Genomic DNA, 110,204 nt, shown 5'->3' on the forward strand with positions numbered 1-110,204 from the left:
CGTGACACGAAATAAGCAACAATTAATACAAGAAATATGTTCGTAATAAGCATTTTATGTGCACTTCAACATACAATGTACCTAATGCTACAAACCACAGTGCCCTCCGTCAGATCACCCAGTCAGATTCACACTCAGTGTCACAGACCCACAACAGATCGTCCATCAACCCATTTAAAAACTGAAGCATTATAGTAGATAAAAGGAAAATTATTAATGTGTCGCTGCCAAGGTCTTTCTACATGATGAGCAAGTAGTTGGTAGCGATAAATAGAATCTGAGTTATTACATAAGATTTTCCTCTTGACGAGAAAGCTACAACGCCTGCGACGTCACCTGATTCAACCCACCGCCCACACAGTCACCACACTCGTTGTGCATCAGGACAAGAGTCAATCAAACTACAACAACGTGCTTAATAAATGACAACCAACAATTTAATTTTGGAGAAAAAATAAATTAAACAGAATAAAAAGAGACGCACACAGAAGAGGACTCCGCCCCAGATGACAGCCATCAAGTCTGTGACGCCCCACTTCGTGATGTCACGCGCCACACTTTCCATATCCTACATACGTCACTGTCTCATAGTCTTCAATTCCGCTTCTCTGAGCTTTGAAGTCCTCTGGTTTCTATCCAGTCTATGAAGTCTTTAAAGTCCCTCACGGGTTTTCGAGCGAGAGTGGGAGGGGGGGAGAAACAGGGAATGGAGAGAGAGAAACTGGATAGAGACAGGGAGAGAAGACATAGGATGAAAAGATAGAAAACAGGGACAGACAGAACAAAAAAAAAGAGAGAGAGAAACACACATAAGGAAGTGTGAAACAGAGAGAAGAGAGCGAAAGATCGTGATCATTTAATAGACTTCTTTTTTATATGTTTGTTACTGCCACCCAGTCACAGCCGGTGCGCATGAACTGGAACTGCATCAGGCCCTGACATGTGCCAACCGAATGCATGTTTGGAATCTGTGCATGCCTGAACAGACATCAGACACATACTCTGCATGCCGTCATGTACATTAGCACGTCCTGGACAGAAGCAACTTAGCACTAGCATGATGTTATTTTGTTTGTAGTGGGTAGCTGGGCTTCCCCGGGGCTGTGATTGGCACCGAGTATCATCGGGAGAAGAAAGGGACTTTCATTTAGATGCAGTCGTCTATACCGCTGTGAAAATTGCGGCGAATAATGGTCTGCAGTTACTACAATTACTGAGGAAAAGCCACAGGGGCGTCAGCCTCCGTCGGTGTGAACGTCGCCGTTGGCAAAGACGACGAGGGGTCACCGGGCTTGCCGATAAAACTGTTTACGTGACATATTAGTTGTCAAATGAAAGCCACATTCAGTTTTATTCACGAGAAGTTCATATCCAACTAAATGGGGTATGTGTATGATGGGGATATGATAACTGTGGATGAGTGGGTAGGTAGGTGTCCGGGTGTGTTGTTTATGTGCTGACGTGAGAGATTCTTCGTTTCGGTTGATCTGGTCGACAGAGATATATGCTATTTGTGTGTGTGTGTGCGTGTGCGCGCGAGCGAGTTTTTTCTAAATGCCCTTCATCAAGGGAAGGTATTTATCATGATAGTTTTTGAATATTACAGAGCTCGTGGGGAATGTTTTAGTATAATATCAGCCTTCCCGACACTCAATGCAGATAGCTTTTTCGACAACCTTCTTTGTAGCAATTAATTTTTTTAAAGGGAACCAACAACAACAACATCCATATCACAAATAACAGTAATCAGGGATGAAATATGTACGAACTTCGCGTTTCTAGTTACTGTGTAATGTTTTCAAGGAGAAAGCTGCTATAAAAGTAATATTTTATCATTTTCGTGGGGTTTTGTTGTTTTGTTTTTTTTGTGTTTTTTGTTGTTGTTTTTTTTTTTTTTGTTTTTTTTTATTTCTTGCAGGCAAGGTATATGTACTGGAGCTGGCTATTTGCAGAAGACTTAAACGCAATTAACCTTAACACTTCTCTCTTTCGTTCAAGTTTCCAGACAATTTTAGTCATCCATGCTTTTTATCTTTTTGATTCTATATATATCTTCTATTTTTAATTTTATTCATGCAGAAAATGTAAATCAATGCCTCTCTCTCTCTTGTAATACTTTAACACCAGTTAAACTTCGTTCTTGAAGATTATCCTCAGTAAAATTTGAAAAATGACTGGGTTAGACGCATTGAAAGATTATAACTCACAATATCTGATGGACTGAAATGCTTTTTTCACGTTTAAATCGAACATTAACATTTCAGATACAGTAGAGTAAAGTTAAATCTTAGATTTAAAATCCATTTGTTCGAAGAAATTGCTTTTGGATCTGTCTGCTTGTTCGTTTTTCTTTATTTTTCTCCTCTTCTTCTGTTTATTTCTCTTTTGTCTTATGTATCCTTTGATAATATGATTTTAGCAACACACATTTGACTAATAATCTTTGACCTTTGACTTACGTGAGACGCTGCTGACACGCTGAGTGTCTGCAGTACGTGCTCGGAAGAACACGTTCACACGAAGTATGATGGGCGCATAACATAATTAATGAAGTTGTTTTTGTGCCTCGTTTACTCTGTCGTCGTCAGCTACGATGAAGGACAGCATCAGACATATACAATATTGCAATTCGTCTCCAGCCAGCGCCATATTCTTTGAGGTGACAGTTATGACTGGGCCTCTGAAATGACGTAGCTTAGTTGACGTCTTAATGGCACAATTACGTCACTTGCAGATAATTTATGTTTGAAAAACTTTCGCGGCAAAGAGACAGGAAACCACGTGATGATTGACATGAGTCGACATTGGAGACACGCAGCATTCTTGTATACTTGCATGCATATATCAAACGATGACAGGTCTGAAAGAAGGAATGAAGCGTCCAGCAGTTTCGGTTTTTATTTTTTTAGCTCTTGTTTTGAGTCGTGTGCTTACATTAGTGAAGTTAGTCTTTCCCAGAATAGTGTTTTATTTAACTTCGGCATTCCTGGTTTTTGATTTGTTTTTGATTAGTTAGTAGGTTCGTCAGCGTCTATTCTTACGTCAGGTGATGAGGGAATCCTACATTCTATGAAGTTATCAAAATTTTGATCTTTTCCATATCTCAACTTATTTCTTCGTTCATTTATTTTTTGGAATAACATTATATTTTATTTTAGAGATCGCTTTTTGAAAGTCCAATAAAAACTAAACGCAGACTCTGAAAACGTAAACACTTCCAAATTCTTAGCATACTGTGAATTATTAAAAACAATTTAACATCCTGTTAGGTGTGTGTGTTAGGAAGATCCTCAGCACTGGGCGAGGGGAGGGTGCAAACTATGCTGACAGTGAATGACTTTCGCATTCTTGCCTCCTCAGTATCTCTTTTGAAGGTTCAGCTATCCCACCCCCCTTGCTCCCCTGGTTCCTACGCCACTCTGTGTGTGTTTCGCAAATGCATCCCACTGTTTTGTAATGTCGCATAAAAGCTAGGATGCAGGTAATAGAAGCACAGTTTGCAGACAGGTAAGCAGGCTGGGAGGGATTGGTGTCCAATCAGCGTTAACTATAAAACGAAGTTGAAGAAGTCACGGAAAAGCAATAAACCGGATGCAATGTGGAGGAGCATGGGAACGTCCCCTGCCCATCCCTTGGCTAACCGAACGTTATCCGAACTGCAGAAATCGGTCAGAGCGGATCGGGTTACTGCGCTTGTCGCGGCTTATAATGAGCAGTTTTCTAGCGATGATGTTCTCTCACTAATGGTTGTTCCCCGCAGCTTTCTCTTTTACTGAGGTGACAATTGTTTTTTATTCCCCGGCAGGGTGCGCACCAATGCACATTCCGTGACCCCGGGGAGCCTCGGCCAACTGTCGTCGTCCGTGAAGCAGGACTTCGCATCGCCTTCCCTTGCGTCATGTCGGTATGCAGCACAGGCACCCAGAGATGAATTCTTGAGCTGCCAGTTTGTAGGCTAAATTTTTTTTAAATTTTAGAATATATTTAATCAGGACAATCAACCTTAAACAAATGAGTCTTGCTGTAAATTTCTCATAAGTAAATTTCTCACTGTTCAACATCTTCATGAAGAACATCATGCGTAACCCCCATTCCCCAACCCCCATGACTACCAAACTTCCATTTCGATCCGTAGAAGAAGAAGAGAATTTACATCGACGGCATTTTCACACATCACAGACTTCTGCTTCAGACGCATAAAATAAACAAAGAAAAACATGAGTCATGTCTTGAAAGCTTCCGAAGCAGCCACAGACAGATCTCACCGCTTCAAAATGAGCCAGTCCCACATTCGATTTCAAAAATGCTTTGTAATTCGTCCATCACTACAACCTTGGTAAAACCCTGCATTACGCTTGCTGCAGCGAGGAAGAATAAAAAATGTAGAGGGTGGGGGATGCTTCAGGTGTTCAAGCGCCGTGACTTCGCACTTTTCACTTTCCTCTTTTCTTGGGTGGAGCTCATTTCAGCAGGAGTTTGGATTTTTTTTTTTTTAACCAAGGTTTTCAGTTTTTCCGGATATTGATGCAGGTGGGAAATTGTAGAATTTATATTCTCATTTGATTTTCGTCTTGATACTCAAATATTTCTTTGTTCCTATATATGGAAAAGGTCAGAAGTGAGCCAATAAAATAGTTCAAGCGCAGAAACACACAGGCAAAGGCAATGAATGTTCTTTTACGCCTTCCTTTTCTCTCTCTTTATGTGTGTATGAGAAAGAGAATAGTTATCTCATTTCTAATTTATCCTGCCTCCTTGAAATGGGCCGAAGTCCTTGTCCATAAATCCAATGTTTAAAATCTCACTTCGTCTGGCATTCACTGTATACAACGAATCGCTCTGGGAATTTTTTTCAGTGTGTGTTGGTTTTAATAAGACGACCCATTTAAATCATTTGTAAATTATTTTATTATATACAGCAAAGCATAGTATGCCTAATTTGCTATGTGCTGCTTACACAATTAAAATAATCACACTCAGAAGTAGCACCTCAGTTATCATTGTAGCCAGAAGTGCGGTCGTCGATGACGTGTTCTGTGTATTTTCATTTAACTACCTTTATCGTCGGAGCCTTTCTCTGTCTAGAGATGACTCTCAGTCTGGGCCTAACCGAGATGAATCGTGGTGTCGACCTTCGTCTCATATATCTAAACATAGCAACCTGTCCCACTTCTTAATATTTTGTAGACGAGGTAAATGTGTTTATTAACAGCTTTACTTTGCATGACAGACTTGTTACCTCTGTGTCACTAGGGTACGAGCGAAACTGTGCCACGTGAGAGTTTTCTTTTCTAGGAGGATTTTTTTTTCTTCTTAACATATGCACGTTGAAAGCAAGGCTGTTCAGTGCAGATCCTCCCCATCGACATCATAACTTTATTTTTAGGCATACTTCAAAATGCTAATAACAAATGCCTCAACTTGTTTGTATTTCTATGTTAATTTAATTCTTATCTATTCTCGCTCTCTCGCAATCTCTTTGTGTATATATGTGTATGTGTGTGCGTGTAGTTTGTGTAGAGCAGGGTGGAGTCAGCTGAAGATGCGCAGACGCAGGTGGTGCTGGGAGGGAGAAGGAGGGAGTATAACGAAACTAAACTATAAATGACAATTTTTGCCGAGAGCGAGCGTCGTACGGTAGATGACAAACTCCTTCCTGCAGCGTTCACCTGTCCAGGTAAAGGAGGGAAGCGAGGCTGAAGCCAAGCGGTCACGCATCCCAGCGCAGTTCGTCATCCTCCCACAGGAAATCGGCTTCCATCAGGAAACACAGTTCGCGAACAGCTGTTGGAAACTCGTTTATCATATTCTTGAGCACGGAAGTCATCTAAGTTTTCATGACACGAACAACCATGTGAGAAAACTCAAGATGTCGGAAGTTATCTCCCTCTGAGGGTGAAATGTCCTCTCTTTACTCACCTGATGACAACATGGCTTGCAAGTGAGTTGAGCTATTGATCACAAGTTGTTTATGGTGCACAACTGTACATCAGCCTTCCTTTTTCCAATCAGTTTGTTTTAATTACTAATAGCAAGAAAAAAAAAAGAAAAAGTAAAAAGTAAACAGGGGTTTCGTTTATAATGTCAACAAACTGAAAACATATTTACCTAGCATTGACAGGCTTCAAATTCTCAAACTTGTTTACATCGACTGCTTTGACAATAAACCTGCATTGTGCGATTAAAATGCACTCTCGGCAGTAGCGACGCTCGACTGCATTAAAACTTTAACGTTGCCATAAACACCAGGCCGTTGCACTAGCATTCGAATCTCACCGTTCGTCCCGCGCCTGTATACACTTTTATGTGTTTATCAATATGCGACAGACTACACATGACATCGCTCAGTTATTAAAGGTCTGCTAAAGAGAGAACTTGACTGAACTAGACTGAGCTCAGTATGACATAGGTAAGTTCACGTTGTCAGGGATACAGTCAATGATAGAGATGGGATCGTTTGTTGAGGTGACATACCCGTGGACGTTCGTGGCGCCAAGGATCTGGATGGGACGTGTGTGGTCTTGTATTTTGAGAACGACCGTGTTGTCCTCTCCGGCAACCAGTGAAAAAAAAGAGAGAAGAGTGTCCAACGGAAACAGTTACTTACTCTATGATGTTTGGGACCAAGAAAGCCGAGTGGCCAGAGCACTGGTGTCCGAAAGTAGAGGCGCGTAGGTTCGATTCCCGTGTTGCGCAGCGAACTTTTCCCGCAGTCGACCCAGCTGTCGGGAATCCCCAAACGGCAAGAAAAAGTTAGGTGACGACCCTTACTTTATCCATTCAACAGATGGATCGAGTGGGGAAAGTATACTGGGTAAGTATGGTGGTGTCTTATCAACTAGTCTGCCTGTTTCCGACCTTGGAAATTGGTGCTCTGACCTCCCGCCTATCCGTCACCCTCCTCCTCGCCTCCTCCCGAGTCACTATGTAAAAGTTTGTTATATTTTTGTCTCAGTCGTAAAACCCTTTGACTATTATCTGTAAACTTACAGAAGGTTACTCAGAGGATACAAGAACTGGCCTCTGGGAGGAGAGTACTTTGTGCGAGAGTTCATTTAACGTTTCATTGTTTTCAGCGTTTAAAGACTCCAGTGTCCAGTTAGTTTCCACCTCTGTCTGTCATACAGATGGTCAGATCCATTCTCCCGCCATCACACAACTGTTCGGCTCTCTTTACCCTCCGTCAAACAGTTGGTCAGCCTCAATCCCCCGCAATCCAACGCACAGTTGGTTTGAAGAACATAGTGCACGAGGACAACCAGGTGTGTATGAATAACGTCCGCTTGCACACAACGTTATTGCCCGTTATTTACTGCCAAGGGGCAACAGCGGAAAGTGTTTGCGTCACAACCTCTCTTCAAAAAGCATTTCAACAAAAGAGAATACGCATTTTCATCGTTTCGACACCGAATAATGTCATTTTACAACAACCGCTCCATATGTCACTTAGTTCACCTTGCGTTCGACAGCCTGGTAGCGAGTCGCCGGGGAATGTCTGGGCAATTAACTGGTAATTACATCTGCTTGTCCTGGATGGATGGATGACTGGTTGGCTGGTGAACGGATGCGAAATGGGGTTACAAGCACTGATCATAAAGTCTGGATGTGCAAGTATCGAGCATCGGTGTCTGTCTTCATACAGGAGCTCACCGCCATGCCTTGGTCCATTGAGAGGGTCCAATAATACATTCCACTTCCGATGAAGGCCTTCAAGCTATTTGAATAAGAAAGTGGATACGTGGTACATTAAAGAAGCCGTATGTTCAGTTGGACCAATTTTATGTATTATAGGCTCTTGCTAGGTAACTGATTTTCACTTCAGCGAAAGCCGAGAGAAAACAAGATTCCTCTCTCCCTGATTTACTGACTCTAGGTAGTGGGTAGCTGAGAGTTTAGAGCTGGAAACGTAACCTTGTGTTAAATCTTAAATTGTTCTCGAGTAGAACAAACCCAAGCTACATCTTTTTAAAAACCTAACGAAATAAAGAAATTTAAGGCCAACAGTAGCAACACTGCAGACAAAGCGCTAAGGAAGCATCAAGCTCCGGAACCACGAACCCTCTTGACTGATGCATTGCAGATTCAAGTCACGTGGTCCAACAAATCCCAGTCCTCACTCAAGAGACGAACCACGTCTTCTTGTGCGTGTGCTTTGGGTGCCCTGTGCACCGCTGGTCGAATTCCAGTTCTAAAATCGCATACTTTCTTTCAACTTAAATTGCTTTCTATAACATTATGTTGAAAATAAAATGTGTATTTCACTCTCAAATTAGATGTGTATTTGGATAGTCGGCACTGCGCTTCCACAGGGGTGTATATGGCAAGCACCAAATTTTCCACCAGTGATGAGGGAGTCATTCACTATGGACATCCATAGAACTAAGGCCTGATTTTATTCGTCTCAGTGCAGCTGAGTGAACGAGAAGTAGAACTATTTACAGAGGGTTTTTTTTTCTATTTGTATAACTTCCACTGACAATCTTTTGAAGCATAAAACTTTAGAAGTATCATTAAGTCCAACTGCATTGTCAAACAAGATTAGACTTACCTCAACATGTTGACCAAAGTTTCCGATGTCTTAAAACTATGGCTTGTTGGTTTCCTGTGGCCACGCAGAACTTTGTCGAGCTGGATGAAACGTTAGACAACATTTGAGAGCTGCAGGTTTCAAGGTGTTTTGAAAAAGAAATTCTTTTCATATAAACTATTCCCATGACAATCAGCTTGTCCTGAATATTTCCCAATCATCAGGATGTTGGTAGTACTCCGTGTTAATGTTTGAAGAAAACGTCTACTCTTGCTGAGTTATCTCTAGCCAGGCTAGTGGCTCCGACACAGTAGCTTCCAGAAACGAATGGCAACAGCTGTCAAAGAAACAATATGGACAAACTTTTGATTAACTTTTGTAATGATAGTTATTTAACAACTTTGCCAAGCTTGTCCATTTATCACCACCAGAGTGCTTTTTTTGGACGGGAGTTCTTTATACCATAAAATTATCGACAGCATGAACTTTTTATTGATAGTAATCAATGGAATACTCTTTATTCAGCTATTTGCTATTTTGCGTGCGTGTGAGTGTGAGAGAGAGAAGGGGGAAACATTTTCGAAATATATGGTTGATTTTAAGAAAATATTATGGTATAACATATGGTATTACGTATCATCAAAGGATTTATGTTCTCAGGCAGAGAATGGTACAGGGTGAGCACGCTGGGCAATTTGATTGGAGCAGACTCGAGAGGGTGTGGTGAGAGTAGACAAGTGTCAACAGACCTCACAGCGAAGTCGTGTGACCTACCAGCGAGCGAGTTGGCGTCAGGCAGGAGATGAAGGCTCAGAAGAGTAGGGGTGGGAAGAGGCTGGAGATCGAAGCAGTCATTGGACAAAATATTTCGCATCTTCCCCTTTCCCCACCCCAACCCACAGGAGGAGACAACTACTTAAAGCCTGCGTGTGCCGCTGTTTGTCAGACTTCTTGTCGGCACGCACCACTCTCTTCTGCACGTGACTCAAGGCTTGATTTTCACGCGGACGCAGCCCTTGGAACTGACCGCAGCACAACGTCCCGCGGACAACTCTGTCAGGGAGTGACATCAAGGATTAACTCCCCTTGTCTGACGTTCTAGTTTTTATTGTGTGCGCTGATCGCCGTTCTGGATTCGCAATATCGTCGTCATTTGCCTCAGACTAACATCACACAAGAGGTTTCTTCCGTTTTGGGAATTTCGGCTCCGTCACAACGATGAAGGTAATTAAACATTTTAAAATGAAAGCTTTCTGTAAGATTTCTCTCATTAGCTGTCTTCCTGTTTTCACACGCTCTTGTTAAATGAAAGTTTTTGAGGTTTCTATTTCCCATCCATCCATCAACCACATCTACCTTTGACTTCTCTAAGGACATACTGATCTCTTTTAATCTGGTTATAAGTGAAATTTCTTATCACAATATCTTTTGCTCATCTTTATACACTAGTCGCCTGGAAACACCATCCTCAGGTAAACGACTCTTCCTGAAAACCGTCCATTTTATATAGAATTCGTTCTACCTATAACAAGTTTAATACATAATAGCGATTTTCATCAGTCCGCTTATCGTAGATTCCTCCAACACAACGATCCCACCCCCCGCCAACCCACAAGCAGATCCTGTTTTTGAATACGTCACGCAATCAACCTTAGCGGGTTGAACGGGAACCACACCTTCCACAAAGCTAAATTTTAAGAAACGACAATCTACTGAATCGTTAGCCTCACTTTCGAAACGGGTCTCACTTGAATAGGCAATAAATGTGATACCTGTATACCTGCTGATATTCACCACAGGGGGGTAACATCAAGCCCAGTACACAAACAAAAATAGATAATCAGTGTAACAATCTAATAACGATCGTCTGATGTGTCTTCACGGGTGTTTGTGGCAGCAGCTGTGCACAGGATAAGAAAGAACACGTAACAGTGTCTTTTGGGGAGGGGGAATTAGGGGGAGAGAAGCAGCAAAACAGTGAAAGACCGTTTAACTTTAAATAATTTAAATCTTCCTTCCTTGTCTTGACTAATAATTAATTGTTTCCACATTGTCCTATCATTAACTTTCTCTTCAGTCTCATCAGCAAGTTTCAGATGAATCGGTTCTGCAAGATGACTACGTTCTATAAGTCACGTAGTTACGGCGGCAGCGCCGTCACGGCTGACTGAACTCAACAACGGTTCTTTTCCCGTTCATGATCCGGACATGTTAATAAAGTTAGTTCAACTATCAAAACAGCAAGTTCTTAGCTAGTAAACGCAGAAATAAAACAGCATACAGCTTGTAGAGATAGGTTTGGGTGGTGTACGTAGTCTCACCATATTTGTTTCTTTGACAGCTGTTGCCATTCGGAAATCGAAAAGACGCTGCAAAACACAGAATTTTCGCTGTTTTTGCTTTTTTTAAAATAACACAGTAAACAAGAAGAAAAGTATACTTTATACAGGGCTGCATCTAAAAGGGTAAAAGATTGTCAGATGTTAGTCGCAGGTTGTCGCATGTTAGCTACACCATGAAGAAAACGTACACAACCCTGAAAACCAACTCTCGTGAGAACGAACTGTTGCTGTTGGCAGTTAGAAGTATTCGTGTGTCGAGCACAAAAACACGTTTTCCTTGTTCATTCACAAAGAGCTGTCGTGTGTTGAAGACGGGATAGTCGTAGCCTTCCAGTCCCAGTCATCTGTACTATCATGTGACGGCCACACGTGTTGAGAACAGCTAAAGTACAGTAACCCACAATGTCTTCCCGGGTTTGTTACCACCACACGCGCAGAAATGTCTTCACGCAGTTTTTGAAAGGTCTCTTTGTGCATATGTTACAGCAAATGTTAATTAGTCGACATTAGTCCCAACAGTTAATTAGAAATCGTGGTCTAAACAGAAGCTCTTCTGGAGTGATGTCGAGAAACCAAAATTCGTCTGCTCCAAGTTTCAGTCTCCCCGCCCCCGCATATCGCTCTACTTTCTCAACTCACATCCGCTAACTTCTTTACCTACATCAAAGTATCAAAGAGGTAATCACTTTGAAAAAGCTAGATCGAAGCAGACCAAGTACAACCCCTGGCACCCTATATAGCCACCCATGTATGTGCTAAATCTTTACTTTTTAAACTTATAAATTTTTTTAAGTTCTTATTTTTTTTTAATCTTTGTTCCAACTCTTCTAATGGCGTCTGTGTTATAAGCGAACTAGCTCACTTCTTCCATACTTTCACGACTGCCTGCACACTCAAATTACTTTACATCTCAGGATCGTCGTTTTTATGATGACTGTGGGTTATTCCTCCCCTGTAACTGAAGTGTCGAAACTATAATGGGGTGTTGATGAGTTGAGTAAATGAATCGCCATGTAGACCTGTGATTAGAAAATGCAGTTCTCTATCCAGATGTTGATGACAATGTTGTTTGTTTGTGAATGTGTACAGGGGACAGCACTGTGTGGACTGATCAGCGCTCTTCTGGTGGCCGTGCTGTGCATCACGGAGGAGGACCGGAGGTACTGCACCAAGCACCTGCGTCAGAGCGAGACGCTGGAGAAGGACTGCGAGACGGGGGCCTCCATCGCCCTCGACCCGTCAGGCACTCGCTCCTTCGCCGGTGTATCCGTTCTTGTGCTGCCTCGGGTACTTCGATCCTTTCATCAGGCTGACCAGAACTGACCGCAACTATACCCTTATTGTGGGCATGACCTTGCTGAACTACACCTACTACATCCCCTACACTTCGTCCATCGACGGGCCAACAGAAGTGGTCAACCTGGCCAAGTACTTAGGCACGTGCTACGATAAGGCCATTGCGAGCCAGCCGTGGCTGAAGTTTACGTACAATGACTACATCAGATGGAAGTCAACCACTCAGTGTCAAGCATCTAGACGTCGACGCTGACAACCAGTATTTTGAAGATAATCAGTGCTGTTGAGATTGTTTTGTGGGTACAGTCGCAGAGGAACTTGCATAAGATGGGACACGTTGTGCCCAGTAGATGTAGCACACGACCCTCTCTGTCACACATACACAAATATCCACATATTGGGTCCTTGACACGTGATCCACTAACTTTCACTGCCACTCTAAGCTAACGAACTCTTTGCCTTTATTTGTACCTATTAAAACTCGCCTTATTGTTGCTGTAGTAGTAGATGGTGGTGTCGATCAACACTGGAAGTGACCTTAGGAGAGTGATGTAGGCACGTTTCTTGGTCCTTCACACACGCGCACCATCAACAGGCAAGTACACTCCTGACGTCACGACCCCGGACAGGTGTCCTGACAAACACGACGAATAACGGGCCCACATACAAACTTACCTGAGTCCATCTCAGCCTTGCGACCTCAGCAGCTGCTTCCCTATGTATGAACAGTTGATGGCGACAGGTTTCACATCCCAGCTGCCCGAGGTGGTGTCGTGAGCCTCTGGCGACAGGCGCTTCTGATGATGCATGGCGACTGGCATGCACCCACTGACTACAGCAACGTGCATGCCGCCAACAAACAGCGATGTAACCCACGGCTATCTGTACTCAAGTAAATGTTTGTCAAGTACATTACCAACAGCCCTTGATGATGATTAAAGGTTGTGGTATACTTCCATCCAAAGATGTCTTCGCTAAAAAAATTAATGCAGTGAATAAGAATGGTTTAGCTAATCTCTTCACCGACAAAATTTATTGTTCGATTAAAACAACTACATCATCGGGAACAACATTTATCCTCGTGGATAAAAAAAAAAGATGATAGCGCAGGGTTTTCACTGCTACGAATGAAATTTCGACCAAAGAATTGTAGACTTGCATATTGAATACGTATAAAGAAATGTGAAACTAAGGACAGAGGTGAGAGCCATGTGGCTGTTGTTGGTGTCGTTAAGTAGTTATCCACTAAGCTAAATAAAACTAGGCTTACTTGACAGACAACCAAAATTCTGACAAGGGAAAAATGATGGTAAATTTCTGCTTCCAATCTGAGAACGAAGGTGTGGAGAAACTTCCCATCTGAGAAGTTGTCTTGCGCCAAAGCGCACGATAATCAAATAGAAGCGAACTGCTGTTATTTGTAAAAATATGACTAACTTTTTATACTCTTTTTCCTTAGAATTTCACTGCAGCTATAACTCATTTGATATTTGAAATAATCGCTTTCACATATAATGACTTTTGTATGTATTCGTGTCTTGGCATGTACAACGGCGAGACTCCTATTTTGCATCTTACCAACAATTTTGTTCTCTACCTGGCCTTAACCCACAAGCCTATAAGGCTTATTTTTATTATTTCTAAAGGGTAAATAAGTAGTCAACTTTGTTGATTTTTAAGATGTATTCGTTTTATTTCGAATTTCAAAGCTTTACTGTTTTAATGTTTTATTTAATGTTTATATATACATAACTTTTTGATACGGTTTCTTGCTGTAATTACAAGCCACCAAAACCACCCACTTAAATCGCTGGTAAATTATTTTTCCTGTTTCTATTCTTATTATCGTCATCCTGTGTCCATCAATCAACCGGTACTGTAAGACGACAGAAGGTTTTATAATTGTGTCCTATGTTGACCTATGATAAGTTTTAACTCTCGCTGTTCTTGCCCTTACTGTTGATTGCTTGGTATTTCATGTTTCAAATGTTAATCCAGAGTGACATTTTATTAAACATTGTTTCAACGTATTTTTAGTTTGTTTTAGGTATAAATGAATGTGTGTGTGTGTGTGTGCTGCTGCTGCTGCTCCATTCTATAAGAATAACAAGAGAAAAATATCAGAACGACTAAATGTACATTTTTACACTTACATCGCGATAGATGCATGACTTATGACCTTTAGTAAATCTGAAATATCTCGTAAATGTAAGTGAAGGTGCACCAGCACGATGCCAAGGATGGAGATGAAGAAGTATCCAGACAGTGGTGCAGGCAGAGCCGTCAGAAAAGTTTAGTAGTTTCTGGCGAGAATGTCCAGACTCTTTAATGCCAGAACCATCAGTGTTAGTCAAGTTTCTTTGACACCAGGATCATCGGAACTACATGTTGCAGAACTGAACAGCACTGGAAATATAAAAGATTGTGTTCTTTAAAAGCCACAGTTTTTATTTTATTGATTCGTTGTTATTTGGGAAAACACACACACACAAACACACACAAAGAAATGTCTCTGTGGGTTGACGTAGTTGCCGCTGAATTGCGCGCAGTAGGTGCCTCCTATGGGGGATGGGCGACCTAGACATGCTTCACAGCCCCGAGTCCCTGGCCAGTGGTCCTTCCACGTATCCAACGAAGCTTGAACTCCTGTAGTCACGGATGTATGTCTCTGTCCGTGTCTGTAGTAGCCTTCGTCTTTTGCTGCCCGACATAAACAGCTGCACTTATTTATCGTTAAAATCGATTAACGGATCAATAGATATCTTTACTTACAAAAACACCTAAAAAAGTTAATAAAAAATTTTCAAAACCCAAATGCACAAAGACAAAATAATTTTTCTGGGAAAGTGAGCTTCACTCACCACTCGTAGCTCGTCTTGGCAGCTGCTCTGTCTCGGAGAGAAGTAAAGAGCTGTCCGGCAGGAACTCCCTGTACTGTAGTGGTTATAACACTCGCTTGTCACCACTGCAGTGAGCACCTCAGGGGTCAGATCTCGTCTAGGGACACTCTCTGTGTGTAACATCTGTTCGCAAGGCTGGGCGTAGGTTTTCTCCGGGTACTCTGGTTTCCTCTTCCCTCCCTCTCCCTCCATGGAACGAAATCGCTGCAAGGTGGAAGCACTTTCCTACTTTCAGGCCTGACGAGAGGGGGGGACAGGGGGGTCTGTTGTACCCGGGCCCGCGGCTGTCAAGGGGGCCCGGCCTTGGTCAGTGGATTTTTTTTTCTTCTTCTCCTTTTCTTTTTCTTTAAAGAAAGGTCTAAGGACAGAACACCCAAGCATTACAAGGGGCCCGGAGAGGTCGTCTGTCCCGGGGCCCGGGCTGGCTCTCGGCGGCTCTGCCTACTTTAAAAAAAACGGCTGTCCGGCGTCGGATATTTCTACAAACCCCATTGCCCCTTACAGAATCTGCTAAACATTTTTGAAAACGTTAAATACCCAAGTTTTCAGTCTTTCGTTCAGCACGTGCGGCTTGGCAGGACACTCTGACTCCCATCTTACCTGGTACTCACTTTGTAGCCGCCCGCCTACCAAAGTAACTTTTTTAGTCACCTCTACTACATCAATTGAAGGTTATCTATGATATCGAATTCTCGAAATTTCAGTCAGCCTGTAGTTCCGTCCCAAAATGCGTACCTGACCTCTTTTTTTAATGTCGCTGGGAGTGAGGTGTTAGAGACTACTCGAGGTAATTTTTTTATGAAGATGAGTGCCCATCTTCTCTCCCTTCCGCTGCTTTATCCCACACATCTACGGAGGGATGTGCTAATTTCCGACAGCTGGGTCGACAGGGAGAAAAAAAAAAAAAAAAGATCGCTGCGCCACATGGGGTATCGAACCGGTCCGAGAGTGGATTCAGGAAGTCAGTGCTCCAACCACTCGACTTTCCGCTTTCCACGTGTAAGTACGTGTGTCTGTGTGCGTGATACGTTTGCTCGAACGCTTGTCTGTACACGCCCTTCTGTGTACCCGTGAAAACAAGACTCGTCGGTCCAGGATGCTACTTGAGTCTCGCAATTGTGAGAGAAGTCAACAAAAGACTAGCTCACCTCACCTGATGTCACTCGGTGCACTTTCCACGGTCTGGGATTGCTTACAGGGGTTGACAGGTGTGGCTAAACTGCGTCATTCTCTCAAATGGTGTTGATACTTAGCCTTCGGAGAAAAACCACGAGCCTACTTTTTACTTTGTGCGCCGTAAGCTCGACTTTAGTACCGACGTGGATTTCCGGTTCCGAAAGGGAGGACAACACTGGAATGTCCTGGCCCCGTAAGCAGGGAGCACCGATAGCGCCGCTAAAGGTACGATATCCCTTTCGTCACGATAGCGCGGGAAAATTCGCAAGCAGGGACCGCCGATAGCCAGCTATCGTAGCTCTATGGCTAATGGAGCCTCACCCCTCCGTTAGCTCGCTATCGTACCGAAAGCACAAGATGGCGGACTGGAGGTTCGGGGACCGTATTCGACGCTGTTTGCGCCGCGAACGTGTTTTTTCGGGACAGGAATCCTCGCCCGTGGACCGGTACAACGACCAAGAACTTTACCAGAAATGTAAATTTAAAAGACACGATGGTTTAGAACTGACAAATGACATTGCAGCAGCAATCGAATCCTCGAATCGACGTGCGTCGCTTTCTCCACTGTTACAGGTACAGAATAAATCAGTTACTATATGCTGCTGATAAAACTTGTTCAGCTTGTTGTCTATTTGATTTTAGTCATGATTAGTTGCTTTTTAAATGATATTTTAAATTTGAAAAAGGCAAAATTAACATCCTAGCTTAGGTATTGTGCAGACTAACATGACTGTAATGTGACAGTCAAACCTTCTAGTTTTTGACATAGGATTTGCATTGTGTGAGAGAGTTTGTGATGTGTTGAGGCTTTGTACTGTAACCCAAAAATTTTTAGTTTGCACTGCTAAATACCTGTTGCAGGGTGTGTGTGTGTGTTGAGACTTTTGTACTGTCACCCACATTTTTTCATTTTGCTTTGCATCTCACTTCAGAATTATGTGTTGCAGGTGTGTGAGTTTGTGTGTGTTGAGGCTTTGTACTGTACACAAATTTTTTATTTTGCATTGCATCTCACTGCTAAATACCTGTTGCAGGTGTGGTGTGTGTTGATGCTTTGTAATGTAACCCACTTTTTTTTTTTGCATTGCATCTCACTTCTGAATACTGTTACAGGTGGAGTGTGTGTGTGTGTGTTGAGACTATGTACTGTAAACCCACATTTTTTTTAATTTCGCATTGCATCTCACTTCAGAATATTGTGTTGCAGGTGTATGAGTTTGTGTGTGTTGATGCTTTGTACTGTAACCCCACATTTTTTAGTTTGCATTGCATCTCACTTTTTTTGAGTAGCTGTTGCAGGGGGGAGGGGGGTGTGACTTTGTACTGTCACCCACATTTTTTAACTGTATACAGATCCACTCTAATATACAAAAATGCATACACTGGCAGTATGCTAGTTTTAATTATCATTTTCTCTTTGTCTAGCTTGCTTATTTAGCGTTTAGCAGCCAGACTTCTAGTTTGAGATTTTAATTTCTAGTTTCCATTTGGCTTATAATAGACTGCTTTTTGGTCTTTGAAATGTTATATCATGAGCTGTTGCTCTGTATCTCCTTTGCTGGCTGTCTTTCTTTTTTTCATTCTAAGGGTTTTCCAGTTGTCCAGGTGGTGTTGACGGATAGAAGTTTGTCGATTTGAAGGGACTTGAATATTCTGTGGCAGAGCAAAGAAAAATATGTAGTAAATGATGGTTGCAAGAGTGGCAATTAGAGTTTTCTGCATATACATCAATAGCATTCTAAAGAAAAGTGATGTTATCCACAAAACTGATTTAGTGTAAAGTGTCAGAAAATTATCAAATCCTGCAAAAATGGACAGAAAATATCATTTAAATGTGGGATATATATATTTGTGTGTGGATGCAATTATTCACTTTTCATTTTGCTTTGTTTTAAAAATGTGTGATTGTAACTCGTTTGAGAGTAAAATAAATTTCACTATGTAAATTTAAGACATTGTGTATTGTTGAGATGGCAACATGTTGCACACAAACTTCAGAACACAGCATTCTGCGCGCAAAGTTCACAATAGAGCCACCGTAAAACATTGAAATTATTCAGCCTGCTTACCTCCTGTGAATCTGGACCATTTCACTGCAATAAAAAAAAACATGTTTTAAAAATTGTACTTCATTTAATGAACAAGCATATAGCTGATGTATAAACAATAAAAGAAAAGTAAATAATGGTTGCATTTGAGGCAAGATTTAAACCAACCCATTTCAACCTGTGGTGCTGTGGTCCCCAGTTACCAAGAATGTAAAGCGTGTAATATTAACAATTATAAGCGTGATTTAAACATCCAACGCATACAATATGTTTCACTGCTCCCCTCCCTACATCCAGCTGATTTGCAAAACATAATCACATTTTCTATTATAATTTCATAAAAAATATAAATAAAAATAAGTAATTATTCTGTCATTTACTGTTTTATATACTTTTTTAGCCAGTTAATGTGTCACTTACCTCCAATACCACTGATCAGGGTAGGTGTTATTGCCAAAGATCGCAGCAACAGCCTCTTCATATTAAGGTGGTGGCATTCCCTTGTCTCCAACTGTTTTATTTGCCTCGTTTTTTTTTTTTGTTTTTTTTTTGAAGCCTTGTCTATTTTTGTAGATCCATTTATCTTTTATTTCTGGTACAGAACAGCCACCCTGCTTGCCAACACCTTGGCCGCAATTTTTTTTTCCAAATTTTTTTTTTTGTTTTGTTTGTTTGTTTGGTGGGTTTTTTTTTTTTTTTTTTTGGGTATCGTTCTTTTGTTGGAGAAGCAGCTGTAAAGAATTTTGTTTTCCATGGATATCTCCTCTAACAAAATTTAATTTCCATGTCGCATATGTTTTGTTTCCCGTTTTTTCTGCAAAAGGACATCGTCAGGGAGAAAAAGTAAACGCTACTTTTAAAACAAATACATGCGCAGTAGCGCATGAAATTCGGGCCTACCCGGAAGCTATTTATAGAACTGCCTTCCCGCGCCGAAAGCTAGTGGAGCTCTATCGGCGTGTCCCTGCTTACCACGTTAGTGGGGAGACTATCGCTGCTATAGCTTTCGGACCGAAAGGCTCTATCGCGACGATTGGCTAACGGTGTTTCTTGCATACGGGGCCTGTACGTGTCGTAACGTGCGTCAGGGACCCTCTGTACGTCAGCGATGTGCATCAGCGGCAGCGGCCGACATTTCTCTCCACCCTCCATCTCTCAATGTGTGGGTGGGTGGTGGCGGAGGTAGAGGTTGTTGAAAGCTACCAACTGTAAAGGCGGATGCACGTCGGACGGTTCCTTCTCAGATTATCTCGTTATTCTTAACATCATCACGTTAAACACCAATCATGGGTTCATTAATGAAACCTACATATCAATGAATGTTCACCAGCGACAAAAAATGATTAAATAACAACAATAATGTCGTCTTTCCTTCTCTTTCTGTCATTCTCTTGGCGGAGGAGAACGTCTTTTTCTTCCCCAGCCTCATTTCCTTATACTCCCTCCACTAAAATATTGTATTAAGGTTGTCGCCAGTATCCCAACCCCTACCCCTTAAAAAAAAAAAACAGGTCAGATCGCTGCCTCGGGGTACGAAGATGTCTTCTCGAGGTGCTCGGAGAATATGTGATGGACGGGTTGACGGCAGCGCAAAGTGTAAGCGGTTTTTTTTCTGTCAATCACTCTGTGAATTATCTACACTCTGGTCACGTGATGACAGGTTTAAAGTCTGTACGTGACAGTCTGGATTGCAGTGGGTGGGAGGGTCCTAGACGATAGCGATGGACGTGGGTGGAGTGGAAGGTGCCCAGGAGTACCGAGTGCCATCATACACCCTAAGTGTTTGTGGTAAGTGCGGTGAGGTTCTAATCAATCCAAGAACAGACCTCGTCAGTCGTTGTGCTCGAGTATGTAACTAATCAAAAACTCGCGAAAAACAAATCCCTCAGAAAGTTTGTCTAATTAATAATGTTTATTTCAACTGAGCATAGAACAATAGGCAAGAACTGGAACTTAACAGACACTTAGACTTGCTGGGATTTTTTTTAAAACCACATCTGGTAACGGCAGCACGGTCGCCCTACTGAGGATTGCAGATAAAAGATGTCTAGGGTGGTGCTTGTCACCTGTCCCAACTTGCCACGTTTGTATGTCATCTCTTATCCTCCTTGTATCCGATATCAGACTAGACCACGTTTTTGTAGTCTTTAAAGAAAAAAATCCAACTCGTAAAGTCACATCTGTCCACATATACGCTTAATTTGCATGTGTTGCCATCTCTCTCACTGGCGGAACCCAGTGTAAACAGAGCCATGTACAATATACAATGTACAATATTGATGTTTGTAGGTGTTTAGTGTGTACCTCGAGAACGGAAGAGGGTTATACACTAAGATTTGGGGAAATGATATTGCACTGAAGTTCACCCAGCCATTAGAAATCAAATACACCTCACTAATCCTTTAAACGTTCCTTCTGCCAGGGGCCGGTCCTGAGACCTTTCGCCCCAGTTATATCGCCCCACAGCTTCAGTCCTAGATATGTCCATTTCGTCACAACACCGAAAAGTCAAATCGTCCCAGGCCTGATCAGCGACGATCTTTTGATGATAATAGCTACTTTAGTCTCATCGGTGATCGATTCGTCTTTTGGGCCTGGGACGATTTGACTAAGGCTGTAGGGTGATACATCCTTTGCCCGCAAGCCGCTCACCCCGACATCCGCGTGTCCGCACGCGCACCCAATGAACCCGATCCTCACCACGCCGTAAAGGACGCTGTCCGACATGGACAATTGTTGCGATTACGACTAACATCACTACGGACCCCTGTGGCGGAGTGTCGAATTTGTCTTTTTTCTTTGTTTGACCTTACTGATCATTGTAACAGTAACAAGAATGACAGCCAGTACTGCACATATTTAAGTCTGACATGCACGGTATACCAAGTGTCTGTAACTAGTCCAATTCAGTGGCGTAGGAAACGGGAGGGGTGTTGGTGGTGGCAAGCCGCCCCCTCAAAAAAGATAGAGGCAAGAATGTGAACGTCGTTCACTGTCAGCATGAAGTTTGCCCTACCCCACCCCCTCCCCAAAGCCGAGCATCTTCCTACGCCACGGCAATTAGGCTGGCAATGCAAGTGGCATACTTTTCTTCCAGGAACAGAAAATTACACAAATACAGACTTTATTTTGAAAAATAGAAAGTATAAAGTATGATCGTTACCATTTTTTGTTAAGGGCGTTTAAACAGATATTACAAAATGTAACTGACTAAACTGCCCTTCCCAGCATTCAAACAAGAAATTTAAAACAAATTTTTTATTTTAAAATGCCTGTCAGGTATACATTCTCCCTCTCTGCCTTCTTGCAATTATCCATTTCTCAACAACACTTTTCCTGTACCTTATAGTTCTTTATATCTTCATTACCACCAGCTCTACAATTTGGGCCAACAGGAAGTTTACTTGCATACAACAAACCAACATAGTTATCATAGTATCATTACTGTCAGAATTTGGAGTACAAGAATAAATGTGTAATACTGTAAATATAAATAAAGTTATCACAGCTGTTTGGCTTACTTTCATACATTCTGGAAGATTCTATGCCATGCCATGAATCAGGAATTTTCTTAGACTTAAGTGGGAGCTATATATGACTTCCACAATTGATAATTTATAAAGAACAATTGAGTGACTTCTACACCAAGAAATACAAATAAAAGCTAACTAACCTTGATATGTGTTTCTTTAAAAAAAAAACCCATAAAACTGCGTCCACCATATACATGTGCACTCATATTCACATGTAAGTACATGTCAATGATCAGTGTATGGATGACATGGTGTAAAAGCCATGTTAACAATGTTGAGACAAATATTAAATGAGAACTAAGGCATTTCATTAAGGTGAAAGTATACTCTAGAAAAAAATTTTATTTCAAAGATTTTGTTAACACTTTGTGACAGAATAATCAAATATAAAATAACTATCTAAAAATATGTTTTTAAGTGGTTACCATGAAAATTTTCATGTAATCCATGATTTTTTTGTAATGTACTATTTTTTTTCAAAATAACTTTCAGACTACCAAAAATTACAGATCATTGATTTTAGTGTCTTTGTAAAGTACAAACTATTATCTAAATTTCCAAGCCGCTCATTTTGATATCTTTGAAAGTCTTGGAGATATGCGTGGTCAAAGTGGACACCCCCCAAAATTGTGCTGGACAAACCAAGAATTCTTATTTAAAAACCAATTACAGCCAAAATAATGCTTATATCAACAAGCCAGCGATTGTAATTGTAGATTGCTTATGCATATGACTACAAAATTTCATTACTGTAGCTTTAACTTATCCTGAGATATTTTTCTTTATGGGTGAGCGCACCATGGCCTAAAACTGCTTTGGAGAAAGCAAAGATTTTCCAATTCATTTAAATGTAAATTTGGAGAGAGTATGTGTGCAAAATTAATTTCTTTAACATCAAAATACTCTTCTTCAACAAAAATACGTCTGAACCATATATATATATATGTGCGTTATATGTCAAAGTATCAAATCTGTTATCTCAACCTGACCACGGCATCACAAAACTGCTACTTTGGACTATACTTTCACCTTAAGAACTGATCAGTGCTTGTTGTATTCCTTCTGCTCAAGCAATGTGAGGACTGAAGGATGCAAAACAAATAAAGGTTTTTGGCAAAATGCAAAAATGCGTTCATAGTTAACATACAGCATAACAGAACTTACATTCTTAAAAATATATCATAAAGCACAACAGTGAAATTACATGTTATAGTCTTCCTTTCCTGATATACTGTAAACGGACATGAAAGTTTTATATTCTTCTGAATTCCCCTATAAATTATATGGTGAATTGTGTACAATGAATCTAAATTTCTTAATTTTTACAAATCTAGCTAAAAGTGTTTTAGCACTCTAACAAAAACCATTTCAATGAATTTCTTCAAGTATTTGGCTAGATATGTTATGCGTCATAACAGATAACTAAAGCATAATTACTAGTTCTAATAGTTCTGTTGTAATGATAGACCACTCAAAAATAACTTCAAATAACAATAGTAAACCTGACAAAAAATAGTTTGACAGTAAAAGGAATCAAAATACACTCATAAAAGGCTCATAGAGAACATTGCTAATACAGAGTAGTACTCCTTGCACAACTGAGTCCACCTCAAGGCACATAATAAAATAAAGACACATATGAGAAAACTTCAAATATGCGAAAGCATTACCCTTTTTTCAGGTGATGGGTTAGTAGAAATGGGCTTAGTCAATTTTATAAAACCATCCATGACTCAAATCATGGTACACATCAATATAATAACATTTATAACATGACTGGCATCACTTGACTAAAAAAAATTAATGCTGGGAATGTCAGTCCGGAATGTCTGCATTAAAGCAGCTTATTAAGAACATTTGTGATGATTTTCATAATTATATGTTTACAGAAGAAAATACGTAGATGTATTTTCCTATGAACCCTAAAACATTCCAGTTTCTGTGGTTCCTAAAATTCCGTTAATGAAATATTTCCATTCTGTGGAGTAGATGGAAGGAACCTCTTAATAAACTCCTCATCAGTTAAAGACATGGGCGGAGGGGTGGCACTAACATCACTGGGTATGCGTTCATTGCCATTAGCCCCTGTTGCAGACTCTTCATGAATGCGGACACGATTTCGCTTCTTTGGAGTGGTCGTTGGAGTTGACGTACGAAGTATTGACCCCTTTGTGCCATTACATGGGGATTTTCTGTCCTGAAATTAAAACTTCTTCATAAGATAAACTAAGAAAATAGTCCCAATATGTTTAAGTTGTAGTCAAACAGAGAAAGCTGTAGCAATATGAAATAAGTCATTGTGTAATAATTTCAAAAACAATTTCAGATTTGCTAGAAAATCAATACCTTACTACAAAATTTGTCTCAGACCATTGTTTCTGCAGCATCAAATACACATGAGGAAAAATAATCAGAGCTATTATCAATTTCATTTTCCATACCAGAGATATGTAAAACAATTTGCTCAGAAATGCTACCTTGTTGTGATCAGAAAGTCCTGATGTCTGTAGATCATTTTGAAGAGATTTCAGTGTTTCCTGCAATCTAGTGATACAATAATATTAGTAATTTAACTGATCACACAAACCTTCACCTCTACAATGACTGATATTCTCAGATGTTCTAAGCAAGAAATTTGTGTAATTTCTCTGTAAATGGATATCACCACTCCCAGTTGAAAATTCACAGAACAAATATTGTGCACAAGGAATTATAAATATATATGTATGCATGGATGTGTGTATTATTTTTAGGCAAAAATTCATATCTATTTTACGTCACCAACTATGTTATTTTACAAAAATTACTAGGATGAATGTGAGCAAGACTAAAAAAAGTACATGTGACACTAAACAATCAAAACCATTAGGATTCAGAATCACTCACTTTATGTATCTCTGATTAATGCGATCTTTTTCAGATTGTGCATCCTGGAGAAAAAAAATAAAGAATGAAGGAATGAGAATTGAGACCAAGAAGCAAATAATAACTGAAGATATTTAATATTGGATTAAGAAAATGATATTCTTTCACGTTATCTAGCAAAATCAAATCAACACCAGGTCAATTGAATTTTAAATCCATGCCTCCCAACTATGTGCACCTATGCTGTGAGACTTAACTGCTTTTAGCTGTAAGTTCTGATGCTCATGAAAATGCTAATTTTAACGTAAGAAAATTTTTTTAAGCTAACCAAGATGTCTTCCATTTCATCTATAATGTGTTGCTTCTCACACTCAAAGGTGCTGTGTTGCATTTTTTGTTTAATTTTGGCCATTTGCAGCTCATCAGACAAGTCCAGCACCTGATCCTGGAGTTAAAAAGCAAAAAAAAAAAAAAAAATAATTTCACCAGAAATAGAAAAGATTAAATAAAAAGCACAAGAAATCTTTTATTTGCAGTTCTTAAATACAAAAGCTTTCAGTGTATTAGCCATGTCTATGTTCAATGACTTTGACAGTCATATAAAATGAGCAGTTGGCCTCGTATGTCTTTCATGCAGTTAACAAAATATGACACATCGTTTACTTAATAAAGCTCTTCCATGGATGCAAAGGAGAGTTTTTATATCTGTTTTAGACTCCACTGTGCTCTGGATTTCACTGAACAGATACAATTTTTCATTGTCACTTTAACAAAGAAAAAAAGTACACCGCTAACAGCTTCTAAGGAATCTGAAAGCAGATGCTTGATGGATGTCATTCATCACTTCAAACCTTTCATTCTGACAGAAACATGGAAGTCAGTGTCAGGCAGTAGACTGAGGATGACATTGTCAAAATAATATTCCTATGTATGAAGTTACCTACACTTCTTAACTATCGGTGACAGAAGACAAGTATAGATACAAACCTTAAATTCAGCTACACAACATTCACCTCATCCATCCATGAATCGCACACATACACACAAAATGGACCTATTCCAAATTCCTCCCAGTCTAGATACTATGCTTTCAATTTTATTTAACTTGATCTTACACTCTGAAGCTTAATAATAATAAAAGTATGAAGCGTAGAAAACATGTAAATAATAAAATGTATAGACAAAGGAGACATATATATATATACACACAAAAATCCCAAAAACTTTCTTTCCTCTCCTACCCTGCCATTGCTCTATTAGAAAAATGATGAAATGATAAAAATAAATAATAAAATAAAAAATCTGGTCTGTAATATGATAATATAGCAAGACACTAACCTCTAGAGCCTCAACTGTATTCATTGTCTCTATCTCCTTCAATGCGATTTCTGAAACAAAAAACACTTTTTATGCTAAATGCATAGAAATATTAGGTTTGTAACAAGAAACCAAACGTTCTTTGTTCAAATAACTAAACTTTTTCAACTATGCATACAATTTCATTTATCTACTGGTATTTTTGTTTTTGTCATGCCAAGCACTTTGTTAAAACAGCTTCACAAGCAACAACTTGAAACAGCAATGAGAGCTAATTAACAACTCAGTACTAACAGTATCAGCTACAAAAAAAAGAAAAAAATGCACACTAAGCTCTCTAGCCATAATTTTAAGCAAACCTTGCTTTTGAAATGCTAGATCATCCAGTTCTTCATTTCTGCGAACAATTTCAGAAACAAGGAACTGACGGTCAGAATCTGTGGCACTTAGTGCTTGCTGAAACTCCATTCGTAATTTTCTCTCTCGATTGATCCGTCCCCTTAGTTCTGCTCTGAGCCAGATGAGTTTATTCTGTTGAAAGTAACTACTGTTGATTAGTAAAATTATACACAAAGTCCATCAATCCATCTATTAGTCAATAAATAAATCACTCAGTAGCTCACAGTACTTCATAACAAATACATATGAATCCAAAGTTGATTTGATATCACATAAAAAATAGTACAAAAAAAACAATAAATGAAATGTGCAATAATTTGTGCAAGTCACAGCACGGGAACACCACAGAAAATTAACATCTTGTTGCCACCAATTCTACAATCAACAATATTATAAAAATAAACAAAATTTACAAAACTAAGAATAAGAAACTACACATCAATTCTAAAGCAACTAAAAATTAACTTAAAAATTACCACACGTTAAGCATATTACATCATATGTTAATATTATGTTCTATGTCATGTTTTATAGTACCCTCTTTCTCATAAATGTTTCCTACTAACCTTGATTTCTGTAAGCAAAAGGTTTGATGCACTAACCATTCCATTCAGACCCTTGATACCATTTAGAGGCTGCAGAAAATGGTTTCAAACAGTGAATTTTTTTTAAACAAGTTTGTCACAACTTTAGAAACGATAAACTAGCAATGCAGTGCATTAATACTGTAAATATGTTCTTTTCATGTGCATTTTCAACATAATTTATTTGCAGTGTTTGTAAATGCAAAACCTATTAGTGCATTTGGATTAGAAAAAATGACACGAATTTACACAGGCTAAACTGTTATGAAGACTATCAGGTCTTCTGGCTTGTCTAAAAGACTTACTTGACATTTGCCTGTTGCTGCATCGTGGGAAGCAACTTCCAGTAGCGTATCAATCTCTACTGCAATGTCCTCAATGAGTGTCTTAAGAAATGTAAATGCCATCTTCATTTAATAATGATGCTAATAACTACACATTTAATTGAAATTAAAAATATCAACTTTCATGACAGCTATATCAGTATTCTTACTCCAAATTATGGGATCTCAACGTGTTGAAAATGTTCAAGGTTTCAAAATTAATCTATATTATCTGCAGTCTATCTAAATACAGTAGCTTGTTCTATAAATCAAAAGTGATCTCTTTAAATACTGTAAGTGAATTCTTACCAAATGCATTTTATCCAGTTTTTCTAGCTCTGAATGGGTCACAGCAAGCTGTTCTTCAAGTCTCTTGACTCTGGATATGACAAAAAGTAATCCCTTCCTTAAAACACAATCTATTACATAAAGACAGAATTGTTTGTCTAAAAAAACAAATTGTGCTTCCTTATTATTCATTTATTTCAAAACATTATTTTTGCTCTAAAACAAAAGGAAAAATAGCGACAAAAAAATGCTGTCAAAAAAGAAGCACAAACCTGCTAATATCGTCTTCAGCCATCTGACTCTGTGAACAGTAAATGAAAAATTATCAGATCAGAAATACAGCCTGCATTGAAATACTAAATACTGACACATTAAAGAAAAAAGTATTCATTTCTGATAACTTTATGATGATTATCATAAATGTGTATATCAGCATATACACACACACATACACCTCTTTCAAGATGTATCCCTACAAAATCTAGCCTCCTTTAACTTTGACAACACAGAATAACACATTAAATAGATTCACTCTTACTCAAGCACTCTTGTGGCTGTCATCTCCAATCTTTCTCCATCTCTCTTTCTCTCTCACACACACACACAAAATACAGCAAAAGTATAAAAATACAAACAGAATGAAAACATACCAGACAGTAGACAGTCATATCTATACAACTGTAGCAAAAGCATTCTATTATTTTTGTTTGTGCATGCATGTATGTATGCATAGATATGCATGAATCTATTTATGGAAAACCTTTATAAATTAACATTAGTATGTTTATTATTAGAACTAAATATCTGTTGATAGTTTTTTTTTTTAAATAATTGGATGCAATCAGAAAGAACATGACAATGTGACAAACATATGTGCCACTTTACAAGATGCTGGTTGTTGTATCCTGCATAGCTATTCTGTATTGGCTGTGCTTGGTCTACGACTTGATAAAACAGGAGCTAAAACTTCAAGAGTACAACTGATTTTGCGAATATATGGTTGTAAACTAACGTGTGTGTGTAATTTTTAAGTTCATTTTATCACAAGTCTTCACGAGCAAATAAATATCAAAGCTATAAATATCAAAGTATGTTCATAATCTGATCTGTATTTATAGAAGTGTTTACAATAAATACTTTAATACTACAATAATCCTTTAAATAAAAATATAATAAAAACTATTAGGCAGGTTCAACAAAACCACACAGAATGCAGAGGTCTGATCACAAGCAGTTTCACTGCAATTTCAAGCAACTACTGGAAATATAAAGAGGAAATTTTCTATTGCATTCACTAAATTACTACTAAAATAAAAAAAACTGCATCACTCCAAGAGCAAATAAAAATCATTACAAAATCATAGACGGTGTGTAATCGTGGAAGGCACAGTTTCTGAAAATAATTAGCAAATCTACTGGTCAAGTGTTAGTCTAAACACCAGAAGAAAAATAAACAATGCATGAATCCAGGAAAATAAAGAATGAACAGACATAAATAGCCATGAAACTATAGCTTTGCTATACTACCGCTATACACCTTCTGAAAGCACAATGCAAGTGATGCACCAAGTGGTGGCATAGTGAAAATAACAAGAATAATAATAGTTTGACACTAAAGTGATTTAAAAACTGCTGGATGAACAAAATGCATCTTTTCTGTTCTATGGGTAAAAGCTGTTTAAATGATCTACCTGAGTCTCAAACTCCTGTCTGACTAGGTCAAGTTTTACTCTCATGTTGCTATTATCTTCTTCCAACCTGCAAGACAGTAGTTAAGTAAACAATATATACTGGTGAAATTAATTCCAAGTTTCACATTAACCAGAATAAAAGTAAGATACATGAAAAACATGCTGGTACTCAGTTCAAAACAAAAAGAAGCTTTTAAACCGACAGATGGTTAAGAGCTAAAAACTAAACTGCAGAATGCCATAACAAGTTACAGGTAAAATGAAGACATTTTCCTTTAGCTAATTTGGTTAAAGAAGTGATATGGTAGCTGTTACTAATATAAACACCGAATATTTTATTTGCAATTTTATTGAAACACAAGTCAAAGCCAAAAGTTCTGGACCTAGTATTGGAGTGGCACAAGTTTAAATAGTTCATAAACTATTTCAATTGCATATATAAAATAATCAGAAGTGGTACCCAGTCAAAAACTGGTCTGATGCTTCAAAATGATTATTTTACCTTTTTAGTTTCTTTTCCAGCATGTCTACATCTTCTTTCAGCTTCTCCTCACTGCGGCGTGCAATCTTTGAAGCAGATTTTTCCTCTGACAACTCAATCTGAAACAAAATGTCTAGCTATAGTACTCTAACGTCAGCATAATTTCACAATTTCATCAACATAGTTAACAAAAGTTTACATTTCTAACAAGAAATACTGTAATTGTAAAAATATGCATAACTTGAACACATTTAAATAGATATAACTGACCTGCTTATTTGCTTGTCAGCCACAGATAATGATAAGCAATGAATAATTTGTAGATACTGAGAGGATGAAAGTATCATAGGTCAATGCTATAATCATGAGGATGATTACCTTCAATGCCTGAATAGCTGCTTCATATTCAGCATGCTCTCGTTTGAATTTACGGTTCATTTCCTGCAAGGTGTGTGCCTCTCTGACCTTCAAAAACAAGAATCTTCTAAGGCTACTGTTGTAAATTCTTTAAAAAGCAACAAGTACTGAAGTAACGTGCTGTTGCAAACTAAATTTAAATTACAGAAAAACAGCACTTATCACACAATTTCTCCAGAATATTGAATACTGAAGTATGCACTGTGAAAAACTTCAAAAGATATACCATGAAAACATTTACACAATGTGTTGTTTTTATCTACAGTACAGATCAAATAAAACAAAAGAACTTATGGTCAGAGGTGGCTCCAGAAAATAGTGGTTTTAGGGTGCAATTGCCAATTTTTAGATATTTTGATACTTTGACATATATATATGGTAAAGATATTTCACACTTAGCAATGTGTTTTGATATAAAATCCATTTTCCTCACCTGCCCCACCAAGTCTTATGTGTCAATACCAAAAAATTCATCATGCTTATACTTTGGTCATGTGCAGGTTGATCCCTCTAAACCAACATGTCTCACATCATTGGAATCTGCATTTTCTCCCCTAATCCCTTCTATCAATATTGTACCCAAGGTGTAAATTGATCTGAAGAGATTTCCAAGTTTTCATCTTTCTTTGAATAATCCACAACTATTGGTTTATTTGAAAGTTTCTGGTGAAAATGATATGAAGGATTTTTTCATGTTTAGTCTTTACATTGCAGCAAAATACTAATAAATTTAAAAGATTGATTTTTACCTTGGCTTCATTCAGTTCTTGTTTCAGACTGTCATATCCCTTACTGAGCCCATTCCGTTCCTGGAGAAAATTGTTTTAATTGTGTCTTGTCTGACTTCAAAAACAGGCTAATTATAAATATACAAATCTTTACAAATAGCAGAACATTCTATCTTACCTTTCTGATTCTACATCACCATGCACATGATGTCCATAAACCAATATATAGTCAAATAACAAATATAGTCAAGAATATTTCTTTTTTTTTAAAAAAAAGGCTTTAAAAATCCCTTTTTTTGTTTTTTTGTTTTTTTTACCTCATAAAGCTTCTGTTTGTAAAGCTCAGTTTCTTCTTTGGCAGCCTTTTCACGGTGCTGAAGTTCAACAACTCTTTGTCTGAAGTCCTGAAAACACATTTAACTATGTGACTTTTTCCACTTACCTTCTAAACATAGCGTCTCAAGGCAAGTGCTCTAACCCTCTCTCCTCCCACACACACCTATCATATGGTATCAAACTATGAGCTCACAAATAGTAGTAGGGAAAGAGGGTGTCAAAATGGTGTACAAAAAGATTTTGCCCAATCAGTAAAATGTTTCTTACCAACACTCAAGCAGGTAACTTTTACTGCAAAATATCAACTAATTTTTACAATAAGCAATGTATCTAAAGATAATTCAAGCAGCTTACATGTATTTTAGCTGATGATTCAGATAGTTGTGCTGCCAGTTCAGCTTTGACTGTACTAAGTTCCTTCAGTTCACTCTGAAAATCACACAAATAAGATCCAGTGCAGACATATATTCTGAGTAATTTTATACAACAATTTGCATACTTAAAATGATAAAACTATGTGCTGCTACCAAACAATAGAAGAGCTAAAATAAAATCATAGCCAATATATTAAAGTACTTCTATACCACAAGAAAATTATAATATTAGGCTTTATTTTTAAGTCTGAACTTTAAGTGCTCTTGAAAATGTTCAGGCCTTCTAGCCATGAGCAAATATAAATGAATGAGGATAGTACACTGAGAAAATATTTACATGCTTACAGTTATGAAGATTTCTTCTCTACAAAAATCCTTCTATAATGACTTCTCCATTAGCACTGCTTAACAGAATAAGATATTTTCTTCCTGTCTAGTAGCCTTGCTTAGTTTAATTTTCATTACAAATATTGTCAGTCACCATCAGTGTTCCAGTGCATGCTCAATGCAACTTTCTAAAGGTACAAACAGAAGTGAAAATGATAGCTAGATTTCCAGACCTGTAACTGTGCTGCCTGGCCTTGTGCTAGACGATGTGCAGCATCTGCTGCAGACAGCTCATCTTCCAGTTTATGCTTGCCTTCAGATAAGCCTGCTACTCGATTGCGCAAGGAATGTAGTTCATTTTCATACTGCCATGAATGTTGAAAACATTTTTGAGGAATAGCTTGATACTAATACCAAAGTAAAATAAAATGTTGAGAGCGAATTCTCTTTTGAAGACTTACTAGATGACATAACCATAGGAGATAAAGGATTAAATCTCCTCGTTGAAAAGTTATCTCCCTGACAGTGAGGTAGCACATGCCTGGCGAGCAGAGCACTCCACTAGTCAGGTGAGCAACTGCTCTCTAACAGCATAAAGGTGCAACATAAGGCAATACATCAGTTTTTCTCAACCCATTCTCTACCCAAAGAGCGAAGAGCTCGGACTGGATTCTGCAGGCAAACTGGCTAACTGGAAAGAATGAACCACAAAGCTGATGAGGCATCCAGGCAACAAACAGCTAGAAAAGCCTGGGTGTTATCCCTGACTTGTTGGAACTGCTGAAAAAGAATGAATTTCAGAGACCCTTGCTGCGGCGGCCAGGACCAACAGGAAAACTGACTTTTCCGTGATCCTGCTAAATGACACTACTGACCAAGGCTCATAGGTCTTGGAGTTTACAAACATCAAGACCCAGGCCAGGTTCCATGTGAGAAAAAGAATGGGTGGCAGGCCATTCTCAAGAGCTGGCAAATCCAAAAACTATGTTACGAACCAGCATGCTGTCAGAAAAAGGATGACAGCATTGCTCTATAGCCTAAAAATGCTCATGGGAGCCAGCTGTCTATCATGGAACAGTCACAAAAGCATGAAATTCACAGGTAGGCATCTGAGACCGTCATCAGGTGGATAACATACTCCTTGCCCTCAAACACTCTAGAATGTAGGCCCAGCACATGAGCTTGAATCTGTCACTGGAGGGAAGGTGCTAAGAGGTCTTTCTTCTAGATACCATGATCCCTCACCTTGAAGAAAGGGAGGAATAAGTGGACACCTCCTCCCATCCTGTTGGCACCAGTGTCAGTCTAAAAAAAAATTTTTTTGAAAGTAAATTGTCTTTCTTTGTGACTTAACAATATGACATGATGTCAAGGCCCTCCCGACCTCCCAATTGTTTGGGTAGAGTGTCAATAAAAAAACAAACTGATGTATTGGCCTTGCCTTGACACCTGTTTTTAAAAATTTTGGCCAGTTAATTAAACCATAGGTATTCTTGAAGAAAACTATTCAACACATCTTTACCTTCTCTGCTATGGTGCGTGTGTCTCTTAGGTCTCGTTCCAAATCCATGCGTACTGACTTTAATTCATTCACCTCAATATCTTTGAGTCGAATTTGCTCATCTTGTGCTGCACGTACAGCCTGTTTAAAATTTACGTCTGAATGGTGAAGACATTCAAAGCCTTTTGGAAATTTAAACTCTAACAAAAGAAAGAAAACATTTGATTTCTTACAGAATATTCTTAAAATTTATTTTTTTAAAAATGCATTCAAGTTGCAGAAGAACTGTTATTATTGTTGATAAAAAAAGTGTTTAATTTTATACATTATAACACTATAGGCAGTCTTTGTCAACTTTGACAATGTTTCGTACCATAATGATCCTTTACAAAGTAGATTTTTCTACTATAATTAATTTTGAAATACATAATGAATACCTATTAGCATGACAGATTTTTAGCTATAAAGCTGTAATTCTGCATCTGAACAGCATAATTAAGGCAAGAGAGAACTACTGAGAAAGACCTAAAAGGATACTAAGCGGGGCAGTGACTAATTCTCTTTTCAGTCCATCTAACTGCTGTGAGCATCATAATGAGGGCAAGCTAGAACTAAAACAAACTGATAAAGGAAACTAACCAGGGCATCGGCCAGTTCTCTTTTCAATCCATCTAGCTGCATCTGTGCATAACCACCATGATGCCTTTGGTTCTCCATTTCTTTTATCAGCTGCTCATTGCGTTGCATTATCTGGGTAGATCCATGTTTTGTTCTGTCTAGATCTCGTTCTAGCTGCTTCACTTTAGCTTTCCATCTGACAAAAAAGGAAGGTTGTGAAAACCAGAAAGTTGAAAATTTATCAAAACTTTTTCATATAAATTACCTCATCTGGTGCTACAATGTTGTTACTAATATGCCTGATTCAGCATCAATTTTTACATCTTTAAAAGTCTTAAAATGTCAATTCAAAGTTCCAAAAATATGTTATTTCTATATGAAGTACTCTGCTATGACTGGAAATACACTTATAAATAAAGAAAAACCCTTAAATATATGTATATATATATATTTAAACTCACTGCCTAACTGCCTCTTGAGCACGGCCTTTAAATTCATCCTTCTTTTTCTCTGACTCTTGAAGAGCTAGCTGTGTACTACGAAGCTCGTGCGATGTTTTTTCCAAATCTTTGGTCACTTCTGTTAGTCTTTTGGTGACATCTTCAAACTGCTGAGTGATAAATGCTTTCTGCCGCTCTGTGTCTTCTAAGTTGTCACTTGTAGTCTTCAACTGAGTAATAACCTTGGCTGCTTGCTTCTCTCGGTTTTCTAGGTCTTTTGATAAAGTCTATTGGATCATAAAAGCCAAAATGGGATGGTAATTTGCAAAATATAAAAGTCGGCTGAAAAAATTTGAAAATGGCCAGTAAAACTTCTTACATGAATTAGAAATATGAAAGAAAGAAAACTGTTTGCTTCAGTTTATACTGCAGTCTCGTGGCTCAGTTTCCATCGTGCATTCTGTACCTGGGAGTCAAACCTCACTATTTGTATGTATCTTATTCCAGAAAATGATTCAGATAAATAATAATCAGAATCCTGTTTCCATTATTCATGTGGAAATGGGAAAGTGTATGATTTCGATCTCATATAAGAAATAATTAACTCTTAAGTTTAACAAGTAGTTTTGCATGTGTTATAGCATACTCAACAAACAAACACACACACGCAACCTATTTTCCCTAAAAACATTTATGTGTTTTATAAGAGCTATATATCAAATGATCAAAATTTTTCAGCATAACAGAACCAACAATTAATTTCTAATAAACCATTAAATCAAATCAAGCCAGTGGAAGGGACTGGAATATGTGGGTAAAGGCAAAGGTAGCAATCTTTTTAAGGCACGTGATGCAACAAAAAAAAAAAAACACCATCAAATACATCAGAGGTTTAGATTCATTTCACAAACTGACAAAGTTGCATGATGGTTTTATGATGAACACACACTTGTCTCCCGAAATGTTCAAGAATCCACTCTTCATGTCACTATACAAATGCACACAATGCACACTTGATTTTTTTAAAACAAATCAGGCCAAGCAAGCCAGCAATAATCAACAAGATATACTTCACCTCAATGTGGTCAGACAGTTGTGCCCTTTGACGCTCACTCTTCTCTAATGCCCTTCTTAATGATTCCATTTCAGATATGGCACCAACAGAACGTGTCAGCTGCCCACGCAATTCCCGAATCTCATTTTCAAAATTGCGATCTCTGGTCTCTTCAACTAAAAGCAAGACACAGACCACACAGACATTGTTAAAAAAATACATAAAAATAAAGAAATGAATTACTGCATCAATAGACTTAATATTTAAGATAAGAAACTATATTATTCTTTAAATATATGTATTTACTTCCTACCTGCTCTTCGTTTCCTTTCCTCTTTCATATCTTCTTCAAAGCGAGCTTCATCAAAATATGACTTAAGTTTATGTCTGTCTCTTTCTGCACGTGACAGCTGAGCTCTCAGCTCTTCTACCTGTAAACAACAAAACACTCTTCTTTATATGCTACTGTTCAATTAAAGATTATCATCAAAATTCTAACCTTATTCTGACTGCATACATCTAAAACTTTGTAAACCATGTGATAAAAAGTCTCAAACATTTAAAAAGAAAAGTAAAACTGTTTTACCTGATTCTGAAGTGCTGTTCTACTTCCCTCACTCTGATCCAGTCGACGGCGAACACCATCTAATTCTGACTCCAGCTTGTAGCGATTAGATTCTGCTTGTAAGTAATGACTCCGAAGACGTTCTTCAGCAGGTTGAGAACAAACTTGGTGTATTGCCTGAAGACAGAACAAAATTCATTTGTAAGACTCTCCATTGTCCCAATAGCTGTTCTCATGGAAATGTGCAAAATGCACAGATCTAGCTGGAACATAACTTAAGGAAAATGTTGAAAATGTTTGTGGTATTTAAGTATAATTTTACTTTATTATTCAGTCATTTACAGGTTGGCCTTTAAATATTTTCTCACCTGCTTAAGTTCAGAGGACAGAGAAGTAAGGTCATCTTGACGATCTGCCAAACGTCTCTCTGCTTGAATTTCATTCTGTATAGCTGCTAGTCGCTGTTCTACTCTAGATGAAAGCTTCATAAGGGATAAAATATTTGTCATTTATTAATTACTCAGATAAGGTACAGCTTTACAATATCTGCAAAAGTGATTAAAGTTACTTCAACTTTTACATTTAAAAATCATGATGCTTTAAGTAGCTATAATTCCCTAGATACTGACAATTTGCTGCATAATCCTGACTGCCATGGCATTAAATGTTATGAAGACAGGTACCTATGCTCAACAGCTGGGTCAACAGGATGAAATTTGCTATGCCACACAGGAATCAAAATGACATGCTCCCAGTTCAGACACTAGTGCTCTAACCACTAACCATCTGCTTCCCCAATTAATAACAATTTAAAAACAAGTGCTTGCATAACCATTACATATACACTGGAAGGTGAGTACTTACTGGGTCTGAAGACTGTCTCTGAAGATTGCTGCCAATGTCTCGCACATTTCTTCGTACATCTAGATCTCCCCTGAGTGGAAAGATACAAATATAAAGCTTAGCATTAATAACAAGCAGGACTAGAATGAAATGTGTGTTCACAAACAACAAATAATAGTAACTAGGTATCCATGTGATTTATGGTTCTCGATGCCTGTGCACATCTAAGGATATGCATATGTAATTCAGTAGAATGGGAGATGGTAAACTGTAGTTCCAGTTTCAGAGGTAAACCCTAAACAAATATCCCTATATTCACCATCATTTGAAGAAGTTACATCCACCAGAGACAGATAGAAATTCTACTGAAAGATGGTGTCAGAGTGTACAAAATATCACCATATTCACTATCTATTGAAGAGGTCATGCTTCATCCCAGCTAAAATTCTACTGAAAAAATGAAGTGTCAGTGAACATTCAGCAAACCAACAGAAACATATATTCTGCAAACACTGAAAATAAAAAATAAACCATGATAGTAATAATTCTATATCTGAAGAAAGGAATCCTGAATTTTAAAAATTTATTTAGGTTTAAATACATACCTATCTCTTCGGTCAATTTCCCGATTCAAGTTCTCCTCAAGACGCAACTGGTCTGCAGAAAGATCACGAACATTTTGATGCAACCCATGCAGCTCTTTGTTCATGTCATCTGCAAAGCGCACTGAGGACTTCTTTCTTCTTCGACGAGGTCCACCTGATGGTGAACCGTTATATTCTGTATCACTCTGTGGAAAAGTTTGTTCATTCAGATCACAATTTTGTATTCAAAAATAAGCTTGTTGTGTCAAACATGACACATATATGTCTTTTAATGATATGTTAATATATAACAAAGAAATTTTGTCAGATTCACTGTATAAGCTATTCAAATCTGTTGCTGCTCTCAAATTTCCACATGTCTAGCTATGTACTGGTCATATTATTTTAAAAAACCTTAATGTGATGGCCATATTGTAATGAAATTATGCCCTTATGGTAAATTTTAGTGACCATCCTACAAACATTTTCTATATTCAACTGACTCCAAAATATCAGCTTGTCCAGTCATCTTTGACTTTACGTCTTTTTCATGCTTTTCTTTCTTTTCTTTTTTTTAAACCATGTACACAGAAAGATGTTGAAGCTAAGGAGTAAAGTTATCAAAAAGGTAACAATGGAACATCCTTCTCTCTGATTTGCAATAGTAAACATTTGAACATTTGGTCAAATGCATAGATGCTGCTTGTCAGCATTAATAAGATTAGTAAAATTCATATTTTGTGAGTTAATATTTCATGGGTTGATGTTATGTGCTTTCTTGATTTAGCTACATCCTGTCAAGAAATGTCACAGAAAAATTTTATAAAATAAAATTATTTCATTCATGCTTCATTATGTTTACCACTTGATAATTTACAACTTCTGATTCCTAACTAATGTATTAAAATATTATTCTCTTAAATGTATGAAAAGATGAGGAAAGATCCTTGTTATGAAAGCTATGAAACTGCAATGCATTGTTTCACAGAAGAGCAATAGTAAACATACCAAATTAATTTCAAAATACCTACTCCATAGGATCTGTCAAGTTGTGATCCTCTAACTTTCTCTTCTTGGAGATCCTCCAGAGTGCGATCCAGATCACCACGTATCTAACGCAAAGAAAGATTTATTCTCAAAGGCTGTGGATATGTCAATAATAATAGCAAACATATGTCACATTATCAGATTATTTTATTGTTAAAAGAAATTATTACTTCCATCACGGAGAAAATTTAGAAATTATTGTGTTTTGTCATCCAAAGACAAGTTAAATATCTAATATCTATCTAGAAGTTTTCAAAATAAAAGTGACATAAGTGTCCCTGATGTAATATCCCATGATTGATTTGTACTATCTGGGAGAGCTAATGATCTTTAAATGATCTTCTGAGTAAAACTTTATATAATTATTACTCTACACACACTATTTAAATCACCTAACTTACCCTGTCATTGGATGATCTTTGCACCCTTCCTACGTCTCTGTAGGAATCAAGCATGCGATCCAGAGTTTTCAAATTCCGCGTGGTATCCTGCATTAAAGCAACAAAACAATAGAAACTAGAATTCAACATTTTGTTATTAATATTAGATTAGTTCCTGCAATTCACTATGCTAAGCAAGAAACATTACTTTTTGTCACACTTGTTTTTAAATAAGCTAACGCTTTTCAGTTTAGCTTTTAAGCATGTGACTTTACTTTAAATTTGGGAAATGATTATTTAAAAAAAAAAAATAACATAAGTGCATATGCAGCCTCAAATTAATTTTATGTTGCTGTACTTTTTAGCAGTCCTTATGTCAAATAAAGTAAAAAAAAAAATGTATTTATGACATTAAAAAGTGACTGTAACTGGGAAATTTAACAAGAACTGGGGAAACTGCTTTTAAAAAATATAATATTTTGTGCCTTTGTGTAAAAACAACTAAAAGAAAATTTGTAGTGCTGACATGGAAAGCACATTTCCGTGAAAAGTCAATGTCGTTATGAAGTTCTCAAGAGGTAACTTTCTACCAAATGCCTTTAAAGATAATCTAAATCTTAAAAATGAAAGAAAATGAATCCCATTTTGCCACACTGGCATTGTACTAGTGACAAACATTGGTACTTTTTCTTCATAAAAGAGTTCTGAAATTATTTGTCAGCAAGTTTTAAGACATATACGCAAAAGAACTATATAACCAAGGGCCGCTTCCATTATGCACACAATACAGTCATTTGCCCAACCCCTTTCACACTATGGAAGCACTCCTTAACACAGCCTTTAGAATGTTGGCACTGCTATTGAAATTATGAATGATTCTGGCCCCATTAAATGCTTCTCTGCCCTAGTATTGACAGTTGAAGTGCAAAGGTCAAAGGTCTTGCTACATTTTAAGAAAATTTTTTTTTTCATAATACTGACATGGACAGCCTGATAAAAAAAAAACCAATGTTTATATGTAGATAAATATGTACATGCACACTTGAAAATACTGTGACTGCATGAACATACACACATAAATTTCACATTAGTAACTTATTATTAAACAACTTAGTTATCAAAACAATGATGCTCATACCTTCAGATTAGAAGTAAGTCGGTACATTCTGTCATCATCATCTCCAGAATGATGGCGACCTCGAGATCCATGATAATACTCATCACTTTCCGTACTTGATGATGTGTATCTTCCTCCATTCGCCATGATAATTTTTCCTCTTTATATTAGATAATCCAAGCCATTCTTTTGTACTACAAAAACTCTGAGTATTTGTGTTGAATTATTTTTCCTAAATATGGAGTGCTCTTAAGACATTACTGTCTTCTTCCAATACCACTGGAACCCAAGATTCTAACAGTTACATTTATATTACAGACAGATCACTTTTTAAACAGTGTTATTAGCTCAAACAACTAAATGGTGCTTCTGAGATAATAATATACACAAAAGCATAAATCAGCAGCATTTCGATTGAAAAAAACACATAATAGTACATAATTCACATAACAGCACCCCAAATCATAAAAAAGAAATTTACAAAGAGGATGCAGAAACATAATTTGGTATGGGAGGTCTGAAATTGTAAGAGTTTAGGTCTAGGTCTGAGGTCTTTATGCATTTGAAAATAAACCAAAAACAATATGAAACATTGACATCAGGAATCAAGATCATGGCAATATTCACATATGATTAACAACCCCCCACACACACCACCACCACCACCACCAGATTATGATATCTAGGAAAACTTTATCTCTCTCTCACACACACAAAATACTAAAAAAAAAAATTGTCGAATAGCTATATATGGCATAATATATATACCTTTCTCTATAACACATAAGCCATTATTTAAATATGGATACAAACATTTAGTACATAACGCACTGTGTAACCACAACTAAATTTCGATCAAGTTGAGTGTAAGAGTACTGCACTTTCTAATATAAATTAATCACCAATTCACTCTCGCCTGATTTCTTCTTCTTATTTTTATTAATCGATCATGGATATTGTTTGAAACTGTAAAGTCGGATCATTCCTACTTTCATGTATATTATAACATTTACCTTTAAGACAGTTACTTCAGAATATCAGTAAAGTTGTTGTGTATACATCCTGGAAACAAGTACTCCACAGACACGAAAGTCTTGTTTGGAACTGATCGAAATCCTTCCAGCTCAATGAACAGCTCGATTGGCTGTGATCTCAAGCTCGTCCAGACATGTCATTCTTCTGAAATATTGCGATGTACAGGGCCATTGAAAAATGGATCTAAATCACGTTCTTTAAGATATCTGATCAATGCACTTACTGTCAGAGAATAAACAACCACAATGAGTTGGATTTTTTTTGTTTCCGACGATTACGATCTTTCATAATTGTTTGTTTCTATTGTCGTCTGCTCTGATTCCAGCCGAGCATAAAATGGATGTCGTGTGCAAATAATAGCAGTCGAAATGGAACTGTTTTAGCCGTAAGGACTACATGAAGAAATTTTGAGGCTTATTTTGTATTTACATCTAATTTACCTAAATAAAAGTTTATTTATATTAGAAGTGATCAGACTTCTGAAACTTGGATCTTGTCTGAACTTGTCAATTGAAAACGGCGCCTTTTGGTTTTCGTGTGTATTCAGCAGAATTGAAACAAGAATTGGATTGTCATATAATATAAATCAATAAAATATCGATAAGGCTATACACAAGTAAAGATAAATAAAATAATTAATATGTAAGGTGATATGGGTTCCACAGCCGCACACGGAAAAACACTTTAAATAATATAGATTAAAAGTGACTGTCTTCCATCGGCTCCTCGGTAGTATAGTGGTTAGTATCCCCGCCTGTCACGCGGGAGACCGGGGTTCAATTCCCCGCCGGGGAGGATATTTTTTTTTTTCCCCCCCTGTCTTCTAATTCCGATTTGTTTAAAGCTGAACCACAAGAGGATGGTCAAAACACTGGAAAGAAGAGCTTGGAGAGCAGAAAGCGAATCTGAAATCTGAATCTGTAAAAACCTTGACTAGTTGATAGGATGTTTCTCATCATTACATAGTCTAAATATAAACTAGAACTAGAACAAGTGATGTAGCAGAGGGCCTGAAAGCAGGCCAATCTGTCTTAGTCAGGCTCCACCCACCATATCCACTACCTACCCACTATTTAATCCTTTAAATGTGCGGTGAAAACACACCTCTTCCGCAAACATCACTCCTAAGAACCTTTCCCATAATGCTAGTCCTTTTTACATCCTTCCTTTTGCAATATCATGTTAATCTCAGCTTTTGTTCTTGTTATTTGGTTTCTCTTTGTGTTTTTTGTACTGTATTTGATTTTATTCTTTATTTAGTACAGTTGTTTATTCTTTTATAACTCATGTTATTATTTTGTTTTCCTGTCCCTCATATGCTGTCCATATTTTGTTTTTGTTCTTAAGCGCTAAGAGCATGCTCCTTAGGAGTGTGAGTATGCGCTTTAAAAATTTTGCATTTATTATTATTATAAGAATTATTATCCTGCTCCAGAGTAGTTAAAAATTGTAAAATTATGGGAAGGTGATCACTGCCACACAGATCATCATGAATAAAAGCAACTATTAAACAAGAATACCATTTTATTGCACAAGCTCACCAGAATATTAACTTTCTGATCTGGTTCCATAAAACTTAAGTTCTACCTCTACATATGTATACAAAATGACTGAACAGGCATTCGCAAAAATCTGGGTGGTAACAAACTGATAGTACCTGTATACAGTGCAGCTCTAAAGTCTGCCTCAATGCACACTCTCAATCATATATTACTATCCACAGGCAACAAATCTAGTCAGCAAAACATATATAGGTACCTTAGGAAATTAACATTTTTGTTAAAATACAGCACATGTACTATTAAGTGAGCATTCATTAAAAAAAAAAAAAATGACATACTTAACGCAAATAAAACAAAACTTATTCTTCATCTTACTTTTCAAAAGTTTTTGCTTGGTCAGCCGTCATACAATCCCAAAGCATCAAGTTAAACTTCTTTCCACAAATGTAAGGATTTACATATTTACTATGCACTACTATGCGCTATGGCTAAATAAATTATGTTAAACCATGTTTTAATTTTCTTTCCTTGTTAACTCTTCATGGTTCCAAACAGGCATCTATTTCTTGGCAATAATTCTGCTGCAAAACGGTGTCGAAAATAGTTGTACACTTCAGTGGCACGAGCAAAGGACATTTTACCCTTTCTCTGAATATCAGCAACAGAACTGCAGACACAAACAATAATAATAATTAAAAAATGATACAAGTTTAAAATTATCTGTACTATTGTACTTCAGTATTTTTATTGACTGTTACTGAACTTTGTCTAACACATTTTTACAGCAGTATAGCAGAGAGTTTACTAGAGATTTGAAGAACTTTTCTCACTTGTTGCACTGCTATATGAGAAGGGGAAAAACACGTAAAAAAAAAAAAATCGATACATTCAGAAGAAAAGGGAAAGGATCATAAAAATGTTTTTGGTGGGCATGTTGATAAGCTTGTGAATACAAGCTGAAGAAATGTTTGATATCAAAGAATGAAAGTCTCATTTTATGGAATGATCTGAAAAACATACACATTTTGTGAAAAATAGCTGACTTAAATACATGAATTTAAGGATGTAGAAAGACTTTACCAAATGGCAACGTCATAAATTGAAGTAAGATGAATTTAAACCTGACCTTTGAAAAAACTTTTGAATGGTGTTGAAGTTATAGCAAATGTTGAGGGCATGTGTCACTGTCAGCAGTGGTACTGACATGTAGAAGTTGATCATCTGTGATCAAAACAACCAATCAACAATAAACTAGCAATTACAATAGCTGTAATACTATCTGATGCAAACAACAATCTTATATCAAATTCTGGGATAAAATAACTTCCTACCTGCAGCTTCTGAGTTAAAAGGCTGACTGGCACCATTATTGCCATTTCTCTCTGGGTCTCTGCATTAGCCAGTTTGCTAACAGAGTAGCTGTTTCCCCTGATAACACCACCAAAACTTTTTGGATTAGATAAGGTGCAAGCTTACATATCTGTATACATGTGTGTGCATGAGTGCATGTATATATTTTAAGTTCAAAGCTGAGAATGAGATATTTTATAAAAGTTATCTATCTTATCTTGGAACTAGGAGGAATAATTTGATTAAATTCACCCTCCACCCCTTACCCCATGCTAAAAACAAAACACACACACACACACACATAAACTTCTACCTTGGTTATCAGTGAAGAAAACCCGCACTGATGTTTGGTTAAGTTGTGACAAAACAGAATCCAAATACTTGCTGTGGTGTCTGCACAAAAGAGAATCTAAGAATAATGTTTTAAACCAATAAGGCCTCAGAAAAGTATGAGAATAATGCACAACTAAACCAGTTTTTTGAACACAAGAAAATGTTATATTTTTGGCTTCAACATATCAAACATTTGTGCAACCAAGCACATGAAAGCATCTACACATTCCCACCCCAACACAAACTCTACAATGTATCTCTCTCACAATTTTTCAGTCTTATGCAAGTGTGTGTATGCACACACATTGTAGCAATGTACTCTGTTGATTTTACAAACTTACATTACTTACTGATTTCTAGATGTGTTTTCTTCACCGGATTTGACACGGTCTTTCTCCACAATCAGAATGCAACGATCATACAGCAACTGCATTTGCCGCAGACGATCACAAAGTTTGCTGCGGTTAGCACTATTGATCAAACCTGTGACATGAAGTTACCGTAATATAAAGGACATGGATGGCATTAAACACCATAAGCACTAAAAAAGCTTTCTTTGTGATAAAATACCTGTAGCACTACCAATACCAAGCAGTTAAGATACTCAAGAGGGATTTTTATTACTGTTCAAACATGAAAAAGAAAAATGTTTGTAATTACAACTTCTTGTAACTATTTCTTACTCTTTCCATTATCACAAATTTTAAAGTAATTTATTACAAAGAATGCAAACCTGATGCCTATAACATAAACTACACAAATAATGTTTAACCTATCTTGGCAGAAACCTCACCTGACCAGCTAAATCGCTCAACACCCATTCGGTTGCTGAGAATATAGTCACAAGCTTTGAGTTGAAAGGTACAGACATAAAGATTGTGTTGCAGACGCAGAGCTGACACAACATCCTGTGCACCACATACTTCTCTTGAATCAATGAGAATCACCACCTTCCCACGCTCTTTGTTCATCTATGGACAATGCAACCATAGCCAAAGTTATTTAATAATTGTACTATAAAATTTAATAAACACTTATTCTTACTTGTATTATCTCTGATAAAAGAAGCTAGATTTCTGTATGACTGATGGCGCTTGATGATGATGATGGCGCTTACAACAATAACAGAATTTCTTATATAAATGAGCCTTTAATGAAAGAGTAATGAGGTGACATTTCATTTTTCTTGTGCAAATAAGTGAAAACTCACAAGGGAGGTAAACTGAGCAGTGTTCTCTTGAGGCTGATCATTGGTGTCCTCTCCTTTATGATGAAGTAGGTCATCATCTGAGATACAGCTATCAGCAGACGTCAGCCTGGACTCCGTCTTCTTCACAGAATCTGATATGTCATTGTTTGGTAGGTCACATTCAGAAGCACTTGCTCCTCTAAACTCCATGACTTTTCTTTTAACACTAGCTGAACCTTTGGCATCCGTATAATCCAGTTCGTTTCTATCATTTTTATCAGGTTTTAAAAAATGTCCTGTGCTTAGCCACTTTTTGGATAAATCTAGTTTTTGAGACAGACCATGAGCAGCAACTGATTCTGATCTTTTTTCTACTCGATGTGCTGAGTGCTGGTGTTGAAAAGTCATACTCTGCTCGCAAGTGTCATAGTTATGCTTGTGAATTGTCTTCTCTCCTATTCTAGAAGTGACCTCTGTACTCTTCCCCTTCTGCAGCAGTGTTTCTGTTGGAAAATCCTCTACCCACCAGTCTTTTTCAGTCAAACAAGAGTCTGGTTCTGAAGCTTGTTGCTGGCAGTTAAAACCCTGGCTGCACTTTGTGTCCAAATTTCTTCTAGTCTCACTCTTTGCACAAAGTTTCTGATGGGAAATCTGGTCATCTAGATCTTCTTCGTTACAGATATTTGAAGGGGACTGCTTAAGAACAGACAAATCAGTGTTGTCATCACTGCTAGACAGCAATGCTTTGATGCTCCGAGATGTCTTTAGTTCTGGTGTCACCTGACTGGGTGACAGTCTTTCAGTCTTTTCTTCTTCATCAGAAGAGTCGACTATTTGTCTGACTCTCTTTCTTCCCTTGACTGGTCTAGAATTTACAGCTTTCCTTCTCTTGACCCCAGTTTTCAGGGGTCTCCTGTTGATGACCGTTAGGTCATAGTCCTCGTCTTCAGTTTCATCCACATTATCTGTGATTAGATGAAAATTCTTTATAACCTTCTAAATACTCCATGTGCATGGATAAAAAAGTGGAACTGGAAAAGAGCGAAGTTGAGAGATAACTAAAGATAGATAAAATAATTGAAGATTATACCCTTACAACATCTTGACAATGCTGTAAAAATTGACATTTAAAGAAGACGAATCAAACGATAATGGGGAGAACACTTTTCCAATTACCTTTATCCTCTTCCTCCTCCTCACTACCTACACAAAAGCTGTCTTTTTCATATTGTGACTCGTCTGTGTCTACAGCATGGGGCTGTGAAAAGACATCAAGCACCGCATGATTGTACTGCAGGCGAAAGCGACCAGTATTTGACTTTACATCCTGAAATGATGGACTTCGCACAGATTTGAGGTACACTGCTTGCATGTCTGAAACCATGAAGTAGGAGAAAATGCACATTTTACCTCATGTAAAGACATTTCAAATGTGATTACAATGCCAACAAAGAAAAGAAATATTATCATTATTACAAAATAAAGAGAAGTACAGCTTTGTGCAAAATAAAATTTATTTGAAGAGATTTGTCTCTTGTACTGATTCTAATTGCTTTTAGCACTATTTATATATAAGATGCTTAAAACTGTACGTGCATGTGCATATACCTAGATATATGTGGGTGGGTGTAAGGTGCATGTGTAAGTGGGATATGTATATTAATGTGCATGTATATATGCGTAAGTGTAAGCAAGAGAATGTCAGCAAGTGAGAAGTACATAGATGAAAGGGACTGAATCTAATTAATCCACAGCTGGCAAGTGATTCAGGGTAAGTGCTATTATACTATGCTATTATGTTATTATATTATACTATAAAACTATTATATTATACTATAAACAAATAATTGGAGATTTGCTGTGTGCTTCTCTTATTTCACTCTAGAATGAAGCAGGAAATGCAGTTGTATACCTGTGTGTGAAGTTTGGGTTAACTGTGTATCGTTGTCTATGAAGCTGTTTTCCATGACGTCAAGATTGTCTTCCTCCTCATCTGTAGACACTTCTACATCGTCTGACAACTCTGCTTCATCATCAAGAAATAGACACCTTTTCTGGAAACAAAAATAAAATTTTGAGAGTAAATACTCTTTCTTCAAGACTTACCAGATAACATAACCATAAGAGATAAAGGGTTATATCAGCTCTTTAACCATCGAAAAGTTGTCTCCTGACAGTGAGCTAGCATGTGCCTGGTGTGCAAAGTACTCCAATGTCGGGTGAACAACTGCCCTCTAACAGTGTAAAAGGCCAAATGCAAGGCCAACAGACTATTTTTTTCGACTGAGACTCTACCCAAACAGTGGGGAGGTCGGAAGGGCCTTGACACCATGTTACCTGGTAAGTCTCGAAGAAAGAGCATTTACTCTCACAGTTTTATTTCTTATTTGATGTGACCATAGGAGAATAAAGATACGGTAGTGAGAGGAAACAAACAACCATCTAAGCATCTTGTTATGCCTTTGCGAATGGCCGCAACAGTGTTAGAGAAGCAGCGTGTGCAAGAAAATGTCTCTAACCAAAAAAAAAAAAACCCAAAATACATTAGCCAATTGTTGACTAAAGTCCGACAAGGCAACATTACAACCAAAGGCAAGGCTAAACTAAAATGACTCCTTAGGCTTACTTTATGCTTTTTCTTTTTCTGCTGTTCCTTCTTGTTCATCTGTGCAGAAAATCTTTTAGCTGGTAATTTAAAACTGACACCCTTTTCTGAAAGAGACATTATGATATTGTTTTAGAGACATTTCAAAAAGTGTTTTAATAGTGAAACATTCATCACATGTTATACTTGTGTTTCTTTATTCTCAAGTGTATGAGGAAAAAACATCTGGAATGCTGCTGATATTAGTCTTTTTCCTAAATAGGATCATTCTCAATAAAATTCTTGAAGCAAAAGCACATGCTCCACACTGAAGACTAGAGATGATGAAACTGTAACTTTTGCTTTAACTCAAAGTTTTCCCTGCATAGGTGGCCACGTATCTGTACCTATATGGTAGCTCTTTTGCTCACAGAGAGAGACTACTATTTACATTTTTTGTGCCAGTATTAGCAACATGAAATCTGAAAAAAAAAAAAAAAAAATAGTTACTCTAGCTGAATCATTTCCAAACAGGTTATGTACCTTAGACGTCAAAGGAAGTGACTTTTACAGGAAGTTTCCTAAATTTTCCAAACACAACCCACCTTTCACTGCAAACATGGTGGCAAGTTGACACACACCAAGTACTTTACACATTCACATTTTTTATCATTATGGAGCCTGTTAAATGTAATATAGGTATTTTTCATCACCGTGAGTAATGTTCATTCATTTCTACTTGGTGTGACCTTTAAATCTACTGCTTGCAGAACAAGACTAAAGGGAAATGACATAGTCTGTGTTCCCTTTCTGAAAATTTTTTTACCTCATTCTGTTTGGATTTACAAAAAAGTGTACTTTCAAGATGGTTTCAGGTAGGAGTAGTTGTGAATGAGTTAAAGGCAGAAGTAGCTAAGTAAGCTGTTCAAGATGGACATACAGATTACATACTTTTGCAAAATTCTTGCACCATATTGTTCAATTTGTTCTACTGCACATGCTTTTTGCATTTTACTCACTACAACTTTAACTTACCTGTCGCATGACTAGCATCTAGATCAGACGTTCCAGGTGACAAGAGCTGTAGAGCCCTTGATCTTTGTCTAACTATTACAAAGTCTTCAAAATCGCTCTCACTATCTGGAAAAAGGTAGAAATTTGTCACAGAAGATCAATGAACTGATCTGTAATAACAGGATTCTAATGATGATGGCAGAGCATTTTAAAAAATTCTAAGCAACATCCCTTCAACCCTGATAGTAGGATTAGTAACAGTTTATTTTTAACCTGTCAGCAGTGTTTAGTTAAAACAATTCATATACATGGATGAAAAACAGGTTCTTCAATTTTGGGAAGTAAATAAAATTTGTCTTCTACCTGCTATTCTATATTTAAAGGCTCATGAAAATGTGAGAAAGCATGTGGACTGACTTCTGAAATCACTTAAGGCTGGCAGCACTTTAAGAACATTAATGAATTGCTGCCAATAGCAAGCCTACTTTTGTGGCATTATCTTTTTCCAAAATGTAGGTGAGAATCCAAATGTTCTAAGGCTGTATCTTGCAAAGGAATAGTTATTCTCTCAAAGTTTGGTAATTAGTATCCTAATAAACCCAGCCATTTTATAATAATTTTGCTCTCAGGTTGGTCTTTAACATAGAGACAAAATGGTGTTCCTTACCTTCTCCAAAGTGAAGTTTAAGTTTTTGAGTAATTTTTGTTGTAGGGCCCGGGGTACTGTCAGATGCATGAGGAGTCTCATAAAAAGTTCCAACTTTTCTGTTGCTGACAGGGGTGCTGCAACAGAACGTTGTTGATGGCCCTTTCATGTTGATCTGCAAAGGTGTCTTTGCACCATCTTTGTGTATTTGGTCTTCCAACTTCTCAGAAGCTGGATTATGGAAGCTAGAATCTTCTTGAACATCACAGTGAAAATTGGGTGTATTTACTTTTGTGGTTAAGGGAGGTTGAACTTGAGGATTCACTCATCTTCACCCAACTCAACTGTATTTTCTTGTTCATTGCACATATCATCAAAGTCATCATCTAGCTGCAAGGCAAAACTTGCAAAATGCTCTGGTTCAGGGTTGTCATGGGCCTGGCAAAAACCAATATGCCTGGCAATGCTGATATCAGGATTTGATTCTTGATGGCAGTGAAATTCCTGGCTTGGTGCTAATGGCTCTCCTATCCAGATTTTCCAAACAGACGCTTGAATTATTATTACTTTTAACTTTAATGCTGTCTGTGACAACAATTTTAGCCTTCTTTTCTACAGATGTATCAGTACTTAAATACTCTATAACATGATGCTCTTCAATGTCTTCAGATGCTTTGATCTTACTGTCTTGATGCTTGTTTGTGAACAAACCAACTGTAGATGAAGCTGAATTAAAACTGGGTGCAAAACATGGTGAACACTGATCTTCATGTTGGTCTGAAATTCCCACTAACACATCATCATCACTTTCAAAGTCACAAATTTCTACTGAATGTTGAATGTTATTTTTTTTTTCATGTTCAGAAGAGGCAGATGGAGCATTAATTAAAGACTGCTTAGACAATCTGTATGCCTGTGAGTTGAAAGTAGTCTGAGAAACAGACAGACCTGCCTCAGGAGAAGGAGGAATAATGTCTTCGTCATCAAAATCAAAATCTAGATCAAAGTTGGGAGAGTCTTGCTCAATATTTTTTTCGTTTTCGTCTGGAGCATCTTTAATGTGTTTGCTTTGCTCCTGATGTAAGCCATGTTTCATAAAGTCTGTGGTAGAAGGATTGCTCCATGCAATGAAGTCAAATGAGCTGTTGCAGTACTGACAGAACAACCATCATCAAAATGGTTTTGTTCTTTATGCTTTGCAATAAAGTTTTCTTGAGAATGTCTGTGTGAGACAGAGGGGCTATGGTCCATACCAGAATGATTGTGGACAAAGTCTAGTGCCTGGGTGAATGTATAAATGCTGTCATTTTTGCCTGGTGACATTTTTGTGGAGAAATTCTCCCTAGATCTGCTAACACATGATGCAGAAGAATCCAGCAGGTGGACCACATCTGAACTTTCCTGCGTACTATATGATTGTGCTTGTGCATCAATGAGTACTGGCGGTATCTTCACCTTGTGATCAAAGACATCATAATTATCATCCTGAAAATCACTCTTGATGAACGATTCTACAAAAGAGTTAGGATTTGTTTGTCTTATGTTCCCTGCTTTTTCTGCCTCTTCTTTTATACTAGAAAGCAATATCATGTCTTTGCCTAGTTCAATTCCGTCTTGATCTGCCTTTCTTGTGCACACTTTGGAAGGTTTAGTTATCTGTGGCAAGCTTCTCTGCAAAAACAATTCTTTACTTTTTGCATGCATGCTTGATTCTGTTTGATTCACATTCCACTTTCTTCCCCAGGTTAAACATTTCAGAAGTAAGCTTTCTTTTTTCTGTCTTTTCATTATCCTCAATAGAAGAAAATAAAACACTTTTGGTGTCCACATGCTCAAAAGCTGGCATTCTCTCTGACACAGAGTTCATTGTTTTTCTGATTCTAAGTTATCATTCCATGTGATGGCTGTTTGTTTGTTTCATCAAGTCCATTCATTATATCAAAATGTGTTGCGCAATCTTCTTCTTTCTCTTCATTTACAATGTCTAGTTGTCTTTGGGTGGAACCACTACTTAGGAGTCTGGAAGAGAACAAGAATGACCTGCACTGGACAGCAGTTCCTGAAGATCAAGTGAAAGTAAATCCTTAGTCAGTTCAAGACTATCCAAAAGCGATGGAATATCTTTACAGTTGGGTGGAATAGGCACACATGACATGTATAACATGTCTTTGTTCACAGTGCTTTCACAAATATCTTTTTCTGGTTCAGGTACCTGTGGAAGGTGTTCATGGTTATCAATGTTGTGGACAGATGAGCTCTCACCTTCATCATCTAAAAATACCTCAGAGTTTTCTAGCTTTCTGCATAATTACCAGCCTTGGTGGGTAACTGAGCATCTTCCTCCATGAACCTTTCCTCTGAAGGTTGCTGCTGTTCAGCAAATGTTCCTTCATCCTGAAAGTTAGCAACCACCTCAAAATCATCCAGGTCATTTGCATCTAGAATAAAATTTCTCTTCCTAGAGATATTCCGTTTTCCTGATCTTGCCTTCTTCCCACATTTCTGATATGAAATATGTGCTTTCCTCTTCACGGAAAACTTCTGATTTATTTCTAGACAAGTGGTCATTTCATCAAGGCTTTCTGATGGAACAGAAAGATCTACATCAGGCAAGAAATCAGAATCCTCATCTGGTTCTTCCAGTATTTCCAAGACAGCAACATGTCTCTTCTTGTGAGGCAACACAGTTCTTTTACCTTTGTCCTCCTTGCCTGGTTGTTTTAAAGTCTTTTCCTTCACAGCTGCGGATATTTTTTGGTCTCTTTGGGTGGGCACACAGAACTGCACTGTGTCACCAGCACCCAGCTGTTTGCTATTTCCAAAAACATCATCCATATTAAGATAGAGATGCATTTCTTGTCCATAGTTATCCTCTCCAGGTGGTAAGAGTTCTGCAGAAAGATGACAAATTTCATCAGAAGCACACCATGGCATTATACTTAAAGTTAACTAAAAGATAGGAAATTTCCATGCATTGAAGATGTCAATCAGTTCTTTTTTTGCTACCACTCAAATATATTAATCACCATCATTATTTTTCACTTAAAGAAAGACCTAGTGACCAAAACATGTCTCCATAGAGCTTTAGCAAGTTGAGGTGGCCATTGTGCATGTTGTACGTGCATGAACTTTTGATTTTCAGGCACTTAAATATAACATCTGTTTCATTCTTCTAATGAACATGGTGTCATATTATGTGTAGGAATACTATGCACTTAGTATAGTGAACTCAGAAGAATGCAGACAGCTAAATAACATAACTGACTGCCATAAAAGAGAACTCCATATAGTCACATGTAGAACTTCATGTAGTAACAAAACATAATCAGTTATGTTAGCAGCTCTATTAGTCAAAACAATGCCATAAACTTGGTTTAAAAAACCTATTATTTGATTAAAAGAGGTAAATAAATGACTGATGGTGATTTCAGAAATGTAGTTACTACACCTGAATTCTACTCAAAGAATACCTGAATACACAATAACCCTTTCTGCACCAATAGTTTATACAAAAACTGGGGCTAAGAAATTAAATCCCTTAAGAAAGGACACACAATAAAATCTAGTTTTTATCACTATAAAATGTAGATTATCCCATATCAATGCAGAATAAGGCCAATTTTTTTTTTGTTTCACGGGATAATTTTTTGTATCAGCTATTTACCCTTGAATGGAGAAAAATGGTTTTAATATCGGTTGCCATGGAAACAATCCAAAATGGCGCCAAAACAAACAATTTTAAAAGCTTCAATTTGTGAGTAGAAATTCTTTTTGAAATAGTTACCTAAAAGACAGATCTACATTTCTATGATAAATAAAATTCCTCTTAGTTTTTTTTTATAATTTTTTTTGTAAAAAAGTGTGTTAAATTTTAAGAAATTTTGATGGAAAACGGTATAACTACAAAACTACTAAGTAATTTTTAAAAATCATAGAAATGTTTTTATATGTATGAAGAAAGCTCAACCAAATTGCAGATCTATATTCTTGTCAAAAGAAGGAGTTAGCTTTTGAAGTAAACAGACTGAGAAATCGCAGAAAGAAAAACTGAAAGCTTAGTAACTTCTAAATACTCAAAGAAAACTTCAACCAATTTTAGGCCTATCACATGCCAATATAAAGTTATAAGCTTTTGAACTAAACAAGCTTACTAAGAAACTGAAAAAGGAAAACAAAGTGAAAGCTTAGTTTTAAAAAGCTCTAACCACTAAATATTTTTTCATGTTAACAAAAACAATCGAGCAGAAATATCAGCTTAGTAACTTTGTTTTATCTAAGCCTTTAAATTTACCTGCTGAATGAAAAATATAACCATCTTTCAATGTGTTACTACATACTTTAACATTACTATAAATTAATTAATTCACTTTAGAAAAGTCAACATGGTTGTGTTGTGTACCCAACTGCTGACCAGGCTTCAGAGAGTACACAGTAATAAAAACATTGTGTTTGAAAACATGAGAGAAGTTCAGTCCACTAGCTTCATGGTTTTGCCATCTTTGGTCTTTTGCTATCTAACATGTCGCTACAATTTTTGCGAGTACTGAAGTAGCAGCATTAGTAGGTGGGAGATGCTCACTGGGGGCAATGGAATAATAAGAATAACCTATTCATGAAATCTAGAGACAAGGTCAGGGGCCAAATCCCCACAAGATGTTTAATGTGTGGAGAAAAGTGGTCAGTGCAAAGCATTTGCTTCAGGGTAGCCATTCTGCTAAATTTAACTGTTGTTCCTTATCATCAGTACAATCCTATTTACAGAAATTTAGCAATGTTAAAAATGTCATTCTCACAAAAATATAAAGCTGTTTTAATAAAACCATATTGCTGTTTATAAGTACTTCTTTATTTTATAAATATATAAACACCATGTAAATACTTCCTTACTGAGCTTTTGGATTGTAAAGACACCATGATTGGTCTTGGCAGGCATTTTGATGGTGCCTGAAATCCAGCTGACCGGAGCTCTGCATACTCTTCCAGACTGATCAATTCTTGTTCACACTTTTTCAGCCCACTTTCTGAAATTAAATTCACAGCCATGAAATCTGATCCTTTTTTTAAAAAAAAAGACTTAATATGTTGTATAATAAGTTTTTTACTCAAATGATTCTCAACATTAGCTGTTGTTAGGAGAAGATAAAGAAACCAAGCTATGCAACCAACATTAAAATATTTAGTCACAATGAGCAGTCAAACAAATTATTTTTAACAAAAGATGTTTCTGTTTAAAAAGCTATTTGCATCACTTCCAACATTCATCAGCGTTCTCTTTCTCCATAGACAGTTGTCAACCTTGGATTCTCACTTACCTTTTTTACGTGCAGTGAAAATTTCTGAAATATTTCCATTTGATTTTCTACCTGTTCCCTGCATCTTCTGTTGTTTAGCAGCCATATGTGGCTGCCGCACAGTGATATGCATACGGTGACAGGCAGGAGTCAAGTGCTCAGGAATCATACGTGGATTATTATTGTAGAAAACTAGGTTTCTAGCACCATTCAGAATAGCTCTGTGGATACTTAGTTTGGAGTACTGGCTTTGGTTGTATATCTAAAAAGAGTAATTAGTACACAGTTAAGCCAGCTAAACATTCTCATTCCTTGCAAGTGTCTTTGGTATTTGCTGAAATATGAATGCTGTCTTTTTGGGGGTTGTTGGGAAGTGGGGTATAAAAGAACTTTCATTATACCAACTCTGTTTTTGTAATAGATTTTTTTTAATCATTATTCCTTCATAATTATTCACCAGTTAGGATTTCTACAATTATTTTCTGAAAGATCTTTTACAGATCCAAAATGTCCATTACACATCTTTGGCCTGTTTATGTGACTTTTAATATCAAGTGGGTACAAGAAGCATCTCTTTGATGTTACTTAAACAGGATTAGACCACGTCAATGTCACAATATGTTAGGACAACAGATTTTCCTTCCAGTTAATAAGCTAGTACACAGCTACATGATGTCCTTTCAGTTAAAAGCTAGTACACAGCTATATGATATCCTTCTAGTTAACAAGTTAAACAGCTAAATACCTGTTCTTCTTTGCCCTCTGTTACCAGCATGACAATTCGGCCTTGTCGTTTTCGCCCTGTGCGCCCATGCGCTGCACCAGACGGATGGGACTTTTATGGGCATCAAAGCACACAATAAGATCAACCTCTCCTATATCAAGTCCTTCCTCTCCCACGCATGTTGATACCAGTGTGTTGTAACCTCCATTTCGAAATGCTTGCATCACCTGTTTAAACAACTCCTCTGGATTCAAGTATGCTTTTTTGCATCAAAAATTCAAGGACAATTTCATTTAAGCTATAGACTAGAAAAATGTAACCTTTTATTAACACCTGGCCTAATAAAAAAATTGATGATGAATTATCCCCTACAGCAAGAATGGGAAAAGCCCAGCCCACTGGCCAGGTACAGCCTGCAGACATCTTTAGACAGGCCCATCTGCCAAAATGTAAAATGTACATGTTTTGATAATTTATTTCATATGTTAACAGGAGTTGCTTTTAAATTTATCAAATACAATTTTGCATGAGTTTTTGGTATGTTACTGCCCTGACATAAAGTTTAGAATTTTTATACCAGCCCACCAAAAAAACACTTTGCTCACCTTTAGCTTACACTCTGTTCTCTATTTTTTTAAATGAAAGATTGCCATAAAGAAAACGAACAAATTTCAAATTACATGTCCACCTTTTAACAGCATGTCAGCATTCTTTATTACTGTTAAATCCAGTTTGTCTACACTTGTTTGCTGTAAGGAAATGTACAGATAAAAAGGATGCACAATTGGCCAATGTGCTGACATACAAAAACAACAGACCTTGAGTTGTTCCTTCTGTGTGAACCCCTTCGTGCTCTTGCCATTGGAAGACTGACCAATAAAAGACATGACTTTGACCAGTGGTTCATGCTGCTGTAGCAGTTCAGTGATCTCCAGCACAGTGTCACGATACTGGGCAAATATCATTACCCGTGTTGGCTTGTTCGCTGCAGAAATATGATCCAGGGACAGATCTCTCTTTTAATGTAGATGATTCAGAAATAACAATACAAATTTACCAAATTTTCAAAAGAATCCATTCTTTTATAGAAAATTACTTAGGACACACAAAATACGATACTTGCAACTTGTCTTTAGCATACCGTCATCAAACCTGTGAAAATGTTCCAAAACAATTTGTTCCAGCTTCTCCATCTTCGGATGACCCACCAGGAAAGCATGCTTTGACTTCATTTGACTGTTAGTTGAGAGTCTGTTGATGTTTCAAGCATCAAAATATTACTCTTCCTTATTATATGTTGTCTTTTATATTTAAATGTTAATGCAGTGACCAAAAATGACACAAGCATCCCAAATTTCATGACCAGCTATCTGCCACTGTAACTGCAAGCAATTCATTATCACTCTTCAAAACTGGACTGCATCGTCCTCTCTTCTTTTAATATATAAATTCATGAGGCATACTTTTGCCTTCCTATTTATGCTCCCCATCTCTAATGTTGTTTCCCTTTACTGCTTTTAGCATGTTTATCTTCAGGCAATTGCAACAGTCTAGCTCCAGTCTATCTCTGGCATTCAAACTTTTATGCAGTTTCTATTATTTTGTTATGATGAAACTGACTTGCTTCAACACATCAAATGGTTGATAATTAGTATTATTGTTATTCATGGTTTGTCCCTTTAACTCTTTAAAAAAATTCTTTAGGAGGCTTTTTCTTTAGTTTTCTGTAAATAACTATAAAACACTTACTGAGGCTTAAACTTTTTCTGAAGGATTTCCATGATTTGGATGAAGTCAACATTTTTCAGTAACTCTGTACGTGTACGATTAAGTGACTTTTCACCATTTATGATGCTATCCAGGAACGTGTACAAAGACCGCAACCCATGCAGCTGAAGCAGCTCATAGCCATGATATAAGCTCATGGCCATTGCAAAGTCTCCTTCAATCACTCCATACTGGCTTCTCTGATGGCATGATAAGACAGTTGTTAAAATGAAATAAACTATATGAAAAATTTAAATGAACACAGAAAGTAAAGGCTGAGCCTATATTATTAATAAAAAATTATTAATATTAGAAGTACATAAGAAGAATTCCTTTATTTGCCAAGTGACATTAGGTATTGGACTTGATGCCTGCCACTTACTAGACAAATACCAATCACTCACACTTGCAGATGCCACTACTCAGTATTTATACACCCAAAAACTTATTTCTTCCACATATGCATGTAAATAAAAACATGCTCTTTTTTGCTTACTCTCTCCATCAATCCCTTTCTTACACTATACACTACCCACACAATGCAGAGTCACAACAAATACTAAAACTTATACACAACTAGGTAGGCTATGAATACTCGCTTGCACACTTGCACCATACATGACCATCACAGACCCTAGTCACACTCAACTATGATTAGTCCTGATATAAGCTATGGCGGAATTCAAGTAGGCCACTGCTTTGGCAAAGAAAATGTTTCTCAGACGGGAAATTCTGGTCTGGATGTGTCTAAACCTGAAGTGTCTATGCCGGGTGGGATGCATCAGCCATAATCTTGCAGGCTCTGCATTTTTTATTCTGGGCATAGATTGTGCCTATGGGGTACACATTGGTCACAGCCAATAGTTCTACATATATCACCCTGCTCAAGTTGGATTTTCTGTTTCTATTTCTTAGGCCGAATCTTTTTCAGCTGGCGAAGAAAGTAAAGACATTGGGCCTTCTTGATAATCAACACATTGTTTTCCCAGATGAGATCATTTGAGCTGTGTGGATCCCAGAAACCTGAAATGATTTCTCAATGGCCTCACCGTTGATAAAGAAAGGCTCAGCAAGACCTCTTTTTTCTGCAGGTCAGCTATAATCTCCTTGGTTTTAGAAACATTGAGCTGCAGACCATTTTCACTACACAAAGCCACCAGTGATCTACTTCCTGACAGTATGCAGACTCTGACCTGCCACCATAGTAAATCGTAAACATAATAACAGTTATTAAAAAGTAATTTACCAGCAAGTTTTCAGGTGGATTTTGCCTAAAGGCTTCTCTTGCCTTAAGAATTAAAAACTTGGACAGACTTGTAGGCTCCCTTTTGTAGAGGACACGATAATTTACCAGTCTTTGCACCACCACTGTCAATACCTGAGACATACATAAGCAGGAATATACTGTAAACATTATTTATCATTTTCAAAATGTTACTACAGTAACTTCTTTTTATTATGTATCATGTCTAATGATACTGCACAAAACTGTTCCTTCAAAGCTGTTACACAGAAGCACTCATTGAACACATTTTCAGTAATCTTTGTTCAATATATGTGTGAGAAGGTATAGGTGTGAGTGTGTGTTGATTGTCTTGTATGGGTATGTATGTCTGCCCATTATGTTGCATATTATGTTTGTATATGTGGTCGGGTTTGTGAGCAAAAGAAAAAATTTCTGTCTTCGACTTCTCAGACAGATATAATGTTTGATTTGATTTTAAATTATTTTTAGTGTTCTGAGCAAAAACTGATAAAAGGAAAATGTTAAATATCTTTTCTTTGTTCAAGCAAATATAACCGCTAAAATAACAACTTCTGTGTGCTAGCATACAGTCTCATACATACTAACTCTCCAGGCCATTTAAGTCTGCTACACTCTCCAGCCAATCAAGGTTATATCACTTGTATAAAAGTGACCTACATGAAACCACATACACGTACTCCACTTACAAGAATTTAATTTGTTTGCCTCACGTAGAAAAGCAGCATCCAACCACATTTTACGGTCACAAAAATGCTTTCTTAATGTGTGAATAATCACCTTTGTGTACTGAATTTTGGTTGTGGTGAGTTCATCCCCCAGTGGCACTACAACTTTTTCCACTGTTCGCTTGTGGGTATATGGCTTGATATCAGCAGAGTCCTCTGACCTCAGTTCAATATGTGATACCAGTAGATTACTCATCACCTGCTGCACTGCCTGCAAGAATAAATTCCTGAACATTAATAACCATAATAACAACATCATAGTTACAGCATTATTCTAACCAATAGTAATAACACAAACATCACTTACAACATGACTTTTAAAAAAATCTAATTTCTTAAAAATATAAATATAAAAAAAGTTAAATACTTGTGTGTGCATGTGCATGTGACTTGATAGTAATACAGTTCAATTTTCTCACCTTAAGGTCACTGCCAGGTGTTGCACTTAAAGCGACCACTCGGAACTGCTTTGTATATTTGACAAGTTCTCTCACCACCTTCACCAGCACAAGATGAGTATTACACACAGTTTTCAACTCTCATTCTAAATATATAATAATAATTATGATTTATATAGCACCCTTCCAAAGATTTGTTCACAGGGCTTTACATAAATCATACTTAACTAAATCATCAACAACCATGCACCCACATTTGCACATAACAGACACGCTCATTTCTACAAAATACGCTCACATATACACAAAGTAAATTACAGACATGTTATGCACCCTCATGGTCATGACAGGGTCACAATGAAGTCATCATTCTGAAAATATGGGTCTTAAGTTTAGACTTAAAGGTGATAAGAGAATCAGAGTGACAAAGGTTGATGGTTAATCCAAGTTGATGGGGCTTGGTAGGAGAAAGACCTCTGTCCATACGTCTTTGTCTTAGAGGGATTCAAAGAAGCTTGGTGTCAGAAAATGAGTGAAGAAGTTGTGCAGCATATAGATGAGAGTGGGTACTGAGGACCAGTGCTAGAAACGGCAGAGTAAGTCAAGGTGGATAGTTTGTAAGCTGTACGGTCCACAACCGGAAGCCAGTGAAGAGAGTATCTGATAGGAGATATGAGATATATGTTCATATCTAAATGGTCTACAGATGAGGCAAGCAGCATTAATCCGGATCCTTTGAAGTACGTCCAGAAGATACTTGGGAATTCCAGCCAAAAGAAAATTATAATGGTCCTTCTTCGATTGCCCAAAGGCGCAGATTAGAGTTTTTAGTTGCAGCACTGGTGAGATAGTGGTGAATGGTACTGATCCTACAAAGTTCAAGGTAAGCATTTCTGCAGTCATGTGAAATATGCTGATTAAAAAGTCAAACTCTGATTGAGAATGACATCCAAGCTGTGGAGGAAGGAATAGTTGAGTTGTTTATAGACAGAGACTGAGGGAGAGGAGAATGATTCAGAAATTTCTATGGACAAGTAACAGTTCAGTCTTATAATGTATTCTATATTTCCAAAAAACTATAATACAGAGTACTCTAGGTGCTATCAAGATTTGCTTATTTACATTCAATTACCTTCAATGAACAAATTTCATATGCAAATATGCTTAGCACCTGTACATGGTACAGAGTGCACACATACCAGAAGTACTTTTAACAGTTAAATAATTCCATATGGTAATTGGTACTATAGTCTATATAGTGTCTGCTACAGGATCTTTTAACAAAACATCCTTACATACCTGGCAATAAGCATGATTGCCTAAGGCCTTATGAGCTTCATCCACTACCAAACACTTGATGGCTACAGCTGAACAGCTTCCTCGACTCAGATCATTTGTCAAGACCTGTGGTGTTAAGAAGAATACTCGCTTTTCCTTCCAGGCTACCTGGCGGTCTAATGGATTCATAGTGCCTAGAACACATAAAGAATTCACAAAAAATATATTGTTTCTACCATTCATAGAATCAAATTTACTTTGAGGAGAATTATTAAAGCATTCACAAAGCCCAAAATGTGTACCTACCTGTCATCTCAGCTGTGTCTTCCTGTGGTATACCCATGATGTTATAGCATGCCTCTATCTGCTGGGCCACTAATGGTTTGGTTGGTGCCATAAATACAATCTTGCCCTCAGGGTACCAACGGTAGAAGTTATACATGATGACAGATGCAATGAAAGTCTTTCCCAAGCCAGTGGGCAGTGTTACTAATGTGTTTTTTACTAATGCTTTCTTCACAATATTAAACTGATACTCCCGTACTGGATAATTGGTGGGATATATCCAATAAGCTCCTGTGGAGCAATCGAATCCACGTAAGTCGCCAACAGCCACATCTGATGTTCTCCACTGTGACAAGCACTGAGATTTATTATTAGCATCACTGGATACATTATCGTCGATGCCAAATGAAATATTTCCTTCATTTTTTAATGCATCATCTGAAGCCTTACTAAAAGAACAATTGTTTGACACATTAGAAGCACCAGCTTCTGCAGTGGTATTTTGATAAAGAGCAGCACTTGCCTCCAAAGCCTTAACAAGCTCTCTGTCCTCATCATCACTGCAGAGGTCTATAGTTTCAAAAGCAGTATCAAGAGCGGCATTGGTGATACCACTTGATGTGCTTGCACCTGACTCACTTTTTATTAGATTGCTTTCTTACTAATATAATGATCTGGTCTTTGCGATCGCCCTCCCCAACTTTGGAACAATGTTGCTTGTTTCGATTTGTTCATGCTCATTGACTCGTGCTCTGTTAAGTTAGCGTTTCCACACAAAAAAACTTCGAAATGGCAGAAAAATATAAGGAAACCCCCAAAAAGAAGACAGCATTATGTGTGAAGTTTTATGAACGCCTTTCTTCATCCTGTGTTGCGATTATGCATGGCGGTTTATACTTGCGATGTTGGCTTTTCAATCTAATCCGCCATGGTGATTCTTTTCTCCCTCTAACACTAGAGAAATTAAGGGACGTAAATCTAAGCCTCGCTTTCGCTGTTTGTTTTGGGTTGTTAAACATGGAAGACAGGTCAAGTCATGCACCGCTATTTTAACGCCATTATTTTTCCAGTTTCTCACCAGTCATTATGTAGAATTGGAACAATTTATTGATTTACCACAGTGTTATCGCTTGACTGGTATTCGCTTGTTAAAACAAAATCATGCCTGGTTCTGAGGAGTGCTTATTTTCACTAGAACTGGTAGTCGAGAAATTGTATATTCCTCACATTACCTGCAGGTTTCCAAGTGTAGCATTTCGACTGTTAGATTTTCCTACAATTGTTATCAGTCATGTGGAGGATGACCTCGGAAAAGCTATTAGAAGGAAAATTTCTTTTGATTCGGACTATAAACTTCCAGACCAGTTTGCTGAATTGAAAGATAAACATGGAAACTTTATGGTCAGGAAGGGCAAGTCATGTCTGTTCAAAATGGTTGCAGAAACGCTGAAGAATCATCTTAGCACTACTCCTTTGTATGTGATGGTCATTGATATGTTTCCTGAGACCCCAAAACTTGTGGGTAACAGCACTGTTCCTCTCAATGTACTCATGGATGCAGTATGTGCAGACTTGATTCGACTTGGTCCTTCTGTGCCTTCAGCTCATGGTGACAAAGGTTTGTTCAAAATCTATAATCTCATGGGAAGGGAAGTGGGATATTTTGTACTTGGTTTCAGACTTCTGTGTCTTGGCCCAAGTTTGATTCCACATCTTCCTGAAGCTGCACTTGTTCCAAGACAGACCAAGAAAAGGACGAGACAAGAAAATTTCAAGAATGAGCAGATTATTGAAATGATGCAGTTAAGTCAAATTGATGCAAAAGAAGAAGACAGCACAGATAATTGTGTTGAAATAAAAACTACAGGTTCCATGACAGATGTTTTGAAGCAAGATGCCTTGATGCAGACAGAGGAGATGGCTGATAGGGCTGTGAATGTTGACATTCAAGATGTTTCAGCATTTCCACTCCCAGTAAACACTCTTACCCAAGCTTCCAAAGATGTTAATCACTGTGCTACACAAACAGAGAAGAAAAAAATTAAGACTTTGTTGAATGCCAAGCAGAAAATACTTGAAGATTTTGCTGCTTTGGGAACAGGATGACAAAGATGAAGTTTTGATAACAAACATTGTTTGCCCACCCCCCTTGTTTTATAACAGTGAGGCTATGCCACCAGTTGAAGTAAATTATGATAGTTGCTCCTCAGACACAGAACTCTTTATGACTGATATGCTCACTGTAGAAAGTCTGACGGATGGAGAGGCAGAAATAGATGTTAAACCCATTAACAAAGAATTAAACCAGAAACAAAATACTTATCCAAACATGGGAGAAATAATGCCACCTCCACCACCTGTCAGCTACCAAACTACTGCTTTCAATGTTAAGTCCAACAAAGAGCAAAATAAGAAAAAACCAGGACAGGTGCCAGACTATGAGCAAACCCAAAAAGCTGCTCCTCAGCCAAATGATGTCTTCCCACTTTTAAGTGCCTTGGTGAAAGAGCTTATGTGCATCCAGAACCCATCTTTATTTCAGAATATGCCATTTCAGATGCCTCCTCATATTTTTACCAGCTCTCCTCATATGATGCCTGAGGTTTTACATATGCCAAAATCTCAAGGGATGCAAGAAGTATCAAAGATGAATGGGGCTTATGTGACAGCAGGAAAAACAGAGAAAGAAATGGATGCAGCCATAAACATGGGTCCAATAGAAGAAAAGATTCCTGTTGAAAAAGACGTTTTCAGGAAACAAGGACGCATAGGTCATAGTAGATGTGCTCATCCTTACCCAGGTGTTCCCAAAGAAAAGAGCTGGCTGCGTTCTGTGCCAGAGCGCAGTAAGAGGAAAAGTAAACTGACATTTGGTTTAACAAATACACAGCGTTTGAGACTCCAGAAGACCAATCCTTCATGGCTAATAGCTATGGAGAGAAATGAAGCAGTAAGGAAACCAGGGCAGTTAGCAAGTTCTGCTAGGCACAATTCATGTGATGATCTTAATACTACCACCTTATCTGACACACTGACTGAGGTACGCCGTCAGGCACAGAAAGAGCTGGAGAAGACAGGTCTAGATGATACTTTTAAGTCAGAGAGTAATTTACATGCAGCGCCTTTATCAACTCCCCACAAAGAGCTCAAATATAGACATAAATCCTCAACAAAGAAGCAATCCCTATCCAGAGGCAAGGCTACCAATGGATCTTCTAAAGGGCATAAGAAAGATCTTGTTGAGAAGAACAGGCTAACCCATGAAGTGAAATCAGAAAAAAATATTCAATCAGCTGATAGTCGGAAAAATCAAACTGGTAAGTTATTTTTGCATTTACATTTTAGTTGCCTAGAAACTATTACCTATCCCTCCCCAAACCCCTCCCTCCCCTGGTCAAAATTTCTGGCAGTCTTCTGAAAGACATTTATCAAACTGAATATATACAAAATATACTTTCTGTTCTTTTTTAACCAGGGTTAGGATTATGTATGTCATGTATATGTGCAGTAATTATGAAGTCTACATGACATTAATAGTTTTAATCTTAAACTGTCTTTTTCGACATAGCCAAATATTTACTTGCTTCATTCACTACTTTTTTCTAGGTGGCTCTAATGAGCTTCTCCTGACTACAGGCAGCGATGTACAAAGCTCTGGTCGTTCCATCGAAGTGCATATACCCATTGTAGATGCATCTCACGATGATGTCAGCGAGCCCTCCTTTACAGATTCAGGTGACGAAAGTCCCATTCCTCTTCCCGATGACAGCTACAGAGGAAATGGAAAAATATCTGGCAGATGTGGGTTCCCTACTTATTTGAGACATGACAAATCTCTGCCAGATGCCATAGAAGGCCAGCCAAACAGCTCACTGAATACAACTGGCATTGATGAAAACTCTCCTCTTGAATCCACTAGGAACTCGAAACAGTACAGCTCAGAGTTTAAGAACTCTAAAACTTTGCAGTCAACTGATGATTGTGATACAAAGATTTTCCATTCTGGTAGTGAACCAGAACTACAGGGTCTTGTCAGCGATGATGAGGAGCAAGATGATCAAAAGGAGGTGGAAAGACATAGACTGGAAAATATCATTCATCGATTCCCAGTCATTAATCCAATGTTGTCACAGCAGTCACCCATACCATCAATGCGTCACTCAGTTGTCAAATTAGATCTTAGCAAAAGTCAGATACCTCCTACACCCAGAAAGGATGACAGTCACCTGCTATCCTCAAGGTCAGAAAGCCCAAAACGTCCAACCCCAAGACCACGCAAACCTACTAAAGACTTCAGGGAGTCAGCACACACAGACTCTATTAGTTCATACATACCCTCTGACCCTGACAATCTTGTGGTTTCCATTAGCAGTGGTGAAGGCAACTACTCAGATGATTTTCAGGATATGGCTGCTCTTTCCAAGCTATCTACTGAGAAACCTAGGATCATACCCTCTACTCAGCTTGGTTACACAATCTATTAGCACCCTGAAACATCATCACCTAACCTATTTCATACTTGCGGCATGCCTTGGAAATTTATGCCTAACCAATTTTTGTTATCACTGATCTGTATGTACACATATCTGAGTAAACATGAAGCAAGCCTTAGAAAATGACATTTGTTGTTTAGTCTTGTCTTCTGTTTAAGGTTTCCTTTTATTATGGACTAGTTATAGCAACTTTGAGATTGCCATAACCCTTCAAAAGAGATTGTGATAATTGATTGCAGCATAAGCCAGATTTTGTTTCCAATGAGTGAAGATTGTTTGCTCTTTTGCTTGTGTGTAAAACCAGAAGACTGATCATAAGCTGAAGTTGAATGTTATAGCTCCAAACCTAGGCTAGTCCATAGGACTGCCCCAAAAAAAAAATTATATACAGGTCTCATGGCTTGAAACAATATCTGCATATGGTATCATAGGTGGTGAGAATTGACTATTCCATATTATGCTGCAGATAAAAATCATAATTTACCTTTCCATGTTGCATTTCCAGAAACATGTTTAAGAGTGTAAATACTTCAATTGTTTTAAACAATCACTATCATTGCTTCCCAACTTTCAGTCATGATTTATGAAAATGATGACTATTTTTAGTCAAAAATAGAGTGTCTGAGAACACTGCACTTTCTTTTCGTTCCATACTAGCACTAATTTTTGCGTGTATATTGTCATTTTATTAAGCTGGTTTGTAAATGTTAAGAAAATAGATTTGCATTATTATTATCTTTCAATAAATATAGCAAATATAATTTGTGACTCAAATCTACATTACTGCACAGTATTCTCTTACATATGTTCAGAATTATGTTATAAAACTTATACTCAAGTGATTATTATTTAAAGCTACATTTAGCAGTAGGTCCTTTTTGTGGGGCCATATGAAAGTTTCCTGAACATACACCAACAAAAGAAATAGTTTAACTCTCTCTCTCACACACACACACAAACAATAAGCATTATTAATTATTGTGCTACTTTTACATCATTTAAAGATGTAAAGGGTGATTTGCATAAAATTTACTTACAATCATCACTCATAACAATAAATGCTGGTGACAAAAACCGAGATAGAACATAAATATTTATGACAATTAAAAAGTGACAGAATAAAGCAGAAAGTGCTGATTTGTTCAAATTATAAATGTAAGATGAGCACAGCAGGTTAAAATAAAGCAGCATCCAAACGAATTTGAGGGTTGAATGCAATCATTATCGCCATAAAGATTAATAAATAAATGCTTCTCATGTCACTTCCCAAATGTATGCACCACATGAACATTTTTTACCCTTTTCATCTGCACCAATCAGCAACTAAGAGCAACCCTCCTATGCTTTTGCCACCTAGAAAATTATCTCCTTTACTAAACATCAAAAGCACTCGCTGAAGCTACTAGCAATAACTTTTTGGAAAAACTTTTATGTGGAAAGATGTTACAATGGGTATAGTTGCAAAATTCAAGATCACTCTGCAAATCATTTTTATTATAGTGAAGGTACTTGTAATAAAAGTAATGTAACTTGGCATTTTACCTAATTATTCTGCTCAATTACTAAATTAAACTGACAGATTTGGCTGAGATATTTTCTGCAGACACAACTGAAACTGATGAAAGTTCAATCAGACCTCTGATGATACATGTACTTGTTTTGAGTAAAATGTTTACTCTCTACCCCAACTGGTACCCACCTCTCTTTGACCTTATAATCAGGTATAAATGCATCATTTTATGCTGAAGAACATTTCCATGCACTTTTACAAAAAAATGCAGGACTTTTTTTGTCCATTTCCACTGACTCTCACTGGGTGAGAAAAAGTAAACCTGATAAGGCCTCTTTAAATCAGAACACTAGGTCTAAATGCATCATTTTATGCTGAAGATTATTTGTAAGCATTTTACACAAAAACTTATTTCCTTCACCTATTTCCATTGACTCTCACTGGAGAAGAAGAAGTAATCGAGATAAGGCCTCTTCAAATCAGAACAATGAGCATATTCACTATCGATATACACTTTTATAAGTAAGCTCTACTTTGTTTTCATGTTAAGCAACCTCAAATGAAAAAGCAACAGAAAACATTTCTTAACTGATCCCACACATGTAAATCAGAGACTTAAGTTTCACAAAAAGTATTTGGGCATGACCATGCCTATAGAAGGAATGTTTGATCAAAATGACCTTTCACAAATTTACAAACTGTGCATACTTTGTGAGCAATTACCTCAAGTGAAGAACAGAAGAACTTTCTTTTCTTTTGGTAGAAACATTTCACATTCCTAGTGTAGTAGTAGGTATCAAGGTGTTAGGTTTTTAAATGCAAAATCACTAGGTCTTCAGTATGTTGCAGTTTCCATAAACATGATGAAGGCATAAGTAAAATACAAACCACCACCTGTGTGGCCAATTAAGTCTACCCCTCTCTCTCTCACACACACATCTGCATATATTCTAACAATATAAAAAGTGTATTAAAAATTTGCACCCATCAAAACATGTTTCTGTAAATATCCAACTGAGATTTGCAAGAACATTTCAAGTATGCAGCTTAATCTTTACGAGGATACTTAGCCCTTCAATTTCCTAACAATTAAGAACAAATGAAAAAAGTAATATTTATAGATCCTTTGCAAAGGAAAAAAATATACTTTTAATAGCAGTTACTTAAACCACTTGTTAAACAGTAAAATTTCTAGACCTTATATAGAACAAGTCAAAGTCCTTTACCAGAAAGTTTGTGTGTGCTGAAGATACAGCACAGAAAGTTTAAAATCTGTTAAAATGGAGAATTCCATAAGTCAGACTGAAAAAGTACATTCATCTTTAACCTGACTATTTTACTGCCAACGACAAATTACAATATAAAGTTACTTAAAGAAAAAAATGATAAATCATTCGACAAGCTGTACATGTAACATGTTGCTCCTTAACTCCACTGTCATTTCATCATCACTAAAACAAAAAAATTCAGTTTCCACAAAGTTTGTGAAGACCTTCATGCTGTTCTCTGGATGATATGCCATCTCTAAATGTTATAACTTTTCAAGATGTGAAGATAATACTAACAACTGATGCTAAGCTGTATATTTGAAAATGGTAAAGAAGAATTTAATATAAAAAGACTATCTGAAAAAGGAAAGCTGTTCTTTTATGAAATCCTCTGTTAACTCTTCCACAGACCTGACCTCAAATACCTGAAAAAAATAAGAACACAGGTTAGACTAAATCTGTCTTCCCTGTTAAAGTTTCTTATGTTCTTCTAGTTTAATTTTTATTGTATGTTCGTATTAACTATTTTTCAAAGTTTTGTTAAAACAATGTACAATATCATTTTTGTGTGTGTGGTGGTGAGGATGGAAGAATTAGTGACATGGAATGGAGGTCCCATAGGTCACTGTATTTAAGTCAGATGTATATTTAACTAAAAATATCAATGATATATTGTATGCTAAGGCTCAATGCTTCAAAAGTTTGGCTAATGTGTACACACATACTTTTGTGACTTGTGCTTTGTCAACTACTGCTTTCATTGTGCCTGCATACATCATGGTCAGATCTGGCTGGCATCCTGTCCAAATACATCATTCCATATTTTATCACCAGCATGGAAAACATATGCGTAGATAAAACACATCATTGCATCAAAGGCAAATTTATCCCATCCTGCTTTCCCTATATGATGTTTATACACTTTATAACTAGATATCTAGTAATGTCAGCATAATAGAAATTAACTTTTGTAATAAACCCTAAATAAACTACAAGCTTAGGCTGTTCAATAAAATAAAATGAAGGATGATGGTAGAAATAAAGGGGGAAGTCAGGTTTTCTTAAGGTTTATGATAAAAACATCATTAAACTAGATATGCAATAGATCCATACTTAAGATGACCTGACAGAGACAAAGTTACTGGTCGGTTATGCATCATACCCCCACATGACTACATGCTTATAGCATGAAACATATCATGCAGATACCTTCCCCTACATGTACAAACGCTATACAGATGCTCACATAGCCTCCTTCCACAACTTGATTTTTCAATCAAATTTGAGGACACCATTATTTACAGCTGCCACTAACGTTTGAATAGTAAAAGTTTTTTTTTAATTCAAAAAAAGGTTCATTTTAAAATTTTGGATACCAAGGTTTGTCTATGTGCTTATGTTTGAGAAAGAAAGAAAAAGGAGAAAGAGGAGTGGAGCCTTTCAAGTCATCAACAATAAAATATATCCAGGGTACAATTTATTTTTCTATACACAGGTAGCTAGTTTCTGATAGTTACAAGAGATAGATGTCTTCTACAATCTATAAATTAATAATTTCCATGGTGGAAAAATATAGCTATTTTAAAGTATTTTCTTTTTACAACTTATTATAATGTATATATATGTGTTTTATTTGAGTGAGTATATCAGAATAAATGACATTCCCACATACCCTGAGGGCTCACAAATATGAAACATAATGGGTAGGATTCTCGCCCATCATCTCGTTTGAAAACATAGCTGAGCAGAATGTATCGTGGCTGCGAGGCTGGAAGTTCATTCTGAAGGTCATCAATGCTTACATCCTGCAGGCAATATAAAACCTAATGACTCAATTTATTTTATTTGCATAGAATCAAACTAATATTAGAATACATGGAAGCAGTTGTTTTGTACTTATCTCTGGTTCAATTACATTCCTAATGAAGCTACCTGCAATGAGTCATGCATGTTATGCTCAAACAGAAACTTGTTTCTAACTGCATTTAAACAAAACCTAGAAAGACTTGCATTTAGCAGAAAAAGGTAAAAGCACATGTTTCATATCTTGCTGACTATAGAGACAGCAAACTGTAAATGATTCAGAATATCATTCAGCACGGTAGGTACAGCAAGGTTCTCTCCAGCCGCCTTTTAAGGTAAAGGTAATCCCTTAACCTTTAACTGGGGAGTGAGGTGTTGGAGACCATTCTTTTTGGGGGCCAGCTGTTTTCTAAGTGGGGTGATCCCCTCCCTTCTCTTGTTGGGGTCAGGTATTTGTTCAACAGCTGGATCAACAGGGAAAATATTCTGCACTAACCAGGTATCTAACCTCCTAGTGTGAATGTTTAATAATATTTAGATATTCATCTGTGCTGGGTGGACATGGTTCCAGTCTCTAAGTGAAGCCATTAACCAGCAATCTTCTGGTATTAAAAATATAAATAGTTTTCTCATTCAGCAGTAAGATACAGTAATGTTTACCTCATACTCTTCATCAAGAACAACTGTCTGTTTATCCTTATTGATTTTCACTGCAAAGACATGAAATTACTATTGAATTTAAAATGTATATTTGAATAGATGCATTTGTCTTTATGCATATCTCTCTCTATATATATATGTGTGTGTGTGCTCGTTTTATTTTAAAGAAGAATACTGCTACATACTGCACATATTTAAGTGTAAGTATTTTAGCACTAGAGTATATATCATGGCAATTAAAGCTGACAGCTATAAACACCTCATTTCATGTGGTACATATGTTACTATATCTTATTTCTTTAAAAAACAACATCTTATTTGAGTTTTTGAGATTTATTCCTTACTATCTAAGAATATACAACACGAAAGCAATACTTACACACAAGAGCTGCAACATTTTTCTCTTTTCGAAACTTGAATTTCTTCATGACTTCTTCTAGACTTGGGTCAATGTCACACACTTGAATTTTAGTTGCCTTTATGGAAAGTAAGGGAAGCATTTGAAAAATAAAAATTTCAAATATATATATAGTGTGGTGTTTTTTTATAGAATCTACCTTTGTACCTCATTGAAAGAACAGATGTGGAAATAAATCCATGCATGCACAAACAGATGTAGATTTTGCTTTTACATGGTCAAATTTATTACAAAGTGTTCACAAATAAGAAAATTACAAACAGGTCTATTCTAAATAAGCTTACATGCTAACATCCCTATACACGTGTACTCATACAACAGATCGAAGCACCCGCAGAGTAAATACACACTTTAAGCCAGCATAGGGTGAGGACATAAAAGGGTAGTCCTTGATTTTTGAAAAAATACCTCTTAAGCCAAAGAATCTTCATGACAAAAGCTGATGAGCAATTTGTTCCAAGTTAATGGGGTTTGATAGGAAAAAGATATGCCTGTCCATACATCTTTGTCTTGGAACTTGATGAAGCCTGGTGTCAGAAGAGGAATAAAGCAGTTTGAGGGAGTATATAGATGGGAGTGAGTATAGATAGGTATTGAGGACTAGCAACAGAAACAGCAAAGCCTGTGTTAAGTTTATAGGCTATATAATCAGAGACTATCAGCCCATGAAGTGAGCAAATGATGAGTGTTTTATATATATATGTTAAGATCTAGATGATGTGCAGGTAAAACGAGAAGCATAATGTGCTGCACCATAAAGTGACCATACATTACTGATTTGGTGACAGGAGCAGACAGTGTGCACCTGTCACACAAAAAGCAACGAGCTTTGGTATTGATGTAGGGGAAAAGAAGTTCAGAGAAATAGATTAAGTACTTTCAAAGAAACTACAGAAGAGGACAAACAGGCTTGGTGGAATTGGTGTTTTACACCGAGCCAGCATCTAAGGCTATATCATGGCAAGGCAGCTAACCCTATAAATAGATACCACATGGTGAGAAAGAAGAGTGTGTCCAAGAACAGATCTAAAAATCCTCATTGAGTTGGAGATAGGCGCTAATCGCTACTCCACCGAGCACAAAGCTGCAGCCAAGTTTTGAGAACCAGAGATCTATACATATCTCTATCTAGGAGCTCGTAGTAATTCTGGCAAAATTTTCGAGAAAGAACTATATAGTCAAAAAGAACTGGCATTGACCGATCACGTTTAAGTCTTAATGCTAGAAGGAAACGACCCCTTTGAGTCTTTCCTGTGGACACATCCTCTGCCGGTCGAACAAGAATAGAGGGGGAGAGAGCAAAGACCGCTTCTGACTAATCACGACTGTTAAGTTGTTCCTGGTGCGATGTCACACACTGTCTTAATGTGTATCATACAATGTTCATTTGTCTATTACTCGACCTCTGCTCAAAAGCTACAAAGCAGATGCAAAAAATACACCACAGCAGGATAGTGCATCTCTTTAATTTAGTTTGACACAATTTCAAACAATAAGACTAAATATTATCCATAATGTTTACCATTATGTTCGAGCCGAGATGCGTCGTCTGTTCCTCCCCCTTCTCTGCGGAAGTCCTAAGTGGTTTTCATTTCCGTCGCCTTAACGCATGCGCATGACACCAACATTCTGGCACGTGTTCGGTGGAATTGTATCGAATGTAAACAAGAGTTAACGCTAAAACCAAACAGCTTTGAAGATAATGATGAATCGTAATCTAAACAAAAGCGATACAGTAAAGTTGCGAGATCAAATTGAACATTGAGAAAGTAATTTCACTATCTGAAAAAAATAGCCACTATGTCTCAAAACCGCCTCCATCCTGCAACATCTTTGGGAACTATCATCGGCTTAGACATCAAATGCTTGATCGCTCACCTCAAGAAAACTTTGACAGGCGTCGGACACGACTTTAATTACGAATTGTTCACCAGATATTCCCAAGGCATCGAAATCTTGCTGCAGCTGCTACAGGCATCGCTCGTTACAGAACATGACATCGAGGAGGAGAAGGAAGTTTGTGATGCTATCGACGCGCTTGTCTCTGACATATGTTTCCCTTTTCTTCTCTCTTTTTATCCATCTTTTGACAGCAGGCCAGATTTAAATTCTGCAATTCTCGTTATTTGTGATCTAGTGCATGTTAGTCTGGGAAGAGGCTCGCCAGATATGTTAATCAAATCCCTACAGCTGTGTTTACACTCTATGTCAACTTTTAGAAAGGACAATGCCAACCAAACTTTCACAGGCAGCGCTAGTAGTGGCAGAGACTCTGGAGAACACACTCTAGATATCATTTGTGCCTTAGAGCTACTCCGGAGTATAATTGGTATTGGAAGCCCAGAAAACAACCAAAAGAAAGATCTCATTGAAAAGTTATTTTCAGAGTCTTTGCAGATTTTACATCATCTCCCAGAAAAACTTTCCAACCGGTTGATTTCTTCCATACTCCTAAACTTATACAGCAGCAGACAGACAAGAAAAGTGAATGTTTGGAACTGGTGTGGAGTTATGTGACTTCAGAGATGAAAACTCTGCACCGTCATGAAAAAATGTCTGTTGTGTCTCTTCAACAATATTTGACTTTACTGTGCAGCTTAGCAGATTTCTTTTTCCCATTGTCAGAAGAAACATCATGTCCCCATATTTCTAGTAGCAATACTTTTTGGTTCCTGATCCAAAGTGGCTTACACTCAGATGATCCAGCCCTGAGAAAAAGGTCAATGTACCTTCTGAAAAGGATCATTGACACTTGTGAAAAGTCCAATAAAGATTTCTCTGTTCCACCTGCAGTCACTTCTGCAGATATCATCTCATCTCTGCCTTGTTTCTGGTGGAGTAAACAATACCAGAAAGAACTTTCAAAAGTTTGGGAAGATTTTATTCTTCTTCTAGAAACTCTGGACGAAAAACAGGTAAAGATAAATCAAGAACATTATTTTGGTCTTTTAAAGTTTATTCATAAACAAGAACACATAAGCAGACCAGTGCACTATTGATAGCTGTACTATTATGACAAAATCTGTATAGTAGTTCTAACAGTAGCAATAACTTTAACTTTGTTGTTCACTTTGTAAATCTAAAGTAGCTGTTTCAGTCAGTGTTAATCTTTATCATTCCTGATTTCTACATGAACCTCCTGACAAGAAACTGTCACTTTTTTGGTATGCAGACTCATGTGATCAAGCCTATTCTTCCACGTATGCAGTCTGTTACAGATGCAGCCACTTTTAAACAAGGTAATGTAATTCTGTAATACGGTTATAAAGTGAGACACACATTTCCATTAATTTTCAGATTCAACATTTTGTCTTGTAGAGATAAATGTTTTTGATAATGAAACATTTCTGCATATACATAGTTACACACGCGTACACACATATATAAATATAAAGCTGAATAAATATGTAATATACTTCTGTGCATAAATGTGTCCATTCCAGAGGGAGTAGGGTAGAAGGAAGAGTGTGTGTGTTGAATTTTGATTGATTCTTTATAGGTAAAAAATCTTAGCTCCAGCAATGGTGTGAGCATGTCATTATTCAGCATCATAGAACTTCTGTAAACATAATCAAATTACAAACATACATAGAAAGTACTTCTTAAAAGGGAAAAACATCTTCAAGGCCATTGGTTACTAAAATAAAACGTTAGCAAACAAACCAAAACAATTAGCACCAACTTTCTCTTTGAATGACTGTGCAAAGCATTAACATAAAATCTTTCACTTTGATAGAATGATCTTGCTACAAATTTTCTAGTAAAGTTTTCTGTTGTTCATCTGTTACAAGGTCATGTGTTGCTGCATACATCGTGGTTGGTGACTCTTCTCACTCGGGCTTTTGTTCATGAGAGTGTATATATTGTACGCTGGGCAGCAGAAACTGTGCTTCATATGGATTTCACCAAAGTGCCCATGATGCAACAGGGGCAGAAAGCAGTAAGACAACATGCTATATAAAATGTTTCCTTAGTGGGGAATTCTGTTGCTTATGCTTTTATGGATACTGGATGCAAGAGACTACATGAATGAGAATGTTTGTTCAGACTGTTTATATGTCTGTATGGAGAAAAAGAAGGGCACTAGGGTGTGGGAGCTGGTGGACGCATTCCCGTATGGTCGTTGGGAATGACGGCTGAGAGCAACTGCTTGTAGGAATATATCTCTAGATGCTTTCTCTGTGGACTACTTTGCAGACAACTATTTACAAGTATTCTTTTCTGTCAGTTTTTGACCCATCAGCTGCTTGGCTTTCTTCAAGACTTGAAACTTTACACAAGGTAAAAAATATTTTTATAACTTATAACAACAACTATTTATTTTGTAAACTATAGTTAATATCTTTGTAACCTGTCACAAGCCACTGTGTATTTCATAAATGTCTGTGAATATGTTTAAGACAGTTCAAAGCTCATTCATGTTGTTTTTTTTAGTTTCATGATTTGGTTATTAATGTTTCAGACAAGAAGGTTCTCATGTTGGCAGTTGTTCTGGTGTTGGTTCTGGTCTCAAGGGATTTTTTGCCAGCTGTTGTGCTGCTCTGAAAACCCAGCAGGAGCAAGGTAAAGACTATGTCATACAAATATACTGTCCTTTCAAAAAAAAAAAAAAGAAAAAAATATGTGTACTACATGAAAGCTGTCATTTTAAACAAGTGTCAAAAGGTATGTTTGTAGCTGATTTTGTGACTTGAATATTCAGACTGATATTGTCATGGCACTATATAACGATCAGTTTTTCAACAAAAGACTTACTTCTGTGGTAAGAAAGACTGGGGTAATTTTTTTATTTATAAAACAAACATTGGGATAAATTTGGTCAGGACAACAGTGTATTAGTTCTGATCCTGTTAAGTTTGGGGTTTTTTGTAATATTCAGAGAGCAATACTAGCAGTTCAAATGTATTACCCTGTTACAGCCGACTTTGTGCAGCACATATTACAAACAATTGTCAAGGACAACTGGGCTTCAGTCCCTCTAGTTTTCATTACCCAAGGCCTGTCTTGCATTCCATCTTCTCCGGTCCTTACACCCCAGGCACTTCTGTTCATTCGGTGAGAATAATTATACAGCTTTTCTTCTTAATTATCTGCTTTTTTAATTTTGTGGATGTGTGCACCCCATGTAGGTAATGAGGGCACTTTCATTTGCACACATACAGCACATGTTGTTTTTGCATAAGCTAAAGTGATAAGTCATGCTTCCTAAAACTAATAAAAACTATTGTTGGAAAAGTAATCCAATTATTCAATTCCAGTGAGGTGGCTACAGTGAGTCTCAGAACTCTTGAGATCTACACACGTGGAGCAATAGAATGTTTTTTAACAAAAGCAGTTCTTAGACTCATTGATAAGGTGAGTTACAACCTTCTTATCATTTTGGCATAAATTTATGCTTAAAAATTTACTTTGTAAATCTCAAAATGAAGTTACATATATCAGATGTTTGTTACTAGTTTCTATACATTTTAATTAATATCATACTGGTCTATTTGTTTTCCAACTTTGAGCAGCAGTAGGAATGTGTACAAATTTGTAATACTTTTGAGAGAGACTATAACTGCCAGTGTTAATCCTTACAAATGGAAAAGAAGAGTTGGATGTAGACATCCTATGTTCTTTTATAGCCCATGATGATGTTTTATGTAAAGTGATGTACTAATGTTCCAGTGGACAGACACAACAGTTTCATAAAAAATCATTAATAAAAGATGCTTGGTATTTGTTATCAGAATAAACCACAGTTGTTGTAACTTAGCATGGATAGCATGCATTATTGACAAAAACGGTTTTGACTACAACTTATGTCATATAGGATTATTTTCAGAAAAGTTTATGTGATCCATTGTAGTGATCCAAAATGGTGTTGTTGTATGTGTAATGTTGTAATGTGTAGATAAGATGGTATTACTATTTGCAGAGTAAAGTTTCCATAGAAGAGTTTGTTGAGACACTTGCTGTGATGGATCGTGATGAGAATTTAAAAAGAGGCACACATCTATGGGATTCTGTAGTCTCTTGGCTTCTAATGCTGCGGTCTGACACCATTGTGTCAGGTTGGACTTGGGTGGATGTTCAGAGCACCCTTACCTCTATGGCTGACATTTATCTCAAGGTCTCAGAAGGTATGTGCTCTTTCCTACATCTTGCTCTTTATTGTGTGTACCCTAAGTTTATGTGTGTGTGTATTTTGAAATGAAAGAGGAAGCTCTTGTTCTACTATACACTTAGGAGGGATTCGGAAGTATGGAAAGAGTCACTGATTTACTTGTTGCCCTGATCTCTAATATTTGTAAAAGATTTTTAAAGATGTTTCTTATTCACAGAAATAATGGAAACAGTGAGTGTAGACACGGTGCAAGTAACAAAGATTGCCCGGCTGCTTGTTCTCCTTGCTGATTGTGAGTCCAGACTTAAAATACAAAATGTGGCTGAGCAAAAAGAAGGAGCAGCGCATGAAGTTTTAGCTCAAGCTGCAGATGTCATTAAGGGCATCAACATCAGGGCCTACATGCCCACCCTGAGGGCAGACAGGGCAATTTGCTTGCTGTGCTCCTGTACAAAAGATATTGGTACAGGTAAAATGTTATTTACAGTTATAAGAAGACTGTCAGTTGTCATGATTATACCTACTTCAAGTATCATGTGTGATATATATATATGCATCTGTGGTTATATGTACCTACAAGAACACCTACTTTGTAAAGATATTACAGTCTGATTTATTTATGTACGTGTGCATACACATACACTTATGCACAGACTTTGTCATTAATACGAGGCTTGCAGACAAAACATCACAGAAGACTGGAGTTTAATATGACTGTTTAAAGGATTCTAGATTACTTTATGGTTTATTTATTTTTCCTGTTGTTGAAGATGATAAGGGATCCCAGATTCAAAAGAGTCTGTGCATGACAGTTTCCGACTGCTGGGCAGACATGCTTCTATACATAGAAAGGAGAGTGTTACACAGTACATTTTCTGACAAGGTAAAACTGTGCATGTACTACTATTGTTACTTTAAGAAGCAGCTGCGCTTATTTTTAGCCCTTCATCCCAATCACTATTTTCACCTGAGCACATAAGGGATGCTGTAAGTAACCCTAAAACATTCAAATTTCTCCTAAGGAAACCCTTGTCAAAATCATGTAATATAGAGCTGTAATATTTTATAACAGAGATTTTTTTTCATTTAATTTTAACAGAATGTGGATCTTGAGCTGATTGTCTTCTATTGTGAAGCTGTGAAAACTCTTGGTCAGTTACTCCCTACAACCAAGGGCATCAGTGGACTAACTACATTGGCCAACAGCTGCACAAAGTTCCTGTCTGCTATAAAAACTTGCTCTGAGGTGGCTGTGATATTCTTTTTTCCTGCTTATAGTTTGGTTTACAGATGACTTTTGAAACAGGACATTTACCCATACCTGTATTTTGCACAAATAAGTATCCTGGTATCTTAAAATTATTTTTCAACATCCAGCTTCAAATGTAAATGCCTTAAAATGAAGAATTCTACAATGTGATTATTAGACTTTTTTTCTATGAAGACTGTGTAATCATAAAATGTTAATTTCAAAACCACTTGTTTTTTGGCACTACAGCCACAAGCTAGAAGTGTTGTACAGCAAGTAGCAGCTGTAAGCCTGCTGTCTGCAGTAGCTCATATTGTGAGCTTTAAAGTAAAGAGACAAGCAGACAGTACCAGTCTTGAGCAAAATGCAGGTCTAACAGAACTTTCAGCAGGTCTGCAACAAGAGTTCAGCACCATGTCCTTAGACTGCAGCATTTTTCATCAACATGGCAGGTATGAGAAATTAGCAGTTCTATCTCCTTGTCACGTGTGATGCATGTGTTAGAATCTCCTTTTGTCTTTCTTGGTGAATTTTTTTTTTTTTAATGAAACAAACCCAAGTCTTTGTAAAATTTCCACGTATTCCAAAATTTTTTTTTTTCAGGAATGGATCTAGTGATAGGGGCGCATGATATGCCAATACATGCAATCTGTGTGGGAATGTCTTGAATGTCTATTGGTGGACTCCCCACATCTCCGTGCTACACCATCTATCTTAGAGGCAGCGATGGAAGCTTTGTCTGTCAGTTCTGGAGAATCAGATATTCCAGTCATGAAGTGTCTTAAACTGATCATGCCACAGGTCATCAGTGTTGTTTTTTTTTAAAGAAATCTTTGTTGTTATAAAACAGACAGTTTTGATAATGCCACATAAAAGCAAAAATATATACAAACACAAAACACACTAACGCTTCTCTCTTAACAACCAAGTTCCATTCCTACAGCTCAGCAAATGAACGAATCAAAAAGTGATGAGCCACCCTTATCAATATTTCAGACATAATGTACTGTTACTTAAGATGTTGTTTTAGTGTCACCTTTGCACTATTTGTAACATTTTTAATGTATTTTCAAATGTTTAAAATGAGACTAAGAGGGTTAGTTCAAAGCAAGATGCTGCTTGAAGCTGAGTTGTCATGCAGCCATCTTTCATGACCAAAGTTCTCATACAGCATACAATACTCACTGGTCAAAGAGCTGGTTGTAATTCTGTGTATTTGCTAAACAAGGAGGTCATTAAGTGAGGAGCGTCTGTATATGTCCCCAACTTTTTTTTAATTCATGAAGACCTGATGTTTTTCTATGTAAACAGTTAGTGCTTGAGGTTGAAGGAGATCAAATACAGTTTGCTTGCAAACTGGCACTGGCAAAAGCTCTTGAGGAGATCAGATCATCAACCTTTTGGCTAAAGATTGAGGCTTTCATTAATATGGTACTACAGCCTGCCCTTCTGAAACTTCCAAATGACACTGAGTTGGGCAGCTACACTGCAGAGGTTAGCATTCTGAAGAAGTGCCTGGAATGAGTTGTTCCCAGACCCAAATACTCTGTGTGTGTGTGTTTGTGTATGGTGATGGGGGTAAACACTTATGTTTTTGCAAATGTATCAATATCTGTTACTCTTTGTCTACCATTTTGCAGATGAAATATTAAATAACTTTCTAAAAGAGACAGTGTGACAGAAATGTGTGCATGGCAGCTGTAGTGTGTGCATGATAAATGTATAAACTGCTGCTTGTTTTGCGGGTTTATGGCAAAATGCAGACATCAAAGTATCATGAGTATGCAGCATTGTATTGTGTTGTTCATTGTGAAATGCTGCAGTTGCTGAAAAGTCTTTTTAGTCTTGGTGTGGAGAAGACAGGCACTGTGAATCTGGTCATGGCACGCTTGTATCGCTTGTGGAGTGAACCTGGCGGTACAGAGCTGGCTTTGCACATGGTGCCAACCATTGTTGATGCGTGTATGTTTGGCACTGTTCACAAGAAACCAGAGAGGTAATAGTCATTGATAAAAAGTAGTTTTGACAAATTTATTGTTTGCAAATATTTTTTAAAGGTGTAAAAAAGAGATTAGCCATCCTTATTATCTTGCACAATTATCAATCTGAAGAAGCATTGCTAAATTCTTTTTAATCTCAGCTCTGTAACTTTTGATTTAATTTCCCAAACAATATATATATATAAAGATAAAGAGAATTATTCAATTAGTCTGTATTCAACATATATTTTACTTATATACATTCATTTATTTTCACAAATTGCTCACTTTTTCCAGATTGTTTCAAAAAATTGTACGTTCACTCTTTCACATAGAAAGGTCTTAGTACACAAAAAATTATGGAAGTTAATACGTTCAAAACCCTTTTAATTGGAGACCATGTAATTTTGAAAGAGTATCATTATCTTTAAAGTGCTAAAGCTACATCAAAAGGAAATTAAAGGTGAAATATCTTCTGTTAGTTAAACGATTATTCTTACATGGAAGAACCAAAAAAGCCATGAAATCATCTTATGGACATTTTTCATTGAAATTATTTTGCTAACTTTTTTTTTTTTTCATAATTACAGGTTGTGGCTTGATGTTTGTATGTATATTGAAACCCTTAAAGAAGAATGTTCTGTGAATGAAATCATGTCAAGGTGAGTACTTTTTCACAAGACTGATTATGGCCAACCACAACATCCCACATAGACATGAAGTGGTAAATGCATGTGCATAAAGAAAATAAAAAATGAACAGCAGTTAAGGGTTATTCTTTCTTTCTCTTTTATGTGGTGTGAGTGAGACATAAAAAAGTTTATTTTTTATCTTGGTACCTTTTCAGAGAATTGGCTCATCATTTTTTTTCTTTTAATATAGTCTTAACTTATTTCAGTACCCATTATCTCATCAGTTCTGCCTCTTGCTGCACTTGGTGGTCAAAGTGATTCCTGTTTATTCTCCTTATGTTAACAGTCTTGCCTCATACCTGATGGCAAGATAACAAACTGTGATAGTATTATAAGAACTATCACAGAGAAAACTTCTTACATTTGTATAAAACATTGTTAGTATTTCCTCCACTCAGCCACCCACCACAAAAAATTCCTGATTAAGTAAATTCTTTATATTTGATTGAATAAGGGTGAAATCATGTATGTACTGTGCAAACATGATGCTGTGAACAGTTAAATAATATAGATACTATTACTTTGCAGCTGCTGGAAGAATGATACATTTGTTCGTGTAATGACTGCCAACTACCTGTCAAAATTGAGACCTGATGTTGCTGCCCATAGGCAACTTGCAATTGCCGTTTTACGGGAACTTTGGGAGCACTACGTTAATTTGGCCCAGAAGTCAACTTTTCGACAGTTTGCTAACTCCATCAGTCATCGCCAGAAACATCGACTCTCACTCATGTTTCCTGTCTTGGATCAGTTCATTACTGAGGTAGTTGTCTTGTTCTGATAGATATCCGATTATTTTTAAGAAAACAGAAAAATACTTGATAAGATTTAATTCTTAGCAAAGTCAATGAACCAAATACTTCTTGTTAAAAAAAAAAAAAAGAGTTTAAAATGAAGAGCTTTGCCTATTACACAGAGCTACACAATCACTACCAAGTACTCAAAAGTGACGATATTTGTAATGTGACTCCTGTTTTGATATTTATAAATTTTATTTTTGGTTGAAGAACAGGCAGCCGTTCTGAAGTGTTGATGGCATCTCACTGAGCATTGTGCCAGGCAAAACTTAACTTGGCATGATAGTAGCTGATAAAAGTTTGCCCATGTTTTCAATGTAGTTTCTAATTCAGTGTAGAGATCTCTGATTTAAAAGTACGCTACACCACTAATTTCCTGTAACCTTTCTTTACTGTGCAGCTTCAAACAAAGTGACTGGATGATAATAGTAATAAATGCACTGAATAAATGCATAAATTTTGTAATAGGTGGTTGCATGCTTGACCCATTGGCTATGGGAGGTGAAGGGTGGAAAAGGAAGGAATTCTGAATCTGAGTTGCATTACATACCTTTCAGGAAACTTGCGTGGAATTCTGGGAAAATGCATGGCAAGGGCTGGTGTTAGAATGTCATCCCTCAGTAAGACACAATCTTGAGTGGATGGTCATGAGGTTAGCCACACGTTTTCCTTCTCTGCTGCCTCGCCTATGGAATTACTTCAGCCAGGTCAGTTTTTGGATCACTCACAATAAAGGTAACACATAAATATTGCACCTTTTTCCTTGCCTACTCTTGTAACAGTCTAATGGGAATTAGCAGATTGCATGATCTCAACATATCATAAAACATTGTAAGCACAGTTTAAACTTTATATTGTTAATGGCATTGTTAGAGCCATCTTTAAAAATAGTGGAAAGATCTGACTAGAAGAGGAGAGGCTTTTTAGGAAAGATAAATAATTTGATAAGAGTATTTTAAAAAAGGTTTTCTTTCTCTCCCTATAGTTTTCAGACAAGCGAAATGTCAGTCTTTGCTCTCTGCTAAACATCATCACACATCTGGGACCAGAACTCAGGAAGGATTTACAGGTAGAGTGATGCAGTAAAATAGTGATTTTTGAAGTTGTTTTTTCAGAAGTGTCATAAACAGCAACTGTGAATCATCCAAACAGATGAATCTTCTCTGGTTATGTCAATTTTGCTTGTTTCTTAATATTTCTGACCTTTTGTTTTGACATACCAATAATGTATCATCTTAAATGACATAGGTTTGAAATGAAATGGTGAAAATTATAAATTGTGAAATTAATCATTTTCACATGTTTTTGTTCTTTGAATTGTTACTTTGTTTCCTTGGTTCAGGAGGCATACTACATGCAGGCCTTGCCCTTGGCGCTTCCTTGGTGTATGGCTCATCACTTCAATACACGTCTGCATGGTCTAGCATGTGTGTTAAGGTTATGGGAACAATGTCAGGCCATTCAGCTTCTGACAGTTATGCAGAAGTTTGATCTTGTGCAGCATTGTCTGAAGTTCACTCAAGAAAATAGGTGAGAGCTCGACCATTTTTCTGCTTATAAGGAAATTAGAGATGTTTATGAAGCTTTTAATGGTTGACCTGGCTCTTGATGAAATCATCACAACAAATCAATTATATTCTCTAAAGTTCCTGGACAGTTGTGAAAGTGAATGTCACATAAAAGAAGAAATCTAGTTCTTGAATATCATACTATAACATTGTAACTAAAATGTAGCTTTGAGTATTTTTTTTTCAGAAAAAGTATTCTTTTCTGATTTCTTTTATGGTATGGTGTGGGTTAGATGGATAGATATTGTACCTGATTGTGTTTTTGTGTGAGAGAAAGATTAGAATGATAACACAGGACTGGTGAGATGCATGCATTTACTAAAAACAAAATTTTGGAGATTCAGCTTAAGAGCTGAAAGAGAGAAATGTATGTGGAAGAAATGCTTTTTCTGTTTGGTTTTTTTTTTTTTTTGGTTATCATTGCTGTCCAATAGTTCAGAAAGCTTATTTTTATTTCATTCTATTCCTCATTTTTTGTGCTTTAGTAGTTTATGCATTTCTTTCAGAAACGAGATAGTAGTAAGGTCATTTTATTAATTTTACAAACTTAGCTTCGATTTATTGGCATTTGATTGACTTCAAGATTTGGTTTTTCTTTATTTTTCTTTCCCAGTAACTCTTCCAAGGTTGTTCTCAAACTTTTGGACAACTACTTCTACAAAACTTTTCATTTCCGCCAGGACTATAGCATGGAGGTACGGTGCTACTATTTGAATCATACTGGCTTTTGTAAACTGTATCTTGCAGGTATTTTACAGTTTACATGGCATTGTATGCAAGCAAATTTAGAGGAATACAGGAAAAGAGATTTTAAAAAAAGAACCACTCTCCTGTAAACACTTCACAACCCCCACCCACCTCCGAATAAAATAATTGTTTTGCATGCAGACCCTCTTCCACACATTGCCCAGGCTGGCCTGCATCAGTGATGAGGAGTGGATTGGCCCCGAGCTCTTCCAGCATTGGGATAGCTCTTGGCAGATGGACAGCTCAACATATATTCTGCCTCTGTATAATAGCAGCAAGAAGTTATCTGCCTGCCCTCCTGGACCTTGGAGAATGAAGGCTCATGGTATTGTTCTTCTAACACTTATGTCTGAAAAACATGGTTTTCGGAAGGCTTTCCGCAAAGAAATAATTTTAGTCCTATTTGGTGTTCTTTGGTATTGCCTCCTCAGTGTTGTTCACTGACATTGTCATGTAATGATATGTAATAATAAACATAGCTAAGAAATGTTATGCCCACTTTATTGATGAAGGTAATGTTAAAATGTATAACCTAATAAATATTATTCAGACTGACATATAAATTAAATATTTTAAAATAAAAAGTTAAAATTGTGTATATGATTACAGACCTTGATGTCTTTACATAAATAAACATGATAAATATATGAGCATTTCACAATGCTTTATTTTTGCATCCAAACATGAAGTACATGACATATCAGAGGCATTAATTATTATTGGCTTTGCAAAAATATATATATAAAGGTATGAAAAAGACTATGCCACCTTACTGAGAAGAGTTATTATTTTGCTTAGCTGAAAATGATGAAGATGTCTGTGAATCTACGGATGGTGATGTTCAAAAGAAAATAATTCCATGGCGACTGATGACGCCAGACAGCCATGTAGAGCAGGAGTACACCTGTCGTAAAAAGGGTTATAAGCCTGGGGGTCTTATCTTAGTTACCTCTCTCATCAACAAAGTGCCAAATTTGGGAGGTAAGGAATATGTGGATTAAGTTGCATGATTCCTTTTGGTAAAATGTGCACTTTAATTTGAGAAATGGTCTATATTTTGGATGGCTTTTACAGAATACAAACATATTTTTGATGCCTAAAGTTCTGCTGCATATATGGGATCATGTTAACTTCTCTGTGTATAATTCTTAGGTGATCAAAATAATTATAAGAGGTCTTGTTTCTGAAGAATTATTATGTAGAAATTATTCTTTTGTTTTATCTCATAAAGGATTGAAAACAGGTGAATTTTAGATTATTTTTTTTTATTTTTTTGACTTTAAAAGCTTCCTACATTTAAAACACTGTATAAAAGAAATTGCAGAAATATTACATCTTTCTCACATTCTTGTTCATGTTACAGGACTGTGCCGCACGAGTGAGATCTTTGGTGTATCAGAATTTGTGATTGGCAATCTCAGTTATTTGAATGATCATGTCTTCCAGAGCCTCAGTGTTACTGCAGAAAAGTGGATACCAATTACAGAGGTACAAAACTATTAGGTTTTTATTTTTTTTTCCATTTAAAATTAAAAGTCTACTTTCTACTTATGTTAACTTAACAATCATTGTTTTTCCTCAACACATAATGTCAATTGTTTCAGCCATTCAAGCATATATAAATAATTCAAATACAGTTTTAAATAATCTTTCCTATGCTCATGAATTAGTTTGTGTTCACATTTTTCAGTTAGTTTTAAAGTAGTAACAATTAGACAAAATGACAGCTTCACCTGTATTGTCTGGTTTTTGCAGGTCCCACCTTTTCGCGTGAGTGAATACTTAGAGGAAAAGAAGAGAGAGAGTTACACTCTTGTTGGAGTAGAACAGACAGCTAACAGTGTCTGTCTTACAAACTTTAAGTTCCCTAAAAAGACTTTACTTCTTCTTGGGTGAGTAAACTCTCACTTATTATCCTTTCTGTACCATTCAGTCTCCAGTCAGTGTCAGTCTTAAGTCATATATTAATGAAATGTTTCTTGAAAAATTAATCTTGCTTAAATGTTTTATTCCTTTCTCTTTTTACTTCATTTTCTTTTTTTTTTTCCTTTTTTTTTTTTTCTTCTTCACTTCAAAATCTGTGCTCACTTCACTAATTTGGGTTTGGTTTTTTTTTTTCCAGAAAAGAGCGAGAAGGAATTCCACCAGAATTGTTGCAGCAGTTGGATGTGTGTGTAGAAATTCCTCAACAAGGTATCATCCGATCACTCAATGTCCATGTGAGTGGAGCACTTCTGATTTGGGAGTATGCTCGTCAGCATATGGACATGAATCAGACTTAATGCTTATCATCTATTCTACCACAGTGATGGGGTTTCTCACACAGACAGGTTACTGCTTTCAAAACAATCAAGGGACACGACAGAACATTCAAAGAGCACAGTCAGACCTGAATGTGTTTTTGACAGCTGCCTTTTTTCATTCAGATAAATTATGTGGTCTTGTTTGATGCTGGAATTTTCACCTGTACATGGTGCATTTGCTGATAAAATACCTGGGTAATGTGAACTGCTGAAAATTTCCTGAATTGGATTGGTGACTTTATTTCCTCAATCTGTGTAGATTTCAGACCTTTGATAACACTGGACCATGAGAAAACTTGAATGTCTTCTTAGTTCCTTTTGTAGCATTTAACAACTCATTATGCGTATTAATGAGAACATAACTGATTTGTTTGACATTTTAATTAGTACTGTAAGGAAGCTATATCTGCCTATAAAAAATGGATTTGAGCGTAAGATGGTAACTTGGTGTCTTACAGATTTTTCATTGGAATTTAAGAGGATGTGACACTGCTTTATGGTGTTTTGTAGAATATATGAAGGTAGAGACTGTATAAGATTATCATCATCAAATATATTTTTGATCCAGTATTTACAACAATGCATTTTATACACATCATAACCTGTGAATCTGGCCCACACTTGAAATTCAAGACATTGCTTATACCGATCCTTGCTTTGCGAAGATCAACTTCAAAGTCAAAAACAGGAAGGGAGTGAACGTAAATAATGACAAGAACATTGAAACATTGTTTTTTGAGACCAGTATCCATTATATTTTGTTTGGGTTTTTTTTTTTTAAGTAAAGCACTTTAATGTTGGGGAAAAGTGCTATACAAATCAACTTTATTATTACTAATCTGCAACTGGAATGTCATGAGCAAGGCTGGAGACCGTATTAGCTCCTGTAATTGAAGTAGTGTATTTTACTTTTTTGAATTTTTATCATTGTTTATAAAGGTGTGTATTTTGTTACAAGCTGTTTGTTAGTTGATCTGGCTTTTTGATCTAGTGTATCTATACTTCTACAGAAAAAAAACTGTCGCATTGATTTGTATAGTTGCCGTTTATGGAGTTCAACTTTGCCACTAAGTTGGTGTCTCTCCATTCTATTAAGCTGGCAAACATCATCTTTTGAGACATATTTCTCTGTACATCATGTCTCTGAGCCACTCTGTGTGTGGCAAGTGAATATTGGCAAGAAGCCAATATTTTCAACTGTAATAAAAAAAAGTAAAGCCTTATTTTTTCAGATATTTTGACAATTTTCTGTTTAAAAACAAATGTACAGGTACATTTATATGCTCCATGCATATGCCTTGTTCAATTTCTTTAAAAGTGTGGCTTAAATGTGAAATTGGGAAGGAGTTTAGCATAGTGCACTCCAGTAGGAAGCAGATGGTCGTAAATTCAAGGTTTGCTTAGACCTCTATCCATTAAGCAGCAGCTTTGCAATGGGTACCCAATTTGTCACAAAAGGTAACATGTTCCCTACCTCTATAACTTCCAAGCTATAGGACCCTTTGTGTAATGCCATCTAAATGTGAAATTAAGATGACTATGTTTCAACAGCAAGATACCAAATCCTGTGACAGGAGTAAACAGCTTATTTCCTTTAGCAAGAAACAAGCCTTTGAATCCACTACCAAATTAACTTTAACATATCAAAGGAACACATTTTGTCACAACATGTTTTATTTTCCCCCCAAACACCCTTAAAAAATGAGCACAACATTTATCACCGCATAGTTCTATCTTCCTTATCATCCTCTTTCACATCAACATAAAGTGGCATCTTCACTGCCACAATGTCATTCACCACCTTGTAGGATGGGTACAGTCCTGATTGTCCAGAACGGCGGTTAGTTCCTTGAGAAAATCCATCCCAATGGTTTCCTGCTATTCCTAACAAGTCGCCTACTTGCATGGACAACTCTTCATGACGAGAAGCTTTGTGATTTTCTACAGCCCGCATGTTATGAGCATTCTGGCCACCAAAGTAGAATGAATCATCTAAAGATCTGAAGAAGGTTGACGCATCACCATGCAGGGTCTGCATTAACTCATATGCCACACGACACACCTGTCAAAAGTAAACAATACTGTAAAACCAAAAAAGTATTTCTTATTTTCTCTGACTCTCACACATAAGCTTTTTAATTACCACTGTTATGAAAGGCTAACTTGTTTGTTTACATGGGGATGTTTTTAGAGGACCACATGTTACATGAAATGCGATATGAAAATTTAAGTTACAGGTATGTACTTATGCTATGCATATTTACAAAAGAAAACACTAAAAATATTCAAAAATAAAATTATTTAAATGCAATCTTTACAAGTTTTTCATTCCTTGAAATAACAAACTTTCATTCCAGACATTAAGGAGAAAAAAAACAAACTAGAATTAAGTTATAGTGATTATTGCTTGAAAACAAACTAATGTATAGATGGTTTATTCAAGATATAGCATTGTAACATCTAAATGATGTTTTGAGGCAGACTTTACTGATAACTGTACATTGAGTTAGCATATACCTGTGAAGAAAATGTGCACACAAGGTAATCAGTTGAGGATAAGAAATGCATGTCCAGAATGATCCCCCTCAACGAACTCTGACTATAGCGAGATCCCAGTGATGCTGTCCGAGATATGTCATTGTCACTTACAAAATTGTAGTTCCCATATCTGAAAATAAAATCCAAAACACATTGTTTCTATATACAGATTATATGGTCTTTTTCATCTTTAAAAATGGAGATGAAAATTTAGACACTAGGGAGGGATGAATAAAAATTTACTTTTCTCTAGCTTCCTTCAGAACACCTGGATCATCAGTAGCTAAATATACACGTCGTGTAACAGGTCCAGTGCGGTGTTCCAGCTGCTGGTAGTAATCCTCCACATGCCGCATGTATTCTTCTAGACTGTGAAAAGCTGCTTCTACTCCTACTTTGTCTGTACGTCGAATATGGACTCTGAAACAAACATCATTCTCTCATAAGCTTGTCTCCCTGGTTTATAAATCAGGACTTGGAGGAGAAATTTTTGCCATAAGTTTAATTTCATTTTGATCAAGTAACCTTCAGATGTAAGCACTCTCTGATTTTATGCACATTAACACTGTGGTCTCTAATGTACAGCTCTAAGGGAAGGGCACTATTAACTCACCCTACTATTGGCTTCTGAAATCCCATCTTTTTTGCTGACTGATCAAAGTCCTCTTGAAGATGTTTCTGTGGCCGCATAAGGTATCGCAACAGCTGACCAATCCACCATACAGGAGGGTCGCCATGGAAAGTCTTAAGCTGAGGTGCTAGATCCTCAGGGATGGCCAGAGGTAAAAAGTCTGGCCTAGGATGCAGAGCATCCACAATAGGCAAGTGTACAACTCTTACTGGAGAACTGCCTTGGGAAGATGCTGCAAACAAGCATACCAACCATAAAAAGTCATATGCAACATTTCTCCAAATGGCAGTGTATAAGGGAGGGAGGGTTTTCCTTCCCTAAGAAAGCTGATTGCTTATTTTAATGCACATCTTACGCTAGAATGTGTCTTCAGCCCTTATCTACCACCTCTTACTCTCTCCTCTATAAGCTATAATATTTAGTCTTGTTGGGGTAGTAAAGAAGAGTACATATCCTCATAAGTATGCATTTGTCTTTATAGGTCTCATTTCAGGAACACACTGGTGATCCCTCTAGGAGTCAAACTTCTAGCTGGACAAAAAAAATTAAAACAAAAAACAACTGGTGGTATACATTAACGGGTAGACAAAATTTGTGATGCTTTAAAAAAATAGGTCTTAAGATGTACAGTATACCAACTGAAAACTGCTTGTTATATGCTTTTGAAGTGACAGTAGTGGTGAGTCTTGGAGTGAAATCTGATCTGCAAAATGCTATGTTGATAATGTCGGCATGTTATATGCATTTTGCATGGCTTGATTACACTTGTAGATAACCACTGATTTATCATTGTATGTTTAACATAGGTGACTTTAAACATCAAAAAATTAAATAAGCACATTAGTAAACAGAGAAATTAAAATCTTACATTTCCTTTCTTTGGAACTTGCCCACTGACATGGCCATAGGAATTACTGAATTAGCACGAAGTTAAAAACTCACCCAAAAGAAAGCAACATGTATCCTCCCTGGCTCATTACCTCCCTTTGAAGACTCACCCAGTGTACCCTTAAAAGAACCCCTCTGTCATCTGATGAACAATTCTATGCTTTGACCTAACAGCCAAAGCAGCAGGGACGAGGAAATCCTTGGAAACCATGTCACTTGTTAAGTATCAAAGAAAGAATTAATTTTTTTTATGTAAATTCTTCTTTAATTTAATCCCATGATGTGACCATAGGAGAATTGAGAACAGTAGGTGGTCTAAGGCCTAAAACAGCCTCTGAGAGTAAATCTGGCAAATTGCCTAGGAGATCAAATGTCTGTCCATTTGTTTAACAGACCTCTGGGCAAAAAAAGAAAAAGGCAGAAGAAAATAGCTGTAAGTTCTGCCCACCAGAACAAGGTGAAAAGCTCATTTGGACCCAAGCATGCTCCTGGTATGTGTGCAAGGTCCAGTCAGGAAGAGTCAAACATGACCAACCCATAGCTCTCCTAAAAATTAAATTGTCAAGGTGTGTTACCCTTTGCTAACCAGTAAAGAGAAAGCCCAAAGATTGAACTGATTGTGCATAGTCCCCTGTTCCAGCACTAATCACTGCATCCAAAAAAGTCTTTTTCCATTGTAAAATTAAGGTCTTGTCAGAAATCCAGTGTTTAGTCTCACTGTAAGGGTTGTCTGCTTACTTGCTGGAGTTGGGTGAGGAGAAACAATCTGGAAGGAATTGTCAGTATCACCTATGCTTTTCCAGAAATACTCAGCAAATGAACTCCCTTGTTTGTGGTTGCATGTATCTGTGCTGTGCACAGTGAATAACTTCTAGCTAGGACATGGCACAATGCAAGAATTATGACCATTATTACTTTCTGTTAGACTGCAAAATGTTACTATCTTAAGACAACATCCCATTAAATCCAAACCAAACATGAACTCCAACTTTAAATATGTCACTTGTTGGGTGAGATTACAAACTTGTCTAAAACAAGGGACAGTATTATTACTGAAGTCCTCCTTTAAACTTAAAATGACATCTCACAATGAGTATTTCTAAAATAGATCCATGAAAACAAAGATGATGATACAATAGCAGAGTCACTGAATGACTGCAAGCCATAAATCTGGTCATCAGCCTTGGGGAGGTTACCAACCAGGTAGGCTGCACCTTGCTTTCCTTTGGATTTTTGGTGAAGGCAACTCTATGGCTGATATTGTCATTGATAGCAAACTCCTATGATACGTTAGAGGGTAAGTTGAAAAAAGAAATATGTGAATAATCTGCTTCTTGTCTCCAAATTTTTTTTTTAAATCCCACCTAAAAAAAATTAAAATGCCAAAATAAGATTAGATTAGCTTCATACAACGATCATCATGAACATACCTGCCCAATGTACACTTTGTCCTGAAGCATCTGTACAAGTGTCAGACAGTGGCTGAAACATCGACTCCCAGCCTCCACCACCTGCATACCTCCAGCCTTCTGAATCCAGCACCAGAGTGCGTTCTGTAGCATATGCAACTAGCAGGCAGTATGCTGCATGATGCACCTGGCATCCAAATCCACAGCCTTTCTTTAGATCGCACACTACCACCCTAGCTTTTCTGCATTCTGCTGGATTCTAAAACAGAATGGTAACACTTCAAATGCTGCAGAGAATGACATCAGAAGCCATTTTCTTTCATATAAGCAATAATCAGGGTTAATTTACAGCCACCCTTTTATCTAAATGGTTTGAACTGTGCATCTGTTCATGGAATGTTTGATAAGATGAAGGAAAAGAGCAGGCACCCATCTCTTGTCATCAGGAAACAGGATGAGCGTATATATATATAATGAGCATTTATATAGCTCTTTTCCAAAATAAATATGCTCAGAGCACTTCACAAATAAGAATATTACAAAGAGGCCAATTCTAAATTAAATTAAACACTAACAGCCATACACACTGTACTTATACAACAGACACACATCACACCAGCATGTGATCAGGACATGGGTGAAGTCACTGATTTTGTAAAAAGTATGTCTACATATAGACTTTAAGGTGGTTAAAGAATCAACATGACGATGGCTGACGGGTAAATTGTTCTATGTTGATGGGACTTGGGGCTGCATATTATCACCAACAATCTTCCTGATTGTCATAGGCTAGATTATGCACAAGACAAATCTTGAATGCCAGCCTAAAATAAGAAAAGCAGGAATTAAAGAAAAAAAACCTCAATCAAACCCTGCTAAATAAAGCTTATGAAAGCGCAAAGAACCAAAGTTATATAGCTTAGTGCTGGATAAAATCAATGAAGTAATAATGTTATTTGGAAACATTTGCACTGCTGGCCACATTCATAAAGTTTTGTGCAAGAAGCAGTAAGCTTGCATCATGTCATCTTTAGACACTAGCTAGAGCTGAAGTGCTAATGCATTATTAGAACTATTCTCATATTTTAAAAATAAGATAAGACTTTCTTAAAATTATACCCTTCCAAATATCCAGTGCATTTTATTTGTAAGTTTTGCATTCAAATATTACACATTTATCCTTGATTATATTTATACAATTTGCCAGTTATTCATCCATGCACTTAGTTTATGTTTTTGTCATGGTGTCATCTGTTTGCTAATGCTTATGTTTCTTACATGGTTGAATGTTCATTTGTTTGTAGTCTTTCATGAGCAGCATATTGAGCTTACATCCAAAGAGGGAAATGCACATTGCAAATTTAATTATTATATCACCACAATAACTATCACGTGAATAATTATTACATTAATAATGCTTCCTCACCTGTAAAAAATGGAGGCGTTTCTGCACCAAGTCACCAAGTTTTCTAGACTCAGAAATTCGCCAGTCCTCATCTCCATCAACAAGTTGTAACGAGTGAAAATCATCAACCATCACACTGTAACGACAAAAACCCAGACGTCATTACTCATGAATAAATTCTGCTTAATATTTCACCTAGCACGAAATAAAAGTGTATGTATACCTACAGATTCCATCAACACATCTGAGCCAGACATCAGTCATGATGCAACTAGCATCATCCTTAACATGAGACAAATGTGTCACCACCATCAGAGAAGGAAACCCACAAATCATTATCAGCATAACAATGACAATGGACTTGCATTAATGTGAGGCATTTATGCATGATATCAGTGTGTAATCATCAACATATCATATCAAGATCAGGAACATGCTACCCAGGGCTGGTGCTATGCTATGTTGTGCCATAGGCTTACAATGGTTAACTCATTCAACAATCAAATTACGTTCCAGTCATCAAACTGAGGCTGAAGATCTCAATTTCTTTGCTTTTTGACTGTGTAAAGAGAGTTCTAGTTCTTTCCAATCTAGTGAAGTCAAGTCATGCTTAGTGAATTAGGTGACCAACATGTTGACCATGGCATTATGGATCAGAACTCTGTGTATAGATAACTGAACTACTATAAAATATGTAACCGAGTGGTGGGGGGTTTGTACAGTGACCACAACAGTCGAACACTCAAACCAGAAAGGCAGGAACCTGTAAGCAGTTGCACAACTCTTTAATGCAGGCTAGAACAACAGTCACCGCTGCTTCATTTGTCTTGCGCCTTCTCTTCTCAGTTTTCTCCCCTGTCATTTCGTCTGAGCTCTGCTCTTATATACCTCTTCGGGTGGGTCACTTTGTGCGGTCTTTTACATATGCATCAGCACTATTCTCGCATGCATCAGCAGATCTATTTTGCACGGTCTTTCACAATTGTAACTTTTCTTTACTCGCATGCATCAGCATTTTCTTCCTAACTAGCGCTGGTCTACCGGCCCTCTACATATACTACCAAAAGTAAATTACCTTTGATAGCCTGCAAGTGATTTCTGCATTTCTTGGACAAGATTCTTGACAGATGAGCTTTCCAATGCCATTGTACTCAAATCATTCATCTTAGCATTAATATAATACCAGAGTTCTCTTGCTGTATTTTCAACTTTTCGTCTAGCTGTTTCTCGCTCAAGTGTTGGGCAATGATGACTTTGTTGTGAAGCCTCTGATCTTTCTTTTGTTTCTATGCCAGTGTAATCTGAAAATTATTCATCTCACATCATTATACATTACAAGATATTTACATCTATACATGACACTTAGCAACTGAACACAGAAAGTCAAACTGCTTCAAAACCGTACAGCCCTACACTGTTATCTGATCATCCTTCAACACAAATGTTTGATGAGATATCAGAGAAACAGGATATACAATAATTACACAACAGTCTATATATTAATGGAACAAAAGTGCTTTTCGCACTAGGCTCAAGACAACATTTTGGTCTAGACTTTTCCTTAATGTTACTGCTGAACTTTTATTGTCACAAGGGATTTAGATTTGAACAAATGATCAGAATCTGTCATCAGTATATAAAAAGAGAGAGGGGGAAATTGCAATGTGTCTTACATGTTCAGTGAATGTCTTAGCTTGTCATGGTCAATAGATGTCAAAATCTGTCTTATGTCTTAAAGTTCTAATTACATACAACAGGGTGGAAGAACACATGTGGTGACACATTTTTTGTATCATGAGGACAAGGGGAAGGTTTCTCAGGACAATAACAGAAAAGAGATGGATAATGAGGAAAGCTGTACTTAAATCACTTTGTATGCAATATGTAAACCAAATTTGTATTTATTTTCTCTAACCTGCTAATCTCTGCTCAGTTTTTTTGATGCCCAGTCTTTCTAGATCACTGGTTGCTTTCTGAAGGCGCTCCTGTAGTTTCTGAATGTGAGCCTCTTGATCCTCTTTTCCCACCCCCTGCACAAGTCTGTGCATAAAAAAAATAATTTTCATTCATAAATTACTAAAAGGAAATCAATAGCATTGCTATATTTAACATCAGAATGGTAACAAGCATCAAGTTTTCTATTATGTCACATCAATACAAGATTCTTAAAAGCAGACCTCCTTGTCCACCTTATTTATAGCTGCTGCTAGTGAGCCACACGTCTGTAATCCAAGTCCACACAATGTTGAACACACCTCTTCCTCCAGCATTACTCCTAAGAAAAGTCCATACAATGATACTCCTTCTCCCTATTCCCTTTCCATTTATTGCTACTTTCCTTCTTGTCTTCCTCTGCTGAATCTCTACACTTGGTTCTTGTTACCCAATTCCTCTTTGTGTTTTCTATATTTGTCTTTTATTAGTTATCAGTACTGTTGCTCATTCTTCCCTTCCTTCATATGTTGTTCATGTCTCATTTTTGTGTACAATGTAAGCATTCTCCTTACAAGCATGAGTATGCCCTATACAAATCATGCATATATCAATATTATATCTTTCAAAACAGTTTATGTACAAGAACACTACACATCATGCATGTGGCAACTGACATCACACTTTTTCAGGATCTTGTCAAAATATAACTGTGCACTGGATTGATCCTTGTTCCACACTGCAGCATACCTCCACCCAGCTGATCCAACTGTGGAGTGGGTACCTGACTCTAGAGAGTTGTGGAAAGGCAGCGAGGGAGAAAAGACTGACACCATTCTCATAAAAAGCTGACCCCAGTAACACCTCACTCCCCGATCAACAAAAGCTTAGGAGACTGCCTATACCTTTTTTTAAATATAGTAGAATAATAATAGAATATAAGGGTCACGTCAAAATTTATGGTGCTTTTATACAAATTTACAACTATTCTATTCTGCAAGTAATAATAATAAGTGAGAATTTATATAGTGCAATATCTCAGCCAAGGGCCAACTCATTGCCCTGAACAAGATCACAAAATAGTCACAAAGATATAGAACAAAGAACAATGCAAATATTCACAACATTCCAGCAGGAAAGGGCAATCACTGTAGATTTAATGGTGATGACTCCAGAGACTAAGGGTTAGAGACAACAGGAGGCAATGCACTCTCTAAATAAAGGGTTTTTAAAAGGACAAATTATATAACATTTGTTGTTATATCTCCTATCTGCTGCTTACTTGGCAAGCTGTTGTAGCTCTTTGTTCTGGGCATGAAGCATATCTAGTTCTTCCATTGCATGGCGCAGTTGTCGTTCAATGTGAGCTGTTCCCTCTCCACCCCCCATCAGGCTTGTGGTCATGTACACCATCACCACCACCCACATAAGTAGCAGCGCTGCAATCACTTTCCAGCTCTTCATCTTTCGCAACTTATATGCGTGTCACCTAAAATCATCAGAGTGAACCTACCATATATTGATTACTCATAGTGCACTTCTTGGGGTCCTAGAAAACATTTTTGTTAGCATTATGTCCACTCATTACTGAACATCTTCATAAAGAAACATTTTCAAAAATTCATAGCAACAAAAGTGAACCCTCTGTAGCTTATAACAACCTACAAAATACTCAATATCAATAGTAAAAGCATCAAAACTTTAAATTTATCAATGGTGATGCACTTCAATTTAATTGCACTAATATCCTAACCTTTTAACATCAAATAATGTTTTTCAGATTGTCATCACAATAATTTTCATAGCATACAAGATAGCTATCACACTGCTTCTTCACAACATGCAATATCTTACCCCTAAATAAAATTGTTACATTATAAACAAACCACAAAATAAGTTTGAAACAAGTTATAGATGTTACCAAATAAATCCCACTCTAAAGCAACAAAACAAGACGAATAAGAAGACATGATGACCCAACAACAAAAACATAAGCCATTACTCAACAGTACTGAAATTAAAAATAGTTTGTTCCAGATCATGTTATAGCATGTCCTCCATACCAAATTTCAAACTTGCTAAAAGACAATATTGATCTGTGCTGCATAGATCAACAGGCTCCACCACCACCACCATCCTTTCAACCCTATATCTATCTCCATTAACATCTGCAACTGCATCAACCAAGTTGATAAGATTCCCACAACCTCATATGTACGCTAGCTAGCACCAGACTCCAAACTTAAACGCAGGTTGCAGACGATGCTGATGAAACTGAACTTGGCAGTTTTAACAAATGAGAGCAGTTTAATTTTAGCCCCATCACCTCTTCCTCTGTGCATCCGGTAAACATGCAGTCCTCACGATGCAGCATGACGTTGAACGGGAGAGAAAACACTATCACGAGGAAACAAGGCGAGGGCTGGCTGAAGAACGTGCGCCCCGCTGGATGATGATGGCAGCAAACCACAGTCAACCACGTCGTCTGTTCGCGCCATGCACGCCGCCCTAGTCCTGGACGCCTGGGAATCGATGCGGAACAACAAAGCCACCACCACCACCACCACTGCCAACCACAGGCAACAGATTGCGCTCCTAGGGGTGGTCTCTGGTGTTGCAGACGTAGCCTTTCATCCCATCCCCCATCCCAACCCACCCCCCGTGCTCGTCGTTCAAATGGCCGTCAAGCTGTAGTTGTTTTTTTCTATTTCATCCTCGCAAACAAGACACTCGGTCGCCGCGCGCCTGTGAAGCCTAGAGGCGCACGTGCGGTGCACGGTGAGGTCCCGCCGTCACCGCCAGTAGCCCGGCGACCAGTCCTTGATCAACAGAGGGCGCCTCACTCCAACACGCTGCGCCTCTCGCACTGACGGCCATGCTTTGTGGCGGCCATGGCTGGCCAGCGGGGCTCGTGCGCAGTTTGGGGCGTGTGCGGGGCTACGTGCATAGCCCTGGAAGAGGGTGCGCACGTGCATAAGGTTGTCTCCACGCAACGAAATATCTGGAAATGTGTGGTCTGCAATGTAGTGTGAATAGTTTGATATCAGCAATGTTCTTCGTTCTTTGTTCTTTGTCCTCTACCCCTAAGCCCGTGTGCGTGGATGGGTGAGCGAGTGGTTTCGAACTGGGGACAGTTACGTTAGTTGATCAAGTCCCTTCCAGATGAATCCCTTTCCCAGTGTTTTGTCATATAATAAATTCGTTATCGGTAACATGCATGCTCCGCTCCACGTTCGACGACTTCCGCTCAGTTAGGGTCCTTCCATATTCCAGATATGCCCTCCTGAACAGAGGGGAAGGGACTTGAAACTGTGTGTCGTTAAATGAACTTCCTGTAAAGGATAGAGTGATGTGGTTACGGTTTTTTTTTCTCTTTTTTTTTTCTTTTTGCATCGATTAAAATTAGGCCTTCAGGAACCACCAACCTAATTTTTTTTTTTTTGGTCGTTGAAAAGTGAGGTGTATGAGACCTCACTATTTTGGGGGGGGGGGGCCATATTTACGTGATGGTGCTGCCCATCTTAGTTCAGATGCCAAAGCTCTATCCACTCGGCTATCCGCATCCTCCAAGTAACGCATTAGTCACACAGCAAATACTGCTGGTCACACAATGTGCGTGCGGCTGCATTATGTGTGCACTAGCAGTACTTCCCATCGCCTAGAAGCGTGCCTAGTTCACGTAAGGTAATTCCCTGGGGAAAAAAAATACCATACGGATCTGAAAAACATAAACGATTTAGCGTCGAGGGTTAGGGCTAGAGTCTGAAAACAAAATAAGCAGTTGTCATTAAATGAAGGATAAAGATCAGGATAATGTTAGTAAATGTACCTCGATGTGTACATTTTGTGACTGGTTAATGAAGCCTTCAATGTGTTAATACATGGTCTTTAAAAAAAAAACTATTTTTTTTAACCGATAGTCTCAAAGCTACCAACAATTAAGTTTATCAGGGCATCTAAAACCTTATTGCATTTTATGGATGGGAAACGCATTGTACAAGCACTATAATAATTACAGCAAAGTGAATTCATTCACCCTAAAAAAACTGTTACACAACTCTATAAAGCGTTCTTTTAAACAATTCGATCAACTTTGGATTAACGAACAGGGTTTCTCCCCCTCCCCCGCATGATTTTTGAAAGATGGAACAATACTGAACTCAAACTTCTTTAACGTGGCGGTGGGGTGGGGTAATCTTTCTGGCAATGACAGGTACACGATCCAGATTTCACGAAGTTAGACAGGGTCTTATCAGCCCGCTGAAGTTGGTACGCCCTGACAGCACTGATGTTTCCCTAACATCGCTGCCCAAGTCCTGAGAAATCTCAAGCTGTTCATGTGTTGAACGCACACCATCTTGCACGCTGTCAAAAACGCCCAGTGCAAACAGACACCTGTCACTCTTTAGGTACTGAATTGTTTCTTTGGCAACCGTGCTCCCGTAACGCCATTTTCTCAAACAAGTTCTTCACCTCTACCAACACTTCTCGGCTGGGGTGAAAACCTATTCACCTCATTGCTGCTGTAGAAAAAAAGATTAGTTTGTACATTTTGCATATGGGACCACGTAAAATCACGTCCGATTCAGACGAATCAGCGTTCAACTCAAATCTTATAGTACTCGTATGCTAGATGCAATTCATTTATTAAATGTTGCCAGTGATTAAAGGCATCATAGCCGAATGACAGTATGGCAAGCACGGGTGTTTATGTTTGAAGGGCACTGAAATGTTACAGCTATGTCATACAAAGAAAAAATAGTTTTGCAAATGTGTTTGTCAAACCAACGTCTTTTAAAACACAAGAAAGGCAGTTTCGAAAACTCTCCAGAAACATCTTTTTTTGTTAGTGACGCCACACAAGAGAACTTAGCATTAACCTACCCACTACTGAATCCTTTAAATGTGCAGTGAAAACGCATACTGTACTCCTAAAACCAGTTCCCACAATGCTTCTCTTTCGTCACACATTCTGATCGTTTTGTTGTTGTTGTTGTTGTTGTTGTTGTTGTTGTTGTTGTTATTATTAATAGCCTAGTATTGCTCTACGCAACATCTGGTTTTAAAAAAGCTTTTATATTTGAGCCCTCTGGGCTTATGTAAAATAATGTGGGATATATATATGCTCGCTTTAAATTATAAATACGTTCAATGCTTTGGTGGCCAATTCGCTGAAAGCAACACTCATTCCTTAAAAATACAGCACAAAACACGAGGGAAACAGTTGGACAAACAAAATGAGGCTGTTTCAGGGAAAGCGCGTAAAACTTTTAACTATATTAAAGAACCCAGCCTTGGGAAAATTAATTGCCCACCCCTGCTTTAGTGGCTCATCATATTTAGGGCACGACATATGGGCGGCGAAGACTACTAACCCTACCCTTGTGTGCGCCTCGCAGGCAGCTTCGCATTCACTGTCCAGAACAAACCTCGATTCCACAACCTTGTTACAGAGCTCACAGAATACGCATGTATGGAAAGATCTAGGTTAAAAGTCCTATAGCCTAGTGACCATTAAATTCACGACGGGGAAGGCCGAGAACAACCCTTTACCCACTTCTGCTAGAAAACTGCCGCGTGGAGGCGTTGGGTGTGTTGGGTGTGTCGGGGTGGGAGGCAGGGTCTCCGGGGAAGTTTTCCAGCCCGAGGCCCGAAAAGCATTCATACCTGCAACATTCTTCTTAGTCAAGTGAACTAAGCGCCAGGCTACGGACTATTCTTTTTTTTTTTTTTTAAACACGGACACATTTCAAAAGGGCACAAACGTATGTTGGTTGTAGTCAACAAAGTCTAAACCTGCGGTTTCACTGAAGACGCCTTTTCACTGAAATCAGTCCTGTTGACCCGCTGCAAGCAAGGCAATCATGTCTGATTAAAAAGGCCAACGTTCAGCGCTTCTTAGCTTTGCACGCACTTATCTTTATGGTTTAAAGAAAAAACGCTTTCGCTCAATTAAATAAGATCACAAAGGCTGGCTTCATCCGGTCTTAAGCAGCAGCCAAATGGGGGTTAAAAAAAGAGCGAGCAGCCCGCTACCTGTACACCCAAGCTCTCCCAGTTTAAACGCGCGATTTCTTACCACACCTGCCTTCGTATAAAGCCATGGTACCTAAAATCTCCTGCCAATCAGCGGCAGAGGCAGACAATCCCAAAGAACCTTCTATTCGGTATTCATTAAAATCTTTTTTTGAGGGGAAGGGGGCGCCGTTTTGAAGTATGCTGCTGACATCAGACAATTAACGCGCTGCACGTGCACCATGCGTGTGCGCGTTCTCGCGCTATCTCTGATTGTGGGATGCGTGCATCGCTAAAGTATTTCTTTCGGCAGTGAACTGTGCAGGCACTAAATAAAACAGTCCGCACAGAAGCTGAATATGCTCATCAATACGCAACGTCCGAGTAGCCCAGGAAAGCGCAGCACACATGGCAACGCTGAACAATGGCCAAGCCTGTGAGAGGGTCCTTCAGAACTGCTAACCATAATATACACAGCGAAGTTCTGCAGGGCCTGCTAAGTTCTTGCACGGCAACCTGTGGCCAATTCCTGCTGGTGCCAACGCGGCTCTTGCACATCTTGCGCTTTTAACCGACCGGAGGAACAGCAAAAAATGCAGATCTAACATACACTGTCAAATATTGTCTGTTATAACCGTTCTTAACCAGACAAACATGAAGGAAATATTGGCAAAGGTTTTAGCTGGCGGTTATATAAAAATGTCAAAGACCTGGTCAAAAGTTATTCATATTTGTCTGATTAACAAAGCCAGAATGTAGTGGATGGAGGACGGCTGTAGGCACTTCCATGATGAGGGGCGGTAGTCCGGGGGTGATCAGTAGAGCTGAGAAGAGATGACAGACGTCACAGATGTAATGACGTTAAAAACTATTTTGACGTGGACAGAGACAAAATATGAGGGGAAAGTGCTGGTGAAGCCGTCGAGAATTAAGGACGCGATATTTTGCTGGCGCTAGTCCTGCGTCTGATTGAGAACGTGGGAGGAAGTTTACACCTCGCCACTACACCCCCACCATTCGGTTACACCCATAACAATAGTAATTGTATTAGAACTCACGAAACTTGCATAAATCACTGCTGCATCAACCAAGTAAATCTATATGAATCTATAAGCTCACCTTCATTATCAATTGTATGCAGAGCGCTTATTACCTGCAACTTGATGTGCCATATGTAAGCTTAACAGGAGTGACAGCTGGCCCTGAAAAGCTTTGTGGTGAACCAACACACCACCAATCTTTCAATTTCACAGTGCACTACCGATTCCGTCTGGTGTATAATTTACAGCCAGAAGAAAAAAATTATACTTATGTTATGTTTGCCTGTTTGTTCACGTTTTCATAAAAATCACCTCTACTGAAGCAGAAGTTTTGATGTACTTAACTGACACCTCCAGTCATATTTGACAGCCAGGCTTTGAAGTATTTCAAGAAGACACTGTTAATCCCACCTTCCTATTTAAGAACAGCTGAAACTAAATGCTAAAGAGCTTCTGAGTCCAAGTAGTAAATTCTACAGAAACATAAAACAAAGGAACCTTAGTTATATATCCTAATATGTACTTTTGCTCTAATATGAGAATATTTCTGCTAAATGTATCATGAACAACAGACCCTCAGGATGCAAGAGCTGTATAATCATTCATACTTCTCTCTTTATTTAAAAAAAAAGCCTGTATATTTACAAAGTTCCTGTGCCTGTAAATTATAGCATATTTAATTAATGGAAAGGAGGTAATAAAATGCTTAAGCAACCTACATCTTGTTAATACTAATGTTAGCTTCATAGAGAACTCACAGAGAATGCAGAGTGTCTTGCATGTAGAGTCATACTCATCAAGCTCTGAACAAACATGCATCCTTCAGTCTGACAATAAAGCCCCAAATCCACAAGAAAAAAAAATGGCAGCATTTACTGCTTACCACAATCTTACAAATCCGTCTCAAAACTGCAGAAATGTGTTGCAAGGTGGTTCTGTTCATGACATGTGCTTTCTGTGCTTTAACTAACAGGACCCCAGACTATTTACTGCACAATTCTGACAACTATTCTGTTAGTGTAGAGTCCCACTACAACTATAGTTGTGATACAGGTCACTGTAGGTCATCAAGCCATTAATACTATGGTTCTACTAACAAACCTTTACTCTATGCTTAATTTTAATTGGCATCAAGTCATTAATGAAGCTCTTCCTGCAACAGGTTCACAATTACTGAAACCAAAATTATATTCCAAAGAAAATAATTGTATACAAGCTACAATATCCAAATTAAAAAAATTCAAGAGTATCAAAGGTAACAATGAGAAAATACTTACCACTAAAAATAATGTGGTTTAGGTTTACTGAACAGTATCTGAGTTATGTGTTCTTAACAGCATCTTAATACCAGCAAAGGCTTTACCTCTATGGAAGGATGTGGGCCCTGCAGCTAGGCCTGCAATACACGGCATCAAATATTTTAAAACAGCACCATTTCGATAAAACTTGCTTTAATGAAGAAAAAATATTCTTAGCTAAATACAAATGGCATGGGACAGCAGAACATTTCTGATTTAGAAGGTAAATCCCTTTAGAAATTGTTCACTTCTGTTTATGTGAAAAAACATCTATTTCTCAGGAACAGTTACACAAGCAACTGATCCTTGCCTTATATGGCTAAAACTTATAAAAGCACCATAGCTTAATTATGTCAACAATAATATATTTAATACATTTCAGATTTAACATCTCCTTTAAGAGATGGAAAGGACTCTGCCAAAGGACTGAAAACAAGCTCACACTACACCACTTATCAAAATTAAAAAACTACGGTTCAAACATATTAGCTATAAGGATAAACTAATGTCAGCATTGTTTTGTATGACATCTTGTGGTTTTTTTAAACACAATTCTGATGTGTTCATCATAACAGAATGCAATAATTATTTAACTCCATTCAGTCCTTTTTTTCACGTATTTTCTTTCAGGGCCTTCAAGACTCTATGTCTGGCACAGGTAACAACTATTTCGTTTTCACCGAAGCTAAACAAAGATATTTATATATCTGTTATAATATGTATACATGTATTTGTAATTATAATAACAAAGAATTTTTATAGTACTATTTCCACAATGGATCCATGCACATTACAAATGTGACACACTCACCCCAAACAAACATGAAACACAAATAAAATTTACATGTATGTAAGCACCTGCACACACATGCAAGCACCTGCACACACATGCAAGCACCTGCACACACATACACATCATCATCTAATGCAAGGGGTAGGAAAATTTCTTTTTGCAGGCAAGTCTAAAAATGTCTAAAGCTATACGGTGGGCTCGTAAAATACAAAAAACCCATGCCTGGTGAACTACACACCAAACCTAGCGATAATGGAATGGATAACAAATGAGCACATAATGGCCTTCACTTACCAAATTTTAATAATAATAATGAGGATTTATATAGTGCCTTTCCAAAGATTTTCTCACAGCGCTTGACATAAATAATACATAAACTATATCATCAACAGCTATGCACCCATATGGGTTTTCACATATAACAGACACGCTGACTTCTACAACATATACTCACTCATACACAAAGTAAATTACATACACACGTTATGAATGCTCGTGGTCAGGAGAGGGTCATAGTGAAGTCGTCATTATTGTGTAAAGTGAAGCTGTTTGAATTTACTCACAATGAAACTTTAAAATCAGCCTTTCTTTTGAGGCAGCCTCCACTGATACTCTCTAATGACTATATCAGACATGTCAACCATGCTATTTTCTATCTATGTACTTTGTCTGTGTTAAAATGTTATGGACTCCCAGTTTCTAATGTTGTTGTATTTGATAAATAAATTTCAATCAAAGTTAATCTAGGCTGAATAAAAATATGATAACAAGTGCATTTCACATTTTGGCATAGTTTTCCCACCCCTGATGTTTGTGTATGTGAGAGAGACAGAGAAAGAGAGAGATGAATTGTGATTGTGCAAGTGACTTAAAAAGATTAGCAATAGCCAAAGGTTTAACCTTCTGATCTTGAATTGTTCTATTATAATTTTTAAAATGGCACACAGAAGATTTCTGTTCCTTGCCATTGCGTTGGACACTGCTGAATAGACAAGAACACTCAATGCTATCAGTTACCAACATCAGCCTAAATTTTTGCTTTACATGTCAAAATTATCAGCTCAGTTTTAGCCTTTTATGTTTTGACTGTACTTTAAATTAATGCTTTTCATTAGGGTGATTACAGATAAAGCTTCAAGTGAATTTGTTGTTTCAAAGCTTTAATTACCTTTAACGGTTCCAACTATATAAAAAAAATCCTTAAGAATTCTGGAAGAGGCAGCTTACTTTTTCCATTTTATTTATAACTAATATTATTATTTATTTTGTGGGGAGGGAAATGGAAGGAAAATTTTCATTGTATTTCTTTGAAACCTAATTAAAAGCAACTATTTCTAAAATAATAAATAACATTTAAGAAGTTTCTACGATAATTAAAAGATTCTTCAAAAGTTCACTTCCACAAAAGAATCTGCCGATCATGGTATCTAACTTGAACCATGACACCAGACATCGTCAACTATACAGGTACAAGCACATTCGACTTGAGATATTTTTTTGTTACCACATTACTGATAAGGAAATTCGCTCAAAGAAATAAACACTGATGATCATTTTTACATAAAAAAATATAGTAAACTGTACCTTCTGCATTCTCGAAAAGTTTACTTGATCGCCATAAAGGCTCCGCCTGAAAACAAATGGGAAATGTCTGCTGTCTATACTTCCAAACAACGTTGCAGACTGAAAAAAATATGTCCACAGTATTACTTCCCTTTATAACACCAAGGGACATTACTCGTAACTACTTCACGATTAGCAAGTGGGCAGTGTCCACGTAGGTGGGTCATTTGATAAACTGTAAAAATAATACAAATCAATAAATATATGCCTTATATTTTAATAACGTCAAACATCTTGATCCTTGCAAACAAGAAATGGAAACTCTAAGTCGCTGTCGCATTGGTTGTGATGGTTAGGATGGGGGACAAGCATTAGAGCATGGATATATGATTAGTCTATGATTAGAGCATCTTTTTCACACACATACACACGCTCTCTGTCACTCACACACACACACGCACATATATAGTACATTCCTTGCATTTTGCTTTTTGGTGTTTTTGTCTTCATGTGTTTCTGCTGTTCTAAGTTCCGGACCTAGGAATGAGGGTCGAGAGAGCAAGTATTTGTCGGCAGTCACCGTCTAATCATTTTGCACTTTATCTCGAGACAATGACTACACGATATATGCAATCTCAAGACTAGATGGACCAGGAACACGTCTCTTCGTGTTACCGAATACACGAAACGCTCAGCAGATCGCATATATGTCACTCGATCTTTGAGGCTTGATCTAATACTTATTTATGCAGGTTCGTGCTCCTAATTAAACACGATAGGCTACGTGAACCATGAGCCAACGTGCATCAATGGTTAATAGTTAAGTTTCTATGACTAACTCAGTGCGGTAATTTTTTTTTTTTTTAAACTCGATGACATCCCTTACTTCCCTGTAGCGTTCGACTCTGTGAACGTGGGAAATGTCATGATGAATTGCGCTGATTTGAAACTAGTTTTTAGATCATCGATGAAGAAAACTCTGTCCGTGCTCAAAGCCACGTACAGCTGTAAGTATATTTGCTGCACTCATCTTGGTGAGCTGTAATGTAGACACCCTCCCTGGAAACATCAGGGTTCGACTGTCAACAGCCCAGGATCGGTGCTATACGGCGTAGAAGGAAGCAGAAACGACCCGGCCTGTTTCACAAACGACATCCTAAATCTGTAGCTGTGACCAAAAGATGGCCTCTATGATAGAAAAGCAAACCGAAGCAGCTTCCAAAATATGAAGAAGTTAATTGTGCCATCTGAAAAAGGATAAAGGCAGCTATAGAACGACTGGATATAGAGCCAATGAATGAATGTATAGGAATGGCACAGGGTGACAGCAAGCAAAAATGTCTATCAACTACTAAAGCCCCTCACCAAGACATATCAGCACAAGACATCGGTCATCGAAGACAGCACTGGCCACCTTCTCACAGAAAGCACTGCTGTTCTCAACCGGATTGACTAAATATTGCAAAGGTCTATACAACTTCCCGCTGAAGACAAAAGCTAACACTTTTTAAAACAACCAATCTAGAACCAGTGATACCTACAAACCTACCAAACCTCCGGAAAAAGGTGAAAAAGAAACGCAATCTGAAGGTAGGACCGATCGAGTCATCTTCGTTGACAACGTCCCAGCTGAGCTGCTCAAACAGAGTTGGAAAAGAAACAACAAAGGCCCTCACTGCATTGTTCCAAAGAGTCTGGAAATACAAAAAATGGACACAGTCACCATAGTCATACCCCTTAAAAAAGAAAACGATTTTTAGAACTACAAAACCATAAGCATAATTAGCAGCCCAAGCAAAGTCCTGCTGAAAGTAGTACAGAACTACATCATCATCTCGAGGAACTGCTATAGCAGAAAACAGGCTTGATTTGGACCACTTAAGAACACAATTAAATGAGCAAATCTTCGACTGTCACATCCTGTTTTCAGATGTACCACCAGCATCATTACAACTTCATAGATTTTAGAAACACTTTTGACAGAGTCTAGCAAGAGGGGTATATGATGCGAAAATTCAACATCGAAGGTCTCGTCCAAAGTCATAGCTAGAAGGGCTGTATATATAATAGCAGAACTGCTTGATAACAAAATAGGAGCGTTCTTTCACACGACAGTAAGCGTACGTCAAGGGTGCACCCCCTATATAATATATTACCTATGCTGTTGAACACGTTAAATATCATACATGAAACCCTCCACGACCATCACACTTCCATTTTCATCGGTGGAAGGCAATTTACAACCTACGCTTTGCAGACAACATCGAACATAACAGGCACTAACCGAGAACTGCGACAGCTCAAGTGCCTATAGAATCGATACCAGCCCTGACAAGAGTAAATTAAGTCATGGTCACCGACAACCCCAAGGCAAAGATCTACATGAACCGGCTACGGCTCGAAGAGGTAAATAGCTTTAATTATTTGGGAGTCACCCAGTTATCCTCTCCAAAGACAGCAGTTCCACGACAAACATCTGCATCAAGATGCCGACAGCAACAGCGGCAATGGCTATAGGCTGGTCAGAGTCTCGCGCAGCCACAAACAAGTCCTTATTATAGTACAGATCCTACTTTAAGGGTGTGAAACGTGGACTCTGCTTGTCGATAGGGAGAGTCCCTGATCTCTTACAAATAATTATTTAACATAAAACCAATGTCTTTGTACGAATTAAGCGCGGTGATCACGTAAGATACCAGGAACCCTACTTACAACAGTCAAGTGGAGTAAGCTGGTCTGTTTGAGCACATATCTTGTCGAAGACTGTCCTTTGACGTACCTTGGAGGTTGGTCGACGCTGAAGTGGCCGCGGGAAGAACTGGCTTAGAATGTGAAGTAGTGGACTTGTGCAGGACCAGCTCACTATCGTCCAAAACAGGCGTGAATGGCGCCGGGTCTTGTCAGCTGTCGCCTTTATCCATGTGCTCTTCCCCCACCCCTATCCTCTTTAACGACCGTCGAGGGACGAATGACCGAGTGCTCATAAGATTTAGGTCACTATATAACTGGCTGGTAGACTTATTCAAGATGCCTGGTATGAAGCAGTTAACGAGGAACATCTGCAAGACGAAAATCCTGTCACTTACTAAAAATTGTATTTTGTCATGGCTACTGTGAACTGTGAAAAAACAAAACACGTAATTGTGGACACACAACACAGAGCTGAGAAGCGCAAAAACTGAAAAGATGATTTACTTTGTGAGATGGGCAAAGGTATATATATCATCGAATAATTATTCTTCTACTTCCTATTGCTGTTAGTGAAAGAAATTTTTCTGTTTCTACTTCTTTTCATACGCACCTCATCCGTAAACATATTACTTTTCGCACCCTTTCCTATAATGCTAGTCCTTTTTCCCACTCTTCTTTTTGCAATACCATGTTAATCTCAGCTCTTGTTCTTGTTGTTTGGTTCCTCTTAGTGATTTGTTTTATTCTCCGTTTAGTGCGGTCATGGACGTGTATTTATGGACAGGGATAAAAGTTCGTGGTACGGTTGTTTTTTTTTTCTTTTGTAGTTCTATTATTTGTTTGTTTTCCTGTCCCTCGAATGCTATCCATGTTTCGTTCTTGTTCTTAAGCGCTAAGAGCATGCTCCTTAGGAGTG

At 37.4% G+C, this 110,204-nt stretch overlaps 6 protein-coding genes, 1 long non-coding RNA gene and 1 other non-coding gene across 14 annotated transcripts; 4 read left to right on the forward strand and 4 right to left on the reverse strand.

The window, feature by feature from the left end:
* The first annotated feature begins 5,569 nt into the window (after positions 1-5,569).
* On the forward strand, positions 5,570-14,197 carry LOC112571145. 2 transcript variants are annotated; one of them, XR_003100754.1, is made up of 3 exons: positions 5,570-5,941; positions 9,188-9,751; positions 11,959-14,197. It is a non-coding gene; the product is annotated as an uncharacterized LOC112571145 (long non-coding RNA). The 2 variants fall into 2 exon arrangements; XR_003100755.1 differs by lacking the exon at positions 5,570-5,941 and adding an exon at positions 6,576-7,262.
* A 7,199-nt stretch (positions 14,198-21,396) lies between these two features.
* LOC112570732 (centrosomal protein of 128 kDa-like) lies at positions 21,397-41,687 on the reverse strand. 3 transcript variants are annotated; one of them, XM_025249318.1, is made up of 31 exons: positions 41,115-41,687; positions 40,123-40,380; positions 39,006-39,092; positions 38,589-38,669; positions 37,579-37,763; positions 36,995-37,064; positions 36,499-36,612; positions 36,152-36,307; positions 35,879-35,996; positions 35,587-35,741; positions 34,533-34,798; positions 34,093-34,267; positions 33,475-33,594; positions 32,186-32,317; positions 31,606-31,680; positions 31,233-31,319; positions 30,937-30,996; positions 30,149-30,235; positions 29,792-29,889; positions 29,290-29,356; positions 28,953-28,991; positions 27,871-27,899; positions 27,620-27,689; positions 27,293-27,373; positions 26,970-27,038; positions 26,364-26,535; positions 26,026-26,075; positions 25,016-25,132; positions 24,709-24,752; positions 24,305-24,366; positions 21,397-24,021 (listed from the first exon to the last, which is right to left on the reverse strand). In XM_025249318.1, exons 2-31 carry the CDS (start codon positions 40,246-40,248, stop codon positions 23,771-23,773), a joined length of 3,243 nt encoding a protein of 1,080 aa, XP_025105103.1. In that variant the 5' UTR covers positions 40,249-40,380; positions 41,115-41,687; the 3' UTR covers positions 21,397-23,770. The 3 variants fall into 3 exon arrangements, with proteins under 3 accessions (XP_025105103.1, XP_025105102.1, XP_025105104.1); XM_025249317.1 differs by having other exon boundaries at positions 21,397-24,019; positions 24,300-24,366; positions 41,115-41,678; XM_025249319.1 differs by lacking the exon at positions 28,953-28,991 and having other exon boundaries at positions 21,397-24,019; positions 24,300-24,366; positions 41,115-41,676.
* A 172-nt stretch (positions 41,688-41,859) lies between these two features.
* On the forward strand, positions 41,860-41,931 carry Trnad-guc. The gene has a single exon. It is a non-coding gene; the product is annotated as a tRNA-Asp (tRNA).
* A 711-nt stretch (positions 41,932-42,642) lies between these two features.
* On the reverse strand, positions 42,643-62,574 carry LOC112570400 (Fanconi anemia group M protein-like). Its single transcript, XM_025248817.1, is given in 31 exon segments — positions 42,643-43,305; positions 43,765-43,859; positions 43,901-43,913; positions 44,012-44,066; positions 44,302-44,381; positions 44,672-44,804; positions 45,115-45,292; positions 45,532-46,475; positions 46,687-46,884; positions 47,423-47,564; positions 48,137-48,222; positions 49,130-49,234; positions 49,776-50,078; positions 50,322-50,468; positions 50,703-50,907; positions 51,111-51,265; positions 52,067-52,566; positions 54,480-54,505; positions 54,642-54,775; positions 55,067-55,307; positions 55,791-55,858; positions 55,861-55,996; positions 56,588-56,754; positions 56,911-57,020; positions 57,519-57,736; positions 58,783-58,914; positions 59,581-59,739; positions 59,948-60,025; positions 61,226-61,398; positions 61,511-62,146; positions 62,568-62,574. Coding segments are annotated over 31 exon segments (5,760 nt in total). The 3' UTR covers positions 42,643-43,169.
* On the forward strand, positions 62,478-67,338 carry LOC112569732. Its single transcript, XM_025247596.1, is given in 3 exon segments — positions 62,478-63,571; positions 63,573-64,806; positions 65,096-67,338. Coding segments are annotated over 3 exon segments (3,033 nt in total). The 5' UTR covers positions 62,478-62,650; the 3' UTR covers positions 65,974-67,338.
* Positions 67,061-73,256, reverse strand: LOC112569734 (glia maturation factor gamma-like). Its single transcript, XM_025247601.1, has 6 exons — positions 73,164-73,256; positions 71,603-71,699; positions 71,224-71,273; positions 70,433-70,565; positions 69,486-69,559; positions 67,061-69,185 (listed from the first exon to the last, which is right to left on the reverse strand). The coding sequence occupies exons 1-6, from the start codon at positions 73,164-73,166 to the stop codon at positions 69,114-69,116; spliced, it is 429 nt and encodes a 142-aa protein (XP_025103386.1). The 5' UTR covers positions 73,167-73,256; the 3' UTR covers positions 67,061-69,113.
* Positions 73,257-73,441: 185 nt separating this feature from the next.
* On the forward strand, positions 73,442-88,375 carry LOC112570401 (probable methyltransferase TARBP1). The gene is made up of 27 exons (XM_025248818.1): positions 73,442-73,657; positions 74,107-74,556; positions 74,814-74,880; positions 75,433-75,581; positions 75,870-75,922; positions 76,104-76,204; positions 76,561-76,696; positions 76,900-76,996; positions 77,562-77,766; positions 77,968-78,219; positions 78,521-78,633; positions 78,850-78,996; positions 79,249-79,485; positions 79,621-79,800; positions 80,311-80,493; positions 80,823-80,995; positions 81,569-81,640; positions 82,199-82,433; positions 83,025-83,174; positions 83,453-83,536; positions 83,810-83,997; positions 84,649-84,730; positions 84,924-85,107; positions 85,581-85,763; positions 86,146-86,270; positions 86,538-86,674; positions 86,905-88,375. The coding sequence occupies exons 1-27, from the start codon at positions 73,442-73,444 to the stop codon at positions 87,062-87,064; spliced, it is 4,359 nt and encodes a 1,452-aa protein (XP_025104603.1). The 3' UTR covers positions 87,065-88,375.
* Positions 88,376-88,741: 366 nt separating this feature from the next.
* Positions 88,742-109,489, reverse strand: LOC112569733 (alpha-(1,6)-fucosyltransferase-like). 4 transcript variants are annotated; one of them, XM_025247598.1, is made up of 12 exons: positions 109,310-109,489; positions 106,619-106,664; positions 104,221-104,339; positions 97,171-97,377; positions 95,872-95,996; positions 95,032-95,257; positions 93,978-94,092; positions 92,573-92,810; positions 90,237-90,486; positions 89,867-90,043; positions 89,603-89,753; positions 88,742-89,147 (listed from the first exon to the last, which is right to left on the reverse strand). In XM_025247598.1, exons 4-12 carry the CDS (start codon positions 97,350-97,352, stop codon positions 88,803-88,805), a joined length of 1,809 nt encoding a protein of 602 aa, XP_025103383.1. In that variant the 5' UTR covers positions 97,353-97,377; positions 104,221-104,339; positions 106,619-106,664; positions 109,310-109,489; the 3' UTR covers positions 88,742-88,802. The 4 variants fall into 4 exon arrangements, with proteins under 4 accessions (XP_025103383.1, XP_025103382.1, XP_025103385.1 ...); XM_025247597.1 differs by lacking the exon at positions 109,310-109,489 and having other exon boundaries at positions 106,619-106,765; XM_025247600.1 differs by lacking the exons at positions 104,221-104,339; positions 106,619-106,664 and having other exon boundaries at positions 109,310-109,330.
* Between the last annotated feature and the right edge of the window lie 715 nt (positions 109,490-110,204).

Source organism: Pomacea canaliculata, linkage group LG8 (genome assembly GCF_003073045.1).
Source record: "Pomacea canaliculata isolate SZHN2017 linkage group LG8, ASM307304v1, whole genome shotgun sequence".
Lineage (NCBI taxonomy): Eukaryota > Metazoa > Mollusca > Gastropoda > Architaenioglossa > Ampullariidae > Pomacea > Pomacea canaliculata.

Excerpts from the sequence above, each read along its gene's own strand:
- LOC112570732 (XM_025249317.1), bottom strand. The coding sequence starts at position 40,248 with ATGGCGAATGGAGGAAGATACACATCATCAAGTACGGAAAGTGATGAG. Across the intron at positions 37,065-37,578 it reads GAAATTGACCGAAGAGATAG|GGGAGATCTAGATGTACGAA; the intron begins GTATGTATTTAA and ends CTTTCCACTCAG. Across the intron at positions 26,076-26,363 it reads TCTAGCATTTCAAAAGCAAG|AAATCGCATTGAAGGAGATA; the intron begins GTTTGCTTAAAA and ends TTTTTGTTTCAG.
- LOC112569734 (XM_025247601.1), bottom strand. Across the intron at positions 71,274-71,602 it reads AAATGTTGCAGCTCTTGTGT|TGAAAATCAATAAGGATAAA; the intron begins GTAAGTATTGCT and ends ATGTCTTTGCAG. Across the intron at positions 70,566-71,223 it reads TTCTTGATGAAGAGTATGAG|GATGTAAGCATTGATGACCT; the intron begins GTAAACATTACT and ends TATTGCCTGCAG.
- LOC112570401 (XM_025248818.1), top strand. The coding sequence starts at position 73,442 with ATGTCTCAAAACCGCCTCCATCCTGCAACATCTTTGGGAACTATCATC. Across the intron at positions 74,557-74,813 it reads AAACTCTGGACGAAAAACAG|ACTCATGTGATCAAGCCTAT; the intron begins GTAAAGATAAAT and ends TTTGGTATGCAG. Across the intron at positions 75,923-76,103 it reads GACTTGAAACTTTACACAAG|ACAAGAAGGTTCTCATGTTG; the intron begins GTAAAAAATATT and ends TTAATGTTTCAG.
- LOC112569733 (XM_025247598.1), bottom strand. The coding sequence starts at position 97,352 with ATGAAGAGCTGGAAAGTGATTGCAGCGCTGCTACTTATGTGGGTGGTG. Across the intron at positions 92,811-93,977 it reads AACGCCTCCATTTTTTACAG|AATCCAGCAGAATGCAGAAA; the intron begins GTGAGGAAGCAT and ends ATTCTGTTTTAG. Across the intron at positions 89,754-89,866 it reads CTGAAGGAAGCTAGAGAAAA|ATATGGGAACTACAATTTTG; the intron begins GTAAATTTTTAT and ends TTTTATTTTCAG.